Source organism: Lissotriton helveticus, chromosome 12 (assembly GCF_964261635.1).
Source record: "Lissotriton helveticus chromosome 12, aLisHel1.1, whole genome shotgun sequence".
Classification (NCBI taxonomy): domain Eukaryota; kingdom Metazoa; phylum Chordata; class Amphibia; order Caudata; family Salamandridae; genus Lissotriton; species Lissotriton helveticus.
This window is the reverse complement of record NC_136073.1, coordinates 35,862,234-36,006,412: the sequence shown is the minus strand read 5'-3', so window position 1 is coordinate 36,006,412 and position 144,179 is coordinate 35,862,234. Positions and strand designations below refer to the sequence as shown.

General features: G+C 45.8%; 1 protein-coding gene and 1 pseudogene across 6 annotated transcripts; one reads left to right on the top strand and one right to left on the bottom strand.

The window, feature by feature from the left end:
- Window positions 1–54,055: 54,055 nt before the first annotated feature.
- Window positions 54,056–142,815, bottom strand: LOC144798456 (beta-1,3-galactosyltransferase 5-like). Of its 6 annotated transcripts, XM_078669349.1 has the most exons (5): window positions 127,822–127,869; window positions 97,294–97,423; window positions 66,310–66,475; window positions 59,573–60,177; window positions 54,056–54,958 (listed from the first exon to the last, which is right to left on the bottom strand). In XM_078669349.1, the coding sequence occupies exons 4-5, from the start codon at window positions 60,162–60,164 to the stop codon at window positions 54,498–54,500; spliced, it is 1,053 nt and encodes a 350-aa protein (XP_078525475.1). In that variant the 5' UTR covers window positions 60,165–60,177; window positions 66,310–66,475; window positions 97,294–97,423; window positions 127,822–127,869; the 3' UTR covers window positions 54,056–54,497. The 6 variants fall into 6 exon arrangements, with proteins under 6 accessions (XP_078525475.1, XP_078525473.1, XP_078525476.1 ...); XM_078669347.1 differs by lacking the exon at window positions 97,294–97,423 and having other exon boundaries at window positions 127,822–127,878; XM_078669350.1 differs by lacking the exon at window positions 97,294–97,423 and having other exon boundaries at window positions 66,217–66,475; window positions 127,822–127,866.
- LOC144799222 (NADH dehydrogenase [ubiquinone] 1 alpha subcomplex subunit 5 pseudogene) lies at window positions 70,506–74,354 on the top strand (annotated as a pseudogene).
- Window positions 142,816–144,179: the final 1,364 nt, after the last annotated feature.

Sequence of the window (144,179 nt, the reverse complement as noted above, 5' to 3'; positions counted from 1 at the left end):
AGCCATTGGCGTAGTCCAGGTGCGAGGTAATCAATGCCTGGACTACAATCTTCCTGGTGTTATTGGGTAAGAAATTGATAAACTTTTTCACCATTTTGATCTTAGCGAAACATGCTGCAGAGACTGTGTGAACTTGATGATGCAGTGTGAGGGTAGGGTCCCATCTAACCCCTAAGTTTTTCACCGAATCTTTGGGTAGGGGTGGAGCACTCAAATCAAGAGGCCACCGGATGTCGGGATCTAGAGGGGACGGCTAGTGAAAGAAAAGTACCTCCGTTTTTTCTGCGTTTAGCCTTAGGAAATTGTTGTCCATCCACTGGGCGATTGTGCGAAGGCAGTTTTTTAGAGGATCAAAGGTTGTTTGGGTAGTGCTGTTAAATGAGAACAGAAGTTGAATATCATCAGCGTAGGAGGTGGCCTTTATTCCAGTTTGGGCGATGATATCAAAGAGGGGTGAAAAATAAACATTAAATAGGAGAGGACTCAGTGAGGAGCCTTGGGGGACTCCCCAACGAAGTGGGCGGCTGTCTGAGGTGTATGGGGGGTGAATACTGCCTGCGTACGGTTAGACAAAAAGGAAGCAATCCAGTTTAAGGCCGTACCCTGGATACCTTTTGATTGTAGGCGGTCCAGGAGGAGGGCATGGGAGACGGTGTCGAATGCTGCTGACAAGTCAAGCAGCACCAACACCGCTCTCGATCCCTCGTCCATCCTCCAGCGCACTGCATCTGCCATCTCAATCAGTGCAGACTCAGTGCCATGCCCTGGTCTAAAACCGTGCTGGGAGTCATGATAGGCACCTGATGTTTCTAAAAAACCTGCTAGTTGTTGCTAAACGAGTTTTTCGAGCACTTTGGCAGGGGCTGGTAGGAGAGAGATTGGCCTGTAGTTGGAAGGTTCACAAGGGTCGGCATTAGCTTTCTTAATTATGGGGACTAACCGTGCATGCTTCCAGGAGTCAGGACAGACTCCCGTAAGTAGCGAGTCGTTCCAAATTCCATTCAGTGTTTGGTTGAGAATGGGTGCTAGGGACTTGTATTGCTTGGCGGGCCAAGGGTCAAGAGACGATCCGGATTTGCTTTTGTAGAGTTCTTTGAGAGATTGATCTAAAGTAATCTCTTTAAAGTTGGAAAACGTATAATCGGATCCTGTGATGGTAATATAAGGGGTACATACGTCTGAATTGGTATTACTGGGAAAGGAATCGTATATGGAAGCTATTTTGTTCTCGAAAAAATCAGAGAGGCTATTGCATAGTGTCTGAGACACCAAAGGAGGTCGTTTTAAGGCCAGGGGATCGGTAAAGGATCTAACTGTGTCAAATATTTCCCTGAATGAGCCTTGTGAGCGGTTGATTTTTTCTTCTAGAAAAGTTCTTTTATGTTCAATGATCTTTTTCCTGTATTCTTTTAAGTCGTTTATGGCCAGACTATCCAAGTTGGTGCAGATTAAGTCAAGGGTGGGGCCCGCTTTATGTGTAGGACAAAAAATACGTTGATTTAGCCCTCCATCTGATAAGGTAGACAGAAAGTTGAGGGAGGTGAGGTCCGAAGGATTGTCTACGTGGAGATTGAAATCCCCAAGAAGAGTGAAATTAGCATATCGCGATGTGGCTTGCAGAACATAATCTAGGAATACGGGGAGATAAGATGTTTTAGAGGTAGGGGGACGATAAACCAGGAGGCCGGTAAAGGTAAAATTGGCCGCTATTTTAATGCAGAAGGGAAGTGCTTCAATGCGTTCCAATTGTTTGTAAGGAAAAGAGGATATAGTCCAATGGGATCTGTATATTATGGCAACTCCGCCTCCAGGGTGAGAGCCCTGTCTGTTTGCGCAAAGTATACTATAGCCGGAAGGAATGGCTAAGTGTATCGCAGGATTAGTATCATCTCCTAACCAAGTCTCAGTGAGAAATAAGAGATCCCACTCATCCTCTTCCAAAGTCTGGGCAATGTCAAAAGTGTGTTTTACTAGGGAGCGTTGATCATACCAGATTTTATTTGTGTCGAGTTGGAAGTTGTCTGCAGGAAGAGGCATTTATGCTTTAGGTCATCAGGTTGTCCTGAGGTACATTGTATGAGCGGTAGATGCGGGCTACCAACCTTAGATGTAATAGGAGGTAGAATAACATTTTAGGGCCTCAAGGACTTGAGCGGGCACAATCGTAAGAGATGGCATAAGGGGTATTACTGGCTGTACCAGTACCTGCGTCTGCGGTCGCGTCCTGGTCGCGGACGGGTGCAGACGGGCAGGACTCTGGCACGACTCCGGCGCGCTTCCGGCGCGCCCGCTGATCGCGTCCACTGCGCGGAGGCATGTCCTTCCCTTTTTATGCTGGCCACTAGGAAGCGTCTGACGCTTCCCCCACCTCACCCGGGGATGTGGAAATGCCCACAGCGTCTAAGTCGGCTGGGACTGGCCCGGTGAGTGAGGGAATACGGGGGTGAGGGGGCGCTGAGATCGTGCTTAGTGGTTCAAGCGCGATGGGGGAGAACAAAGTGCAATGTGCAGTTCCTGGCAGGAGGCTTAGTGACTCAAGCCGTGCAAGTACAGACAATTTTGAAAGACGATTACAAATAAATTTAAAAGATGAGCTTAGTTATTCAAGCAGATCAGAGCGTACAATTTTTAAAAGTCGCTTTCAGGACAGAGTAAAACAATCAAAGATACAAAGCGCAGTGACACAGCAACCTCCCGGCTTCCGCCTCAGGAGGGATACATCATACATCGCCTCAGGAGGGATACATCGTACATCGAAATACAACGTATTTCTCCTAAGAAGCAATTTTACACTTAAAGTAATTCTCACTTGAAGTGCATCGTGCTTTAAAGGTACCTAATGTATAATTGCAAATGAATTAATGTAGTGCAATTTTGTACCTAAGATATTCCTATCCTATCGTCAAATAAATTGCATAGTGCTTGTAAAGTGCACAATTGTAAATGATCTATTACAGTACACAATTTCTCCTAAAAAGTGCAATTATCTTCCTAGGTGGCTTACAGCCATTAAATCATCACAAATTATTTCATATAGTTACACACTACACTTTTCGTGTACTTCACAATATAAATGATATGATCTCATATTTCAATATTTCATGATGTCACATATTCCTTAAATTTATTAAAATTATTTTCAACATACATAATGCATGCCTAATAATTGTTATATCATGAAATATGAAAATGAGCATATATGTAATACTAAGATCTATTTGAAGTAGCAATATTCTTTTCCAAAAGCAACACATCAATTGTATGTAGGATTATCGAGATTTAAAGTAGCAATATTTTTTTCAAACAGCAAGACATCAATTATATGTAAGAGTGTAGAGATGTCAACAAAATCAAAGACAGATCAATTTTCCATTTCAAATTCAAACATGGAGGAGGAAAGAGGGAGGTTGAAAAGCAAAGGAAAGAAAGAAAAGAAGGAGAGAAGGTGAGAAAGGTAAGAAAAGTAGAAACGGATAAGTAAATTCTACATGCTTTGTGCAATCATTTCAATTATCTACATTAGTATAATTTCCTAATATATACATTTCACAAAAATTCCCAATGAATATGATAAGGAAATTGAAATTCTGCTTACTGTCCAATCATAGGTGAACATACAGTTCAGCATCAGTATTATGGCCCAAAGGCATTTCTGTCCAGAGTGCTAATATTAATCATGATTCTTGTTTTCGCCATTCATTTTCCCGATCTCCACCCCTCAGTGGGCTTGGATATGCTTAATTTCATAATAACTGAATGTTGCCAAAGATCGATCATGGTATTTTTCAAAATGGCAAGCCATGGGGTAGTTTTGTCACCATTCGGCATTGCTCTTATATGCTGTCAAATCCTTCATTTTAATTTATTAATGGTGCTCCCCAATGACAGCTTGTTATATCCACATCTCAGACATAGACAACATGATCTGTAGTACAAGAGATTCTGTCATTGATTGTAATCACAGGGCCCTCAAAGACTTTTTCAGTTTAGCCCATAATTGCACGCCTTACAAGAGCTGCATTTTGTAAAACCTATCTGTAGTGAAGTATCTTCCTTCAATGACTCCAACACTCTTTGTTTAAATTAAGAGTTATCTTTATTGCCCGCAGTCTTTTCAGGATCAGCCCGCAACTGACCAACCTGGAATATCCAAACTCAGCCTTCACCCCTCTTTCCACACTCTAATGTTACAGAACTTGGAAAGTAGAATGAAGAGAGAGAACAACATCACCACAAAATTCACCCCTTTCATAGTACACGAAAAACAAATACCACACAAAAATATAATATAAAAATAACAATGGCTTAAAATGGGACAGAAAGACCCATCTAACCACTTCAAAACATATTGAAATAAGCAACACAAGATTGTTGACCATTGTTCATAACATAATACAGCTTGTATGACATTAACAAACCACCCTATTGATCATTTTTCATCACTGTAGCTAGCTGGTCTAACCACCAGTCTTTTGCTCTTCAGTTCTTCAAGGTAAGGACATACAAAAATGTTGGCATGACTATGCTTCTCATCAGACAGCAATAGTTTATTTCCCAAGGTGTTACCTCCACACACCTGTAACTGTCGAAGGAATTTTTCACTTTATCTACCCTGCTTTAGTTCCACCATCAACGTTCTTCAAATCGTACTGCTTTCTTAGAAACAGCGCCTCCTAGTTCAGCAAGCCTGAATTTGGACTTCCCTTTGGTGACACGAATAGGATCTTTTAAATGGACCTAATTGCCAACATTGATCACCTATCTTTCCTTCCTAACCATTTGGCTGGTATTATATTTAACTTTCATCTTATCTTGATATGCTTCAACTTTAAAATGTATGACTTTGTCTAATTCCCCTCCTTGTTCAGATTTCGGTTCCCTCAACCATGCAGGATACAGTTTGGATGAAGATGCACGTCCCCACATAATTTCGAAAGGACACACCAATGACAGCATTAGGGGTAGAACAGTGGGACCATAACATCCAGTCCACTGCTTCAGTCAAGCCAATTTCTTTTTGGACAGTCCATTGGATGTACTCCGCCAGTGTACAGTTCATTTTTTCCACAAGATAATTGACCTGGTGTTGATACAAAGCTACACTTTGTGTTAAATCACATTTTTCTCTAGAAAATCCCTCTTCTCTCCAGACAGAAACTGCACTCCATTGTCAGAGACAATTTATTAAGGAGATCCTCCTCTCAGAAACAATTTATGTAAAAATGTTATGAGTACCTCAGTGTTTGGCTCCTCTACGAACTCGACCTACCACCACTTGCTGCAGTAATAAGCTATTACTACAGCAAGCCTTGATTTTCATGGTAACTCGTTGAATGGCCCATAAAATCCATCGCCAGTTTTACCCAAGGCCCTTCAGGTAACGCACATGGCTGAAGAAGCAACTCCTCAGTTTTCAAACCTTTATCGCTGTTGGCACATATCATGCATGCCTCGACATTTGTGACAATCTCTGTATCGATACCTGGCCATGAACAGTGTTTTCTAATTCTTCTTTTGGTGATGGTTTGTCCCAAATGACCTTTGTGCCTGTTGATAACTCTGTTATCTCTCAACCCAATGGGAGGAATAAACTTCTCACCTCTCATCAACATCCATTTCTTCACAACTGACAGCTCTTCAGCTACTTTAGCATGGGCTTACATCCCCACAGGCAACACTTGCTCCCTGGGCCACCCCTCTTTCACAAATTTCTTCACACTCCATCAAACCTGCATTCCATTCATCCTCAGTGAAAGCACTCCCTTGACCTATGTCAATGAGAGCTTTTAAATATTCCTCATCATCCTCCTCATGAGTCCCAATACTCTCTTCAATAGGAACTGGAGACCGAGACAAATAATGAGCCCTAATATTCTTCACACCGGGAATGTATTCTATTTTAAAATCATACTGCAATAGTTTAGAGCTCAATCTTGCCAGTCTGGGGGTGTGATCGCTGGTGATGGTTCCTCCTAAGATATTCACCAACTGTTTGTGTTCAGTTTTAAGAGTGAATCTCCTTCTCCAAATGAAACACTTGAATCTCTTGACAGCACAACATCAGGCTAACAACTCCTTCTCTATCACAGAGAATATATTTTCCTTTTCTTTCAATCACCTCGATATGAAGCTGACCGTAACTTCGCTCCCTCCGTTGTTTTTTGTGCTAATTGTTGCCCCAAGCCCATTGTTGCTTTCATCCACTGTTATGATACACTCCCTCGTGGGATTGAAAGGTGCAGTCCATATCTCTTTGAAGAACATCAAACTCATTCTGACAACCTACACTCCATTCAAATATTTTAGTTTTTTTAAGTAACTCCCTCAAATTCACAGGTTTTGCCTAGATGTTTTTCTACAAACTTTGCATAGAACGCACATACACCAGTAAACGATGACACACTCTTTGGTTTTAGGAATCTGTGCCTTTGTTATAGCCTCTACCAAACCAGGTCCGGCTTCTACCCCATTTTCTGAAATGATATGTCCTAAATACTCTATACTTCTCTTTGCAAACTGACATTTTGATGTATTAGCTACAATACCAGATTTCCACAATCTTTTTAGCACCACGTACATGGTCTTGTCGTGACTGACTTGATCTTCTCCTTCTACCAGAATGTCATCCTTGAACGTCAACCCCCCTTTAATACCCTGACGGACATTTTTCAGGATACGTTGGAATACAGAGGCAGCAGATGCCAATCCAAACGGCATCCATCTAAATTAGAACGTGCCAACCAGTGACACAAATGCAATTTAATGTTTGGATGACTCATCCAGTTCAATCTGATGGTAAGCAGATACAAAATCGATCTTACTAAAGACTTTGGCCCCTATAAACGTGGTGCTAATGTCATTAATGCGTGGAAGGGGATGTAAATCTACCCATATAACTTTGTTCACGCTCCTCAAATCCACACAAACTCTCAACTGACCATTTTCCTTCCTTGCTATCACTAATGGAGATAACAACAGCGAGGACTCAATGGATTCAATGACCCTATCTTCGCACAGTTTTTTGAGAATTTCCGCTAGTTCTTCCTGTATACTGAAAGGAACATTCCTTAGCTTGTGTTTGACTGGAGTGGTCCAAGTTCTATGCCTGAAACGTGAAATCTTCCCAAGTTTGTCACAAAATATATCTTTAAATGCACTGGTCCAAACACTGATAGCTGCCTCCCCAACTTCTTGTGTCATCTGTTTCTAACAAGACTTGTAGTTTTTTTCCGTGGCATGAGAGTCATCCCAAACAATCCCTGATGGTACCACCCAAGTATATACAATCCCTTCTTTGCTGCGTACAGTTTTCCAAAAATTACTTTGCCCATAAGTTTCAAATGACACTCAAAATATCCCATGAGTTTGAGTTTCCTTCCATCATATGTGACTGGGTTTCTGTCAGGAGGCAATAAGCTTCTTTCACCCTATGTTTCTTTAAACAATTCATATGTGACCATGGCCATTCTTGCCCCCGAGTCTATCAACTGAATGAGGACTTTTCCATCAACCACAATATTTTCATAAAGGTCAACGCAATCCATTTTACCACCTTGTACTACCAATACTAAATCCCTCTGTTCATTACACTTATTCCCAGAATCTTCACTGACCTCTCTGTTGGGCACCAAATTCACCTGGTATTTGTCTTTCACAGATTGGCATACCTTTGCAAACTCTCCCATTTTGCCATAGTTTCTGCATTTTCCATTCTTCGCCGGACAAGGCTGACCACTGCCAGTGTGTTTGGGATACCCACATCTGAAGGACACATTTTTTTGTTTAAAATATTCTTCTTTTACATCTCTATTCATATTGACCTGTAAACTTCGACCCTTGTGAGGAAGATTAGCACCATCTTTAACTACAGACACCGCATGCTGCTCCTTACATGTTAGCTCCTTGCAAGACTTTCGTGAAATCTCAATACTTTTGACAATGTCACTAGTTTCTGTGAGTGTCGGATTCTTAAGTGTTAATAGCTTTTCTTGTACCTTTTTGTCCCAACAAGGTACGATAATTTGATCACGAATGAGCAGTGAAGTAAATTCTTCAAACTCACACTCAGACGCTAAAGTGCATAACGCTGCTACATACGAAACAATTGACTCATCTTGTTGTTGTTCTCTGGTGAAAAACTGTTGGGTAGTTCCTAGAATATGCGTGTTTGTTGGACAACTTCAACTAAGGGATTGGTGTCAAGACTGATTCCAGACACCCCCGCAGGATATGTGGGCCTGTAGACCAGCTAGCTCACAGTGCCACCATAAGCCCCCTAACCTTACCAAGGAGTGAATAGTTTCTGGCAACATTCAAACATGATAACCCTTGATCCCTCAGGGATTGTGGAAACAGTACAGTACTTTTCGTTCAGTCAATCGTGCTCACTTAGTCCCTCGCTGGGGAGGTTTTCAATAAGCATTTATCGAACTAGCGTCATTTTAGTATAAAATATATGTGTTGCAACAATCAATAAACAGAAGCTAATGTAAGAGATCACAAGCACCAACAGAGTAAATAGAAGATGGAATTCTACCATGATGCTAAAACAGAGAGTATATATTCAGGCATATAATCCTGACAGTAATCAAGCCTACTCCTACGATGCTGACCCTACCTTAGTATACCTAGCATGTATGTGGTGTGTAAAGCCAAGAACCCCCTAGGAAAGAGCCAACCCCATTTCCTGATGGGAGAGAATGAAGGACCACGTCTTGGTCTCAAGTTGGACACCCTGCAAGGGACATCAGACCGCTGCATGTTGAAGCTTCTGCAGGCCGGGACCTCAGTATCTGTGTCAGCGTGGAAGCGTCTCCTTCATTTCAGTAGTGAAGGTGCATTTCATTTATACAGAAAAGGTAGCCTCAGAGGTACTACCACAATCAATATGTTATGAGTATGATTATGTATATAAGCCTAAATCAATAAATGTAATTTAAGCAAAGTAGCCTGATCGCCTTAGAGTGAAAGATAGCAATGACTTTTGTACAGAGTATGTTAATATTGTAATGTACTTCATGTGCAGGGGATTTTACTACGAATCCTCATGCATAATAAATTAGGCTAGTTTCAAGGACATCAATCAACAATTATTCAGCACTTAACTAGGTAAAAGGTCAGTGCTAGAACTGTTATGCATGGCAAAGTAGGAGGAATACAGGTGAAATGTTGCTTTGCTACTTAGGGCTAGATTGGGGACATAACAAAACTTGTGGCTATTAATCAAACTTGACAGTACATCAACTTGTTTCTCCAATTTCTTTACTGCCATTTGATACTCATCAATGTCTTCATCATCTTCAAACACCACATAAGCAGCCACGGCTGGTGGTAGGTGTAACTGCAGGGCGGTGACGTAGGGAGGGGGAGTGGCAGGGTGGGGGGTTGTAATGTATGGATTACGGACCTTAACAGGTAAGTAAACATATAAAGAAATAAAACGAATTTCGTTGCGCGCACTGCATCGCATTTGGTGATGCAGTGCACACAACAAAATTTGTTTGATTTATGTATGTTTACTTACCTGTTAAAGTCCATAATCCATACATTACAACCCCCCACCCTGCCCTTCCCCCTCCCTACGTCACCGCCCTGCAGTTACAGCTACCACTGGCCGTGGCTTCACATAAGGTGGTAATTGTTCATAAACAGATTGCTCCTCAAAACCTAAACTGTGTTCCAGGAAAAACCTTTTCCGTTTAGGACAATATCTGTAGCCCCCAATGGCCCCTAGGTAAAACCCTGTACAAGTTTTGCCAAGAAATAGATGGCTCGTGAACAGTCTATAGAAAAGTTGGTGGTGTGCTGATATTCTGCATGCTCATTATATAATTAGTACCATGTGATTTATTAACCAATTGACATAAATTAACACATTAAAGAGTAAAAACATTTTAAAAAGGAATGACAATTTAAATAAAGCTCCTTGAAAGTTGTGGAGGACAATTCACAAAATCACTTCATATGTGCTGAATAAGAGTATACACATTGTATTAAAAGCTAAAATGAAGATATGTATTATCTTTTTGTGTACAGCGTATGTGTCTTAAAACACACAACCCCTTTGAAAAACAAATTGTGTGCATATCACAGTGCTGTCATACACTGGACAAGCTGTGTGTGCATCACAGTACAAAATGCTGAGAAGATCATACCTTGAACATGCAAATCGGGATACACAGGCAACATATATGTGAGTATCACAGTGTTCTGCTGAAATATGCTTAATAAAGTGTGTGCGTATCACAGTAAAAACGCTGTAATGGATCACCTCTTGAACCAAGAAACTGAAATACGCAGACAAAATGTGTGCGTATCACAGTGCTCTGCTCTAGACGTTTGTTCGGTGAGTTCCTCCATTTAATCCCAACACAAAATGGCCTTGTACATGTCACTGTCAACATTACATGCTGTGGCGTGACACAGTCACCGCCAAGCAAACAAACGCCACAAAGTCTGTGACGGACAGAATCTCCTCGGGTTCATTCGCTCTCTGATCGAGAAATGTTGGCACTCAGCAAAACGTGTAGCTTTATGGAGGTTGATGTGCACGCACTGACAATGATGGTAATTCCAACCAGTGTTTGTGCTAAGGTAGGCGCGTGGGTGACCGCTGCTTGAACTGTGTGTGCTAATTTTAAATGCACACTGCCCACATACAGCACAAACTGATACACCGTGTCTGGATCAAATTTGGATAACCCCAACACAGGTAGTGTCACTTCTAGCCCAAAGCAAAAGCGCTTGACCTGCTCATCCTACAACACACAGGTTTTGTAGAGTTTCTCAAACAACGACTTTTGCTGTATTCCTCTTTCAATGCACAGTGAATAACTCAACTGAAGTTTTGCGCTACTTAGCTGCTTCACTGTGGCCAAAGTCATCGCCAAATTTGTTGTGAAGTATCTTCCATCAATACCTCCAACACTCTTTGTTTAAATCAAGAGATATCTTTAATTACCACAGTCTTCTCCAGGATCAGCCCGCAACTGGCCAACCTGGACCATCCAAACTCAACCTTCACAGCACATTCCACACTCCAAGGTTACAGAACTTGGAATGTAGAATGAAAAGAGATAACAACATCACCACACTCTCATAGCCAATCCTTTGGTTCCATTTTCGGATCAAAATGGCGAGATGTTAACATTTCTCTCAATAAGTTTGCTTTTATAGAGGTTATCCGTGGGCCCATAAGTACATCTTTGAGGTGTTCACCTTTTTTCAGAACATACCAGTTTATTGTGATATCCTTTTAATGCATGGCTGTGCCATATTAAATTCCAAAACACAATTGTTTTACCTTATGATCCATTTCATTCAAGTTGTTACCTTGTGAGTATAGCAATTGCTCTCTCGTTTTTCGCCTGACCTTCTTGTGGCATCTTGTAGCACATTCCTGGGATATCCCCTTTCAAGGAAATGCTTGACCATGCTACATATCTCTTTGTCATATAGCTCCTCTATGGAGTATATTCTTTTAGCCTTTAACATTTGACCGAACAGAATACTCCATTTTAGAGCATTTGGAGGCCACTGGGGGCATGTAATAGGCAGTAGGTAGCTGTTGGCTTTCTGTCTATCCTCGTTGTCAATAGATTACTAAATACCTCCAACTCCACAGCCAAACAATCACAGTGCAATTGGCATTGTGTATTTGTAAACTGTAAGTTGAGGTTATTGCAATTGAGTCTTTCTAAAAACATATCCATTTCAGCTTAATTTTCTTCCCACAACATTAATAAACCATCTATGAATCAAGTCCATAGTTAAATCTTCTGGGGGAATTCCTAATTTTCATCGGCCCAAGCCACCTCCTTCTTCTACCACCCTATAAATAAATTCACGTAGGTGGGGACGAAGGAGGTGCCCCTTGCCGTACCTTGCAGTGGTAAATAATAGTTGCCACTGAAGATACAAACTTTGTGGGTAAGGTAATACCTCAACATTTCAAATGGCATCTGGGTATGGTCACGACATTCTATTGGCCAATCTCTAAAGAAATATTCACATGCCTGAATCCCTTTATTATGGTCAATGGAAGTATACAGTGATATTACATTTTCGTTACCATTATATATTCTTACTTCCATGAGATGAGATTTACTTTTCATTAAAAACCATAGAGTCCTCTAGATATGAGGGCAAATTGACAACATGTTCTTGTAAAAATAAGTCCAAGTACCTGGAGCTATTTTCCAATAAGGATCCAACTGAGCGCACAATGGATCACAGTGCATTTTGAGTGCTCTAATGTATCTTATGGAGAATTTAAATGGTGGCAATCTTTGTGTTCTCCACTTTAAGATACTGATATTCCTCCCATTCTAGGAGATTCAACTTATATCATGATTTTAATTTTAGATGGTACTCTTTCTCCAGTTCCTTCATGGGATTCCCATTGAGGCAAGTATAATGTGAGGTATTGTTCAATTGTCTCTTGACTTCTGACAAGTATGTTTTTTAATCCATCAAGATGATATTGCCTCCCTTATTTGAAGGCTTTATGACCAACAATGGATTGTTTTTCAAATCATTGATGTCCTTCCAGTCTTTTAGCACAAGAGTAATTACTAAAATTAAATCACAAAATAGTAATATCCCTCAAACTGACGGTTTGCACACCAAAAGCTGTGTTACAGCTTCTCCTGCGGGTTTTAACCTTCTCTGCCTTTTTCCCGTGAAAAAGACTGAGAAAGTCGAAATGCGTAGGTGAAGCTGTAACAGAGCCAATAAAACATTAAACTCTACTCCCTGGTGTGCGGCAATTGATTGTTCACATTTGGATTCATTGGGAAAGAATGCTTTTGTCTTCTTTTCCTGCACCAGCTGATAGTGCAAAACCTCAGGGTCTCTAATTAGACTGATTTGCTAGTATGTATGTATATATAAAGAAGCAAAATGATAATGGTTCAAACAAAGCAGGTCCCAGTGAAACTACTTCCACTTTGAACACGAAGTTAACCTCCCTAGAACGCTTATATGAACGTGAAATTCGTAAGTGGTGGGAGGCCACCTCCCTGCAAAACTACATGGAGGTAAAACGTGTACCCAGAGGGTTGAGAATTTACACTATACCTGCCTATGAGAACCCAGACCCTCTATTGCTAGACGCTTGGGCAGAACACATAGCGGACTCCTGCCAAGGAATGTTGATAATTCTAATACGCTTTGCCTGGAGTGACCGTGACAAAGCGCTAGCTTCTATAAAAGATTTAGAAGAAGAACTGGAAAAAGAAGAAGAACTGGAAAAAGAACGGGACCAAGAGAGCATTAGAGAAAAATGAGATCAAATGAAAAAACGACTAAAAGCATATGAACAAAAAATCAAACAACGTAAAGAAGAAAAATTTGACAGAGATAAAAAAGATTACAGACTGGGCAGAGTTTTAACTTTTTCCAAAAAATACGACAATCCTAGAAAAGAAATTCAGAAAAAACAAACAGGTCCACCGCCTACAGTACCAGAAACTTCAGAATCTGAAGTAACACCTGACGATGATTCCATTGAGGAAGGGATGGGGGTTTCTACTTCCTCCCATTTTTACGAGGAATTCAAAGTCATGAGGAAACAACAACTAGAAGGCGGCAGAGGGAAACCCCCAGAACAAAGAGTGGCACGAGGAAAACGAGGAGGGGGGGCTGGGGCCAGAAAAGTAGTAAGCTCACCCCCAGTGACCAGGAGCAAAAAGACCTTCAACAAAAGGAATTAAATGGGATAGAAGATTTATCTATCATTAATCTGACTACTAAAACCTTGACAACAGAGGAAGAAACCATACTAAAACTAGGTCTTTCTTTTTGCCCGCAGAGAAAATTTGAATTTGCTCAGACTCGTATTGATTTATTTAAATTTGTGAGAAGGTTAAAACTACATAAATTTTTCAAGCTGAAACCTACACCGGCCAAACCTAATACTAAAAATGTTTGACAAGAGTCCACAGAAGGCCTTCTGTGCAAAGATCTTAGTGGTATAATTACCATGGAAGAACTAAGAACAGAAAGTATGGGAGAGGAATGTTTGAATGTGACTAATACACAGATGGTCTCTGCGATGGATGTCCAACTTAAATGAGGTATTTCCTCTTTTAAACCAGCATCCGTTTTCATGCCTCCAACGATGACGGATGCCATAGATATTTTTTCTGATGCAGTGATCAAAGACTTAATGAAATTGAGACATGATGTTCAGTATCAGAAAAATGGAATTACCAATTTCAATAGACAACAACAGATGGCTTTCAAAAAACTTTGTGATGACTCCTCCTTGATATGTAAACCTTCTGATAAAGGAGGAAATATTGTACTTATGACACTATCACAATATGAAAAGGAAGCATATAGACAATTAAATGACACTACTTGCTATCTTAAAATCACTAATGTGGATTACCAACATAGCATCAGAGATTATCATGACATCATCACTAAGTGGTATAACAAAGACATGTTGAACAGTGATGAATTTTTGTTTCTTCGTTGCATGAACCCCATTACACCCACGTTTTATCACCTTCCTAAGGTACATAAAGACAGTACAAACCCTCCAGGACGCCCCATTGTTGCTTCTCTGGGGGGGCTTACAGAACACCTCTCAATGTATATAGACTCATTTTTGTTTCCTCTTGTTACTGCATTGAAATCTTATCTTAAAGATACTACTCATCTTTTGAATTTGTTAAATGAGTTTGTTTGGAAACCAGGATATTGCATGATGGTGATGGATATCACCAGTTTGTACACAAGCATTTTACACACTGACGGTTTGCGAGCCATACATAGCTTTCTACAAACGAGAGATATTGAATACTTTGAGCACAATAAGATGCTCATGGAATTTATAACCTTTGGCCTTAACAACAACATTTTTGTCTTTAACGGACAACTGTACAAACAACAGTCAGGTGCAGCTATGGGTTCCTGCTCCTCCCCCAGCTACGTGAATCTATGCGTTGGCTGGTGGGAGGAACAGATAGCCTGGAATAATAGCAATGCCATGTGGAATTGTAAGATTAAATCCTGGTATCGTTATATTGACGATTTGTTGATTATCTTTGAGGGGACTGTAGAGGAAGCTGCGACATATGTGGATGTATTGAATGACAATAGTGTGAATCTAAAATTTAGTGGTGAAATAAGTGACTCTATGGTCAATTATCTAGACCTCACCATATTTGTGGAAGAGGGGAAATTGCACACCAAACTTTATCGAAAAGCCACAGCAGGTAATTGCACCTTACATGCGACCAGCAATCACCCCAAAAAACTCATTAAGAGTATCCCGTATGGGGAACTCTTAAGACTTAAAAGAAATAGCTCCACCGAAGAAGAATTTCATAAATCAGCCAAACTTTGTTTGCATAGATTCAAGGTGAGGGGCTATAAAGAGGGGGTGCTTAAACAAGCTCTTAATAAAGTCAGTAAGAGACCCAGACTTGAGTTACTGAAATCTAAAGAAACTGAGGTGCAGAATCAAGGAACTTTCAGACTAATTACGACCTATTCTGAAAACTCAGAACAAGTCAGAAAAATTCTAAAAAAGAACTGGAATATACTATTAACGGACAATATCATCAGAGAAGATTTATCTTCTAGTCCGTTGGTCACTTATCGGAAAGCTAGAGCCCTTAAAGATGATCTAGTCCAGAGTCATCTTATGGTGAAACCCAATGTATCTAACAAAATACCTCTTAGTGGTTTCTTTCCATGTGGCCGTTGTAAGGCCTGTAAAATCAGCAAAAGGACCCTTACTTATGTCATTCCAGGTTTGAAATTCCCTAAGAGCATTAAAAAGTTTCTGACATGTACAACACCTTATGCTATTTATTGTCTAGTATGTCCCTGTGGACTAAAATACGTCGGGAGTACTATCAATCCCGTTAAATTACGTATATTAGAGCACATGCGTGCCATCAATAATATTGATGAATCTTATCCTGTGGCTAGACATTTCGATAAACTGCATGGACACAACAGGGATCTGTTGGCCTATTTTTGTCTGGATAGTGTGCCACCTCTACCACGTGGTGGAGACCGCTTACAAAAACTGCGGCGGCTTGAGTCACGCTACATCATAGACTTGCAGAGTAAGAGTCCTTTTGGGCTCAATACACATGAAGAATTAGCAGTCCATTTAGGATATTAACACTCTGTATGTAGATAATTCGCTTTCTTGTATCTTTGTTCATTATATGCTGTATGAATTTGCTATTGTTCTATATCTTTTTCTCCCTTTCACTTCACCCTTTTATAATCATCAATTTTTGCTTCTTGAACTGTTTTTAATTATACTATGTAATTATTTCACAGTAGATATTGTCATGGCTGAGCCCATCTGTGGGCAATATGATTTGCTTAGTATGTGCCCATCCAGGGCTATATTGAACTTGTGGGTATATTTCCATATGGTTGACAGAGTGAATATTTAACTGTACTCTTCGTACCCCGGTGTCAGATCAAACATGAGAATGAAATCATATATATGTTTCCGTTTTCAATGTAGAAAAAGTACTTTCAAGATGGCGTGATTCTAGCTATCAATTAGTCCTTTTTTCATGTTTATGCCATGTTCACTGTAACGATTGCACTGTGTTTTAAATGCAATGGCGGCGCGTTCTCATTTGCAATTGACGAAGGCTCATCGCCGAAACGCGTCTTGTCTGTGCTGGTAGCCAAATAAAGAATTGTTGGCTTCATACCCCCCTGCGAGTGCTGTTTCTATTTTCACAGGATTTGTGAGAGGATTGTGCAGCGAGAATTGGTTTGGTGGGCACACCCCCACCTGGGAGAGCACCCGCTCGCGAGTGCAGCAGGCTGGTGTATTTTTGGAGCTACTATATACATATATATATATATATATATATACATACATATATACCAGACTACGGGCGGTTCCCCCTGAAATGAGCCGCGGAGAGTGTAAGTATATATATATATATATATATATATATATATATATATATATATATATATGTGCGCAAACTCCTGACAACGCCACTGCAGCTCAAGAACCGGAACAGCGAGGCAAGCAGGAGACGGACCACAAATGAAGATTCACAGGTCTTTTATTGCAGGAAAGGTATGGGGCAAGAGGGCAAGACGCGTTTCGGGCTTACAAAGCCCTTGTTCACATGCAGTGACCCAATGATTTCTTTTTGTTTTTATAATGCAGTGAAACCACCTCCCCGCCAGTTTGCTAATCAGGTCACATGATCATAGGGATAGAGAAAAGACTCTATCGTCTCAAGACACAATAGGAGAACAAATAGTAAACTCCTTAAAACAAGTCATATTCACAATGCGATAATAGCTTAACAATGGACGCAGTTATTTATAATACAATATCGTCTCTTTTTGTATAATTTATAAATAATTACTGGATAAATCCATGTGCAAGAAATGCTTTGTGCAAATATAGCAACCTGTAAACAGCGGGGGAGCGGGAAAAAATGAGAAGTGCAAATAACAAAGTTACATTGAATCACTATCTGCAATTCATGGAGTAGTTAGTTTTGTGCATAAATGCAATTAGGGGAAAGGGAAAAATTGAAAAAAGTGCTAATAGTGCATGATGATATTGACCTGTGTATATAATGCATAAATGCTAATCATGAGATTGAAGGTAAATCTTGACCTTTCAAAACATCATATTAAAAAGCATATACAAAAACATTTAATACTGGTATAAAAACATCATCATATCAAACTGTGGAATAAAAACACCCTATGTGAAATAAGTAGTAAAAAAGATCTCACATCTAAAATTATTAAATATGAAAGTACAAAAAGTGCACTATATACAAAAGGAAGCAGAATTCATTCATATTTACAAATAATGACTGACAAGGAACTTGACCAGCCATAGCTGTTTTCATAGAGAAACATAAACCACCAAAGGTGAACCAGCATGGACTAGAACCTCTTCCCAGATCACAGGGAACCTGACCTATCTGGGAAGGCAATGGGGTGCTGAACCAACAGAGGAGATATAGATGTGTATGTGGGCATTATGTGCTGAATCAAGTCTTTAAAGAAAGTGGCGTAGATCCTCAGTATTATTAAGCCCATTGGGCCATTTACTGTCGTATTCCAGGATCAGACTTGATTCCAGTCGCCTTAATGTAAGCTCACGATTGCCTCCTCTTCTAAGTTTAGGGACAGAAGCCACCACATAGTACGAGAGACAATTAATATCTTTGTTATGTGTGCTCTCAAAGTGGCGAGCCACCGGATATGCCTGATCACAATGTAGGATGGCTCGAATGTGCTGCAATATCCTAACGTGCACTTGTTGTTTCGTGCTGCCTATATAATTGAGGCCACAAGTGCACGTCAGGACGTACACCGCAAACTCAGTTTTACAGGTATGGCTGCCTCTAATTGGAATCTCAGTCGCAGAGAAAGGAGTTCTGTAATGAGTTTTATTTATGCCAAACTTGCAAGCTCTGCAAGTTGTACATTTACGGAACCCAGAAGGTGATAACCAATTAGGTTTTTGTTGCAGTTCGGGACTACCTTGGTCCAGAATTGCACCCATACTCTGTGCCCGCCTGAAAGTGACCAAAGGTTTGTTGGGTAACATGCATCCCAAAACTGTGTCAGTTAGAACAGTAGACCAATGCTGATTGATGATCTGTCTAATTTTTGTCTCTTGACTGCTGTAGTCTGTGATAAACCTAGGACAGTCAACACTGTTCGATTCGGCGTCTTTAGTGATCGCCTTGTTCTTATTAGCAGTATTTAAAAGTAGACTAGTTCTAGAGCAACTTTCTGTTTTGGTTAACGCTTGGTTGAACACTCTGTCAGAGTATCCCCGGGCCTTCATTCGGACTTTTAGCTCAGAGACACATTTCTGGAAATCCTCAGCCTTACTGCATATTCTTTTCAGCCTTAAGATTTCTCCGTAAGGTATACTATGAATAGTGTGCTTAGGATGGAGACTGGAGGCATGGAGAGTAGTGTTACCAGCCGTGGCTTTTCTGTGTAGGGTAGTTTGTATACACTTGTTGTCATCTACGTATATCCTGACATCTAAGAATTCTGCTTGTTTGGCACTGATATTTGATGTGAACTTTAAATTAAGGGGGTTGTTATTTATCTCAGAAATAAACAAGTTAGCCTCATTCTCATCCCCTTGCCAAACAATAAAGATGTCATCGATATAACGGAGGTATTTTATTATTTTCTCCCTTACCCAAGTTTGGTGTGTGACGTTGAGGACCCGCTCCTCCCACCAGCCAACGTGTAAACACGCATAGCTGGGGGAGAAGCAGGCCCCCATCGCCACCCCTCTTAGCTGTCTCCAAATCTCCTTGCCGAATGAAAAATAGTTGTTACATAGACACCATTGGATCAAACCCAGTATCACCTTATTGTGTTCATAGAACTCAGCAGCACGTTGACCCAGAAAATGATTAACAGCATTTAGGCCACAAGAATGGGCAATACTGGTGTACAATTGTTCGACATCAAGGGTGATTAACAATATGTCGTCTTGCCATTCCAAGTCCTCTATTTTAGCTAGAAAATCACTAGTATCCCGGACAAAACTTGGAAGAGTAGTAACCCAGCTTTGTAAAAAATAGTCAATGTACTGACCCACATTTTCTCCACAGCTATGTATGGCGGAGATAATGGGTCTACCAGGGACAGGCAAAATCCCTTTGTGGACTTTTGGGATTAAATAGAGACATGGCAAGACCGGATATGCAGTGTACTTAAATTTGAATTCATCTGATGAAATGAGGCCTTCTCTGCGAAATTGTAGCAATAGTTTATGTAAACTATCGTTTGCTTTAAGGTACTCCTTATTAGTTGATTTTATATAACAAGCAGGATCTTGTAATTGTCTTAGTGCCTCTGCAGAGTAATCCGACTTAGGCCAAATAACAATGTTCCCCCCTTTATCCGCAGTTTTTACTATGATATTGGGGTTATCTTTTAGCTTTTTCATCAGTTCAAAATATTTGGCTTTCTGCACATTGTACTTCTTTTTCTTTATGTTATTCGTTCTTTTGTACAACTCCTTGATGTCTGCAATGATGCAATCTTGAAAAACGTCTACCGCATCTTTGGTCATGATGGGCACAAAATCGGATTTTCCTTTGAATGGTGTGATACCTGCACCTTTTTGAGTTATATTGATTTTTTCTAACCTTTTCTGTGTGCTAGTATCAACCACATCAGCTGTAGGCTGAGAATTAGTTGCAAAGTTAAGATCATGCATATCGAGGAAAACTGGTACATCTGATACTGATAGTTGGACTGTATTCTCAGTATTGCTGGTATTACAGTTATCCTCACTGCCCATGGTAGATTTCAGTTTTTGTAGTACGAAAAATTTCTTTAATTTCAGTTTACGAATATAGCGATACACATCAACTCTAGTGGAAGCATATTTGAAATTTTGTTCCGGGCAGAAATTTAAACCAAGCATCAGAAGTTGTTGTTCCGCTGTTGTAAGGGTTATGTCTGAAAGATTTATGATTGATTTTTCCATTTTTACTTTTTCTTCTTCCATGATTGGTTGGTTTTTTTGTTGTTCCATCCCCCTTTGTTTGTGCTTCCTTCTCCTTTCTCGTCTTTTTTTGTTTCTGCGGTTGTTGTTGCATTTTTTTGACGCGGTCTCAGTGTGCGCAGTCTTTCGTTTACTAAAAAAGCAAGCTCTTCATCGATTGCAAAGATAGGCATTGGGAGGCCACTTGTAGTTAAATCTTCATTTGAGCTGACTGATTCACTAGATGTCGAGGCTATATCAGAATTAGAGCTCACAGAAACTTGATCTTGTGCCTCGCTTGGTTGAGTTGTCAAAGTTACATTTTGAACTGCCTGTCCTTTACCCCTGAATTGCTGATGCTTGGTTACATTGTACTTACGGGCAAAAGTAAAAATCTGTCCATTTGCATAATCCATTGCAACTCGTTGAAATTTGCTGACTTTTCTTGCTTTGATTTTGTTGCCATGTTTCTTGAGTCTATCGCTGTTGTGGAGTGCCTCTTTCAATGCAGAGCAAATTGAACTATATATATATATATATTCACTGAAAAAACCATAGGTTATAGACCATATATAGTTAGGAATTAGCATTTACAAAACCTTGAAAATTCACTGAAAAAACCATAGGTTATAGACCATATATCGTTAGGAATTAGCATTTAAAAAACCTTATTTTACTCACACAAAACCATTGAAATTCCATATATAGTTAGTTGCACTAACTATATATCGCGCACCCGCAATCCACTGCTGATGATGTCACATATTACATCATTCATGACATGGTCAGTGACATCACTGATGACATCACTGATGACATCTCAAATGACATCACTGATGCATCTTGGGAACTAGGCTTTCAACTAGACAAGAACGAGATACAAAGAAAAGGTGGTTGTGATCTCCTTATTAACTCATATGTTGCCAAGAAAGCCCAAGCCTACGTATTATGGAATATACCTCATGGCATTAGAAGGTTGTGTAAAAACTTTGATGTACAAAGAGTCATCCCTGGAATCTTCCGCTTCAGGCTCGGTCCCCTCCCCAATCACAATACAGGATGGTTTTCAGATAGTATGAACACGTGTGGTGTGACGGATCTCATCGGGTGTGGGCCTTGATCTACTATAACTCCTTTGAAGAGGGGTGATTCTTTACAGCTGGGGCCATAAACTACATCTGCAGGGCTAGCTGATAGCCTAGGACCAGCCTGGACAATCGGACACAGAGGAAGAGGAGTGTCAGAGGGTGCGGTAGTGAATAGGGCGAAAGGGAGGTGTCGGGCGGGCACAGAGTGTGATTCTCAGGGAAGAGCAGCGCAGATGGGGGGAGGTTTATTGCCCATGCATAAGACAGAGAGCGGGGGTGAACAGTGCCTGGGGAAGATGCTTGCGAGGGTGGGGAGCCATGCTACGAATCGACAGCGTGCAGAGAGTGGGTCTGGTCAAGGCATCTAAAATGGCTGCCGTGCACAACAAAAGTGTGGCATTTCAAAAAAGGCAAGATGGCGCAGACAATGTTTTTCAACACTTCCTCATTTCCTTCGAATCGAACGTTAACAGACGTTGGTGCATATTGCCAAAGTTAAGCGATATTTATCGCTAACGATGCTTAGCAACAAATTTTTTACCGCTAAGCATCGTCAGAAATTATCGAAGATAAACCTTGCTATTATCAAGGTTTATCGCAAATGCGATAAAAAACGCCCGCAATACATGAATATCGCTAAAAAGTCAGCGATATTCATGCATTACCGAGCTAATGCTCTTAGCCATGTTATCCACCTCCCATTGGATAACATGGCTAAGAACTGCTCAGGGCAGGTGTTAGTTTTTGGAGATATTCGCGCTTAGCGCGAATATCTCCAAAAGTTGGTAATAGGAGATAGATATCTTGCATGTTGTAATGCAAGTTATTGTGGTATATGGAACTCATACCATAATCTCTCAGGAAAGCAGAAACTGATCCTTTTGGGACCGCCTGAGAAGGCCTAGGGGGTGAGGGGTACTCTACTTTGCCCCCTTTTCACGTTCCGAACTATTTTATTTTACTCTCTTCTGTAATTACACAAAATGGCAGCGATAAGATGCATCAGAGACAGACAGTGAGAGAAAGGAGGCCGGAGATGAAGAAGAGATGTCAAATACACATTGGAGATAATATAGTGGGAGAAGGGAAGTAAATATGAGTAAACTTACCATGTAACATAAAAATTTTCCACTCTATACTATAAGTCTCATTTTATACTACAATCACTTCGCTACAACCTCATAAATTAAAAATAAAAATGAATAATGTCTCAAACAATTTTTGTATTTCTAAATATAAATTTATTCTTCTGAATTTTCAAAATTTGAAAGAACTAGTAACATGTCCTCATCAGGAATTTCCTCTTCAATCATCTCATCTGGAATCTCCTCATGAAAAGTCTGCAATGATGATTCTTGTAACTCTATGGTCTCCAAACATTCGATAAATTCGCCATCAAGAGATTGATCAAAAAAATCATTCAAGTCATCTCCTCCTTGTGAGAATATTTCATTATTGGTGCTGTCAATTTCAATAAATGTAGTGGATAATTCAAAAGAAATTGCCACGGTCTCTTCATTGTGAGCCATTTTATTTTGAAATTGCTTGCTGTAAATTGCAGAAAAAAATAATCACTTTCATTTATCGTTTTTAGTAATACATAATATAAAACTAACTTTATCAAGTATTTAGTATAACAGCAGGACTGTAAATAAATAACAGAAAACATTTTTCAAATTATCTTAAAGTGTACAACATAGTTCCCCTTACAAATTAACAACTCACCTTTTTAAAAGTAGGAGAAGTGTTAGTACTGTGTAAACCAAACACCAGAAATTGAGCACCAAAAATTCCTCACACATGTACCTCAGACAGTAGTATCACAAAATGGCTGTGGTTTCCTCTCATTTTAGATATATACATAACCAATTAACTTTCATCACACACAAATACAAAACCAAAGTAACATTTTAATTGGTTCTAAATTTCAACACTTTCAAATGTGTTTTCCCCATGCAATTTTCCATAGGACATTTAGATACGTCTACAGCCTGAATGGCTGAACGGAATTACACCAAACTTGGCAAAATGGTACATCAAACCTAAGAGGTCAGGGAGGATCTACTATGCCCCCTTATGGTCATTTGCCCCTTCGCTTTGGCCTCCTCTTGTCTCTCGATCCTACCGAGAGACAAGATGGCGGCCGCTACGGACTGTTTGGAATGTTTACAGACGCCGGAGAACCAATCACCTTCGCAAAGCTCCGTAACGCGAAAAGTACGCGAAGCGGAGCGCTGTTACAGATATATATCTTTTTTTGAACGTTAATTTCTCAAAATCCACTGGAGCACATATATTGAAACCTAGCAAAGGCACATTGGGCTACCAGTCCCTAATATTTTGCCAAGTTTCGTACAAATCCATTCAGCCGTTCGATTATTATTATTATTTTTTTTTTTTGCCCCGCGGGGCCCTTTTAAAACCTCCACATCAAACCTAGGGGGTCAGCGAGGATCTACTATGCCCCCTTATGGTCATTTGCCTCTTCGCTTTGGCCTCCTCTTGTCTCTCGATCCTACCGAGAGACAAGATGGCGGCCGCTACGGACTGTTTGGAATGTTTACAGACGCCGGAGAACCAATCACCTTCGCAAAGCTCCGTAACGCGAAAAGTATGCGAAGCGGAGCGCTGTTACAGATATATATCTTTTTTTGAACGTTAATTTCTCAAAATCCACTGGAGCACATATATTGAAACCTAGCAAAGGCACATCGGGCTACCAGTCCCTAATATTTTGCCAAGTTTTGTACAAATCCATTCAGCCGTTCGATTATTATTATTATTTTTTTTTTTTGCCCCGCGGGGCCCTTTTAAAACCTCCACATCAAACCTAGGGGGTCAGCGAGGATCTACTATGCCCCCTTATGGTCATTTGCCCCTTCGCTTTGGCCTCCTCTTGTCTCTCGATCCTACCGAGAGACAAGATGGCGGCCGCTACGGACTGTTTGGAATGTTTACAGACGCCGGAGAACCAATCACCTTCGCAAAGCTCCGTAACGCGAAAAGTACGCGAAGCGGAGCGCTGTTACAGATATATATCTTTTTTTGAACGTTAATTTCTCAAAATCCACTGGAGCCGAGAAAAAAGGGGGGTCCCAAAACGTGTTTTTAACATTGAGTTTTCTATAGGGCGGTTGGCCTCACTTTTAGCCCGAACGGCTGAATGGATTTGCACGAAACTTGGCAAAATTGTAGGGACTGGTAGCCCGATGTGCCTTTGCTAGGTCTCAATATATGTGCTCCAGTGGATTTTGAGAAATTAACATTCAAAAAAAGATATATATCTGTAACAGCGGACCGGGCAGCGCTCCAGTTCGCGTACTTTTCGCGTTATGGAGCTTTGTGAAGCGAAGCTGATTGGTTCTCCGGCGTCTGTAAACATTCCAAACAGTCCGTAGCGGCCGCCATCTTGTCTCTCGGTAGGATCGAGAGACAAGAGGAGGCCAAAGCGAAGGGGCAAATGACCATAAGGGGGCATAGTAGATCCTCGCTGACCCCCTAGGTTTGATGTGGAGGTTTTAAAAGGGCCCCGCGGGGCAAAAAATAAATAAATAATCGAACGGCTGAATGGATTTGCACGAAACTTGGCAAAATTGTAGGGACTGGTAGCCCGATGTGCCTTTGCTAGGTCTCAATATATGTGCTCCAGTGGATTTTGAGAAATTAACGTTCAAAAAAAGATATATATCTGTAACAGCGCTCCGGGCAGCGCTCCACTTCGCGTACTTTTCGCGTTACGGAGCTTTGTGAAGCGAAGCTGATTGGTTCTCCGGCGTCTGTAAACATTCCAAACAGTCCGTAGCGGCCGCCATCTTGTCTCTCGGTAGGATCGAGAGACAAGAGGAGGCCAAAGCGAAGGGGCAAAGGACCATAAGGGGGCATAGTAGATCCTCCCTGACCCCATAGGTTTGATGTGGAGGCTTTAAAAGGGCTCCGCGGGGCAAAAAAAAAACAAAACATTTTTTTGGTGGGGTGCGCCCGGTTAGCGTAACGGGAAGCGGACTGGGGAGTGTACTACAAGGAATGAAGAATGATTGACTTTTAACTTATTGTATGTTTATAGACTTTTTTTTTACTTTTTTTTCTGCTGAGTGACGTCTCGGCCTATCTTCACGGGATGCAGTCCCTACCATCTCGGCGTTTAAGCCCAGGGGGACCGGTAGTGTGGGAGAGATAACGGGGCATATTATCAAGGGGGTTTATCTCCGCTTTTTTGGCTTTAAAAGCCAATAAAGCGGAGATAAAATTATCTCCGTATTACCTAGCTGTCGCTAACACCAGTTAGCGACCGCTAGTAGGAGATAGCGACCATCTTGGGCCCCACTTTGCATGTCAGTGATATTTATCACTAATGACATGCAAAGTGGGCATGCCAAGATGTTAGCGACTGGAAACAGTCGCTAACATCGCTATCTCCTATTACCAACTTTTGGAGATATTCGCGCTAAGCGCGAATATCTCCAAAAAGTAACACCTGCCCTGAGCAGTTCTTAGCCATGTTATCCAATGGGAGGTGGATAACATGGCTAAGAGCATTAGCTCGGTAATGCATGAATATCGCTGACTTTTCAGCGATATTAATGCATTGCGGCCGTTTTTTATCGCATTTGCGATAAACCTTGATAATAGCAAGGTTTATCTGCGATAATTTCTGACGATGCTTAGCGGTAAAAAATTCGTTGCTAAGCATCGTTAGGGATAAATATCGCTTAACTTTGGTAATATGCCCCAACGTCTGTTAACGTTCGATTCGAAGGAAATCAGGAAGTGTTGAAAAACATTGTCTGCGCCATCTTGCCTTTTTTCAAATGCCACACTTTTGTCGTGCACGGCAGCCATTTTAGATGACTTGACCAGACCCACTCTCTGCATGCTGTCGATCCTTAGCATGGCTCCCCACCCTCGCAAGCATCTCCCCCAGGCACTGGTCACCCCCGCTCTCTGTCTTATGCATGGGCAATAAACCTCCCCCATCTGCGCTGCTCTTCCCTGAGAATCACACCCTGTGCCCGCCCGACACCTCCCTTTCGCCCTATTCACTACCGCACCCTCTGACACTCCTCTTCCTCTGTGTCCGATTGTCCAGGCCGGTCCCAGGCTATCAGCTAGCCTTGCAGATGTAGTTTATGGCCCCAGCTGTAAAGAATCACCCCTCTTCAAAGGAGTTATAGTAGATCAAGGCCCACACCCGATGAGATCCGTCACACCACACGCGTTCCTACTATCTGAAAACCATCCTGTATTGTGATTGGGGAGGGGACCGAGCCTGAAGCGGAAGATTCCAGGGATGACTCTTTGTACATCAAAGTTTTTACAATTATGTGTCACATTAAAAATATATAGCACTCCAACAAAGTAGTAGGATTATAAAACTTGAATAACTTATAAATATATACAACAAAACAAAAACAGTAAAAACATTTAAACATTTTTAGGGAAAAAGAAGGAACAATGGTCAGTAGCGGTCGGTTGTGCGAATAGTCCCAAGGCAGCACAACGTCCAGATTTCTGGACGGCACCCAGGTGATGTTGCCTGGGTGCCGCACTGATTTGGGTATCCGGCGTGGGGCGTCCCGGGGGGTGGGTCGTCAGTAGCGGTCTGTTGTGCGAATAGTTCCAAGGCAGCAGAACGCGCTGAAATGTGGATGGCACCAAGGTGATGTCCAGTTAGTTGCCGCCCTCCGAATAACGGCGTGGGGCGCCCCGGGGGGGGGGGGAGGCGGCGTGAACGGGCCTCCCCAGGTGGAGCCTCGTCTGCTGTAGTGGGGCGCCCCTTTACCGTTTCAGTTGCCATTCCGTCCGCTTTTGGTCCACTGTGTCAAAATCCGCAATTCAGCTGAGTTGCGCCCACTCTTGCGGTGCAGCGATAGGCGGCTGTCACAGGACTCTCAAAATGTCGGCAGGCTCTTTCCTTTTTGGGCCTGGTCCACTGAAATGGCCCTGGGACACCTTGGAAATCGGACGCTTGTCTGCTAGGTCTTGGACCCCATTCTCGAAAGCGTCCCCTCCGCCTTGAGGATTCTACAAAAGTCTTGGGGGCCCCCGACTCCTGCAGGCTTCCGGTGGGGAGCGGCTGCCATGATTGCTCGCGGAATGACCACGACGGAGCCACGAGATGGTGGTGCTTTCATGCTGACGCCAGCTTCAGTCTGAAACATCCAGAAACAAGGTGGGGCTTTCATCGTTTGGGAAAAAAAATAGTTTTCATCCAATGAAAAGTGTTATTTTTAGGTCATATGATCAAGCCTTCCATCATTAGGAAACCAAAAGTAAAATGAACCAATGAAAAGTTTTATAAACAAGTCACATGACCTGTTATGCGGCATAGGGTATAAAAAGCGTAGAAAATCCGTTGGCACGTGAGGCGGCGTCAGTAGCGGACCGATGTGCGAATAGGCCGAAGGCAGCACAACGCGCCAAGATCCGGATGGCACCGAGGTGGTGTCCAGCAAGTTGTCGCACTGGTGTGGCCATCCTACAATGCTGAAAGTCGGCGTGGGGCGCCCCGTTGGCCTGTGAGATGGCGGCAGTAGCGGACCGATGTGCGAATGGGGCCAAAGGCAGCGCAACAATATTTTCTGAATAGAAGACACCACAAGGCGCTGAGATGCCAAGATCCGGATGGCACCGAGGTGGTGTCTAGCAAATTGTCGCACTGGTGTGGCCATCCTACAATGCTGAAAGTCGGCGTGGGGCGCCCCGTTGGCCTGTGAGATGGCGGCAGTAGCGGACCGATGTGCGAATGGGGCCAAAGGCAGCGCAACAATATTTTCTGAATAGAAGACACCACAAGGCGCTGAGATGCCAAGATCCGGATGGCACCGAGGTGGTGTCTAGCAAGTTGTCTCACTGGTGTGGCCATCCTACAATGCTGAAAGTCGGCATGGGGCGCCCCGTTGGCCTGTGAGATGGCGGCAGTAGCGGACCGATGTGCGAATGGGGCCAAAGGCAGCGCAACAATATTTTCTGAATAGAAGACACCACAAGGCGCTGAGATGCCAAGATCCGGATGGCACCGAGGTGGTGTCTAGCAAGTTGCCGCACTGGTGTGGCCATCCTACAATGCTGAAAGTCGGCGTGGGGCGCCCCGTTGGCCTGTGAAATGGCGTCAGTAGCGGACCGATGTGCGAATGGGGCCAAAGGCAGCGCAACAATATTTTCGGAATAGAAGACACCACAAGGCGCTGAGATTCGGTTAGCACCGAGGTGGTGTCTAGCAAGCTATGCAGCTGAGTTGCGTGCGCACTTGCGGCGAATAGGTCGAAGGCAGCACAACAATGTTTTCTCAATAGAAGACACCACAAGGCGCTGAGATTCGGTAGGCACCGAGGTGGTGTCTAGCAAGTTGCCGTACTGGTGTGGCCATCCTACAATCCTGCTCCGAATAACGGCGTGGGGTGCCCGAAGGGGGGGGGGGAGGCGGCGTGAACGGGCCTTCCTAGGTGGAGGCTCGTCTGCTGTAGTGGGGCGCCCCTTTACCGTTTCAGTTGCCATTCAGCTGAGTTTCGGCCGCTCTTGATGCTACAGCGACAGGCGGCTGCAACAGGACTCTCAAAATGGCGGCCTGTTCTTTGGATTTGGGCCTGGTCCACTAAAATGGCCCTGGGACACCTTAGAACTCGGACGCTCGAATTTTTTTTCCTTTCCTCTACATGCAAAAAAAGGTAAATGCCCGGTACGTTACACGCTTCATCTGCCACGATGTACTCTCCAGAGGAACCGAAAAAAAATATAGTTATGGTAACTATACCATGCATCGTCATATGGAGAGGTGGCACCGATTAATTATAGTGCTGCATAAAAGAGAGATTTGGAGGAGAACCCCCGACCTGCCAGTACATTCATCAAAGAAGTGGCACTGACAGCATCAGAGGCAAGGGAAACGGTCCCAAATATTTAGAAGAACTTTGGAAAGATTAAAATGACATGTTTAGATAGTGGCAAATTAATTTCATGTGGACAGATGAGTGTTACTCTAATAAATACAGCATATGAACATCATCATAGTCGATGGTTGGTAGAGACATTTTGACTATATCCTGGACCTGCCCGTCCTCGCCCAAAATGGCGCCGGAATAAATGGGACTCGTAACTCCTTGTTGTGTACTGGTTGCACAACCTTGATATCACGAGATACGTATGCAGTTTTGAAGCACATGGCGGGCAGGGACGAGAATAGATTGAATATTTCGATATCCCTATTGATATTAAGTTCTGATGTGTTATTGATTACTGTACTATTGAAAGTTCGAATTAACGTCACCCATGGTACTTGCCCGCAAATGTATATCTAGATAATTTTATTGTAACTGGCCCTGTCGTATTTTAATTATAAAATGTACGTCCACCGATTCCGCAACTGTTAGACACTTTAGTTCTTGCAACCTAATGGCCCGCCCGTTACGTTCCTCTACAGTGTAAATGTCTACTCATCATATACGATTACAGTTTGCTCCGTGGCCGGCCCACGTGGTTATAGGCCCGTATTTGTATAATGACATTTTCACAATAAAGGTTTTTAAAAGAAAACATGGTAGTAGTATATACATTGGTAAAGTTTTTAATAATAGTCACTGTTTTAGAATCAGTAAAAGGCAAGTGAAATAAAGCAGACCAATTACATGAAGGGTAAAAGGTATAATACGCAGGAACGCAGTAAAGATAAATGGTCAAGGGCTGTTGTGTTTTCTACTCCTGCAACATAAAGTGATCGATAAGAATCTCATATTCAGGCGTATCGGCGACTAAGACAGCAGGCCGACCCTCTTTTGTTCAACGGCTCCGTCATGGGACGAAGAAACGCCCTTTTTCTCGAAAAAGGAATATATTTTACTTGCAGGACAGTTGTAAATTTTCCGGGAAAGTACATTAGCCTGGAACATTATAACATATATTTAAGAAAAAATAATGTTCGAAAGTAATAAAAAGCGTAATTTTTAGGTCATATGACCAAGCCTTTCATCATTAGAATAAGAAAAGTAAAATGAACCAATGAAAAGTTTTATTAACAAGTCACATGACCTGTTATGCTTACGTTACGCGCTGCGCGTCGCGCCCCGGATCACTTCCGGATGCGCTAACGCGGCGCGTCATATGACGCATTACGCGACAACGCAGGTCCAGAATATAGTCAAAATGTCTCCACCAACCAGCGGTCGGAACACAACCCCTTTCAGCAGGCTAAATAGTTCTGTTAAATGACAACAGAAGGGACAGGCAACAAGAACCATCAGTCAAAGAGGGGAGGGCTAGTTCTTCTCTACCGGGTCACGTTGGGGCGCTACCGGAACTGATCGAATTGGTAGTCTACAGTGTTTCTGGATGTTTCAGACTGAAGCTGGCGTTAGCATGAGAGCACCACCATTTCGTAGCTCCGTCGTGGCCATTCGACGAGCAATAATGCTAGCCGCTCCCCACCAGAAGCCTGCGGGAGTCGGGGGCCCCCAAGACTTTTGTAGAATCTTCAAGGCTGAGGGGACGCTTTCGAGAATGGAGCCCAATCTCTAGCAGACAAGCGTCCGAGTTCCAAGGTGTCGCAGGGCAATTTTAGTGGACCACGCCCAAATCTGAAGAGCCGGCCGCCATTTTGAGAGTACTGTGGCAGCCGGCTATCGCTGCACCGCAAGAGCGGGAGCAACTCAACTACATGGTGAGCGAGACGCTGTAGTCGAAAGAGCGGGCGGTAAACAGCTGAATAGCGGAAGAGGCACAGTGTAGCAAAAGCGGGCGGAATGGCAACTGAAATGGTAAAGGGGCGCCCCACTACAGCGTGTCTTTAGGTGAAACGGATTGTGGGACAAGGTCAAGAATGGAAGAGTTACCAAAAGGCAAAAAGTTCCGCTTGATCCCGGGAGCCGGCCACCTATGTCGGGGGCGATCTCAGGCTACACCAGGAGAACACGACTTGGGGAGGGAGCCGGAGCCAAGCGCCCCCTCCGAGTCCGCGCCATCACACCGTCCCTCGGGGGCCTCCGTCAAGCGGTTCAGGGTGGCACCGCATTACATTGTTCACAAATGCAGTCACGTCCTCAAACAGCCCCCACTTTACTTTGAGAATAGTGAAGCTGAAGCAAGTGCAAATAGGCTTCAGACAGTGTTACAAGCACTCCTCAAAACTTTGAACCATCAGAGTGCATGAGTTTCATGCTCGATCGATTGAGCTAGCCGGATCGGGCAACAAAAAGTATAAAATAGTTTATAGTTGTTTAATAAAATGTTTTACCCTGTTACTTTGCTGGTGTGTTGTATATATTTGTAATATTTGCATAGAGTTTATCGTTATTTTGGGCGGGGTGGGTGGCGGAGCCGAGCTGTATTGCAGCCATCATGGTGTGGAGTTCAGTTCATCTCAATAGTTTCGTGTTTGTCATGAGGGGTTGTTCCTAATGTTTCTATTTTAGCGAGGTCAAAAAGAGATCCCATTAGTGGCCTACTGATTTTGCTCGATTCCTTTTGTTTTTTTACACGATTTTTCGCTATCTGCAAAGACTAAACAGAGTATTGCGACTCTGTGCTTGTTTGTAAATAGAGAATGAACCAAAGAGAACCAATTCTAAAACAGTAAATGCTTGGATAACAATCAATCAAATGGAGAGAGAAGCAGGCACGACGGATTACAACGGGGGCAAAGGCCTGCGTTAACTACCCTTCACTATCTGCAAAGAGAGAGTACTCCTAATAGAAATGAGGGGGAGGGGGGGGGCAGCATTCAAAGCAGATCAGTGTGCATAAACACGAAAATGTTTTTACTTACCACGTACTTGACATTCGACAGCTTATGATATTTGCTATTAAAAAAACATTGAAATTCACTGAAAAAACCATAGGTTAGAGACCATATATAATTAGGAATTAGCATTTAAAAAACCTTGAAAATTCACTGAAAAAACCATAGGTTATAGACCATATATAGTTAGGGATTAGCATTTAAAAAACCTTATTTTACTCACACAAAACCATTGAAATTCCATATATAGTTAGTTGCACTAACTATATATCGCGCACCCGCAATCCACTGCTGATGATGTCACATATTACATCATTCATGACATGGTCAGTGACATCACTGATGACATCACTGATTACATCTCAAATGACATCACTGATGACATCTCAAATTACATCACTGATATCTTCTCAAATGACATCACTGATGACATCTCAAATGACATCACTGATGACATCACTGATGACATCTCATTTGACATCAATGACCACATCACTGATGATATCATTCATGTGACAATACAATGCATCTCCTCACACTTTAATATAACCTCTGTTACACCCAGTGTTAAATACAGAGTATAATTTTTGAAACCATTGACACACCAATACTAGTTACTACATACGCACTCAGTGATTCCTATGTTTACACACACATTCACTCATTTACCCATACAATCATTCATACATACAATCACTCATCTTTACAACACTATCATATGCACTCATACACCTATACAGACTCTCACACTCTGTCACTCATCCATGGAGTTACTCACACACCTAGTCAGTCCTGTAATAATCAATCACACTTCCATTTTCTAATCTATACAGTTAAACATAGAGCACCTTACATTTTGAAACATATACTAACACATACTTACTCTCTTATACAATCATTGATACAAGTACACATTGATCTGCACAGAGTCACACACCTCCCAGCCAGCCACACACACACTCAGTCTCCCATACAAATACTTGGGCAATCAATCAATAACCCATATAGTTACTCATATAGCTACTGACCAACACATGCAGCAGTTTACAGAACAACAGACATAATGATGCACAAATTAAGACAGTTTAGTCACTAACCCATGCACTCAGTGAGACACATTTAATCACTCACTCATACAGTCAGTCACGCACCTACTAAATCCTTCATCCAGACACTTCTACATCTACTCATTCTTCAATATGTAAAACATATTTAAACTTTACAGAAACACACAGTCACTGGATGATGTCATCAGTGATGTCATCTGAGATGTCATCAGTGATGTCACTGACCATGTCATGAATGATGTAATATGTGACATCATCAGCAGTGGATTGCGGGTGCGCGATATATAGTTAGTGCAACTAACTATATATGGAATTTCAATGGTTTTGTGTGAGTAAAATAAGGTTTTTTAAATGCTAATCCCTAACTATATATGGTCTATAACCTATGGTTTTTTCAGTGAATATATATATATATATATATATATATATATATATTCACTGAAAAAACCATAGGTTATAGACCATATATAGTTAGGAATTAGCATTTAAAAAACCTTATTTTACTCACACAAAACCATTGAAATTCCATATATAGTTAGTTGCACTAACTATATATCGCGCACCCGCAATCCACTGCTGATGATGTCACATATTACATCATTCATGACATGGTCAGTGACATCACTGATGACATCACTGATGACATCTCAAATGACATCACTGATGACTACATCCAGTGACTGTATAATTCTGTAAAGTTAAAATATGTCTTACATATTGAAGAATGAGTGGATGTATAAGTGTCTGGACGAAGGATTTAGTAGGTGCATGACTGAATGTATGAGTGAGTGATTAAATGTGTCTCACTGAGTGCATGGGTTAGTGACTAAACTGTCTTAATTTGTGCATCATTATGTCTGTTGTTCTGTAAACTGCTGCATGTGTTGATCAGTAGCTATATGAGTAACTATATGGGTTATTGATTGATTGCCCAAGTATTTGTATGGGAGACTGAGTGTGTGTGTGGCTAGCTGGGAGGTGTGTGACTCTGTGCAGATCAATCTGTACTTGTATCAATGATTGTATAAGAAAGTAAGTATGTGTTAGTACATGTTTGAAAATGTAAGGTGCTCTATGTTTAACTGTATAGACAAGAAAATGGAAGTCTCATTGATTCTTTACAGGACTGACTAGGTGTGTAAGTAACTCCATGGATGAGTGGCAGACTGTGAGTGTCTGTATAGGTGTATGAGTGCATATGATAGTGTTGGAAAGATGAGTGATTGTATGTATGAATGATTATATGGGTGAATGAGTGAAGGTGTGTGTAGACGTAGCAATCAGTGAGTGCGTATGTAGTAACTAGTATTGGTGTGTCAATGGTTTCAAAAATTATACTCTTTTTAACACTGGGTGAAACAGAGGTTATATTAAAATGTGAGGAGATGCATTGTATTGTCACATGAATGATATCATCAGTGATGTGGTCATTGATGTCAAATGAGATGTCATCAGTGATGTCATCAGTGATGTCATTTGAGATGTCATCAGTGATGTCATCAGTGATGTCACTGACCATGTCATGAATGATGTAATATGTGACATCATCAGCAGTGGATTGCGGGTGCGCGATATATAGTTAGTGCAACTAACTATATATGGAATTTCAATGGTTTTGTGTGAGTAAAATAAGGTTTTTTAAATGCTAATTCCTAACTATATATGGTCTATAACCTATGGTTTTTTCAGTGAATTTTCAAGGTTTTGTAAATGCTAATTCCTAACTATATATGGTCTATAACCTATGGTTTTTTCAGTGAATTTCAATGGTTTTTTAATAGCAAATATCATAAGCTGTCGAATGTCAAGTACGTGGTAAGTAAAAACATTTTCGTGTTTATGCACACTGATCTGCTTTGAATGCTGCCCCCCACCCCTCATTTCTATTAGGAGTACTCTCTCTTTGCAGATAGTGAAGGGTAGTTAACGCAGCCCTTTGCCCCCTTTGTAATCCGTCGTGCCTGCTTCTCTCTCCATTTGATTGATTGTTCTCTTTGGTTCATTCTCTATTTACAAACAAGCACAGAGTCAAAATACTCTGTTTAGTCTTTGCAGATAGCGAAAAACCGTGTAAAAAAACAAAAGGAATCGAGCAAAATCAGTAGGCCACTAATGGGATCTCTTTTTGACCTCGCTAAAATAGAAACATTAGGAACAACCTGTTGAAAATAACAATGCGTATGTACATAAGCGGCGTTCATTTGTGTTCACAGTACCCCTTGTTGATTGTTTGAATCGAGCATTGAATTGTTCGAAGTTGGTTCTCTTAAGGATCTTCTCTGCCTGCAAACGAGGAAGAATAGGAATATTCTCTCTCCCTTTGCAGATAGTGAAGGGTAGGTAACGCAAGCCTTTAACACGTCGTACCTATTTCATTCCTCATTGATTGATTGATTGTCCGAACATTGACTGTTTGGGAATTAGTTCTTTTTGGAGGTATTCCCTGTTTGCAAATAAACGTAGGAAAATCTTTGCAAGTAGTGAAAGGGTACGTAATGCGGACCTTTCTCCCCCGTTGTAATCTGTCATGCCTATCTACTCCCCACTGATTGATGCACCTGTTTCACCCGGACCATTTACTAGACATACGTCATCTGGCCCGACCAGAGAGCACCCCTAGTGAAAAGGACATATGCAATAATAACGAAGTGATCACTGTATCCTGTTAACAGAAACTTTAGCATGAAACAACCTGGAAAGAAAAGAATAGGAAAACGAAAATCAGTAGGCCACTGATGAACATGAACTTTTATTAAACAACGAACAAAGAAACGATAACATAACGTAATGATAAAACCTATTAATGTCCTAGAAACAAGAAAACGTTAAAATATGCCAGTGGTGAGAGACCAGAAAAACAGTAAGAGAAACCAAATCACCCCTCGCTGTCCCACCGCCTGCCACGCCAAAAAAATCGATAGACTAGGGAAAATGCAAGTCAGTAGAACATCCGCCCCCACTCTGGAAACTTCCAAGGTGGGGCAGGGTTCCGGCTACGCCCAGCCGGGAGCAGCCCATATAAGGCAGGTCCTGCTGCCACGCCTCGGCCAGGAGATCCTAACGTAGGGTGTAGCCGGAGGAGAGGCCGAGACCAACGGGACCCGGCCAGGGGATTGCCTTTACAACGCTGAACAGTTGCAGGGGGGGGGAATGTCTCCTCGACCCTCCCCTCTCTCTCCCAGTCCGGCCGCGGTGGCCCTTGAGAGTTGCAGGTAGTCCCGCCACATGCTCTTCCGGTCCGGCCACCAACGGTCGGGGGGCCGAGGCCGACGGAATCCGGCTGCAGCCGATAAACCAAGAAACCCGTTCATGGGGCCAGAGCCAGGGGCGTCCGGCCGACATCTACCGGAAGCCCGGCCCGAAGACGGACGGGACACTTCTTCTTTCTTGTATAATTGCTGCAACAACCCTGGGGGGGGATGTCTTGCACATGCCTCCGACCCCCCCCCCTCGTCCTCATCGCCTGGTCCGGCCATAACAAATCTCAAGCGAGACGCCGTGGGGTGCACTGGGAGGGAGAGACGGTGCGAACAGGCCTCTCCCGCCTCCCCAGTGGAGGCTTCCCAGCTGCACCCTCAGCGCTCCAGGCGCCCGGAAAAGAGTTCTTCCACTGTGGCCATGCTGCAACGTCTCGCCCGGCAGGGTGGAGCCCGTCCGCTCATTTGACCCCGCGATCGCCAGTAGCTACCGAACTCTCAAAATGGCGGTCGACCTGGCAAGAGCGGGCCCAGCATAAAGAAATGGCCCGGTCACTGGTTGACTCCACCACCGTAGTCCTCCACGACCTTGAAGATTCTAGAGGAGCCGCGGGAGTCTCCGACCCCCGATGGGGAATGACTGCCATGATCACCCGTGGAGTGACGAAACTGTATCCGTGGGACGTCGGCGCCAGCCTCACTTTGAATTACTAGAATCCTGCAGACCTCACTTCCGGTGAAAGCACAGGGTGACCCGGTAGGAAAAATTGTTGCACCCCCTCCCCTTTTTGACTGATAGTTCAAACCACCGATCCTTTCCTTTGCCCTTTTAACGGAACTTTGGACTGCCTCCCCCTCTTTTACATTTTCTAGAGAAAACAAAACATTAACCACTACATTAGCATAGCAGTTGACACCAGAACTGTTTTCAAATTGAAAACCAACAACATCTTCAACAGAATCCTTTTTGTTTCTGCTGTGACCCTGCTCCAGCACAGGCATTGTCCCCAGCAGTAATTCTGCAATGCCGGTAAGAATAGCTGTGGTGCCTACTGGACTCACTCACCCCCGCGGCGCCCCACGCCGTTATTTGCTGGGCGGCAACTTGCTAGACATCACTTTCGTGCCATCTAGATTTCAGCGCGTTCTGCTGCCTTGGAACTATTCGCACAACAGACCGCTACTGACAAGAATATTTCATTATTGGTGCTGTCAATTTCAATAAATCTATTGGATAATTCAAAAGAAATTGCCACGGTCTCTTCGTTGTTTAAATGTTTTTACTGTTTTTGTTTTGTTGTATATATTTATATGTTATTAAAGTTTTATATTCCTACTACTTTGTTGGAGTGCTATATATTTTTTATGTGACACATAATTGTAAAAACTTTGATGTACAAAGAGTCATTCCTGGAATCTTCCGCTTCAGGCTCGGTCCCCTCCCCAATCACAATACAGGATAGTTTTCAGATAGTAGGAACACGTGTGGTGTGACGGATCTCATCGGGTGTGGGCCTTGATCTACTATAACTCCTTTGAAGAGGGGTGATTCTTTACAGCTGGGGCCATAAACTACATCTGCAGGGCTAGCTGATAGCCTGGACAATCGGACACAGAGGAAGAGGAGTGTCAGAGGGTGCGGTAGTGAATAGGGCGAAAGGGAGGTGTCGGGCGGGCACAGTGTGATTCTCAGGGAAGAGCAGCGCAGATGGGGGGAGGTTTATTGCCCATGCATAAGACAGAGAGCGGGGGTGACCAGTGCCTGGGGAAGATGCTTGCGAGGGTGAGGAGCCATGCTACGAATCGACAGCGTGCAGAGAGTGGGTCTGGTCAAGACATCTAAAATGGCTGCCGTGCACGACAAAAGTGTGGCATTTCAAAAAAGGCAAGATGGCGCAGACAATGTTTTTCAACACTTCCTCATTTCCTTCGAATCGAACGTTAACAGACGTTGGGGCATATTACCAAAGTTAAGCGATATTTATCGCTAACGATGCTTACCAACGAATTTTTTACCGCTAAGCATCGTCAGAAATTATCGAAGATAAACCTTGCTATTATCAAGGTTTATCACAAATGCGATAATAAACGGCCGCAATGCATGAATATCGCTAAAAACTCAGCGATATTCATGCATTACCGAGCTAATGCTCTTAGCCATGTTATCCACCTCGCATTGGATAACATGGCTAAGAACTGCTCAGGGCAGGTGTTACTTTTTGGAGATATTCGCGCTTAGCGCGAATATCTCCAAAAGTTGGTAATAGGAGATAGATATCTTGCATGTTGTAATGCAAGTTATTGTGGTATATGGAACTCATACCATAATCTCTCAGGAAAGCAGAAACTGATCCTTTTGGGACCGCCTAAAAAGGCCTAGGGGGTGAGGAGTACTCTACTTTGCCCCCTTTTCACGTTCCGAACTATTTTATTTTACTCTCTTCTGTAATTACACAAAATACCAGCGATAAGATGCATCGGAGACACACAGTGAGAGAAAGGAGGCCGGAGATGAAGAAGACATGTCAAATACACATTGGAGATAATATAGTGGCAGAAGGGAAGTAAATATGAGTAAACTTACCATGTAACATAAAAATGTTGCACTCTATACTATAAGTCTCATTTTATACTACAATCACTTCGCTACAACCTCATAAATTAAAAATAAAAATGAATAATGTCTCAAACAATTTTTGATTTCTAAATATAAATTTATTCTTCAGAATTTTCTAAATTTGAAAGAACTAGTAACATGTCCTCATCAGCAATGTCCTCATTAAAAGTCTCCAATGATGATTCTTGTAACTCTATGGTCTCCAAACACTCGATAAATTCGCCATCAAGAGATTGATCAAAAAAATCATTCAAGTCATCTCCTCCTTGTGACAATATTTCATTATTGGTGCTGTCAATTTCAATCAATGTAGTGGAATCATTCAAGTCATCTCCTCGTGACAATATTTCATTATTGGTGCTCTCAATTTCAATCAATGTAGTGGAATCATTCAAGTCATCTCCTCCTTGTGACAATATTTCATTATTGGTGCTGTCCATTTCAATCAATCTAATGGAATCATACAAGCCATCTCCTCCTTGTGACAATATTTCATTATTGGTGCTCTCAATTTCAATCAATGTAGTGGAATCATTCAAGTCATCTCCTTGTGACAATATTTCATTCTTGGTGCTGTCCATTTCAATCAATCTAATGGAATCATACAAGTCATGTCCTCCTTGTGACAATATTTCATTATTGGTGCTCTCAATTTCAATCAATGTGTTGGACAATTCAAAAGAAATTGCCACGGTCTCTTCATTGTGAGCCATTTTATTTTGAAATTGCTTGCTGTAAATTGCAGAAAAAAATAATCACTTTCATTTATCGTTTTTAGTAATACATAATATAAAACTAACTTTATCAAGTATTTAGTATAACAGAAGGACTGCAAATAAATAACAGAAAACATTTTTCAAATTATCTTCAAGTGTACAACATAGTTCCCCTTACAAATTAACAACTCACCTTTTTAAAAGTAGCAGAAGTGTTAGTACTGTGTAAATCAAACACCAGAAATTCACCACCAAAAATTCCTCACAAATGTACCTCAGACAGTAGTATCACAAAATGGCTGTGGTTTCCTCTCATTTGACATATATACATAACCAATTAACTTTCATCACACACAAATACAAAACCAAAGTAACATTTTAATTGGTTCTAAATTTCAACACTTTCAAATGTGTTTTCCCCATGCAATTTTCCATAGGACATTTACATACGTCTACAGCCTGAATGGCTGAACGGAATTACACCAAACTTGGCAAAATGGTACATCAAACCTAAGAGGTCAGGAAGGATCTACTATGCCCCCTTATGGTCATTTCCCCCTTCGCTTTGGCCTCCTCTTGTCTCTCAATCCTACCGAGAGACAAGATGGCGGCCGCTACGGACTGTTTGGAATGTTGACAGACGCCGGAGAACCAATCAGCTTCGCAAAGCTCCGTAACGCGAAAAGTACGCGAAGCGGAGCGCTGTTACAGATATATATCTTTTTTTGAACGTTAATTTCTCAAAATCCACTGGAGCACATATATTGAGACCTAGCAAAGGCACATCGGGCTACCAGTCCCTAATATTTTACCAAGTTTCGTGCAAATCCATTCAGCCGTTCGATTATTATTATTATTATTTTTTTTTGCCCCGCGGGGCCCTTTTAAAACCTCCACATCAAACCTAGGGGGTCAGCGAGGATCTACTATTCCCCCTTATGGTCATTTGCCCCTTCGCTTTCGCCTCCTCTTGTCTCTCGATCCTACCGAGAGACAAGATGGCGGCCGCTACGGACTGTTTGGAATGTTGACAGACGCCGGAGAACCAATCAGCTTCGCTTCACAAAGCTCCGTTGCGCGAAAAGTACGCGTCCTGGGACGCTGCCCGGTCCGCTGTTACAGATATATATCTTTTTTTAAACGTTAATTTCTCAAAATCCACTGGAGCACATATATTGAGACCTACAAAAGGCACATCGGGCTACCAGTCCCTACAATTTTGCCAAGTTTCGTGCAAATCCATTCAGCCGTTCGGGCTAAAAGTGAGGCCAACCGCCCTATGGAAAACTCAATGTTAAAAACACGTTTTGGGACCCCCCTTTTTTCTCGACCCCCCCTGGACGAAACCCCCCCCAATTTTCAGGGGCTGCTCAGAAACAAAATGTGCCATTTTCCTGAAAATTTCAGCCAATTCCGTCCACAAACGCCAAAGTTATTAGACATAGAATTTTCAAAAATCCCATAGAGAAAAAATCCTAACTATATATACCTACTGGCGACCGCCAGTAGGTAATATATATATATATATATATATATATATATATATATTTATTTTTTTTTTATATATGTGTATAAAACACGTAGACTATATTTCAACCCACAATGCAACTGTACGACGATCTCAGTGTACAGAATGGTGTTCGTAATGTATATATTGTAAATATCTGTGAATAGTGCGTTGAAATGCCATGATATGCTGATACACAGCAAGATTGTTTTCATTTTTTCATTTAATAACATGAAAAGAAAGGCATTAGTATATCTCAGGGTTACAACACACTGTAATTATGTCTATGTGTTTAGTTTTTACCCACTTAATAATGGCCGCCCTGTTGTAAATATTTGCACATTGTCCTTTTTCCTTTTCTTCCGCACTAAACAGGAAGTGAAATGTATATAGTGTGCCGGGTAATAAGGCACAAACTAACACTGACGAAGCACTAGAGGTCTGAAACGCGTCTGTTTGTTTTTGTCAGAAGCCGAAATAAACTTTATGCAACATACCCCCGTGAGTGCGTTTTCGTCTCGAAAGAAGGGTCGAATGGAGCTACTATCTATATATATGTATATATATATATATATATATATATATATATATATATATATATATATATATATATACATATATATATATATATATATATATACACACACATATATATGTACTGATTTATTTATATATCCTCCAGGAATGGTCCACTCTCGCACAACATTTTGCGGCACTCAATTCAGGTGTGGGACCTCCGTGGTTGAACCACTCTGCTATTATATCACTCCAACTCCTTCACCACCAAAAGAATGGGTCGCACTCTCGCAGATCTTTTGCAGTTTTTTTTCTGTTTTCTTCATTATTTGATCAGGATACAAGTGAACAACCGTTATTAAAACCCTCCACCAACGCGTTTCAGAGCTCTCTGCTCTTTCCTCAGGGTGAGATGGCTTAATGCGATTATTTTCGGCTTTCCTCACAGTCTCCTGCTCACGTGTCCTTAGTAGTCATGAGCCGTTTAGTAGCACTTTGCATTATGGGACTTGTGGTATTGTGGACTGTGAGGAAAGCCGAAAATAATCGCATTAAGCCATCTCACCCTGAGGAAAGAGCAGAGAGCTCTGAAACGCGTTGGTGGAGGGTTTTAATAACGGAGGAAATGCTACCTTCTAAGCAATAAAGGTTGCGTGCAGACCAGCTGTTGTGGAGTGCCTCTTTCAATGCAGAGCAAATTGAACTATATATACCACCAAAAGAATGGGTCGCACTCTCGCAGATCTTTTGCAGTTTATTTTCTGTTTTCTTCATTATTTGATCAGGATACAAGTGAACAACCAATGCGTTTCGATATTACAACATACTCTGATCACGTCATTTTCAGGCGCAAACATACCCTGTCTTTTAATTTCAAACACTATTGCGTAATTTCCTGCCAATCAATAATAGCGCCCCTAAGCATTATGGGTGATGTAGTCCTCATTCATTTTTACAAGTTACTGTAATTTAAACATTGTGAATTTCAATATATACACCCAAATGTTTTCATTTTTACAAACCAGTGAAAATGCAAAAAAGAAACTTGTTACCATACTATTTAAAAATGTCAATCAATGATAAAAAAAACTGCTCACACTTGTCCAATTAATACATGTTCTTCCCAAAACGGCAATGTCCTTATATACAGTTGCTCAGTGGGAAAATATCTCTCATTCTATTTCTCTCTTTTTTTTTTTGTAAATCTTTTTATTAACAAATTTGACAAAAGAAAAAATGGAACATACATCAGGTGGGTCAACAGTTTCACCATTGCACAAAATAAGAGTCATAAGTGAATTACAGAAACAATATATAAAACATGGATCACCTCCGGGCCTCCGGTCGTATCTCCTCCCCCAAGACGTCTCGTATCACATCATGTACCTTCATCCAATATTCCTGTACTTCCACGCAGTGCCACAGAATATGCATAAAAGTGGCGAGCTCTCCACATCCCCTCCTGCACTCTCCACTCTCCATGTGCCCCATCCGTACCAGTCTAGGCCCTGTGACATACGACCTATGCAAAATCTTTAGTTGCACCAATCGTAGTCTCATCTGGATCACCACCACCCTCGGAGAGGAAATCGCCTCTATCCAATCCTCATCATCTAGTTCTATCCCGTCTGCACTCCACTGCGCTCTGATGGTACCCAGTGGGTCCTCCATATGATTGATAAGCTTTTTGTAAATCAATGATATAGTCTTCTCGGGGAGATACCCGTCTAACACTCAGTCCTCGAGAGGAGAGGCCTCTGGGAGCATGGTGCCTCTAGGTATGTGTGTGAGGAGTGCATGTCTAACCTGGAGGTATCGTTAATACTCACTGTCATGTAAGCTGTATTGCTTCTTGAGAGAGTCAAATGTGTGAATTGTGTCCCCTCCCCACACGTCTTTGATCTGAGTAATCCCGATAAGGTCCCACTTATCAAATCCCTTCGACTTCCACAAGCTCCCAAGTCTATCGAAATTCAACAGGGGGGTGGCCAAAGTTAGTTTACCTTCCCAAGCAAGATATCTATTGGCCGCGTGCCATGCGTGAACTGCATGCGCTGCCGGATCTAACAGTGAGTACCGCCTGGGCGTGGCGTAAAGCGCCCTGGTGAAATCCCCACCCGGCACCTGTCCATGATCCATGGCATACCCTGGGTCCCCTGGGAGTCCGTACACCACATGATTCACCGCCGCAAGCTGTGAAGCCCAATAGTATTTACGCAGATCCGGCAGCCCAATCCCCCCCCCCTCCATACCAAGGGAGCGTGAGTTTAGAGAATGCAATTCAGGGTCTCCCATCCCAGAGAAGCTTCCTCTGAAGGGCCTCTATTTCCTTAAAGTAGACTGCCGGTACCGGGTCCATTGTATTCTGAAGTACATACAAAAATCGGGGAAGTGCCATCATCTTGAACAGCACTGCTCTACCCAACAGGGAGAGCGGAAGAGCCTTCCAATGTTCCACGTCTCTTTTAAACCGGTTCAAGGGGGGACCCAGATTATTGATATAGCACAACTTTGAATCAATTGTAAGGTAAATGCACAGGTATTTAAATCCTACTTGCTCAATCTGTATCGGGCATGACTGTGGGACTACCTGCGGCTCACCCGCAAGGACGAAGAGCACCGGTTTTGACAAGTTTATAGCAAATCCGGAATATCTTCCAAATATGGCCATCACATCAAGAAAAAAGAGATGCCCTTGGGTTCGTGAGATAGAGAAGAATATCATTGGCATATAGTGAAATTTTATCCTCCCACTCAGGCGTCCACCGCAGGCCGCGTATTGACCTGGTCCCATCTGACCCACGCTGCGAGAGGCTCCAATGCAAGAGCAAAGAGAAGCGGTGACAGAGGGCACCCCTGCCTCGTGCCCCTCCCAATCAGCCGACTTACAGTTGTTTACAACTACTCTCGCCAAGGGGTTAGCATATAACAATCGCACCCAACCAAAAAACTCTGGTCCGAAGCCCATCTTAGCCAGTACCGCGAACAGGTAGGACCACTCGACCCTATCGAATGCCATAGTGGCATCCATGGAGACCAGCACCGCCGACTCATGAATCCTCGGGGAACCTCCCATTATCCCACGCAACCTCCGCAAATTTAGAGCTGTGTTTCGGCGCGGCATGAAGCCCGACTCATCTGGATGCACCAAGGTGGTGACAACTTTAACCAATCTAGTTGCGAGGAGTTTCGCCAGGATTTTAGGCTCAGCATTAAGCAGTGAAATGGGTCTTTATGAGGAAGAAAGCGTCCTAGGCCTACCTACCTTATAGATGACTGCAATATTAGCCCCTCGCTGGTCGTATGGAAGTTGAACTGGCTCTCTATTTTCTGTGAACATAGATCGAATATACGGGGCTAGTTTATGAGCGTTCAGTTTATATAGTTCTATTGGGATTCCGTTAGGGCCTGTCGCCTTCCCGGATCTTACCCCTTTAATCGCCTGCACCACTTCCTCATCGGTAAGAGGGGAGTCTAAGTATCTCCTATCTTCTTCCGACAGCGCATGCATACTAATATCCTTGATCCCTTCACTGTTCTCAGCCTCTGTGTATCCCCCGACTGAGGTGTACACCCCTTTGTAATAGCCCAAGAACTCATCAGCAACTGCGTGTGGGTCTGTGACCCTGACAGAGTCTGTTCCCTGTAGTTCCGGCACAAGCCTTGACGCCCACTCCTCTCGTTCAAGCCACGCAATCAACTTGCCTGCCTTGTCTCCATGCTCATATATTCTACTTTGGGTAGCTCTATTTCTCTTTTAAAATCCCTCCGGTGGGGTTATTCTGCCATATGGACTAGTTGGGGTCCATTATATTTATATGTTCACTGATTTATTTCTATTATTGACAACTCTTTTGTCCATGGTATGGGAGACAGTTTATGAATTACAGCCAGGTGTATATAGAATTCCTCAGATTGATTCAGGCCACATGGGGTCAAACTTCTTCAATGCAGGATGTGGCGTGATTCTTTTTGGCGAAGGATTTTCTCCCTGTTGCCTCCTCGTTTATTTACTGCCACAGTCTCTTTTCCAAAGAACTTTAGGGCCTTCCTGTCTCCATAGTGATGAGCATCCATATGTTTGGCCACTGTGTGATTTCTGTCCTTATTGATCGTGGCCCGCACATGTTCCAATACTGTGTTCTTCAGCTCACATATGGTGCTGCCCACATATTTGAGTGGGCAGGGGCACTCAATCACATACACTGTGTATTGACTTTTGCAAGTTATCAGTTCCCGGAGCTTCCATGCTTTTTTGTTTGCCATTAGGACTTCTGTTGTAGGTTTCACAATTTGACAAACCTTGCAGTTATGCCATTTAACAAAGCCCTTAGTTTCCAGCCTAGAGTCATTCTTCTTTCTCCCTTTAAAATGACTTTGTACTAATCGATCTTTTAGATTTTTGGCTCTGCGATAGGTAATGGTTGGTTGTTTTCCCATTACTTTCCCTAGCGTGTTGTCCAGCTGCAAGATTTTCCATTTCTTTTTCAAGATATTAGCTATTTCTTTTGATCCTTGTGAAATGTCCATACTCAATCTTTTTGGCTCGGGTTCTGGTTTTTAGGTCTCGCGACCTATCAATGCGCGCAAGCGCATTGAGTGGAGCGAGAATTCAAGTGCTCGAAATCCTCGTCAAACCAAGGGCTTCTTGCGCTGCGGTTTTCATTAAGTTCACGTGAATCACGTGATCAAACAAGCACGCGCATTCACGGCCGCACAGCACATCAAAGGGCTTCGCCCAGCGTGCGCTCTGCGGCATCTCCTCCCCTAATTACCAGCTTCCCCCATGTCTCCCTTGTGTGCTTCTCTCTTAGGCTCTCCCGCCCCCATCCGGCTTCCCTCCGGCAATTTGCCACACTCCTTGCCTCTGTCTTGCCTCCCCCTCCATTCTCCTCCCCTCGCTCGCATTCCCACCCCCCACCAGGCTCTCACGCCCCCATCCGCCTTTGCTTCCACCTTCCGCCCGTGACTGTTTATCATTTAGCCGGGTGCAGTTTACTTTCATTTACACGTCCCGCTTGCTGCTTTTTATTAGATTATTACTCAGTCCCATGAATGTTTGCTGCCCGTGTCATAAATGCGAACACATACAACGGGAGACGCTTTACTTTCCAGGACAAAAACTGCGTTATTTTAGCTTTCTTAAAAATTCCAGTCTATTTTTCAATATCTGGCCCGCCCCCCACCAGGCTCTCACGCCCCCATCCGGCTTTGCTTTCACCTTCCGCCCGTGACTGTTTATCATTTAGCCGGGTGCAGTTTACTTTAATTTACACGTCCCGCTTGCTGCTTTTGATTACATTTTTACTCAGTCCCATGAATGTTTGCTGCCCGTGTCATGAATGCGAACACATACAACAGGAGACGCTTTACTTTCCAGGACAAAAACTGCGTTATTTTAGCTTTCTTAAAAATTCCAGTCTATTTTTCAATATCTGGCCCGCCCCCCACCAGGCTCTCACGCCCCCATCCGGCTTTGCTTTCACCTTCCGCCCGTGACTGTTTATCATTTAGCCGGGTGCAGTTTACTTTAATTTACACATCCCGCTTGCTGCTTTTTATTAGATTTTTACTCAGTCCCATGAATGTTTGCTGCCCGTGTCATAAATGCGAACACATACAACTGGAGACGCTTTACTTTCAGGGACAAAAACGGCGTTATTTTACCTTTCTTAAAAATTCCAGTCTATTTTTCAATATCTGGCATGTGTAACGCCAGTCCCACGACCATTAGAAACACCAATGTGTTCCTCGGTTTTGAGAGTTTGCAGCAGGCGGTGTTGTTGGTACCATTTAAAACTGTTCGATCGTATCCCAAGTGTTTCATTCTTTCCACTCCGCCGCATTCCTTGTGTAGTGTTTTCGTGGTTCGTGTGCCTCCGCATTCGTGCTCCCTTCTTCCAACCCCACACCACAATGACTATATGCTGCAGCTGGATTGAGGCTAACCCAAAATCAAAACAACTGTCCGGTTTTACATTTGCAACTCGTTGCCTATCATTTTTGCATCGAACAAGTATGTCTATTTTCTTAAGCTGTAACCATCGCCCGAGGTTTCTGTTAAACCAAGGTAGACTTATCGCCCGAGGCAGCTTGGGAGGGGCTAGTACTTGCAGTAAACAACTTGCCCATCCTTCTTACGAGGCTGGTCTCGAAGGCTCTCTTGTAGGCGTGGGCAGGATGGCGAGCGATCTAGTTGTATTGAAATACAAAACAAGCATTGGCATAGCCAATAGGTCTCGCTTGTGGGACCTTATAAGTATTTAGTTTTGCAGCACAATATCCTTGGTGCAACAACATCAGCTGTTGCACGGCTAAACCTTGTACCTTATAAGTGTTTAGGCATGCAACAGTTGATGTTGTTGCACTAAGGATATTGTGCTGCATAACTAAATACTTATAAGGTCCCACAAGCGAGACCTATTGGCAATGCCAATGCTTGTTTCTTCTTGCTTTTAGGTATGAGACACTCATCCCTGTTTTTTTCATTTGCTCTAATCCAATATCTCTTTATTATGTTTTGATTATATTTTCCACTTTAAAATTTTTCAGTTGTGGTGACACTGTGGTTCTGCCATTCATCTTCCTCACCGCAGATTCTATGAATTCGGAGGAATTCGCCATATGGAATGCTTGATATTAATGATGGTTGGTGGAAACTCTTTGCTTGCAAGGGGGCATTTGTAGCTGTTGTTTTCCGATGGAGTGTGGTTTGAATCTGATTATCTTTAATATTTCTTTATCAGGGAATACCACCTTTTCATCATCTCATAGGTGAATTTTAAATTCGTCACACTGCTATTCAGACTTTCAAAGTATTCCTGGAATTCCACTTGCGTTCTATCCTAGATGATTAATAAATCATCTATAAAACGTGTCCAGCTGATAATTTTTTCTACAAATTTATCATGCTGTGGGTTCCATGCCACCTCTTTTTCCCTCCATCCCATTACTAAACAGGCATAACTGGGACTAAAAGAAAATCCGATTGCTGTCCCATTATTTTCGCAGTATATTTCTTTGCCAAATAAGAAGATGTTTTTTGATAGACAATACGATATCCTTTCAGCTAGCATTCCATTATGGTCGCTGTAGTGGATATTCCTCTCTTGCAGGAAGAAGTGTCATGCTTTTAATCCCAAGACATTGTCTATATTAGTGTGGAGCTCTATGACATCCATTGTGATTAGATTATATGTCTCTGGCCATTGGTGTATTTTGTAGAATTCTGAGCAAATCACTTGTATCTTTTATATATGACCTGAGTTTTGCTACATATGGCATCAGAAAATAGTCAATATAATTTGCTATTTGCTCTAACAAAGAGCCCTTTGCCGATATAATAGGTCACCCCGGTGGTTTTTCAGAGTCCTTGTGCAGTTTTGGGAGAAAATAGATTGTGACCATTACTGGATGATCTACAGTTACGTATTTACGCTCCTCTTTGTCAAGTACATTTTTTTATGTCCATTCCATAATTTTGTCATCCATTTCTCTCTTTATTACCATTGTCGGATTTACTTTCAATCTTTCGTAGTATTTTGTGCCTCTCAATTGGCGGTGTGCCTCCGTAGTGTATGCCACTTGATCCCAAATCACTACGTTTCTGTCCTTATCCGCGATTTTAATTTCAATTTGATCATCCTTTGAGAGATTTCCCAGGACTTCTATTTCTGATTTTGTTAAATTGTCCTTGTACTTGGATGATTGCCTCCTGGAACAAATCCATTTTATTCCCTGGTGCCAACTGTGGATAGAATTTAGATTTAGGTCGTTTTTCACTTAGGCCCGCTCCCAATTGAAAGCTTGCTGTTTGTAGGGAAATATCCTCACCCTCTTGTGCATTCAAATTCTGCAAGGTTAGGAAATCTTCTGAATCTTTTCCTAACAAAGTTGACACAAGTTGTTCCATTGTTTCAACTATTTTCTTTTTATTTTGATTTTCCAAAAAGAATTGAGTACGTTTTATTTTCCTGATGTATAGGTAGAAGTCAATCCTTGTTTGAGCCAAATCCATTTTTTGTGTGGGACAGAAATCTATGACTTTTTTAGTAGCGATGTTTCTGCTTCTAATATTTGCCCTTTAGACAGATTTACCACTTGTAGCTCATCTGTTACCGGTCCTTCCTCTGCCTCATGCTCCTCGTGGTTGTTCCTATTTTTTCGGATGACCCGCTTGCACCTTTTTCCTCTTTGTTGCAGTTTTTTGGGGGCCATTGGCATCCTCTTCCCCTTGCCTGTTGTCGTTGTTGTGTCATCCGATTTTGTTCCCATTGCCATTGTTATAAAACAAGGCACATGTCTCCTAAAAAAGTTAATTTTGCTCTTTCCGCCAGAGTTTCCGTTTCCGCATCACTTAAATCAGTGGATCTCAATGAGGAGAAGCTGCTGGATGCACTTGCCATGCTGCTTATTGTTGTATGTTGTTTAAAGGAGTTAAATGTTTGTGCAAAGGTAAATATATGTCGTTCGGCGTAATTAACAGTATCACACACAAATTTAGTATGTTTGCGCTGTCTCTCTACTTCTTCATGCTTTTCAATCTGGCTTTCAAGTTCATCTCTGAACTTCATCATTTCCACATTCAATTTTAATGATGTTAAATCTTTTTCCACTTCTTGTAGTTGTTCTTTTGTCTTTTGCAATGCAAGCTCAATATGTTTTACTAGAATGTTTATAAGACCAAGTGACGAAACAATACACAAAATGACCCATTCCTTTGTCACCCATTGTTTTAAATCCACTATACTGTTTAAATACTTGTAGTAAACACTCATAATACGCATGTACACTTTCATTTATATCTTGACTTGTTCTATCTATTTTTATCCAATCAGTCTCCTTTGGGGAAATTTTCCCTTTCATGAAAGTGATCACTTGGTGATATTTCTTCATTACGCCTTCTGAAGGAGCTCCTGTTTTCTCATCCCTTGGGTACTCCTTGCTGGGCCAATCTGTCCATAAATCTGCAGTTACCACTATATCAAACAGACCATCCAGATCTTTCAACAAAACTTTTGAAACCTTCACAATCCTATCAGCCAGCCTATACCACTCAAATGATGTTTCTCTTAATTTTGGAAAGTCATTAGTAATTGACAAAATATCTTGCCTGGTCCATGGAACATGTACATACCCTCCTCCTGGTACTTTTCTGCCTTTTTGGGTTCCTTCAATAAATATTCTGATGTTGTCCTGTTTGTCTGCGCTTCCTCCTTTTTCTTTGTCCACCTTGTTTTCCACCTGTATAAATCTCCCCATTTCTGTAAAATTGTCATTAATTCTTTAACTTGTAATTTTCTCCCTTACACAATCGTGTTCTCCAAATCTGTATCAGTAAATTCTGCTCTGTAAGGTTTCTGTAATATGTGGATCTCCCTATTTCGATTCCCATTTCTGAAGCAAGCTCTGTTAATTTTTCATGGAATATTTTTACTTTCCTAGTTGTACTCCTGCATAAAAGCAACAGTTCTTCTTCATTGTATTATATTTAGCCTGTCAATTCCCACATTTCCAGCTATTATTTCATCTGATTCCATTTTTAATTTATAAATATCTAGAACTTTTGGCTGCTGAGTTGGTTTTTCCATTCCCTGTGCCCACCTCTCTAATTTTTCTGGGGACATTATTGTAGCACTTTTAGTTCCTGTGGAGGTTTCTAATCGTATTTCTCTTGAACAACTAGGAGTAGCTCTTCTTGGGGTTTCATGTATCTGTTCTCTTATAGGGAAATCCATTAAATATATCACTGATTCACATTCACTAGCTTCATCTTCAATTATAATGTTTTCATTTCTTGGTTCTGTTATTGGAGTAGCCATAACAGGTGGTTTTGGACAATTTCCCTTACCCCATATAATGGGATAACAGGCCCTAAAGTCACTTGTATAGTTAATGCTTCAGGGTGTACACTCAATTGAGTTGTTTTCTGTATTAAGTATTCTCTATTTTTATTTATTGCTTCTCTCCCCCTTTCTTGTAGAATTCTTTCATTCAACGAGTCATGTAACACATGCAGTGAATAATAATGAATGAATAAATAATTTTATTTTATTTCATAAAAAAATCATAAAAGGGTGGAAAACAACCATACATGAAATGTACATTTTGAAATAAAAACATATAAGTATAAAACATACAGATGATACCATTAGTGAGTTTCTAGACGGGTAATGCTAAAACTTGTTTGGTTAGTTTTTCTTTTTTTTTCCAGTTCAGTTGCTGCGGTTTTCAGGACTGTTGTGGCTCTACAGGACAGTTGGATTGATAGTCCTCCAAGGCTTTGGATGACGGCTGCTCTACATGACCTTAGTGTTCCTTCCTAATGGCTTCCCGCAGGACCGTTCTTCGGGCCTCTGCCAGGGAGGGGCAGATGCATAGTAAGTGTAGAAAAGACTCGTCCGCTCCTCCACATAAGCGGCATTCCTTGGATTGCCATGGGTATTTCCATTTTGGTGTCAGATCTTTTGATGGAAATGACCCCAGCCTCCGTAATGTTAGGTAGTGCTTTTTCTGCTGGGAAAAGTGGTCTAGCAAGTAAGGGTGGGGTTTCAGCTGCTGATAGCCTTGATCACGGCCCAGGGGTGACCTTCGTGGCTTCAAAGAAGAGAAGCAGGCGCTCTACCCACTCTTTCCACCTGGGTGCCTGTGTTGATGGAAGCCCACCACCACAAATGGCTCAATTGGCGGAATGGACTCCATGATATGTGCTGGAGAGCTACCTCAGTTGCCTCGGCAGGTGGGTGACTCTGTGGCGGAACCTGACACGATATCTCTTGCAACTCCATCAGTCTATGTGGTTGGGCACACCGTGATGCCGGCTGTCGTGCAATCCGGGGGCTGTGTTAGTGCCTGATGCCTCAGGGCATGAGTGGTGGCCTTGGTGGGCCCTCCCAGCATGTGTGTGCACCAGCACTCTCTCTCAGCGCTGTGGGGTGCCCAGTGAGACTCTGGTGGGCTCTCACCTGGGGGCCACAAGTTGTTTGCAGGAGCAGCCTGGTTCCACTCCTGGCCGGGGCACTGCGGGGTAGGGCTGCACTGCGGACGTGTCTCCATGCATCGCTGGAATGTCCGTCGGTCGCGCCGTGACATAAGCACCGCGCGGAGTGGAGCCTGCGATTGCGGCCGCCACAAAGCTGGGGGCAGGGCTCGACCGCCCTCGTCGCCAAATGTTGTGTTGTGGGGTGCGTCCGCAGGCACTTCCGCAATTGGGCGCTGTGGCATATGTGGGCCGAACAGTAAATAAGACGCAGAGCCAAATGGTGTATTCTACTAGCCCCTGTGTCCGCGTGCCTAATGCGTCACATCTGCGGAAGCCTCTTTATTGCCTCTGGATCACGTGACTAGGACCAAACGAACGCATTACACATACATGGGGGTAACGCACCAACATCCCTAGGCAATTGTCCACTTTGCTGTTCTCTCGAGTCGCACCCATTACCTCATGGATGCAACATTACAATCACCACTAGCCATAGTTATCAAAGGATCAGGGATGCATGCTCTGACTCATTCAGTCCTGGGAATTCTTTGGGTAGCTACGTGCTATATAAAATCTCAATACAATACAATACAATTCAGGCCCTGCTGTACACTTTATTCCATCCTGCCCAGCAGGTGCTAGCTGCAGGACATGGCTAAGCCAAACCTTGTGCTCTGTACCACACTCCAGTAACCACACTGAGCAGAATGGTATGGACTTCTGTTCCGTGGAGCTGGAAGAATTTTCAGACTCGGGGTGCTACCAAAGTCACATCATTGAGATCATAGGGATTCTAAAAATTCTAAGCATCATATAAAGAACAAGAGTTTCAAATGAGCCATGCCCATTCAGCACAAGAGTGCTGAAGGTGTAGTATGTACTGGTGATGCAATTATAATAATAAGCATTTTGTGGTAGCACAATGCCATTCACAGACAGCACATTTTACATTGAAATGGCCACAAAATTGCAACAGGCTTGCAGTTTTACTGATAAATCTGTATAGCGCAGCAACCATGTGTGGAAATTTGGTTTAAGCGAATATTTATCATTTGTTCATCACAAAGTAATGTGTCTTGATTTGTGTTGGCCGTATTAGGAATTTTTGTTTCCATCCCACATCAAAATTAGGAAAAAAGTGCCTAATTTGTACTTTCCTGTTTGTTTATTTGGAAATATTTGCACAGTTCATTTACAGGCATTTACATTTTATTGTGGTAGAAGAAAACGACATTATTGTACAAAATCTTTTGCTATAAGAGACAGAAAACACAGACCTCAGCCTTCGTGTTAAAGGAATGAGCAGCAATTTGTCAGAAGACTAGACTGACATTTGACCTCTCTTTTTGAATGCACAACAAAAGTGAAAAGATGAAAGCAAGGTAAGGTCAGATTTAATGCTCATTCACCTTTGGCACTCCAGCATGGTTATTCTGGGGGTGCTGCAGCATCCCCCTGCACCTCTACTTCCACTGCATATACTTCTGTTATTTCCAGTCGGAATGGGCCAGAGCTTTTGCTGCACCCGGACTAGAGCTTGTGAGGAGCTGGATTCAATCACATCGACCAGATATGCTCATTACATATCTCAGGAAGACTGTGCTACATCCGGGTCGCACTTTCCACCTTGCACTTCCTGCCAGATTTTCACCAGCTGGTCTGATGAAAACTGGTGGATCACCAGAGCCTTCTTGTACTGGCAAATGTTATACTTTAAACCAAACGTGTAGAAGCGGGGGCTGTGCACCATTGTGACATTGGCTGCCAATCCCAGAAGCCCCAAGTAAACATCGTCCAGCGGGAACACAGGCATCTCGATGGAGGCTCGATACAGGCCAGGGATGGCGTCTCCGGTCATGATAAAGCCGCCACCCGACAGGAACTTGGGGTACTCTGGATATGGGAAAAGCGAGTGTGTGACTCCATATTTGCCCGTCCGCATTGGCCTGGTACCGCGATGCAAGTGTCCATGAAGGGTCTGGGATAGATTAGCAAAGGTTGCCAGATAATTGACCAGGGCCTTAGGATTCACCAATACATCATCATCCCCTGCAATAGAAAATGAATTAAATATTTAAAGTGACAACACTTGATCTGAGTACACTCTTTTTATGACTATGAAACATTCCCCAGCATTAGGCCAAATATTTGCTCCTATGTCCATGCCCCAGTTTGCTCTCCCCAGAATGCCCTGCCTCAGTCACAAGAGTGCATGTATATGTACCATCCAAACCTCTTAGCCTTACTTCATCTATTTAGGTTTTCTAAGTTCTTTATATCTGCATTAGAAGGATTCATTTTTACTTTTTTGAATATGTTGAGTTGGAATACTGTACTACAGGTAAAGATGAACATTAAAGGCCTGATTTATAGTTTGGTGGGCGAAGATCACCTCTGACACCATGACGAACGATCATCTGACAAATTTAGGGATAATCACCGGTCCATCAGTCATCTCTGTACATTGAAAGTAACAGCTGTCACAAACGTTTTTTCCAATGTACAAAATGTTTGGTAGCGGGCCTATTTTGACAGCTGTCCACCAAATTTGTACAGAGTTTTTGTTTTTCTGAAACAGACTCCCAAAACAGGATTTTGTTTCAGAAAAACAAAAGATTAATTAGCCGTGATCCTAGAAGTTTTTTCCTGTGGTGTCGGGTCAGTGCGAGGACTGAAAAAAAACACTGGACTTTATTATAAACCCACCAACCCCATCTGTTTCTTTCTATAGTTTACATTTTTTCAAATCCTATTTTAGATCTGTATTAATTGTCTAATTAACCATATTCCTGAGGACCTCTTGATGCTGTAGTTCTTCTTTGTAATACTAAGAAATCTCACAACATCATCCAAAGCAAAGTACTATAACAACACCATGAATGAAGGCACCAACTGAAGCAGAACACTGTGCAAGACAATCAACCCCCCTGCCGGTCCCACCTATTCCTCACACCACAGAAAAGTGTTATGTCATCAACCTCTTCTTCAGTGAAAAAATACAGAGGACCTAACAGCATACCGACCATATCAATCCTGCTTCGTCTCTTACAACCATCCATCCAAGTAGAACCTTACAATGGTCTTCAAAGCCCTATTTTTCCCAGATCTCAATGACATACTCAACTCCCTCAAAGCCACTTGTCATAGAGATGATTTATTGCCACTGTCCTTCACTAAAGCTCTCTCTGGAGATGCTCTCTCACACCAATTTGCCATTGTTATTGCCTCCCTTAATCAAGGCATCTTCTCAGAAGCTCTCAAGACAGGCCAGATCTTCCTACTCCGAAAGAAACCTATACTAGACCCGATGAACTAACCAATTTCTGGCTCATCACTTATATACCATATCAGCTTGGTCATTGAAAAAGTAATCTATATTTACCTCCAAGATCACAGCAATGCTAGCCATCTCCTGCATGACTACCTTTCTGGCTTCAGATCAGACTACAGCAAAGAGACCATAACATTACACGTCGTAGACAATGCCCTCTTGACCACAGATGAAGATGAACCCTGCCTCTTGATATTGCTGGACTTCTCAGCTGCCTTCTACACAGTTTACCATCTCACCCTCATACTCACCGTCAAGTCTTGAAAGGGGTTTTTCATATCAGCACTTCCAGGTCATAAAAGATCCCTATCACCTGTTGAGTCTCCCTGGGGTCCATACTGTCTTCTGTCATCTTCAGCCTCTTCATGGATCCACTTCATGCACTAGTCACAGATAATAGCATCACATTTCACCAATATGCTGATGTGAAAGACTCCTCTGCTTTAGACATTCAATGCTTTACACACTGCTTGCACATCAGCCATGCCTGGACATCCAGCCATCCAGACCTGGATGTCCAATGCCCATCTGAAGCTCAACTCAACCATTTATTTGTCAAGAATGACAAACAAGATAGAGTACAAACCTGGCTCAATTATATGAATCTTAACTTTCACCGAATGTCTAGTCATTTGGATCCACTTTGAACACCAACCTCACCATCAAGGAACACTTTGTCAAAAAGCAAAGACAGTCTGGTACCATCTTTGTCTTCTAAAGAAAGTCAAATCGTGTCTTCCAGAAAGCAAATTTAGAACTGCTGTTCAAGCTCTCATATACTCTTATCTATATGTTGGTAATGCCCTACTCCATAGCCTCCCACTCACCTCACTAGCACCTCACTAGCACCTCACTAGCACCTGTTGCAGCATCCTATGCACTGAAGCACCTCTCATCCAGAGCTTGAATATATATGATCACATATCCCCCATTGTGGTGGAACTCCATTGGCTCCCCTTGCTGGCCAGCACCATCTTCAAAACCAGCTGCATCAATTACAAAGCCTTCACGACCATCACTCCTGCTAATCTTGCAGACAAGCTCATCATTTCTGGTAGTTCTTGGCAAACTAAAAGCCAGGACACCATCAGACCACACGCAGGCTAATGAGTGTGAAAAGTAAAAGAAAGGGCAAGAAACCTTTCATATCTATGGACCTAAGATCTGGAACAGCATCTCTGTATTCATACAGACTGCCTTAACCCTGCTACAATTTGAGAATGAGTTGAAGACTCAACTATTTACAGAACAATACATCATAATGCATTAACCATCCACAACCCAACTTCATCTCCAATTACTCTATTACTTTATGTTGTTGTTTGACCATGTACAGTAGCCAATTGCCTTTAGACTATATTTATGCTATAGAAACATTGTGCCATGTTTTCCTGTTGTTCTGCATGGGCCCTCCTTAACAGGAAGGGGAATAAGAGTTAAGTGCAGTCTGATGAATAGCCTTATTATGTCATGTATCTAGAGGCAAAATACTTCAGGCCAAAAGAACCTCAACATTGATCATGCTAACCACCTTGATAGAGTGAGAGGGATATTAATGGACTTCTCATTCTTCTCCCAGATGTACCTATTGAAGGCATGTGAAATGCTCATCCACCTGAGTGGGATGCTTCATCATCTAGTTGTTCCTCATCCTGACTAATTTAATGGTAGTCTGGATGGACTCCCTCTATTGGAGCTCTTGCTGAAAAAGTTTTATTTAATGCTTAGAACAGATGAGGGGATCCACACAAATAAATAAATGCAACTACTTATAAATCATCTTGGAAAACATTTTATTCTGGTTGCCTAGGGTAAAGTTAAAACCCAATGGAGAGAGTTGGGATCTATGAGGATGAACAATGACCCTCCCATCTTGGTCGACATGTTTCAGCCACCACTTTAAAGCCCCATGCGGGGTTTGTGGCTTTCTCCAGGACCTAGACCTCTATTTATGTTACCCTTGCCCTGAGACTAATCTGTCTAGATCATACTAGGGAGTTGTGAGATGTAAGTGCTAATGTCACACAAAGAAAACAGTACCTGTGGGTTCCTGTGACCCTATTTGGGCAATCACTTATTGAAAGACAGCACCAAATTAGAAGAATACATATGGGAGCTCAACATTATCATTGTAAGAGGTTCAATAAACTCATTGGTGATAAATCAAAGACACCCCACTGCAAATCATGCAGGTGCCATTGCCTAAGTATAATTTAAAACAAGCACAGCACACATTTAAAAGTTGAAATGGATATCCTATTTTGATAACCTCAGTTTTATTGAGGTTACCTTATAGGGGTCATATAATCAAACGTTGGGCCCTGTGGTAGCTTGCTATAATCAAACATTGGAGAGAGAATTGGCTCTACTTGAATGACAACACAAAAGTGTAGATCAACTACAAGCCATTCTACATATTCTATATATGAGGCTTCTGATAAAGATAAGGTTGAATATAGCATAAATAGTTTCACATACTCACACCAATAGATCATCATACTACAATGAGTTTCCCTCATCGACAATCGCCTATCAACAGGCATGGAGATGATGCTAAAAGGCACACACTACAAAAGGATAGTTCATTGAGCTAAAAGTGTTTCCCCTTTTGACAACCACCTATCAGTAGGCTTAAAATGGATGCTGTGTGATTGTGTCAGGTGCCACAATGTGTCATCCAACAATGCACGCACAGTGGAAGTGTGGCAAATGGCCACGAGCTGCCACCTCAACTCTTTCATGAAACCTCAGGGGTCACAAACTGAGTACAGTACCGTGCGCTACCTACTTGGAAGTACCTTCCTGGAGTCCCCCTCACAGAGGCTCCTCCCAGGTAAGATGCATCATTCCACCTCATCTATATCAGCTGGTTACCAGATTCAGAGTCACTGATCCCCCTGACACCCACCCACCCTTTGACACTTCTGCTTTGTTTTGCAGAGATGTAGACAACTATGACCCTGGTTTCTTTAGAGTTGAATACAAATAAAGCTAAATGAAGAGGCTGCTGTTAAAGTGAGTTGCAAACCACACTCAAAGACAATTGTTTTAGAATGGAATGGTCCCAAACCATCTGCTTCATTGCAGTAGAGCTATGGCCCCTTAATTCAGCTTTGTCCTAATTGGAAGTTACTCTTAGCTTGAGATTGCGCTGCCTGTAATCTTGTCCCTAGGCATGTAATGTATTGTGCTGTTGCATTCTATCAGATTGCTGCAGAGCCTTCTGTATACTCTCTTCAGGAATTTTACAGTTCCCAGCTCTGCCTTTATAGCAAAGCACATTGTTACTTTGAGAAAAGTACACCATTGTAAGATGGAATGTAGTGCTGTACCTTTAAAAATAAACTCCGCCTCCTTGCAGTTGTGATGCAGCCACTCAAGGAAGCAGCGTTCCTTCAGCGACAAGTTGTGGTGGCTTTCAGTAAAGTCCCACGACAGAATGTCCTGAAACTCCTTGATCTCTTCTTTAACCAGCCTCATGTGCCCCAGACTGGGGGATGCAGCCATTAAAAATAGGCGTTTCACCCAGTAGCCCGACACCTCCCCTTCCACCGCCCAGGTCTGGCGCAGGGCCGCTCTCCTGTCGTGCGATGCCGGGTGGGACTTTACTGCCAGAAGTAGGAGCTTTTTACCACCAGGAGTGTTGCAGTGACCTTTCCTGTCCTGCAGGAGGGTGCAGTTGTAGCTCTGTAGGTGCGGGAACTCTGCCACATGCTGGGAGAGGTTGAGGTGGTAGGTGACTGGTCCATACGTCAGCCTGGTGGAGTGCCTTGTTAGAAGTGGCTGGCTCTGCATGACTAGTGACTGCCTACGAACGCCCACACAACCAAAGGACCAACAACTCTTGCCATTCTTTGAGAACAGCCAGCCACTTATAAATGTGAACAAGCACAGTCCCAGAAGGCTTTTCATTTTTCTGTTCATGTTGACTTCTCTTCTGCAAGAAATACAACACAACAGAGTTATAAAAACTCAAAGAATACCAAAGACAAAAGAATACAAGATTTGGGAATTATCAGAATCACAAGAAATTGTTGGGGTGATATACCTAAAGCAAACATACAAAGAAACTGTGAAACTCTATCCAGTCTCATTTAAAAAATGCCATGGTAAGGATGTAACATAAGAAAGAATTTTGGGGTTGTGATTTTCAAACTTTTAGCCTTTGGAACTGCAAACCCAAAGTCACAATGTACCAAATATGTGGCTCAGTACGACTCCTAAATAAAAAGGGCCACAAAAGAGGTGTGCTTCACTCCTTGCAATTCCTTATAGAAGGTTTGTGACAAAAATTGATGTTGCAAACCATTAATAATATACTAACACTTGAAAGAGTGTGGTATCTATGCCCAAAGCGGAAGCAGTCCATGAACGACATCTTGCACATTGGAAATGTGTGCTCTAAGGCCTATCATAAGTGCCATGGGCTTTAATGCAAAAAACCCAAAATGGTTCCTACTGCCCTCATTATGTAGCAAACAATAGCTGTAACTGGACTTGTTTCATCTATATGCCCTCTGTGTTTGGACAAACCAGAGACTGTAGAACATCTTCTATTTTTCTGTACTGCATATAATGATTATCGGAAAAAATTGATCATCCCTGTCTGTCGTATTTTATCTTGTACTCGCCCTTCTGATGCCATCAGGATATTTATGTCTGATAATACCAGGTGCAAAAACCACAGGTGATGGACAGAATGCAGAACAATGTCATACATTCACCCCAGTACAGAGATCTGGGCCTAAATCCATCGTTTTTTTGCACTCCACACCACCCCAGTTCAGACATGGCCATATGCAAATCAGTCTGACCCTGTGCCTCATGGGAACAGTCCAGCCCGAACTGCCAAGCCATGCCTTCCCTGGACCGGAAACAAGCTTCCGAGGACCGGTTTCTGGCATTCCAGCCGTCTTCAGCCCGGCTTGCTTGAATCCAGTGGTGTGGAGTGCATGGGACTCACGTCTGAGCATACCCATCCCACTCGGGGTGACAAATGCAAAAACCACAGGTGATGGACAGAATGCAGAACAATGTCATACATTCACCCCAGTACAGAGATCTGGGCCTAAATCCATCGTTTTTTTGCACTCCACACCACCCCAGTTCAGACATGGCCATATGCAAATCAGTCTGACCCTGTGCCTCATGGGAACAGTCCAGCCCGAACTGCCAAGCCATGCCTTCCCTGGACCGGAAACAAGCTTCCGAGGACCGGTTTCTGGCATTCCAGCCGTCTTCAGCCCGGCTTGCTTGAATCCAGTGGTGTGGAGTGCATGGGACTCACGTCTGAGCATACCCATCCCACTCGGGGTGACAAATGCAAAAACCACAGGTGATGGACAGAATGCAGAACAATGTCATACATTCACCCCAGTACAGAGATCTGGGCCTAAATCCATCGTTTTTTTGCACTCCACACCACCCCAGTTCAGACATGGCCATATGCAAATCAGTCTGACCCTGTGCCTCATGGGAACAGTCCAGCCCGAACTGCCAAGCCATGCCTTCCCTGGACCGGAAACAAGCTTCCGAGGACCGGTTTCTGGCATTCCAGCCGTCTTCAGCCCGGCTTGCTTGAATCCAGTGGTGTGGAGTGCATGGGACTCACGTCTGAGCATACCCATCCCACTCGGGGTGACAAATGCAAAAACCACAGGTGATGGACAGAATGCAGAACAATGTCATACATTCGCCCCAGTACAGAGATCTGGGCCTAAATCCATAACCGGTTTCTGGCATTCCAGCCGTCTTCAGCCCGGCTTGCTTGAATCCAGTGGTGTGGAGTGCATGGGACTCACGTCTGAGCATACCCATCCATAATACCAGGTGGCTTGTATTTGCACTAGCAAGGTATCTTCCGTATGCGTGGCGGAAACGATTGAAGTGTCCCTGCACTATCGCATTACAAAAGAGGATGTACAAGCTAATGTGTCCCCTTCTGTAATACAATATTGCCCTGGGGTGGACTAAGTAGGTTCACATGCATGTAGCGACCCCGGTTACACTATCTGTGATAGGGCCTCTGTAGTTTTGCTTCAAAAGGTTGAAATGCTTCCTTTGCCTATCTTGCTTCATGCTCACTTCTGAAGAGGCTAATTTCCCCTGCCACTGAATGCTGATTAATCTCTCTTAACTTGCTGGGCCCAGTTTTGATTGGCTATAATGGAGTATATAATAATATATGCACAACTAACCGTGGCACTCACTGGGTCATTCTCAACCAATATGTAGGGTAGAATTAGTTAAGTTGAGAACAGTATCTCGCAAACATATTGAACATAATAGAGAGGTCTTTTGTTTTGGTAATGAAATCACAGTTCCCAATTTCAATAGCTTTTTCCACAGTTCACTTCTCCTCAGGCAGTGATATACCTGTATACATCTAAGCAACAAGCCAAAATTCCAACTCTCTCTTTTGTTTGGCAAATTTTTTACCTCAAGCCGATTTTTAAATGTTGTAGAATATCATTCTGGTCAACTAATCTTCTAACCGTCCCTAATATGGCTGTAGGCGTGCCATGGGTGTTGTGGTGGGTGTTCCAATTCAATGCTCATGGTTTTAGACACATCCCCACATTTACAACAAAGCAAAAATCTGGGATTGCGTCAAACCCCTGTGCCTCCCCAGGGGTAGCGTAAGGGTTGTTTTTGTGAAGGAAGCTGTCTCTTCCTCCACAAAAAATACCTGATTTCAATGCAGACACCCCTGCACCATGGGGCAAGAGTGCCTGCATTGGCACTAGGCAGCCATCTGTGCGCCAGAGCAAGAGGAAAGAACTGGAATGCATCGTGTCTCATAAATATGATGCACTCCTGCCTTTTTCTTTTGATGCTATGCAGCAAATTGACATGCCGCACTGCCCTGAGTCAAATTGTAGTAAATTAGGCCCCAGGTTCCCAGCTTCCTGTCTGCTTAACCTGTGCTCATATCCCACTGTGAATGACCTAGGACAACACAGCAGATCAGGGTCATCACTGGATCCTTTTGATAGATCTGCACCACAACAGTTGATTCAGTTGTACGTCAGAATATCATCATATACAAATATCTTCTGCTAAAAGCATCATGTTCTAAATATTGTTGACAAAACTATTGTCACATTGGGTGTAGACTTTCTATTTTCAATACCAATGGAGCCTTTTGTAGATGCTATTTAGGACAAGATTTTTATGTTGAGAAGGTGCGTGGGAGTGCCTGCCAATTTGCTGGCAAAGTGTAGCTCTGGCCGCCCTGCGTGCCTTTTGGAGAATTTCTCTGGATCACTCCACTCCTGATGCGATTTGGCAAGTGGTCCAAGTATCGGAACAGTGGGGGAGCGGCTAAGCGAGTCTTTTTCACCAGTCTCTACAGCCACTTTTCCTCATACTTTCAGCATGTACCATGACTGTATGATGGCACACTTTCCAAATGGTTTCCCTTTTGTTAATTCCGATGTGCTATTTTTAAGAAACCTTCTGAATGGAGCCATTCCAGGATTACTAAAGTGCTTTATTGTCAATATTTGAGGGTGTGCGAGCATCTCATAAGTCTGGCCTGTTGCTGTGTTCTCTCATGCATGACTGTTTACATTTGTCACACCAGTTTCCTGTTCAACTCTCTTGTTTAGGTTCAGTCTAAAGACTTTATTGACAAGTTGAAGGTCACTCATGCCGACTTTACTACTTTTTTGTTTTTTGAGCAACAATTCCTATTGATGGTTATGTTTATAAAATAATAAAGAAAGATCCAGCTTCTCCTACAACATTTTTGCTCCTTCTAATGCTGAAGGATATTATGGACAACATTTAGATTTCAAAGCCTTTTGTGGTGGAAATTAATTCAACGAATTGAGAAATATGATCAAACTTGGAGCCAAGAATTTCAGAGGTTGAACAAAGAATCAATGATGCTCAGGATGGTGTGGTCAAAGTCGATTTGTTTTCCAAAGAAGTTCTTCTTAAAAAACAAACTGAATCTGTGGAAAACTGCAACAGACAGACCAACCTGGGAATTTATGGGATTTCTGAAGGCACAGAAGGATCTGACATGATGTTGTTTCTAAAGCTTAATGTCTTCAGAATTGTCACATTACATGATGTCTCTGATTCAACATAGAATGAGCCCACCAAGTTGTCCAGTTCCAAAACTAGGTTCACTTGTCTAAGCGGTATCGCTGCCTTCAGTTCTCGGATCTCATGAAGGCTCTTTCGGCTTCAAAGCAACTAAAACAAATCCTCTGGTCTGGGCAGAAGGTATTCTTTACTCAGGATGTTTCTGGATCACCAGCTAATAGACTAAAGGAGTTTTTGGATCTTTGCCTGGCTTTACAATCCAGGAATGCCAGAAATGGCCTCATCCACTCTTACTTGCAAGAACAAAACTTCCACTTTTCATGACCCAGGGGATTTGAAGAAAAATCGTTAATTTCCATAAAGGGGAGGAGATGGATCTTGTCAAGACTTGATTATCCTTGTTGCAAATGATTTAACTAATGCCATTTTTTTTTCTCGTTGATTCATTTTTTGAACACATTTTTATCATTCATTTTATTAACTGCTGTTTAACAGTTTCTTGTTTTCTTTATTGGTGCATTGTTTGTCCCTGACACATTGATTGATATGTTCTATGTTTCCATGTCTGTGTGTTTTTTCCCCCACATCTCAACATGTGTATATTGTCACACTCATTGTTGGTTAGTATTTATCCACTTTCATTATGTGTCTTTGTTGATATAATCCACAGTTTTGTAATCTTCATGTTTATTTTCTGCTTATTATTTTCTCTCTACTTATTCCTTTACTATTTTATTGGTATATCTGGGGTGCCGCTTGAGGTTGGCCTATTCTTCCTTTTGCGGTCCACCTGCAATTGTTCTCACATTTTATGGTTAAAGTCTTTTGGCTCTCTAACATCTTTTCTTTCTTCACCAGGGGGAGTTAATTTTTCCCCTTCTCTTCTTCATTTCTTTATTTTCTTCTCTTTTTTCTTGTCTTCCACTTTCTGATACATTTTCTTCCTCCTCTTTTGTTATACTTTGACCTGCACTTCACAACCCCCTTTTATTGTTGCCTTGTTTTATACAAATATTTTATATTTCTACGTTGTCTCCATCATGTCTAAAATTTGTTTACTCAAGTGTAGTATATCCCCCTCTTGCTTGACTATTTACTATTAGTAATATATGCATTCTTTCATGGAATGTCAAAGGTCTTCGAAACCCAATCAAATGCCAAACAGTATTCACTCATTTATCCAAGCTAAAATGTCAGATTGCCCTATTACAAGAAACCAATCTTAAAGAAAAATATATTGTTTCTCGCAAAACAAGTTGGGTTGGTTGTGTATTCTGCCCCCCCCCCCATAACATAACTGACATTGTGTAATTATTCTTTTTCATGAATCCTTATCTCTTGACATTAAAACTACAGTTAACTGATGATGATGGTAAATAGTTCTTATTAACTCTTAAAATCTTCGCTGGTTCCCAAATGAGATTAAAGTCTCCCAGGGCAACAATCTTGGATAAGGAAGGAAAGGAGAAACACCTTCTGATTTGAGTTCGAGGCATACATTGTGGCAAAAGTGTATTTGCGCCCATGGAGAATCCCTTTGATCTTTAACATCTTGCCCTCTTTGCCAGCTTTAACTTCCACTGTTTGGAATTTAAGAGAAGAGTGAAATAATGAGGCCACCCCATTGTGTATAGAGGTTGCAAATGATTTGTTAATCAATGGATAGGATCTATGTTGTGGTCTATGCTCTTCAGTGCATTTTAAATATTTTTCCTGTAAGGCCACTCTCCTGAACCAGTGGTCCATGACATATTTCCAAAATGTACCTCTTTTGTGTGGGGAATTGAGGCCCTTAAGATTCCACATACCTAGAGCAAACACCATGAGATCATCTGACCGACAACCACACCACGTATTCTGAATCTTTACTCTCAAGTCAGCTTAGCATCGTTGAAGCGGACAAACTGAAGCACCGTTTCACACTCAGAGTCTCCTACTCCATCCTTCACCCGCTGGTCGTAGGGCAAGAGCAAAGAAATCCTGCGACAATGAGTCGCTTGAATCCAGTTCTTACAGCCAGCGACTTTTACTGCGGTATGAGTTGCTAGCAGGTCCTGTTCCGGCCCCTTCCAATGTGGCTCCAAACTTTTCTTCTGCAGAAAATTCCTAATCAAAATGAAGACACCAGGCTGAATCTCATGGCCAGGTCCCGCTGGCGTAGGAGGCAGGGAATCCCGGACCTGTTGGCGAATGAAACATAAACCTTTGGTTAACTGGCCAAGATAGTCAATCAACAACGGGTACTCAATTTCAGAAAACCGCTAAGGTCGCGGGAAGCTCCAGATGTTTGCCGATCGCCCAAACACGACCTCATACAGTGACAATCCTAGAATGTGCTGGCATTCTGATTGACAAAAGAGCTGACGGTAAAGAATCTGGCCACTTTAACCCTGTGATTTCCTGAATTTTTGCCAGTTTGAGCTTGAGAGTATTTCTCAACCAAACATGATGACTGTGGATGATTAGCAGCATGTAACCTCTGATTTATGTGTAAACCTCACAAATCAATTGGATCACTTTCGCATTAAAATGACTTCCGTTATCACTCCAAATTAATCGGGGCAAGCCGAAACGAGGAAAGGACTCCTTCAGGAGTACCTTTGCAGTAATAATGGCTGTATTGTCAACCCATTTACTAAATGCACAGACAACCACCAAAACATACTTTAAATTCTTGCATCTTTCTAACTCAATGTAGACCATTTGAAGGACTTCAAAAGGAAAAGTGAGTGGTGCAAAATTACCAAGCGGTGTAGGGGTACCCTTTCCAGGATTGTGCATCATGCACACCATACAGTACTTCACTAAATGTGCAGCTGTCTTAGGGATGTTGTCAGTCTGCCATACAAGGTCTAATAACTTGCAAATACCCTTAGCACTAATATGGGCTGGACCATGGACCATCTTGACTACAGGAAGAACATATGCATCAGGCAACATTCATCTCTGCTTCCATGACTTATCAGTCCAACATTCCTCATCATTCCATTGTGCTGTAATTTCCAGCCACACTGCTAACCCTTCTACTGTGGCTTTGCTTTATATCTCTTTTACATTCTCAAGGGTGTCCTCGAACATGCCAACCTCAGGCACCCACCTAGCCGGAACTGCTACAAACATTCTTTTCATCTTTGTCCGAGCCGTTTCCTTAGCTGTCTGATCTTCAAAAGCATTTCCCCTACCTACATCGTCAGTGACCTTCCAGTGAGTGGGCGCAACATTTCACAATGTCTTGAGGAGTGTTAAAGCGGACAAAAGCCTTAATATAAGGTGCCCATGCTGGATTTTGGTGCCATGGGAAGTAAGGAACACTCTCTCAGCCCAGAGTCGCCGGAACTTATGGGTGACCCCAAAGGCATACTGGCTGTCAGTATAAATATTGACAACCAGCCCGTCACTTAATTCGCAAGCTTGAATAAGGGCAGCAAGCTCCTCAGCTTGAACCGACTGATAAGGGACTTGTGATGTTTCTACAACTGTAGACAGTGTGGTAATAGCATAAGCAGAAGTTGTAGTGCCATTTGGTAATTTGAAACAAGAGCCATACATATAGTTCCTCTTGTGGGTCAGATAAGGGAACATCAGGCAAGTCTACCTGTCCTTTCGTCTCCTCTTCCACCCGGAAGATACTGTCATGTTTGTTGACTTCATCACCCTTAGAAGGGAGGGGCAGTAATGGGGCTGGATTTAGAGTAGCACATCTTTTGATAGTGATATGTTTAGCAATATATGTCAATTCATAGCCAGTAAGACGTGCACTGGTGAGGTGCGGTGTCTTTATCTTATTCAAAAGTGTATCCACAGAATGGGGTACCATGACTGTGAGGGCTGTATCAAGTACAAGTCCAGCTGATTGTCTGATCGAAGTGGCCATGGCAGAGACCGTTCTTAGACAACTCAGAAGGGCTCTAGCGAATGGATCAAAGACAGCAGAAAAATAAGCGCACAGCCGTTGCTTACCTCCAAATGTTTGTGTTAGGCCAGAAAGCGCGCAACCAGCCATCTCATGGACGTACAACACAAACAGTTTGTTATAATTAGGCGTGCCAAGTTCTGGAGCCGAACAAAGTGCAGTTTTTATTTTGCTCAGATGACCGCTGATATTCAGGCATCCAAGGCAAAGGCTCATGCACATCTTTCGTTGTTAGTGCAAGCAAGGGTTTGATTAGTAGGAAATAATTTGGAATCCACTGCAGACAGTAGGAAGTGATATCTATAAAAGCGCGTGCATCTTTTTGAGTTTGTGGAATAGGCATTTTAACAATGGTACTGATGCGATCCGGGGTCTCCCTCCTGCCCTCCTTCGACAGTAGGGGACCTAAATTGGTGACCTCCTGTTGACAATACTGAAATTTAGAAAGATAAACTTTATGTCCATGTTGAGCCACATGCAACAATAATTTAACTGTACTATCTTTACAACCCTGCTCTGTATCAGAAGCAATAAGGAGGTCAGCAACATACTGCATCAATACATTACCTGTAGGAAGCAAAAGGGAATCTAACTGACTCTTTAAAGCCTGACTGTACATAATTGGACTCTCAGTATAGCCCTGAGTGCTCGGCAGAACCTAAAGCTCCTACTAGCAAGGGTAAACCCAAACAAATATCTGCTATCTGGATGAATATGAATACTGAAGAACGCATTTTTCAAATCAATGACAGAAAAGAATTTAGCAGTAGAAGGAATCATTGTCAAAAGCGTGGTAATATCTGGAACCACTGGAAACTGGGGAAGCACTATTTTATTAACTTTGCACGAGTCAATTACAAAATGATAAACATCTTCGTGATCATCAGGAGAACCCAAAGGTGCCCGTTTGAGAATCGGAAGAATAGGACTGTTACAAATATTGGCAGACGTCTCTTCAACCACTCCTTTCTTGATCAAGTCCTGAATAATTTGCAATAAGGCTCACTCTCCTGCCTGTGGGATTTTATACTGAGGAATACGAGGCAAAACAGCATTGTCTTTGACCTGTATCGAAACCGTGGTATATGCAACAGCCCTACATCTATACCAGGGTGACACATCACCAAGTTCAACAGGAAGAGGCGCCTCCTTGGACAAACACTGTTTAATACCTACAATATCTGGGCCAATTGTCATAAAGACACCTGCCACAGAACAATAAATTGTAGCATGCAATTTCTTCAACAGATGCAAATCCATCAAGTTTCCACCACAATTAGATGTCAGCAAAAATGGAGTATCCACAGTGAAAGGACCAATAGTCAATTCAAGGGTTCTTACAACTGGTACACCAGGAAAACCTTCCGAAACATTATTATGGCCAGACAGAGCCGCCCCAGGGACCATATTTCAAGAAACAGAACTTTTTGTCGCACCAGTGTCCACCAAAAAGTACTTAGTCGAACCTTGCAGTTCCGCTGTTACATAAGGTATCAGAACTGGTCTCCCACTCTGTCCCTGGCTTTTCTAGCTGTAAGATGTTCCTGTTGCTTCAACCATATCATAGTCATCCTGGTAGTACTGCCCATCGTGGGGATCATCAAAATATTTTTTATCAGAAGGACCCTGGAGGCTGCAGCACTCTGAGCCCTATCAGCCCCACCAGCTTCACGACCCCGTCCACGAGAATCTCGTCCTCTAGGAACCGCCACCTTCTGCAAAAAGCATGGGACACTCACTATGCCAGTGCCCCTTCTCCTTACAATATGCAAACTGTTCGGTCCCAAAGGCATTCCATTCGGCTGCCTAGTAGTGCATGGAAGGTGTCAGGCAGGACCACCACATCCTCTACCATTTCCTCTAAATGCTTGCTGCTTCAGCACCTTCGTCATTAAATCCTTATTCTTCTTATTTATTTTTTCTGTCTCTTCTTGATCACGATGCTCATAGTATTGAGCCATATTCAAAATAACAGAGGGGGAAGAAGTGGTCCAGGTACTCTCAGACGCCTTCAAACTATTTGCAATTTCAGCAAATAGGTTAGAGACAAACTTTTCGACAACCTATCGAACACCTCCTTCAATAGACATATCCTGCCCACTGTAATCCAAAAATCCTCAAACAAGGTAAAAAAATCAAGCACACTCTCATCTTTTTTTTGTCGGCAAAATAAGAGAATGCATATATGTAATAATACAATCTGGCAAAGCAAGTATCTCTGCTCAGGCCTTATCACCTGGCTTTCTTTCCTGATACTATCCTTTAATCACATCCCATTTACCATGCAGCCCTGCAACATGGTCCCAAGTATGAACCTGTCTCCAAATATCAACCGGAACGAGAAGACCAAAGAACAATATCAGCAAGAGTCATTACAGAAGAAGAAGCAGCTTCAGTCAGTTCTTTGTAATAAGCAGTAGGATTTTTCCTAGGATCGGGCAAATGAGCCTTAAGGGACAGAACCTCACTCCTTTTCCATGGAGTATAAACCCACTGTTCTTGAAAATGGGCCGCTACACCTGCTCGAATAACATTATCAAGTTGATCCGTTAACTCTGGTATCTCTGGGTGATATATAGGATGAACCTCTTGCTTCGGAAACTGAGATACCGTGGTAGGACTCATCTCATGCAACCTGCCCCTATCGGCAACCAACGTGGTAATGTTCCCAAAACTTGGCCTGGGTCCAAACCACTTTCATACACGCGATCTCTAATATTAAAGGCCAATCAAAATAGGGGACATATGTTTAAGAGCATGCTGCAGTATAAAGGGCTCATAACCTTTAATCACATCCCAAACATCCTCCATACTGTAAATGGAATTACGACCCCACTGCTCAGCCTGATTAGCTACTACCATCTTCTCCTCATCCCCCACAGCTGACCAACCAAAGGGCCCGGCCGCTCTTTACATTTTGTCGAATCTCTATCTTCAAATCCACGTGTTGGTATCTCAGCACCCAATAATGCTGGAAATTGAACCATCAAAGATGGAGTAGCAACAGAAGCACCATGTAAAATCATCGCAGGCAAGTGTGTAGCAGGAGAAAGAGCTGGAGACAGGGATGCTGAGACAATAGGTGTGGTAGGGGTGCTAACAGTCACAGTTGCCACAGATGGCAAAGGCTTAGAAGGAGGGGGAGGAGCCAAAGCCACAGCCATCGAAAAGACAGCAGTAGATGCAGGGACAGTGAGAACAGATGTAACAGGCGGCTGTGATGGCATAGGGACAGTGGGATATATCCTTTGCGGGGCATATGGGGGCGGGGGTCGGGTGTCTAACAATTCTTCCACAAAAGTATCAGTTTCCTCCTGAGCCAAATACTATTTAATAACTGCAATCAGAACCTCCTATCTTCACATTCAACTCCCTTCTCCTGTATTTCTCTGTCATATGCACTCGACGCCAACCTCAACATGCAGCAGCACGTTAGCAAAGCCACAAAAGGAGCTAACTTCCAAATCAACACACTGAGGAAAATTAAACCCTTCCTCCCTGCCGAAGACTTCCGAACGGCTGTGCAAGCTTTAGTCATCCCTCGAATAGACTACGGAATTGTGGCCCTCAGCGGACTCCCGCTATCCACAACAGCACCCTTAAGAGCCTCCCTGAACGCTGCCGCGAGACTCATTACTGGCTCAAGAAAACATTCGCATATATCCCCAGACTTAAAGTCCCTAAAATGGTTGCCTTTTGAAGCCAGAATACAGCTAAAAATTACAGTCATGACAAACGCGGCCGTGCACCACAATGCACCCAACTACCTCGCTCAAAAGTTGTCTATATCAGGAGGTTCGAGATCCAATAGAAGTGCTAAAAATCTACTCCTGAAGCCCCGTAGATTCCGGAAAGAGAAAACATACAAGCGCTCCTTCTCAGGAATGGCACCCAGGATCTGGAATGCGCTCCCTCCTGAAACCAGGCTTATCTCCTCCACCGCACTCTTCAAGAAAGAAGTGAAAACCATCCTTCTGGCCAAGATCTCCTGAACCTTACAGGTGCTGGATCAGAGACTCTGCATTGCTCTGTACCTCTGTTCACTTTGGCCTTTGGCACTATACTTCTACTTGGTGGGGATACCACTACATTACGCTCTCACTACCGACCAATATATGTTACACTTAGTTTACTGATTCACTCTCCCGATGCCCCCACTCAGTGTTCTCTCTTTACTAGGGTATTGGTATAAGCCTTCCACGCACCCAAGGTGTACCTGAACACCTAGGTAGTGGGGTCAATGACTTGTGCCGTCCTATATTATCCTAGATTATTCTGTTTACCTGATTGTATTTTGATATGTTCTATGTATGTTATTATTATCCTACCATGTTTGTACTATTATACTGCCCCCACTATCTCTGTTCACCCCTTCTGCCCTCTCTCCGTTGTGAAGCGCTCTGATATCTGTAAGGATCTTGTTCGTGCTATATAAAACTTTGAATAAATAAATAAATAAATAAATATGCTACAGCTGTCTGAGTCAGTGTCTGCATCTTTCCCTTTCCGTGCCTCTTTCTCCGTCTTCAATCGTCTCTGCCTAGCTGATTTCTGCCATGTTCTGAGAGAATCAAACATAGACTATCTAATTCATCTCTTGAACAACTGTTCCTGTAAATACTCAATGTTTTGTTCATCAAAAGTACTCAGTATTGTCCCTCGTATATTTGTGTCATAATGTACTAAACATAATAGGGTCAAGGCCATGCTTCACATACATATCAAAATTAGGGGTGCCTTCTGGAGGTGCCGGCTGTGCTTCTCCCAATTGAGCATCTGCAGAACAACAGTGACAGCACAAAGAAAACAGTTTACTGATCCCAGGCATTCTCAAAAGACAACAAGTTCACTATTTATCACTGGCAAAGCAATTGCAAATGTTTTTTATCCCAAAGAAGGTCCTCAAACCATACTAAATTCAAACCAAAATGGTACCAAAGCCACAAAGAACCAAAGTAAACACACCTGATATATGCAGATCAAACAAACTAACTGTCCACTGCTGACTCTTCCGACCTAACGGTCATATCCAAGGGTTTTGCAGTTTAGGACTCCAGTCAGGATTACCGCTGGGCGAGGCACCGTCCGGCAGGATGGAAGGGGCAGCTGTGAGCAATCAATGCTCCTCAAACAGGGATCCTTGAACCTCACCCTCGTCCGCACAAAGAGATGGGTCACAAGGGGATGGGTCACTTACCGGAAGGAGTCCCTGTCCGGGCGCCAACTGAAGGAAGTGGCACCATTAGGGTCACCCGGGTCACTCACAGCCACTTCCCCGCCTTTCATACCAAACGAAGAGTGGGTCAGACAGTAGAGAATACAAACCAATATTTGTTTATTCAGGTACGTTCAGAGTGGAACCCAGTCTGCTCAGTCGCTTAGGAGTGCTCCAGAGAGACTGACATCAGCAAGCATAAAGATACATTATGTACATTTAATAACCAATTAATGCACACCCACAATGGAACTTTCCAAGCAGATACAGCAAAACAGTGAAGTACAAAAAATAAGTTTTGATTCTGAGGCATGGCATACACTATCCACTATTCAGGGTCATTCTGCTTGCGCCTGCCACTAGACAAGTGGGAGAAGGCCTCTATCTAGAGGGAAGTCTATGCTCGAATAAAAACTGTGTATTCATTAGTGAAGCAAAACCTAGCCTTCGAGAAACATAACTCAACTGAGGCATTTTCTCGGAAATAGCGGAGTATTAACTTTTGATTATAAATGGTGCTGGTGCAGTCATCTTTTTACCGCCGTGACGGAAACACCAGTTTTCCCATAGTTCACCGCCGTGCAGTGAGGTCCTGAAGAAGACAACTGGATTAGTTGGTTTCGCAGTCGCCCATAAACCTCACGAGCGCCTGAGGATCCTGTACACAAAAATTCTCGCCACACTTCAGACTGTCCCCCATGATGCAGCCTACAGGAAATACACAGAGCAAATTATAAATGAAAGATTCAATGCGGTGAAGACGGAACCAGATGTGCAGAAGTCGGAAGAAAGGTTTAACTGTGGTCAAATAGAGGAGGCCATTGTACAGCCTGAGCATGAACTCTCATTGGCACGAAAAATGAAAGAATGGAAACCCTGGGAGCCCCTAATTGAAGAACCTCCAACCAACCAGTGGAAGTGGCCGATCTAAATGCAGTTTGCAAGATTCATGCATATATGTATTGGTTAAAGTGTACTGGAGCAACTATAGAAACACATTAATGTGGTTCATTCTTCGAAATAAAAACATAACCAGAAATAAATAAATAAATAAATAAATACATAAATAAATAAATAAATAAATAAATAAATAAAATAAATAGCGCTGGCATAGACAATTGCACCGCAAATGCTAACATACATAGAGCAAAACACAAATATGAATTTTTCTATTCTAACACTATCTCATTTTCTTTACTTGCAAATGCTACATCAGTGGCTACTACTAAAACCACCACCATGGCACCTGGGGAAACCAAACCACCACCATGCAGCCATCACTTCGCCTAAGTATAAATAAACATCAATCACAGTTAAGAGAAGAAGTTTGGGGAGGCATAATTTATAATATGGCAATTAATTAATTAATTCACACACCCTCACCCTTCTGAGACCATAGGGGTTTTAGTTGAAGACTGCATAGACTAGGAGGCGAGACTGACAGTACTAGTAGGACAAGTCATAAGTGAGGGCACCGCATCTATCTGTTGGTGTGTTACACTAGCGGCAGAGTATTTTAATCAAAACCTGGCTGTGGCGCTGTTGCAGCAAAGGAAACCGTGTGAGGTAAACAAGTAACCCCCTCCAAAAATATTCACATCATATGTAAACTAAATATAATTTATTCTCCTAACAAATAAACTAATAAAAAACACAACACCTGACCCACCCCTCTCCCTAACCCCAACCAATGTCCATCATAAGAACAGTCCAATGTCCATAAACCCCAACTTTTCTCCAACACCCAATTCCCACCCACCAAAAAGATTATAAAAGGGGCAAGGCGACGGAGGTCTAGTGGCAGGCTCACCGGATCTTGTAACTCTCCAGGGCGTTTATCCGCTGCTCTAGGTGTGGCATCCAGAAGAGCGTGCGGAACTTCACTGCCTTGTAGTTGCATGCACAGGGGTGGGCAGCAGTGTTTAAAGAATATAGGCATCTGCCAGACCATGGTTGAATTGAATGGAATTGAATATGCACTTGTATAGGGCATGGCTACCCAAGGGCATCCCAGCGCTTATCGTATAATCCATATTTGTAAAGCGCACAATCACCCGTAAGGGTCTCTAGGCGCTGGGGGCCATTGGGAAGATTAAGCGAGCTATTGCCCAGAGTCACATGGTGCTGGGCTAATCTGCCGCCGGTGCCGGGGATCGAACCGTGATCCCCAGATTCCGGAGTCAGTCGCCCTAGCCGCGGCACCACACCTCTTCCTGACACCTTGCACACCCAATCTGATCATGGAAAGAGGAATATTGTAAGCAGAAGGAGGAAAAAGAAAGGTTTTAAGCTGCTTCCTAAACCTAAGATAACTAGATTTCAGTCGTAGGTTCTCTGGAAGCTAGTTCCAGAACTTGGCTGCACTATAGGAAAACCGCCGACCCCCAGTTCGTGACCGCTTGATCATAGGAACTACGAGTAGTCGTTTGTTATTAGATCTAAGAGTTCTATTGGGGCAGTATAATTACAGCATTGACTGAAACAGTGAAGAACCCTTTCCAGAAATCGATTTATAGACAATACACAAAGCCTTAAACCTAGTTCTTTCCTGGATAGGGCGCCAATGCAGCTGAGCAAGAGCAGGTCTGGTTGAGACACGTTTGGGCGTGTTCACTAGAAGGCGAGCTGCACAATTCTGAACAATTTGCAGTATCTTAGTGGTTCCTAGTAGGGCACCCAAATAGACTGCATTCGCATAGTCAAGTCAAGATAATATGAGTGCCTGGACCAAAATATGTCTGGCGTCAAAAGGAAGAAAGGGGAGAATCTTCCTTAGCATCCTTATTAGTCCATAGCAATTTGCTGTGAATTTGCGAGCCTGTATTTTGAAATCCAAATTGCAGTTGAACCGAATTCCCATGGTGCCATATCACTGGAGGCACTGGGGGGCCTGGTTTGGACCCAGGGCATTGGAGGAGGCTGCTACTGCTGCTGCCTCCTCCTCCTCTGCCAGAACCACCAGCCCCGAACGGATGGCCTCCAGCTTCCATTGCTGGGCCATGGCTGCTAACTCCTTACAATTGTAACCAAAATTCTTAGCAAAACAGTAATGATAAACATAAAATTATAGCAGCACAGTACCACTAGCAAGCACAGTACATAACATTTGTGCTATCCTCCAACTTCCTCAGTCTCTAACAATTTTGGGAGTTTCAGGCATTACTAGGCACTATGGAGTAGACAAGTCTTCTTCTTCTTCTCTCTCTCTTGTTTAGCTAAATTAATCTTGTAGGCATGCCATGTCAGTCAGCTTGCCCCCAAGACAGACAGACTCATGTCGCAGATTCACGTTAATTTTATTTACTACTGTCTGCAGGTGGGTCAGCTGTAGTCTACAACTATACACATATCTTATTTTTCTATTATGGCCATGCTGTTACATCAATGGCAACTGCTCAATTGCACTTTCACCCTGCCTACTACAACAAGGCAGATGATATCTGATCTGAGTGATTATATATGGGACAAGGTGAGGTACTATTGATTGATTGTCTAACCATGCATTCGATGGGCCACCCTTGGCTGACACGGTCGAAATGACATAGATAGGGAGTGGGCCGCGGAGTCGGAGGGAAGTGATTGATAATGGGTGGGTATGGGTACATACATATACAATATATATGTTGTGCTTGCAAACTACTGTGAGTCAAGGGAGTATTCTGAAATACAAACTTAAATAAAAAACCTTGAAAAAATAAAAATGCCTGTTTCTCTTCCCAGTGATTTTTACATTTATCATTGCATTGCTATACTAGCATTATAAATTTGTTATTCTAATCGTATTCTTATCTTCACCCTTGGCTTTGCTACTCTGGCATGGTTTATTTTCCCTTTACATTCTCTTCATCCAGTGACAGTCTCCACCTAATACCGTCTAGGTATCCATCCATTCAAAGTAAACATGGCTACCATTCTTCTTAATCTCTCAACAAAACTTTCGCCAACAACATGCATTTGTCATTTTTTTTAAACCAACACCCATGCGTCCTTGCTTACCTTTGAGTTTGACCCATCAAACCCCAGAGGATTCCTCTCACCCACACAGTGTCACCCAGGCCGGCAGGCAGGTATCCTTTCTTTCACCCATCCTTCAACCTCCCATGCTTCCAATTCCTATCAGTCACCTATGCATCCCGGGCCACCTTCCTTCACCCATGCATCCTTCTCTGCCAATCATATATTAAATGTCATCCGTCCTTCCTCCTTCCATCCTTCTTTCACTTTTCGTTCAACCCATCCATCAAGGTAGTCTGACTCTTAGTCTCCTTCATAAAACTTTCCCAGCGGAGTTGGAGTCAGATAGAAGAGGCCATTAGTTACTAAACTTCAGCCGCTAATGCTATTGCTAATGAAAAGTAAAGGGTGTCTTCTTCAACCATTGTTCACAAGTACTAAGGGGCTCATTAGGATGGCGGGCGGACATTGTAAGCAGCAGTACAGCAGTCGCATTCTTGCTATTTTGGAAAGAAATAATATTCACAATAATAACGCAAAACAGAACACACAATAGTAATGTATAGTTAGCTACCCAACAAGCCCCACAACCTCAACACCTAGCAGGTCCAGCAGACCCTGCTCCCGGTCCAGGATGTTGGACTACTGGTGAGTCAGCTGGTTGTGGGTGCGCCGGACCTATGAGCAGCGAAACACTGCCCGGCGCACCCGTGCCCACTGGTAGTGACACTCCTGTGTTCCCTTAGTCAGAACCAGGCCTGCTGCCTGCTGCCAAGGTTAAGGGGAGGTGGCGCTGCATAGAAAAAACTAGGTCGACCACCTTCACCTCTGAGAACAAGGCCCGGGGCTACACCCTTTCCAGGCGCCGTCTTCCGCAAAGAAGGCGGTTCTTGGTCACACTACCCTTAGGTTTAGCCATGGTTCTGAGGGGGAGGGGGCCGGAAAAGAAAATGTAGAAGTAAAAAATAAAGTCAGGAAAAGTAGGAAAGTAAAAAAAAATAGTAAGCAATAGAAAAACAGAACAAAAAACACAGTAAAAGTGGAAATAAACACAAAATACACACTTAGGAAGAGAGAGGGATAGATAATACATAACAAGGATCAGAAAAAATATTTAGAAACAAAGGATTGAAAAGTTTTGATAGGATTCAAAAACAGGCCCCAGAACCATACAAAGAGTATAAAAACAAGATGGCCGCACCCATTGGCGATTGCGTGGTAAAGTTTGTGTGATATTTCCCAGCGAACAGGAAATCCGCGTTGCCAAATGTCAGAAATGTCTCACGAGCAATCGCGAGCATGCAGAACAAGCAACTCTGCATGCTCGCAGAACTCCGTGTACTGTTGTGGAGTGTTTTTACTTTTACTAGTTCGCGGAATTTCGCGTAGTGCTGCTATGCGAACTCCGCCCGTGCTTAAGCATGATACGAAGACAGATGTTATAATCTTGTGTGCTCTCTGCCTTTTTCTGATACGTTGTCTCAAAAAATAATTTTGATTGTGTCTGAATTGGGATCATTTTTATGGTTTTAAGTGACCTGGTATCACTTCTGTACAGTTCTTGTACATTGTTTATGTTGTTTAAACGCTATGGGTAAAGATTTGATATTAAAGATGTGATCTAGTCGGTAATACAGGGGTACTTGACTTGATTTGTGTTGGGGTTGTGACAGAATGATGTATGAGACCTTTGCAGTCTATGTTTGAGTGTATGCCTGCTGAAACATAATTGTGTTAGATTTTAGACACAAAGAGAGAATTTCTCGACTTTGGAGTCTGACATGTAAGCATGAGCGCTAAATCCGCTCCGATCGCGGATTTTGCGAATTTTCGGTAAATTCGCGATCCGCGAACTCTCGCGAATTTGCCGAAAATTCGCAATCCGCGAGCGGCGGATTCCGGGGGCAAAAGTTCAACCATTCCTGGTCTGTTGTAACTAATTTACGATGGCGCGGGCAAGCTGCCAGCGCCATCCTAAGATAGCTACTAAATTAGCTTCAACAGGAAGCTCTAATAGATAAGATAAAGCAGGTCATCGAGCGCCTGCTTTATTTAATCTATTAGAGCTTCCTGTTGAAGCTAATTTTGTAACTATCTTAGGATGGCGCTGGCAGCTTGCCGGCGCCATCGTAAATTAATTACTACAGACCAGGAATGGAATTATACCGTTGTGGAGGCTGGGCAGGTGTGCCTTCTTCCCAAATATACCGTCGAAAATCAGCTGTGACGCTGGACAAAGGCCTTTGCATCTTTGACCTTCACGAGCGCAATCCCCGTGCTGTTATGTGGCCAGGGGCTTCTGTCTCTACATCTGCTGCTCTGATCAGTCTCTGACCTTGTATACACACAAGAGCCATGTGCACTCGCATGGAAGCGCCGTCCGTTTGGCCCCGCCCACACACTCGCGGTGTGCACCGTCTTCCCGCCATTTACCCACTATGATGGGCAGATCACTCAAGGGACCCCTGCGCCCTTCGGCGCGATTGCATAGTACCACACACCTGGCCGCTGTAGACAACTCTCTGCCACTTTAAGCAGCTGTAGTGTAGTAAAAGCACTATACATTTACCCAACGAGGTAGCACTTACTGATCATCCAGTAGAAAGTACTCCAGTTGAGTAGAGGTATGGCACAAAACGGTGGCGTCTTCTTGAATAAATACGAAGGGCAGGGTTCAATCTGGCACGATGGTCCACTCCTGGCATGGAAGCCACGCCCCCAAATCCGCCGATCCGCTAAATCCGCGGATTTTGCGGATCCACGATCCGTGAATCCGCAAATTCGTGAATCGTGGATCCGCAAAATCCGCCCATGCTTACTGACATGTAGCCCTGTCCCTATGGGCTGGGGGGCCCTCTCTATTTACCTTTCTTTCCTTTACCAGAAGGAACAAGAAGGCAAGGCAATGAAAGTTGCTTGCCCTTTAGGAGGGTTCCAAATCTTGTGTTGTGTGAGGCCTGGCAGCCAGTTCCTGGTTGCAATCCATGAAGGTGGCCACACTCCAGGAAGCTCCTCCAGGTAAGGCTTCTGGGTGATGGTAGGTTGGGGGAGGTCTTCAAAGGCAGCGCGCTCCTCTCATGCTGCTGCCTGCCATACACGCCTCACACGGGCAGCACAATCTTCTCAGGTTGTTGCCTGCTTCCAACAGGGAATGCCAGAAAGGTCTTCAGAGGCAGTGTGCCCTTCACCACGCTGCTGCCCAGCTTCAACCAACGTCTCTCGGGCAGCACACTCCTCGCTAAGCCGCTGCCCGCCCAATAACTGGCACGCTGGGGGTTCTTCATGGGCAGCGCGCTCCAATGCCTGACTTTTACCCCCTCAAACCTATGATCGGCACGGGCAGCACGCTCCCTCACACGCCGTTGCCGGCTTAGTTAAGATGGTTCCCCGGTCAGTACGGGCAGTGCGCGCCTCCTCACGCCACTGCCCATTTCCAAAAAGGCACAGCCAATAATCCTTCCTGTGAGAGCGAGAACAGGTAGCGTGCTACACACCACGCCGCTGTCCCACCGTCCCAGCTGCATGGCGACTCCTCTGAATATGGCGGCAAGTACCTCTTTGGCATGACCGCTGGTCCCAATGGTGAAGGCTCATGACCTTCTCAGGGACCCCTTCGTCCTTAGACCCGGTGGCATTCCCCGGGTAACCCCTGCCGATTTGAGTCGAGTTTGCGGTATATAAAACTTGAAAGAAAGAGGTTCATAGCCATTTAGCATTGAATAGAGCTCCCCTAAAACATCCAGGATATGACTTTTTATTAATAAGATAATGTTAAGCTTTTTGTGAGATCTCAATATATATTATTTGTGATGTTTTGCACTTCCTGGTTAACAAAATGTATGCAATCATTCAGATTTAGGGCCTGATGTAGATCTTGGTGGATGGGTTACTCAGTCACAGAGGTGATGGATATCCCGTCCGACTAAATATAAATTCCACTATATCCTTTGTGATTTATATTTCGGCGGATGGGCTATACATCACCGTTTCTATGTTAAAACATATGAACTATCTTCGCATTAAGAAATAATTTTTTGTTTCCTTTGTAATTTTGCACTTTTCATCGGCTCGTAGCTCAAGATGAGGCTCATTGCAGCTATAAATCTTGTACACTTTTACACTTTTTATCTGTCTGCTGCTCAAGATAAGGTTTACTTCACGTGTATTTTTCAAGGTTTATCACCGCTTGGTAATTTCCAAGAAGGAATTTATAGACTCATGGATACAGGACCATGCACTGACACTTTTTCAGGTTTTAAGGTTTGGATTTTCATTCATCTCGATGCTAATGAATTTGATGATGACACAAGTTTCATTTTATTCTGTATTTTTGTTATCAATGAAATAGAGCTGCTGTTAATCTACAACTGGGGATTAATTGAATCATGCATATGCCATGGAATTCGATCACTGCATTTGTTTCACTCGTAATTGTGTTGCTGCTATTAAAGATGTGATGAGCTGCTATCAATTTCCAAGCAGTTAGTAGCAACTTTTTTAAGAAGCACCTCTGCACTTTTTCTGACTTTAACAAATCAAGGCGGGTATTAGAAGGACCTTGCCCCCTCAATGCTCTTTTCGGACCAGACTTCTTTTTGTTCTGTTTGGATATGAGTACTCATACTGCTTACGCAGGTTATCAGAATTATGCACTTTGTCACCTTAACCCCTCCGCTGCGCCGAACGTTCTGTGCTGGTGCGGAACATTCTATTGCGCGGGCGGGGCCGGAAGTGCGCAGCACTACCGAGGTAGTGCACGCGACGTCCACTGAACGTGGTCAGCACTGAAGGGGTTAAGATAGCTATTTTCAACTAATTTATTGTCATGTGAGGCTGTTTTTTACAACTGGTATGGTTCATTTCTGCTCATAAAAAAAAGAATAGAAAAAAAACCGGCACATACACATGGTGGCACTGTTTGTGTAATTTGGAGATGAGAACAACAACAGTGGTTTATTAGTTAAATATACGTTAAAAACGACTAATATATGCCATCCAAGCCTAGTTTTGGGGGCCTAGAATAGTCTGAATTGTCACACCTGAACTGGCGGGGCAATGGTTGGCGCAAGATGTGTTGTAGCCACAACATGAGACAGAGTGGTGTGTTGATAACGAGTTATATTAACATAAGCAACAAGACATCAGCGCGCCCGCCGCCTGCAGTCAGCCTGTGAGAACTGACAGCTGGCATCCGGCGCTCGGCATAGAACCTTCGGCATTCCAGCATTCCACGGCGGTGCGTGGAGCGGAATGACGTCACAACAAGATGCAGTAGCCTTTTGATGAGGGTCCTACCACCAATTTCTTTTTACAAATTAAGCTGTGGGTCAAATATACTCTGGGGATGCCACAAATTGCCCCAGGTGTGCCAAGACCGAGGTGGGCTTCCAACACATACTATGGCACTACCCGGTAGTGTCACTCTTGTAGGATGTTGTGATACATGGGGTGATGGAAGTGACAGGCCAATCTATACCTAAAGATCCCACAGCATGGGGTCAGCTCCTCCGCAATGGTAGAGGAGTGTCGCCCCACTGAGTCCGTCAACAGAAATAAAAATGATAATATAACTATCTAATTTGTTTTCCCCCTGAATGGCTGAGCCAGGGAATGATGGGTGGGACGGGGCCTGGCATGGCAGGGAGGAGGGGGTAGTGCACACTATAACATGCGCATGCAGGTTTGGCTGGCGGCCTTAGACCGGCCACACAGTCATGCGCACTTAGGTTTCTCCAACCCGGCTGCGTTGGAGAAACGCCACAGGCACTAAGCCACTGTCTGAGCGGAAAAAGAGGCCACTCAGAGCAATCCTGGTTCTGCTCTCATGCTATGAGAGAAGCGTCTGGATTGGGTGGGGAATCTGTGCTGGTGTCCCAGGGACTGCTGGGACCCCATTAGGAGTGAAGAGGAGCACAAACGCATGGGCGGCAGGACAGGTACTTTAAAACAAATTATATCTCCCGGACCCTTACCACCCTCCCTCGCCCCCCCCCCCCACTAGAGTTTTGTGGCGGCCGCCACTGCATAGCATGCCTCCGCGGTGTGGTCACTGGTGCCAGAAATCAAAGCATCTATGCGCCGTCATAGATTTGCTTTTATTCTCATAAAAAGACGCATCGCCATGGCCTGGAAGGCAGCAACGGCGTCTTCAATTCATGACCGCTGGCAAGATATTTTGAAATGGGCTTATACAGAGGTGGCGATGTTATCAGGCCTTATTCACGGGGGCGGAATGGGTTTAAGTTTTCCATCATGGAAAATGTATCTTGAGAAATTTGAGGTTAAATCCGATATACGTCCCCCTTGATGCTGTATTCCCCGGTCCATTATGATAGTAGGGTCATGGCTCCGACCCCTGAGATGAAACAGGCATGACCTCCTCCTCCCCTCTCAGGCCTGCTCCACTCTGAGCCTGGATACCCTCACGGGTGATTATGGTCTGCAAATTCACATAACATAACGTAAGATAACAAAGCATACTATAGCATAGCAGAGCATAACATAACAAACATAACATTATATAGTATAGTATAGCATAACAAATATACCATACATAACATAACAATCCATAGCATAACATAACATAACATAATATTGTATAATAGCATAGTATAGCATAGCATAACAAACATGACCTAAGATAGCATAGAATAGCATAACATAACAAGCATAACATAACATAGCACACATAAGATAACATAGCACAACATAATATGGCATAACAAACATAACATAACAAAGTATAGCATAGCATAACATCACATACCAAGCATAACATGACATAACAAACATAACATAACATAGCATAGTATAGCATAACATAACATAACAAACATAAGATAATATAGAATAACACAGCACAACAAACATAAAATAATATAGCATAACACAACACAACAAACATAATATAATATACATACCAGGCATAACATAACATAAACAAGACATACCAATGTGTAGTATAGCAAAGCATAACATAACATAGCATAGAATAGCATAGTATAATATAACATAACATAACATTACATAACATAACAAGCATAACATACCATAACAAACATAATATAACATGACATCACATAGCATAGTGTAGCTTAGAATAACAAACATAACATAACAACAAACAAAACGTAACTTAACATAACATACATAACAAGCATTAAATAACAAACATAACATACACAATGCGTAGCATAGCATAGCATAACATACCATAACATAACAGGAATGATCCCCACCCACTCACCCCCACCCAGGCCTGCCCTATTCTGCACCTGGATACCCTCACGGGTGATTATGGTTAGGGCTACCGGTTTTATGGTATTATTTTTTTGTCATTTTCGTCTGTATTTATCCATATTTATTTTTTGTCAACTTTCTTTGTATGTATCCTTATTTTGTATGGGTTTTGTGAAAAAAGTAAAGCTGAAACTGGTATATTTCCACATGTATTCAACCAATAAATATGCAGTCATGCTTGAATACCTGTCAGGTTTCAGTGATATGAACACCCGCAGAAGAAAAATCAATGGCTTATATGTCAATATGCAGATTTCACTATCAGCCATGTGCATAGCTACTGCTATTTAAGTCTCTTTACTAAAATTCCTTTCTTTTTTAACTCACTTACATATCAATCTATTCGGTCATGGCCTGGCAGTAATGGCAAAGTGTATTTAGAATCACTCAAAAAGCACCTAATTTCCGTTTTAAATCAAATTTAAAAATAAATACAGACAAGAAAATAAATAGTTTTCTGTCTGTATTTACCTGTGAAAATGAGTAAAAACGGAATCCAGGGAGCCTTAATTATGGTCTACAAATTCACATAACATACCATATAGCAACCATAGAATAACATAACATAGCATAACATAACATAACATAACATAACATAACATAACATAACATAACATAACATAACATAACCCAGCTACAATAGAAGGGTTTCCCTGTTGGGTGCTCCCGGGTCGCTACAAAGAAGCCCTGTTCAAAGAGCTGATAGAGACTGGCCAAGTGAAAACATTATCACCCCACCCCCAGTGGCAGAGAAATGGGAAAGAATTCATTCTACAAGGCAGGTAGTGGCAACCGGAAAGTGTGTGTTTGTTGTTGTTTATATGACGTGTGTTTTCATCAAGTTCTTTTTTCCAGCATCTATTGCCTGCACCACCCTGGAGCTACCTTTGTAAAATATTTGAAACATGCATCTAGTAACATTATCACTATGTTGCCATTTGGGCTAAATCTGCTAGTTAAGCTGCTATATACCTTGCGACGAAAGGACACAAATTATGGGACAAAAATGCACTAACTTACTGTTCCGTATGCGACGGCCACAGAGTTTTATTGAGTGCAAGTGATGTGTACACAAAGACCAAAAATCACAATGCCAATAAAAACATTTGAACAAAAAGGTAAACCACTGCCTAAAGCACTAAGTTAATGAGTAACATTTACTTCTTTACTGTGTTCAGAGTGTATAACCACTGAGGAAGCTTTAACCTGCTATCCACAGAGTCAAGTGCCCAATCGAGAGTACTGGGTCATGCAGTGTAAATGACTCCAGCTATTGCGGTTGGAGCACATCAATCCCTGACTGCCGTAGGGCCGTCCCAGATCAGGTCCCACAGGGACAAAACTCTCTACTTTACTCTTTGGAACATGAACAATAAAGATTTCCTAAAAATTTGCCACGGGAGTGTCTTCCCACTTCATGGCCTGCTGCATGTATGTGGACCCCATTGCTTTGGGGCATGCGTACCCCCAAGGGAGAATAAAATCTTTGATAATGCCCCTGGTGTTCAGAAATCATAGGCACCTAGCACAGTGTCACAGACTGCTGTCACTCCTGCTGCCACTGGTCCACCTGGCACCATGTCCCAAGGTGTCCCTTCTGCGGCCATTAGTGCACCTGGCACCGTGCCACAGGCTGTCACTCCTGCGGCCATTGGTGCACCAGCCACAATGTCATAGGCTGTCACTACTGCGGCCATTGGTCCACCTTGCACCGTGTCGCAAGCTGTCCCTTCTGCGGCCATTAGTGCACCCGGCACCGTGCCGCAGGCTGTCACTCCTGCGGTCATTGGTGCAACAGGCATTGTGTCTCAAGCTGTCACTCATGCGGCCATTGGTGCACCTGGTACCGTGTCCCAGCTGCCATTCCTTCTGCAATTGGAGCACCTGGCACCATGTCACAGGCTGCCTCTCCTGCGACATTGGTGCACCTGGCACTGTCTAATAGGCTGGCACTCCAGCACACATTGGTGCACCTGGCACCATGTCACAGACTGTCACTCCTGCGGCCAAGGGTCCACCTGGCACAGTTTCGCAGGCTGTCACCCTTGCCGCCATTGGTGCACCTGGCACCATTTCAAAGACTGTCACTTCTGCAACTATTGGTGCACCAGGCACCGGGTCTCAGGCTGCCACTCTTGCGGACATTAGTCCACCTGGCACAGTTTCGGAGGCTGCCACTCCTGCGGCCATTGGTCCAGTTGCCACTGTGTTCCAGGCTGCCGCTACTGTGGCCATTTGTGCACCCGGCACCATGTCACAGGCTGGCACTCCTGTGGCTATTGGCGCACATGGCACCGGGTCACAGGCTGCCACTATTGTGACTATTGGTCCACCTGGCACTGTGTCACAGGCTGCCCCTCTTGCGGCCATTGGTGCACCTGGCATGGTGTTGAAGGCTGTCCCTCCTGTGGCCAATGGTGCACCTGGCACCGTGTCACAGGCTGTCACTCCTACGGCCATTGGTACACCTGGCACCGTGTCGCAGGCTTCCACTTCTGCTGCCATGGGTGCACCTGGCACTGTGTCACAGGCAGCCACTCCTGCGGCCATTAGTGCACCACGCACCTTGCCACAGGCTGCCATTTCTGCCGCAATGGTTGCCCCTGGGGCCATGTCACAGGCAGACACTCCTGCGGACATTGGTGCTCCTGGCACGGTGTCACAGGCTGCCACTCCTGTGGCCATGGGTGCACCTGGCATTGTGTCACAGGCTGCCACTCCTGCAGCCATTGGTGCACCTGGCACGGTGTCACAGGCTGTCACTCCTGCAGCCATTGGTGCACCTGTCACCGTATCACAAGCTTTCCCTCCTGCGGCCATTGGTGCACTTGGCTCCGTGCCTCAGGCTTCCACTTCTGCTGCCATTGGTGCCCCTTGCACTGTGCCACAGGCTGCCACTCCTGCGGCCATTGGTGCCCCTTGCACTGTGCCACAGGCTGCCACTCCTGCGGCCATTGGTGCCCCTTGCACTGTGCCACAGGCTGCCACTCCTGCTGCCATTGGTGCCCCTCGCACCGTGTCACAGGCAGTCACTTCTGCGGCCATTGGAGCACCTGGCACCATATCACAGGCTGCCACCTCTAAGTTCCACCCAACCTGCAAGGCCATCTGGCAATACCAGAACTCTATAAAATCGTAGATGTACCATTAAAATGTATGGATCAATTTTCTTTAGTGTCTTTTGCAAAAAATAAACAAATACAAAGCAATAATGCCTACAACCCCCAGGTCCGCGAGAAATGTAAACAGACATTGACATGTGTGAATCCTCCCTTCCCTCCAATCAAACAACTCATCGCTGATGTGTATTTACAAACGACTGCTAGTCTCTGACGTAAGCTTGAACCAGCAGTTGTTTGAGGACCACTTTGTACATTCCCTAATAACCCAACAGAATAATATGATCTCTCACCAATCTCTGCAGCTCCTGGAGGAAGGCAGAGAAAAGACAAGCGGAATAAACAAAGGTGTCATTGGAACTTGACGTCATTTGGTGCCTGCAATACATGGAGCGCCTGCCGGCATCAGGCACAGGACAGCTCTCTATAATCAGAGGAGGTGAATGGGACGCATACTGCCAGGAGCTCGTTATCTGTGGGTTCCAATGTCATAATCAGCTTTTCCACACCCCACATCCGAGGCAGCCAGGACTTCTGTCTGTCCACAAGAGCGAGAGACTCGCTTGCTCTGCTGCACACACAGACAGCGCCATTGGTTTATCTTAAATGGCGTCTAACAGGAAGTCACCTTGTTGGGAATGCTAGAAAGCGAGGTATCTCTGTTTCTTACCATTAAAATGCTGAGATGGTCACAGGCCAAGCGGCCACCTGTGCGCTTTGGAAGGAACTGACGTGGTTGCGGGTCCTTTAAATGTAAAAAGGTTTGGGGAACAACCCGTGATAGTGGTGACCGGGCCCCACACGCCTCTGTGTGCAGCCGCCTTCAAGGCGTCATTGTTGCTTCTCATGGATGTGTGTACGTGCGCTCTGTGCATCCACTCCCAAATGTACAAGCTTGGCGTGGATGCACGTCTGGCCCAAAAACATCTGTTCGCAGTCACCTATACACTGCAAGTGTGTGAGCATACTCCAACATGCACCTGTGTGGAGGATCAGTCTCTGAAGAAAGCGTGTGACCATACTCCAACATGCATCTGTGTGGAGGATGAGTCTCTGGAGCATGCGTGTGAGCATACTCCGACATGCACCTGTGTGGAGGATCAGTCTCTGAAGCAAGCGTGTGACCATACTCCAACATGCATCTGTGTGGAGGATAAGTCTCTGGAGCATGCGTGTGACCATACTCCCGACATGAATCTGTGTGCTGACTCAGCCTCTGGTGCATGTGTCTGAGCATACTCCTAACATGCATCTGTGTGCTGACTCAGCCTCTGGTGCATGCGTGTGAGCATACTCCTAACATGCATCTGTGTGCAGACTCAGACTCTGGTGCATGTGTCTGAGCATACTCCTAACATGCATCTGTGTAGAGATCTGTCTCGGAAGCATGCATGTGACCATACTCCAACATGCATCTGTGTGGAGGATCAGTCTCTGGAGCATGCATGTGACCATACTCCAACATGCATCTGTGTGGAGGATCAGTCTCTGAAGCAAGCGTGTGACCATACTCCAACATGCATCTGTGTGGAGGATCAGTCTCTGGAGCATGCGTGTGACCATACTCCAACATGCATCTGTGTGGAGGATAAGTCTCTGGAGCATGCGTGTGAGCATACTCCGACATGCACCTGTGTGGAGGATCAGTCTCTGGAGCATGCATTTGACCATACACCAACATGCTTCTGTGTGGAGGATCAGTCTCTGGAGCATGCATGTGACCATACTCCCGACATGCATCTGTGTGGAGGATCACTCTCTGGAGCATGTGTGTGACAATACTCCAACATGCATCTGTGTGGAGGATCGATCTCTGGAGCATGCGTGTGACCATACTCCCGACATGAATCTGTGTGCTGACTCAGCCTCTGGTGCATGTGTCTGAGCATACTCCTAACATGCATCTGTGTGCTGACTCAGCCTCTGGTGCATGCGTGTGAGCATACTCCTAACATGCATCTGTGTGGAGGATCAGTCTCTGGAGCATGCATGTGACCATACTCCAACATGCATCTGTGTGGAGGATCAGTCTCTGGAGCATGCATGTGACCATACTCCAACATGCATCTGTGTGGAGGATCAGTCTCTGAAGCAAGCGTGTGACCATACTCCAACATGCATCTGTGTGGAGGATCAGTCTCTGAAGCAAGCGTGTGACCATACTCCAACATGCATCTGTGTGGAGGATCAGTCTCTGGAGCATGCATGTGACCATACTCCAACATGCATCTGTGTGGAGGATCAGTCTCTGGAGCATGCATGTGACCATACTCCAACATGCATCTGTGTGGAGGATCAGTCTCTGAAGCAAGCGTGTGACCATACTCCAACATGCATCTGTGTGGAGGATCAGTCTCTGGAGCATGCATGTGACCATACTCCAACATGCATCTGTGTGGAGGATCAGTCTCTGAAGCAAGCGTGTGACCATACTCCAACATGCATCTGTGTGGAGGATCAGTCTCTGGAGCATGCGTGTGACCATACTCCAACATGCATCTGTGTGGAGGATCTGTCTCTGGAGCATGCATGTGACCATACTCCAACATGCATCTGTGTGGAGGATCAGTCTCTGGAGCATGCATGTGACCATACTCCCGACATGCATCTGTGTGGAGGATCACTCTCTGGAGCATGTGTGTGACCATACTCCAACATGCATCTGTGTGGATGATCGATCTCTGGAGCATGCGTGTGACCATACTCCCGACATGAATCTGTGTGCTGACTCAGCCTCTGGTGCATGTGTCTGAGCATACTCCTAACATGCATCTGTGTGCTGACTCAGCCTATGGTGCATGCGTGTGAGCATACTCCTAACATGCATCTGTGTGCAGACTCAGACTCTGGTGCATGTGTCTGAGCATACTCCTAACATGCATCTGTGTAGAGATCTGTCTCGGAAGCATGCATGTAACCAAACTCCCAAAATGCATCTGTGTGGAGGATCAATTTCTGGTGCATGCATGAGAGCATACTCCCAACATGCATCTGTGTGGAGGATCAGTCTCTGAAGCATGCGTGTGACCATACTCCCAACATGCATCTGTGTGCTGGCTCAGCCTCTGGTGCATGTGTCTGAGCATACTCCTAACATGCATCTGTGTGGAGGATCAATCTCTGGAGCATGCGTGTGAGCATACTCCCAACATGCATCTGTGTGCTGACTCAGCCTCTAGTGCATGTGTCTGAGCATACTCCTAACATGCATCTGTGTGCAGACTCAGCCTCTGGTGCATGTGTCTGAGCATACTCCAACATGCAACCGTGTGGAGGATCAATCTCTGGAGCATGCGTGTGAGCATACTCCCAACATGCATCTGTGTGCTGGCTCAGCCTCTGGTGCATGTGTCTGAGCATACTCCTAACATGCATCTGTGTGCAGACTCAGACTCTGGTGCATGTGTCTGAGCATACTCCTAAAATGCATCTGTGTAGAGATCTGTCTCGGAAGCATGCATGTGACCAAACTCCCAACATGCATCTGTGTGGAGGATCAATTTCTGGTGCATGCATGAGAGCATACTCCCAACATGCATCTGTGTGCAAGCTCAGCTTCTGGTGCATGGATGTGAGCATACTCCCAACATGCATCTGAGTGCGAGTTCAGCCTCTGGTGCATGTGTGTGAGCATACTCCCAATATGCATCTGTGTGGAGGATCAATATCTGGTGCATGCGTGTGAGCATACTCCCAACATGCATTTGTGTGGAAGATCAATATCTGGTGCATGCGTGTGACCATACTCCCAACATTCATATGCATGCAGCCACGTCCAGGGTACGAGTTTAACCTCTGGTGCATGCATGTAATTGTACTCAAGTATGCATGTGGGCAGCCACCTAAAGGGTGCTAACTCAATCCTTGGTGCATGCGTGCGATCATACTCCAGCATTCATCTATGTACAGGCTCAGCCTCTGGTGCATGTGTGTGATCATACTTCAACATGCATCTGTGTGCAGACTCTCCGACGCCTGCATGTAACCACACACCAACATGCCTATGTGTGCAGGATCAGTCTCTGACGCATGCATGTGACCACATTCCAACATGCATCTGTGTGCAGGAACAGTCTCTGACGCAAGCATGTAACCACACTCCAACATGCATCTGTGTGCAGGACCAGTCTCTGACGCATGGATGTAACCACACTCCAACATGCATCTGTGTGCAGGACCAGTCTCTGACGCATGGATGTAACCACACTCCAACATGCATCTGTGTGCAGTACCAGTCTCTGACGCATGGATGTAACCACACTCCAACATGAATCTGTGTGCAGGATCAGTCTCCGACACATGCAACTAACCACACTCCAACATGCATCTGCTTGCAGGACCAGTCTCTGACGCATGGATGTAACCACACTCCAACATGCATCTGTGTGCAGGACCAGTCTCTGACGCATTCATGTGACCACATTCCAACATGCATCTGTGTGCAGGAACAGTCTCTGACGCAAGCATGTAACCACACTCCAACATGCATCTGTGTGCAGGACCAGTCTCTGACGCATGGATGTAACCACACTCCAACATGCATCTGTGTGCAGGACCAGTCTCTGACGCATGGATGTAACCACACTCCAACATGCATCTGTGTGCAGTACCAGTCTCTGACGCATGGATGTAACCACACTTGTAGGAAGGTAGATCCCTGACTATGGTTGCCCCCAACTTTTTGCCTGGTGTTTTTCTGGTTTTCTGACTTAGTTGACCTGAGGCCCTGCTATTCAGGACCTCAGGCCCACTGCTCTCTCTGTTAAAATGGATTCCATGTACCCTAGGTACATATCCAATTGGATACTGAGTCACCTTATCAGTCCCTGTACAGTGTACCTTAGGTACCCAGGGCATAGGTGTACCCAGGGCCTACCAGGGGCTGCAGCATGTATTATGCCACCCCTGGCTGGCCATCCAAATCTGACACAACTGGCTGCTTGACAGCTGGGGCAAGGTGGTGTAATCACCCCTTGCTTTAGATATAGTATACCTATATCTAACCCTAAAAATGGACACACAGATCTCCTATCAGTCACTCCTATGGCAGGCCTTGACCATCCTGAAGGCAGAGTGCTTGGAATCGTGTGAGATAGTGCTCTGGCATGAGCTGAGCCTGTCTGCGGCTTTCGGGATCTATCCCTTAGCCGTTTCCATGATATCGCATACCATATACTCTTAAGTGCATTATAATCCTCGCGGTTAAATGCCAACTCTGGTATCGCTTTATCAAAACATGTCGAGTAAGGTGTCATACGAATTGGAATACTAACCCCTCGCCAATTCTGGCGACGGGGTTAGCATTCCACCCTTCTAGAGGGACACGACATGCATGTAGCCTGTAACCCCGGTTAAAGTCAAACATAGCCTCAGCTCCACAAAATGGATGCTGCCACCGAGACACAAGTCTGCCCTCCTGCTGCTGGGAGTCCTCCCAGAGCAGGAGATAAGGACAAAGGGTTTCCTGCCAGGGGCGGTGCCAGCACCGTCCCAGACAGGATTTTGTGTATTGTAGGTAGGCAGGGCTACAGAGGAAGGTGACTGCACGTGGCACCCCGGTGCTCACTGTGCATAGGCTGGCTTGAACCAGTTCCAGGGACACTCCAGACCCTGTGCTGGGGAAAAGCCCGCCAAGGAAGTGGGTGTAACCATCCCCCTCCTGGTCCCACCCATAGGGCAGGACTTAGTCGCGTGCCAGCCCCCTTTTCCCAGATAAAGGTAGGGACTGGCCCCCTTCCAAATCAGATCATCTTTGAATCCTGAAACTACTTTCTACGAAAGGAACTCAAGACTTCTTCCTAAGATTTCTCCCTTGTGGCTAAGGAGTAGTCACCCTGCATCCGCAGGCACCATCTAAGAACACTGCGGTCTGCTGCACGTCCTTCCTCCGGAATCCGACTGCCCAGCTCGACGAAAACCGGCTTCCCTGGCACCTCTGACCTCTACCCACCTCTACAGCCAAGCTGAGAACCGTGGGTGCGACGAGACCTCGAGGGACCGGCCATCTTCAAGACTGCACGACTTCTGCACAGCAAGCCCGCCGAGTAATTTCCTGGTGAGTGCTTTGGGGTCCGAGAAGCCCCGACCCTGAGCAGCTCCAGCACCGAAGAGTAGCCCCCCAGCATCTCCACGATCGGCGTGGGGCCCTTCTGCTTTTTGCTGCTCACCGCGTTGTTTGGCTACTAGCCCGCTGGCTTGTGGCCTTCCGAACGACGCCCGACGACAACACTGCTGCTGGTCTTGTTGCTCCAGACTGGCCCTTGCTTCCCTCCATCGGAGAAGTACCCTGGACCCTCCTGGTCCGCCCAAGACGCCATTTTAGGTCCACCGCGTGGGCCTTGCATTTGCCAAGACTTGTTGCCCAATCCTGGGTCCAGCGACGTCGACAGCAAGAACCTTCGTGGGACAGCTCGCACCTCCATCCTGGTCGCCGACAACGCCTCCTGGTCCGAGAGACTGCAGAGCCCAGCAGCACCCACTCACCTGACTGCGGTGACTTCGCCCGGTGCCATCCTGGTGCCCACTTAATCACTGGCTAGTGATTCAAGAACTTGGTCCCCTCTGCTTTCAGGTTTCCTTCTTCCTTGATCCAGGCTTGGATCCATCGAACTTTCTTCACTGGTCGCCTGCCAGCAACTTCCTTCTTCCAGGCTCCTGGTCCGGCAACGAGGATTCCCGACGTCTTTTGAGACCTATGCAGCTGCAGCCCCTGGGCTAGGTAACTTCGGCACTTCGGTGTCCCAGCATAGCCTCACTATCCAAGGGTCAGGATCCACTGTCGTTTTCTCCCTACCAGGTCGGGTTCGCCCGTGAACACTAACTTTGCCTTTACTAGCTCCCATAGACTTTGTCCCGCATCCCGCGTGAGAGTGCACACTCTGCACCCGAGTCCCCTAGGTCTCCTAGAAGTAATCTAGCGATTCTATAGTCAAGTCCTAGCGATTCCAAAGCCTATTAGTACTGTACTTACCTGCTAGTAATTCCGCATTCCACTTTTAAAGTATATGGTTTTTCGTGCCTCTCGGGCATTTGTGTATACCGTGCTAACTTAAGTATTTTCGTAAGAGTTTTGTTGTGTGCCTAGCACCCTGTCCTCATAAAGAGTACAGGGTTGTTGTGATCCTAATAAATACACTGTTTATTTTCATAACACTTGTGTGGTGTCCTTTCACTGGGTGTTCAAGGGGTAATGTGATGGTAAAACAGCTGGCTTAACACGCCCTCTAGAGTCTTAGCCTTAGACTGCTCGTATCCATGCTACTAGGATAGCTGGTCTATAAGGTTGACTTACAACCAATCATCAATAAGGGTTGTTTGGACTGATATATAGTGATCACTAGAATAGTGAGCACTGCACATCAGGCCAACTTCTCACAACACTCCAACATGCATCTGTGTGCAGTACCAGTCTCTGATGCAAGCATGTAACCACACTCCAACATGCATCTGTTTGCAGGACCAGTCTCTGACGCATGGATGTAACCACACTCCAACATGCATCTGTGTGCAGGACCAGTCTCTGACGCATGGATGTAACCACACTCCAACATGAATCTGTGTGCAGAATCAGTCTCCGACGCAAGCATGTAACCACACTCCAACATGCATCTGTGTGCAGGATCAGTCTCTGACGCAAGCATGTAACCACACTCCAACATGCCTCTGTGTGCAGAATCAGTCTCCGATGCATGCATCTAACCACACTCCAACATGCATCTGTGTGCAGGACCAGTCTCTGACGCAAGGATGTAACCACACTCCAACATGAATCTGTGTGCAGGATCAGTCTCCGACGCATGCATCTAACCACACTCCAACATGCATCTGTGTGCAGGACCAGTCTCTGATGCATGGATGTAACTACACTCCAACATGCATCTGTGTGCAGGATCAGTCTCTGACGCATGGATGTAACCACACTCCAACCAGGGCCGTTTCTAGGCTCATGGTGGCCCTGTGCAGGGAGCGTAGGTGTGGGCCCCGGAAGAGGGGGTCCGGACGGGGCGGAGCTCAGGAAGGTGTTTTAATAATACGTCCAGAAAAGTCGTTAGATGACCAGTACCTGCGGCTGCTCCTACCCTTCCGAATTCGTCTCAGAACGATACAATTTAACGAGGAGGAGGACATTGTGACACACGACATGAGGGACTGGGCGCACAGAAAGCTGCAGTGCCAGGGCCATGACAGGGGCACCGGACCCCCACAACCCCCCACAGAGAAATAATCGGTGGCTCTTTGCCCGGAAACAGTAATATCGATGCCATATCGAATATGGTGTCTTACGCTTGGCGGATGGCCACGTCCGTTGCAGACACTGCATAGCCACCTCGTGACACAACAAGCGTTTAACTTTTGTCAAAATTTGCTCACATGTGTCTACCGGACGCCCCAGCTGAGGAGTGAGGTGCTCTGGCAGAGCTGGGTGAGTGCCAGTAACAGACAGCAGGACTGCTAGAGAGAGAGATAGCAGCCAGTTCCTTCCCCTGGAGTAACCATAGGTGCCCTCCGCGCTCCACCGGGGCCCGCGCCTGGCTGTGTGAAACTGAAAGTGCTCGGGTTGGCCCGGTCGCTCCCCTGCCCCCGAGCTCTAGGGGCCCCCAGGAGTCGCTGGGACTTGGAGCCATATTTCAACTGTCTGCCTCTTAATAGTGCAGAAATACCCTTTCTCTCCACCTTTATTGGCACAGGCGGAGCAGGGGGCCTAAAGAAATCAATCACCACCAGTTTACATGGGAGGCCGCGCCCGCTGCCACTGACTGGAAGACAGACAGCGGCCTACGAGTCGATGGATGCGGCACCGGCAAATTGAATGCGGCGGGCCCCCCTCGGGGAAAGTGTCAGTGATTCCGAAATGTAATACTCGGCAATGATTAGGCCTTCCGCTCACTGGCTGGGAGCCATATACTTCCGCTTAATTTAATGCAAAATAGTACAGCCCCCGACTCCACCTTTATTATAGGCCCTGCAGGCACAGGCGGAGAGGGACCTAAAGGAAATCAGTGGCCGGCGGCGCTGCCACTGGAAGACAGACAGCGGGCGGCCTACCTCGATGCGGCAAAACTCCCGGCTGCAGTAAATTCGCCCCTCCGACCTCAAGCATTAACAGCTACACTCACGCCCGGCTACCTATCTTCATATGACTCGCTTGCTTGCCATGACGCGTCGCGATAGTCAGTGAGTGCCACAAACAGTGTGCAGAAATATCATTATCAATCATCTGAGAGAATGGATCTATTCTGCCCTTACCCGGCAGGTGCGTTCACACTTCTTCACTTTATTCTCAGTCTGAGCTCAGGGGCCGCTCAGCTTTTGTCCGACTCCGACGTCGACGACCACCAAATGGCTGGGCTGTGCAGAGAGAGTCATGCGCCACCAGTCCCACAAGTTAGTTACGCACGCGGGGAAGTCAAGCAGCAGGTTAGGTTGAGTCTGCGCGCTGCCGCAGATCACTCTATCCTGACTTTTAGGTGCTACTTTTAGTCCTGGTTATGTACTCACATGAATCCATATGTTTTCCAGCAGTCTCCCTCCTTACTCCTCACACCGCTCTGCCATGGTCTTGTTGCTCTTTGTCCACCCTTGTGGATCAGCCCATCCTGTGATACACTCGCCTTTCTAGACACTATAACTAAAATAATTAAGAGGGACGATACATAGAATCAGGACTATCCCAGTTTTAAAGGCTGAGTGAAAGTCAAGGTAACTAAGATTACTCAAGACAGAGATTCAAGTTAAACTTTATAGGTTTATCCAACATTAAGATCATTTCAGAAGGCAAAAAGTGGCTAATCAAAAGCAGTCAGTGCCTCAATAGTAAATCAAAATCAAGTAATTTGAGAAGATCACTTAAGGATATCCTCCAATGAAAGCAAGCCGCCAGAACTAAGCATAGTTCATCAAGAGGACTGACATAGTCTTCCTCCAAAGAAAAGCCGAGAAAGACTGGCCAGATCCCAAAAACAATCTTTTTTAGGGTTTCTGACAGAAAAGCCTGGCATATTTAGTGGTGAGATCTGATGTAATAGGATTGAAATAGAAATGTATCATTCTAGTAAACCGATGAACATTCTGATACATAAGTTACATTGAATAAAATACATCTAGAAATATCTACTACTACCACATAGTAATGAATGAGGAGTACATATGAAATGAAGGAAATTACATGACGCTTATGTAATAGAGAAATACAACGGACAGTTGCATGGTGCTTTGGAAAGGCTCTATCAAAGGACCTTGAAAGTTACAAGGACAGGAACATCAGGAACAACCGTAACATGGCTTCCTGGGGAGAGCTGTACAAATTGATACATTTTATTTATACAGAGGCAATGGATTAGGCTTGTATAGCTTGCTCATTTTCTTAAATGGAAAAGCACTTGTGCACAAGCTTGTTTGCATAAAATAAATGCACATTTATTTCTGCAAGTATGAATAGATGTCCGTGCAAGCTGGCTACAGCCTAGATATGCTAACTTAAGTTTATCTGACTTAGGAAATATTGTCCTAATTAACAATAACACCCTAATGTGCTTCCCCCCTGCATTGCGTTCTCATCCCTGGGCTTCTCCTACGCGCTTCACGTTACAGTCTCTCTCTCTCTCATCCGTTTGCTTTCCTCGCTGCTCTCTCCCCCAGTTGGTTCTTTTCTTGCGCCCTCTGTGTCGCTTCCCTTCACTCGCTCTACCCATGTTGCTTCCCATGTCCTCCTCTGCATTGGGGATGCTGGGCCCCTTTTCTAAAACCAGCTGTATTTTGTTTATAGCCGGAGATAGGCAAGGAAGAAATAACAGACCTCCGATGTATGTAGTAGAAATACAGAGATTTACTATAAAGTTAATGATCCGATCCTCGTCGTGGCGGCCCCTGGGGTTTGGCGGCCCTGTGCAGGTGCACACTTTGCACATGCCTAAGGCCGGCCCTGCTCCAACATGCATCTGTGTGCAGGATCAGTCTCTGATGCATGGATGTAACCACACTCCAACATGCCTCTGTGTGCAGGACCAGTCTCTGACGCATGGATGTAACCACACTCCAACATGCATCTGTGTGCAGGATCAGTCTCCGACGCAAGCATGCAACCACACTCCAACATGCATCTGTGTGCAGGATCAGTCTCCGACGCAAGCATGCAACCACACTCCAACATGCATCTGTGTGCAGGACCAGTCTCTGACGCATGGATGTAACCACACTCCAACATGCATCTGTGTGCAGGACCAGTCTCTGACGCATGGATGTAACCACACTCCAACATGCATCTGTGTGCAGGATCAGTCTCCGACGCAAGCATGCAACCACACTCCAACATGCATCTGTGTGCAGGATCAGTCTCCGACGCAAGCATGCAACCACACTCCAACATGCATCTGTGTGCAGGACCAGTCTCCGACGCAAGCATGCAACCACACTCCAACATGCATCTGTGTGCAGGATCAGTCTCCGACGCAAGCATGCAACCACACTCCAACATGCCTCTGTGTGCAGGACCAGTCTCTGACGCATGGATGTAACCACACTCCAACATGCATTGGGTGCAGGATCAGTCTCTGACACAAGCATGTAACCACACTCCAACATGCATCTGTGTGCAGGACCAGTCTCTGATTCATGGATGTAACCACACTCCAACATGAATCTGTGTGAAGGATCAGATTCTGACGCATGCATGTAACCACATTCCAACATGCATCTGTGTGCAGGATCAGTCTCTGACGCAAGCATGTAACCACACTCCAACATGCATCTAAACAAATCATCATCTTTATTTCGGCAACATGTGCCATAAAAGGTACCAATGACATTAGATCTAATACAGTAAATGTTAAAATATGTACAACCATTAAAACATATAAAATCAGTACACAAATATAAGGACTAGCCATTCGATATGCTAAAAATGTCTACATCACAGTTTATCATTTTAACAATTTATCATAATTCCCCATCTAAAAAATATCTCCTCTTATGCCAAACTATCCCCAAATATTTGGCTACGGCGAAGACTATATGCCCTGATAAGTCCGTCTTAAGAACCCTATATGCTTGCAGGCAGTGGGAGAAACCCAGGTTTTTACATAGCGGGACGATCCATTTCTTCCGCGCCTGCACATAAGCACTACAAAAGAACAATATGTGCAAATCAGTTTCCTGTTCAGATTTGCACCCTGGGCAATGAGACGGGAAAGATCTGCCCATTTACTGGTATAGGCCCGTAATGGTAAACTGCCATACCTCCATTGGAGATACAGTTTCCTGATTAGTATTGGGGATATGGTATCTAAAACAGTTTCAAACCTATTGCTGTCCTTTATTATTAAAAATGATGACGTTAGGGTGTCAAGGCCGCTTCCTTGCAGGTGAATAGCCATTTTACTTTCCTGGTACTGGGTAATGAGCTGCCTTCGTGTAACCCCGGAACATGATGAAAGCGGGTCAGACCATAAGGTGGGTAGCCCTAACTTCCCTAATTCTTTCTTAATATAATTTAGCCAGGGAATTTTCCCGAAGTTTGGGAGAGTAAGAATTTCCTGCAATTCAAGCCTGTAATTCGCTAGCTCTGGTACAGACCAAATCCTACGCCAGAATAATAGGGGCCGCAGGCCCATGTCTATATCAAGGGGTCTCAAGGCCAGGTCGAGTCTAATGGGCAGCAGCGGAGTGGTTGGAGGAAGTGATAGGAGCTGATAAATTTATTCTCAGTTACTACCAGATCGCGATTACACGTGTGGCCCCAAAGTTCGCTTCCATACATAATAGCTCCCCTGGCTTGCGCTCTATAGATCTCTAGAGAGGGACCCACCGGCTTAAAAGAAGACTTGTTCTTAGAGACTAATTTGATGATCCCGCCTGCTATTTGGGCCAGCTTTATTTGTGATTTCTCCCCTTGGTGCGCCCATGACATTTTTTCGTTTAGGGTGATTCCTAGGTACTCAAAGGTTCGAACCCTCTCTAGTACGTTAGGTCCAATGTACGTATTAGGGCGGGTTCTGATTGGGGGGTTGAAGACCATGTATTTGGTCTTCAAAGCGTTGATCTCAAGGCCATGGTCTTTACAAAATGCCTCGAAACCATTGAGAACTCGCTGAATCCCCATTGGGGACTTGGAGAGCAGCAGGGTGTCATCCGCAAACATAATTGCGGACACCCTGCTGCCTCCAAGTTTCGGGGCATCAGTATTCTCGACCCCATTCAGATGCGCAATTACCCCGTTGACATAAAGGCAGAACAGGGTCGGTGCAAGCACACAGCCCTGCCTAACCCCCCTGTCAACGGGGAACTTGTTAAACAATATTCCCTCCCTACCACATCTGACCTGGGCGTAGTTACCAGTGTGTAGTCTGATAATCATAGATAAAAGATGTTGTGGGACCCCTAAGCCAGAGAGGACGGACCAAAGTTTCCTACGAGGTACCAAGTCAAAGGCTGCTCGTAGGTCAACAAATACAGTATAGAGGCTGCCACTCTCCAACTGTACCGTTTTCCAAAACATAATGGCAAGTCAGAAGACTTGGTCTATGGTGGACACTTTGTTCCTGAAACCCGCTTGGTATGGGCTCAGGACTGAATGGTCTTGCATCCATTCCAATAAACGGTCCAAAATCAACCTGGCAAAAATCTTTTGGGGGACGTCTATTAGACTAATAGGCCTGTAGTTGGCTGGGAGCAGACAAGAACCCTTCTTGAAGATAGGGACAATCTCTGCCCCCAGGCAAGTAGCAGGCACCGGCATCCCCCCCAGAATTTCGTTAAATAGAACCTGTAGATATGGAGCCCAAATCATGGGTTCGTTTTTAAATAGGTCACCATGCATCTGTGGGCAGGATCAGTCTCTGACGCAGGCATGTAACCACACTCCAACATGTATCTGTGGGCAGGATCAGTCTCTGACGCAGGCATGTAACCACACTCCAACATGTATCTGGGTGCAGGATCAGTCTCTCATGCATGCATGTAACCACACTCCCACATGCCTCTGTGTGCAGGATCAGTCCCTGACACATGCATGTAACCACACTCCAACATGCATCTGTGTGCAGGATTAGTCTCTGACGCATGCATGTAACCACACCCCAAATGCATCTGTGTGCAGACTCTGTTTCTTGCGCATGTGTGACCACACTCCAACATGCACCTATGTGCAGCTACCTCTAGGGTAAAAGCTCAGTCTCTGGCGCATGCATGTGATCATACTCCAACATGCACCCGTGTGCAGGCTCAGCCTCTGGTGCATGTGTGTGCGCACACTCCAACATACATCTGTTTGCAGCCACCAGGGGGCAGTCTCAACCATGGAGGCCTGTGTAAGGAGACCCCATCAATTCATGTGCCCTTTGCCTACTGTCTGGGCAGAACTCTGCAACACTAACACAGATAGGCATGGGCGTAGGAAGTGTGGGGGACGTGGGGGACATATCCCCCCCAGATTTTGGAGTGGGGGGACACCGGGGACAAGGGTGACAAGGGTGGAGGTGACGAGGGGACAAAAGCGCTACCTAATGGTCCTGTACTTGACCTGTGACCTCACCTGCCTGCAGTCAAAGAGGCCACCCGCCCTCTGCCCTTTGTTATTCTGCAGTAAGGTTTGGCCAGTCTGGGAAGGGCAGAGAAGGAAAAAAAAATCGTCTCTTTTCCGTCATGCCCAGAGAAGGCAAAGACAGTGTCCGCTTCTCCTGCTCTGGTAGCTTCCCTCCTCCCCCCTCTCTCTCTCTCTTTTTTCCTCCATCACTTTCTGTCTCTGTCTCGCTTATCTTTAAGTGCGGATTTCAAAAGACAGCGGTTACATACTCTCTCTTGCCTCTCATTTTCTTTATTAGTTCCCCCGTGAAATGGATCCAAAAAAACGAGCATAACACTTTGGCTCGAAATGTCCTCATTTTCTGACAGGGTTCTATTCCAAAGTACAACCTTGGGATGGAGAGAAAAAGTATAAAAATAAGAAAAATAATTAAATAACCAAATAAAGCAATACAGAGTGGTCAGCAGACAGGCCAGATTGTTATTTACATCCATGCACTTTAGTGCTGCTTTACAGAGTTTTCTAGTGAAGCGCTACTTTCTTTTTATCTTCTTTCTTTGAACTACATTGTTTTCGCAGGTTGGGGAAGTGCACCATTTATGAAGGGACTGCAATACCTGGTTGAGGGGTGGAGTGGAAAACGTTTAATATGAGCGTTTTCAACTGTTTTAATTATTTTAACCTATAAAATGTGTACCGCAGCTCTGTGTTGATGGATTTGGTCTTTTTTAAACCAAACTGCTTACATTTTGTAAGGATATAAGCAATGGACATTGAAACGGGTCCCTTCCTGGTCCTGTAGTCATGTCCTGAACTTTTCAAGCAAAATCACTTACTGATTTCTGAATAATGAGTTTAAGACTGTTAAGGTAACCATGTTGTTCCTGCTTACATTTCACATGCTTTGCTCATCCTTGCATTCAGTGTTTGCTTTTTACAGGGTGTTGTTACTTTTTTTCAGCAAACACAACAATGATGGACAGAATGTGGATCAATGTCACACATTCACCCCAGTCCAAAGATCTGGGCCCAAATCCATCGTTTTTCCACTCCACACCACCCTGGGTTAGACAATGGCGATATGCAAATCAGCGCTGACCCTGTGCCCCATGGGAACAGTCCAGTCCGAACTACAAAAGCCATGTCCTTCCCAGAACGGAAACAAGCATCCGAGGACCGGCCCGGTTTCGAGGTAACACCTCTCTTCAGCCCGGCTAGCTTGATTCCAGTGGTGCGGAGTGCCTGGGACTCACGTCTGAGCATCCCCAGTACACTTAGAGCGGTAACTGCAAACACAACAATGATGGACAGAATGTGGATCAATGTCACACATTCACCCCAGTCCAAAGATCTGGGCCCAAATCCATCGTTTTTCCACTCCACACCACCCTGGGTTAGACAATGGCGATATGCAAATCAGCGCTGACCCTGTGCCCCATGGGAACAGTCCAGTCCGAACTACAAAAGCCATGTCCTTCCCAGAACGGAAACAAGCATCCGAGGACCGGCCCGGTTTCGAGGTAACACCTCTCTTCAGCCCGGCTAGCTTGATTCCAGTGGTGTGGAGTGCCTGGGACTCACGTCTGAGCATCCCCAATACACTTAGAGCGGTAACTGCAAACACAACAATGATGGACAGAATGTGGATCAATGTCACACATTCACCCCAGTCCAAAGATCTGGGCCCAAATCCATCGTTTTTCCACTCCACACCACCCTGGGTTAGACAATGGCGATATGCAAATCAGCGCTGACCCTGTGCCCCATGGGAACAGTCCAGTCCGAACTACAAAAGCCATGTCCTTCCCAGAACGGAAACAAGCATCCGAGGACCGGCCCGGTTTCGAGGTAACACCTCTCTTCAGCCCGGCTAGCTTGATTCCAGTGGTGTGGAGTGCCTGGGACTCACGTCTGAGCATCCCCAGTACACTTAGAGCGGTAACTGCAAACACAACAATGATGGACAGAATGTGGATCAATGTCACACATTCACCCCAGTCCAAAGATCTGGGCCCAAATCCATTGTTTTTCCACTCCACACCACCCTGGATTAGACAATGGCGATATGCAAATCAGCGCTGACCCTGTGCCCCATGGGAACAGTCCAGTCCGAACTACAAAAGCCATGTCCTTCCCAGAACGGAAACAAGCATCCGAGGACCGGCCCGGTTTTGAGGTAACACCTCTCTTCAGCCCGGCTAGCTTGATTCCAGTGGTGTGGAGTGCCTGGGACTCACGTCTGAGCATCCCCAGTACACTTAGAGCGGTAACTGCAAACACAACAATGATGGACAGAATGTGGATCAATGTCACACATTCACCCCAGTCCAAAGATCTGGGCCCAAATCCATCGTTTTTCCACTCCACACCACCCTGGGTTAGACAATGGCGATATGCAAATCAGCGCTGACCCTGTGCCCCATGGGAACAGTCCAGTCCGAACTACAAAAGCCATGTCCTTCCCAGAACGGAAACAAGCATCCGAGGACCGGCCCGGTTTCGAGGTAACACCTCTCTTCAGCCCGGCTAGCTTGATTCCAGTGGTGTGGAGTGCCTGGGACTCACGTCTGAGCATCCCCAGTACACTTAGAGCGGTAACTGCAAACACAACAATGATGGACAGAATGTGGATCAATGTCACACATTCACCCCAGTCCAAAGATCTGGGCCCAAATCCATCGTTTTTCCACTCCACACCACCCTGGGTTAGACAATGGCGATATGCAAATCAGCGCTGACCCTGTGCCCCATGGGAACAGTCCAGTCCGAACTACAAAAGCCATGTCCTTCCCAGAACGGAAACAAGCATCCGAGGACCGGCCCGGTTTCGAGGTAACACCTCTCTTCAGCCCGGCTAGCTTGATTCCAGTGGTGTGGAGTGCCTGGGACTCACGTCTGAGCATCCCCAGTACACTTAGAGCGGTAACTGCAAACACAACAATGATGGACAGAATGTGGATCAATGTCACACATTCACCCCAGTCCAAAGATCTGGGCCCAAATCCATCGTTTTTCCACTCCACACCACCCTGGGTTAGACAATGGCGATATGCAAATCAGCGCTGACCCTCTGCCCCATGGGAACAGTCCAGTCCGAACTACAAAAGCCATGTCCTTCCCAGAACGGAAACAAGCATCCGAGGACCGGCCCGGTTTCGAGGTAACACCTCTCTTCAGCCCGGCTAGCTTGATTCCAGTGGTGTGGAGTGCCTGGGACTCACGTCTGAGCATCCCCAGTACACTTAGAGCGGTAACTGCAAACACAACAATGATGGACAGAATGTGGATCAATGTCACACATTCACCCCAGTCCAAAGATCTGGGCCCAAATCCATCGTTTTTCCACTCCACACCACCCTGGGTTAGACAATGGCGATATGCAAATCAGCGCTGACCCTGTGCCCCATGGGAACAGTCCAGTCCGAACTACAAAAGCCATGTCCTTCCCAGAACGGAAACAAGCATCCGAGGACCGGCCCGGTTTCGAGGTAACACCTCTCTTCAGCCCGGCTAGCTTGATTCCAGTGGTGTGGAGTGCCTGGGACTCACGTCTGAGCATCCCCAGTACACTTAGAGCGGTAACTGCAAACACAACAATGATGGACAGAATGTGGATCAATGTCACACATTCACCCCAGTCCAAAGATCTGGGCCCAAATCCATCGTTTTTTCACTCCACACCACCCTGGGTTAGACAATGGCGATATGCAAATCAGCGCTGACCCTGTGCCCCATGGGAACAGTCCAGTCCGAACTACAAAAGCCATGTCCTTCCCAGAACGGAAACAAGCATCCGAGGACCGGACCGGTTTCGAGGTAACACCTCTCTTCAGCCCGGCTAGCTTGATTTCAGTGGTGTGGAGTGCCTGGGACTCACGTCTGAGCATCCCCAGTACACTTAGAGCGGTAACTGCAAACACAACAATGATGGACAGAATGTGGATCAATGTCACACATTCACCCCAGTCCAAAGATCTGGGCCCAAATCCATCGTTTTTCCACTCCACACCACCCTGGGTTAGACAATGGCGATATGCAAATCAGCGCTGACCCTGTGCCCCATGGGAACAGTCCAGTCCGAACTACAAAAGCCATGTCCTTCCCAGAACGGAAACAAGCATCCGAGGACCGGCCCGGTTTCGAGGTAACACCTCTCTTCAGCCCGGCTAGCTTGATTCCAGTGGTGTGGAGTGCCTGGGACTCACGTCTGAGCATCCCCAGTACACTTAGAGCGGGAACTGCAAACACAACAATGATGGACAGAATGTGGATCAATGTCACACATTCACCCCAGTCCAAAGATCTGGGCCCAAATCCATCGTTTTTCCACTCCACACCACCCTGGGTTAGACAATGGCGATATGCAAATCAGCGCTGACCCTGTGCCCCATGGGAACAGTCCAGTCCGAACTACAAAAGCCATGTCCTTCCCAGAACGGAAACAAGCATCCGAGGACCGGCCCGGTTTCGAGGTAACACCTCTCTTCAGCCCGGCTAGCTTGATTCCAGTGGTGTGGAGTGCCTGGGACTCACGTCTGAGCATCCCCAGTACACTTAGAGCGGTAACTGCAAACACAACAATGATGGACAGAATGTGGATCAATGTCACACATTCACCCCAGTCCAAAGATCTGGGCCCAAATCCATCGTTTTTCCACTCCACACCACCCTGGGTTAGACAGTGGCGATATGCAAATCAGCGCTGACCCTGTGCCCCATGGGAACAGTCCAGTCTGAACTACAAAAGCCATGTCCTTCCCAGAACGGAAACAAGCATCCGAGGACCGGCCCGGTTTCGAGGTAACACCTCTCTTCAGCCCGGCTAGCTTGATTCCAGTGGTGTGGAGTGCCTGGGACTCACGTCTGAGCATCCCCAGTACACTTAGAGCGGTAACTGCAAACACAACAATGATGGACAGAATGTGGATCAATGTCACACATTCACCCCAGTCCAAAGATCTGGGCCCAAATCCATCGTTTTTCCACTCCACACCACCCTGGGTTAGACTGTCCATCATTGTTGTGTTTGCAGTTACCGCTCTAAGTGTACTGGGGATGCTCAGACGTGAGTCCCAGGCACTCCACACCACTGGAATCAAGCTAGCCGGGCTGATGAGAGGTGTTACCTCGAAACCGGGCCGGTCCTCGGATGCTTGTTTCCGTTCTGGGAAGGACATGGCTTTTGTAGTTCGGACTGGACTGTTCCCATGGGGCACAGGGTCAGCGCTGATTTGCATATCGCCATTGTCTAACCCAGGGTGGTGTGGAGTGGAAAAACGATGGATTTGGGCCCAGATCTTTGGACTGGGGTGAATGTGTGACATTGATCCACATTCTGTCCATCATTGTTGTGTTTGCAGTTACCGCTCTAAGTGTACTGGGGATGCTCAGACGTGAGTCCCAGGCACTCCACACCACTGGAATCAAGCTAGCCGGGCTGATGAGAGGTGTTATCTCGAAACCGGGCCGGTCCTCGGATGCTTGTTTCCGTTCTGGGAAGGACATGGCTTTTGTAGTTTGGACTGGACTGTTCCCATGGGGCACAGGGTCAGCGCTGATTTGCATATCGCCATTGTCTAACCCAGGGTGGTGTGGAGTGGAAAAACGATGGATTTGGGCCCAGATCTTTGGACTGGGGTGAATGTGTGACATTGATCCACATTCTGTCCATCATTGTTGTGTTTGCAGTTACCGCTCTAAGTGTACTGGGGATGCTCAGACGTGAGTCCCAGGCACTCCACACCACTGGAATCAAGCTAGCCGGGCTGATGAGAGGTGTTACCTCGAAACCGGGCCGGTCCTCGGATGCTTGTTTCCGTTCTGGGAAGGACATGGCTTTTGTAGTTCGGACTGGACTGTTCCCATGGGGCACAGGGTCAGCGCTGATTTGCATATCGCCATTGTCTAACCCAGGGTGGTGTGGAGTGGAAAAACGATGGATTTGGGCCCAGATCTTTGGACTGGGGTGAATGTGTGACATTGATCCACATTCTGTCCATCATTGTTGTGTTTGCAGTTACCGCTCTAAGTGTACTGGGGATGCTCAGACGTGAGTCCCAGGCACTCCACACCACTGGAATCAAGCTAGCCGGGCTGATGAGAGGTGTTACCTCGAAACCGGGCCGGTCCTCGGATGCTTGTTTCCGTTCTGGGAAGGACATGGCTTTTGTAGTTCGGACTGGACTGTTCCCATGGGGCACAGGGTCAGCGCTGATTTGCATATCGCCATTGTCTAACCCAGGGTGGTGTGGAGTGGAAAAACGATGGATTTGGGCCCAGATCTTTGGACTGGGGTGAATGTGTGACATTGATCCACATTCTGTCCATCATTGTTGTGTTTGCAGTTACCGCTCTGTTAGACGGGGACCTGGAGGGTCGGCCGAGCACAGTGATCGCACAGACAGGTAACTTCCCCCCCACAGATGGACACCACACAAAGATCAGGGTAACACCTTTTATAGGCACTTCTGGTAGTAGAGTGGTACGATACAAGGCGATCAGGACACGATGATTCTCTCAATTCTAGTCTCTAGTAAGGGAAGGGGGTAGCGGGACAGTCTTGGTACCCACGGGTACGGAGGTGTAACGGTGATAGCTCACAATCCTCGAGCTCGGTGTTCGGATGGGTCAGACCGCGGCAGCGCCGGCAGGTCCCGAAGAGGTCGTAGGTGGCAACGGGCCGCGGCAGCGCCAGCAGGTCCCAACGAGGATGAAGGTTACAACGGGCCGCGGCAGCGCCAGCAGGTCCCACGAGAATGCAGGTTGCAACGGGCCGCGGCAGCGCCAGCAGGTCCCACGAGGATGAAGGTTACAACGGGCCGCGGCAGCGCCAGCAGGTCCCACGAGGATGAAGGTTGCAGAGGGCCGCGGCAGCGCCAGCAGGTCCCACGAGGATGAAGGTTGCAGAGGGCCGCGGCAGCGCCAGCAGGTCCCACGAGGATGAAGGTTGCAGAGGGCCACGGCAGCGCCAGCAGGCAGGACAATAGTTCACAAGGCAGGGCTGTGGCAGCGCCAGCAGTCCGTCAAGGATGAGTTCGTCGCGGTGTCTCTCGACTCCAGGATACAACTGCCTTCCTGTCCTGGGGCGGCCTCAGTTATAGGTCTGGCGCCCTTTGATGTCCGGACCCTCGCTCTTGGAGGTCGGGAGGTCTGGGATGAGGGAGTCCAGACACCCAGCAGGGGGGTGGAGCCAGCGCCCGAGGAGGCTGGGGGTGCTCGGCACCTGGCGGGGGAGAGCCATCGACACTTCTTACTCCCATTGACCTGCCAAGTGGTCCGTTCACCTCCTGGGTGGAGGGTGGTGCCGGGATGTCGGGGCCTGGCCAGGCCCAGGGTTGGGGTCGGGCTGAGGCCGCGCGGCCGCGTGGTGCCGTGTCCAAGATGGCGGCTGGGCCGGGCAATGGTGCTGACGGTGGCCCGGGCCCTGTCCTGCGGGGAGGGAGCGAGCCCTTCATGTGGCCTGTCCAACATGCGTCCCCCCCAGCTGAAGGCGGGGAGAGTCACCCATCTTCTTGGGGACTTTCCTCGTCGAGGCGGAAAAAGCGGGACAGGCCATCCGCGTTGGCGTGGTCTTGGCCAGGGCGATGCTCCACAGTGAAGTCCATCCCCTACAGGGAGATGGACCATCGCAATAGTTTGGGGTTCTCCCCCCGCATCTGCATGAGCCATTGCAGGGGCCGATGATCTGTCTGTACCCGGAAATGGGTTCCGAAGAGGTACGGCCGGAGCTTCTTGAGGGCCCATACCACTGCGAAGGCCTCTCGCTCAATGGTGCTCCAGCGCTGTTCTCGGGGCAGTAGGCGTCTGCTGATGAAGGCCACGGGTTGGTCCACTCCTTCGGGGTTCAGTTGGGAGAGGACGGCCCCAATACCATGGTCGGAGGCATCGGTCTACACAATGAACTCGCGGCTGTAGTCGGGGGCCTGGAGCACAGGAGCGGTGCACATGGCGGCCTTCAGCGTCTCGAAGGCCGCGTGACAGTCGGGAGTCCAGTTGACTCATTTTGGGTTGTTCTTAGACGTGAGTTCCGTGAGGGGCCCCACAATGCTGCCATAGTCCCTCACAAACCGCCGGTAGTATCCGGTGAGCCCCAGGAAGGCTCGGACCTCTGTTTGTGTTTCGGGGGGGTTGCCAGGACTGGATGGCAGCTACCTTGAGTTGGAGGGGGGCCACCAGACCGCTCCCCACTTGGTGTCCGAGGTAGGTCACGGACCCCTGGCCGATTTGGCACTTGCTGGCCTTTATGGTGAGGCCGGCCTGTTGGAGGGCCTGCAGGACCGCTCTGAGGTGGTGGAGGTGGTCGGCCCAGTGGCGGCTGTATACCGCGATGTCGTCCAGGTAGGCGGCGCTGAATTCTTCGAGGCCCGCCAATACCTGGTTCACCAGTCTTTGAAAGGTGGCTGGAGCGTTCTTCATGCCGAAGGGCATCACTCTGAAATGGTAGTGCCCGTCCGGGGTGGAGAAAGCGGAACGTTCTTGGGCCCTGGGGGTGAGGCCAATCTGCCAGTAGCCCGCTGTCAGGTCAAAGATGCTTAGGTAGCGGGCTGCCCCCATGCGGTCGACTAGTTCATCTGCTCGGGGGATAGGGTGAGCGTCGGTTCGGGTGACCGCGTTCAGCCCCCGATAGTCGATGCAGAATCGGAGCTCCGGCGTGGTGCCCGGTGCCGCGGCCTTGGGGACCAGGACGACCGGGCTGGCCCAGGGACTGTCCGAAGGCTTGATGACCCCGAGGGCGAGCATCTTGGAGACTTCTTCTTGGATGCATGTACGTACCCGATCCGGTACTCGGTACGCCCGGTGTCGGACAGGAGGACTGTCCCCCGTGTCCACGTCGTGCAGGCACCAGGAGGTGACTCCGGGTGCGAGGGAGAACAGGTTTGCGAACGGCAGCAGGAGGGCCCGGCAATCTTGACGCTGCTCTGGGGTCAGGGCCTCGGAGAGTCGGACCCCGTCCACCGAGCCATCTCTTTCCCGAGTCCTCAGTAGGTCAGGGAGGGGCTCGGAGTCTCCTTCTGTGCCACTGTCGGTCGCCATCAGCAGGCTGAGCTCTGAGCGCATGAAGTGGGGTTTGAGCCTGTTGGTGTGGAGGACCCGGAGGGGGTTCCGGGGGGACTCCAGGTCGATGAGATAGGTGACGGGACTCCTGCGCTCGATCACCTTGAAGGGCCCCGTCCATTTGTCTTGCAAGGCACACGGTTCGATGGGGGACATCACCCATACCTGCTGACCCGGTTCAAACTCGATGGAGGAGGCATGTTGGTCGTACCACTTCTTCATGTCCTCCTGACTGGCCTCCAGATTGGCTTTAGCGATCTCCCTGAATTTCCGGGTCTGATTTCGGAGGGTGAGGAGGTATTTGTAGACGTCCGGAGGGGTCTTTAGGGGGGCCATTTCCCATTCCTCCTTCACTAGGCTGAGAGGCCCGCGAACGGGGTGTCCGTACAGGAGTTCGAAGGGGCTGAAGCCGAGGGACTTCTGGGGGACTTCTCGGTAGGCGAAGAGGAGGCACGGTAGTAGCACGTCCCACTGGCGGCGTAGGGGTTCTTCCAGCCCCATGATCATCCCCTTGAGGGTGCGGTTGAACCGCTCGACCAGTCCGTTCCCCTGGGGGTGATAGGGGGTGGTGAAGCGGTAAGTGACTCCGCACTGCTGCCAGAGGGATTTCATATACTTTGAAATAAAGTTCGTACCCCTGTCGCTGACGACTTCCCGGGGGAAGCCCACTCGAGAGAAGATCCCCATCAAGGCTCGACCCACTACTGGGGCTGTTATAGTACGGAGGGGGACCGCCTCAGGATAGCGGGTGGCGTGGTCCACCAGGACCAGGATGAAGCGATGCCCCTGTGCTGTTCGGGGGTCCAGGGGCCCCACAATGTCTATTCCCACCCTTTCGAACGGGGTGGTCACCACGGGGAATGGTTGTAGGGGTGCCTTGAGTTTGCGGCCGCTCTTCCCGCTGGCCTGGCAGGTCGGGCAGGACCGGCAATGGTTGGAGACGTCATTTCTCATTTTGGGCCAAAAAAAGTGAGTCACCAGGCGGTGGTAGGTCTTGTCTTGGCCCAGGTGCCCGGCCAGGGGGACATCATAGGCTAGGTTCAACAGGAAGTCTCTGAAGTGGAGGGGCACCACCAGCACTCGCCCGGCCCCCAGTTCTGCGATTTTCTGCTCGCTGTACAAGAGATCATTGTCCCAATAAACCCAGTGGGCCCCGGTGGTGTCTCCTTGGCTCTGGGCGAGCGCTTGCTGTCGCAATCCCTCGAGGGAGGGGCAGGTCTTTTGCTCCTGCCGGAATTGTTCCTGGGTGGGCCCCCCTTCTTGACGCCACTGAGCCAGGTCGGGAAGCTCGGGGGGCTGTGTGGACCCCTCTGTGGTGGGGTCCGGGTGGTCGGTCTGGAGGAAGTCTTCTTCTGGAGTGATCGAGGGCGGAGGTGCTGCCCATTCTGGTTCTTCTGGTCTAGGGATGGTGCTGGTGGCCATGGACCGGGTGGTTACGCACGCCCAGTCCGGGAGACCCAACATCCCCAGATGCTCTCTTCTTTCTACAGCGGCCCACGGGGAGCTCTCGAGATTGTTCCCCAGGAGGCAGTCCACGGGGGCATCGTCGCGGACAGTTACTTTCAGCATGCCGGACACTCCTCCCCATTCGAAGGGGACGCAGGCCATCCGACACAGGCTCTCCGAGTTATCTGCCGATCGGACGGGGCAAAGTACGTTTGGTAGGATTTGTTCTGGGGTCACCAGGTGACAACGGACGGCCGTCACACTGGCCCCGGTGTCACGCAGGGCCTCGGCCTTGCGCCCATTGATGCTCACCCATTGGCTGTACTTCCGAGTGTTGGCGGGCAGGGGAGTCCGCGGGACCATGTCTCTTCCTCCCAGGCATGCCAGGGTCATGGCGGCGGGTTCCCACTCGAACTGCTCCGACTCATAGGTCTCCGTGTCTTCGGAGACTTGTTCTTCTCCCAGGGCGGCGGCCGCCATCTGGCGGGGCCCGGGGACCTGGTTCTTCGGGCAGGTCGGGTCACTGGCATAGTGGCCGACTCGCTGGCATCGATGACACGTCACGTTAGCTCGGAACCCCGGGCGCATCGGGGGGTTTCCCCGGCCTGCTGGGGCCGGGGTGGCGTTAGTGGGCGCGGCCGGGACGGCGTCTCTGCCCCGGCCCGGGCCTCCTCCTCCTCCTCGGGGACGATGATGACCTTGGTTGGTTCTGTTCTGCTCATTCGGCCCACTCCGGGCCACTCGGGTGCTCTCCCACCGGTCAGCCTCGGCGGCGAGCTGCCGGGGTTCAGTCAATTTACTGTCGAGGAGGTGCTGCCTGAGCTCGACGAAGCAGTTGTTGGAGAGGTGCTCCCACACAATGAGATTGAAGAGTTGTTCGTAAGTGGTTACGTTGTTACCCTTGATCCACCCCTCGAAGGCTCGGCTGAAATAGTTCACGTATTCCAACCACGTTGTACCTGGGACCCGGGTGCAGTTGCGGAACCTCTGGCGGTACATTTCGGGTGTAAGCCCATATCGACTGAGGAGGGCGGCCTTCATGTGGTCATAGGACGTCATTTGATGGTCCGGAAGCTGCAGCAGGGCATCATGACCCTCGTTGACGAATTTCCCCCATAGACCGGCTCCCCAGTCACTTCGAGCGACCCGGTGGGCGGTCATGGCAATCTCATAGGCCTTGAACCACTGCTGTATGTCGTCGTTCCGGTGATATTCTCGGACCACATCCTTGGGGATGTGGACCTTCTGCTCGGTAGGACCCGGGGAGTGCGGTTGCTCGGGCACCCCTAGGTTTTTGTTCAGTTTGCGTATTTCTATCTCCGCTAGTTTGCACTCGTGCTCGTATGCCAGTCTTTTTTCTTCGAGGTCTCTCTGTCTCTGTTTTTCCTCTCGCTCTTCTCTGAGCCTTAAGTGTTCTAAGTTTATTTTTTGTTCCGCCAGTTTCAATTCTCCGTCTAATCTGAGTCGTGCCAAGTCTAACTCGTGTAATCTATTTTTTTCCCACTCTTGGATCTCTTCACGGGAAGGGCCTGTTCTCCGTTCCTCCGTCCGGGTGGTGTTGACTTCCGGGGCTGCGGGGTCCCGGGGGGTTGCGGTATTTGTCTCTGTCCAGGCCTCTAGGGCGTTTTTGAAGTCTTCTTTTGTGCTTAGCCCGGTGGTAGCAATGCCTAAGTCCATGCAAAATTGTTTGAGCTCTCGGTGGTTGTATTCTTCCAGCTTTTCCATCTGGAACTTCTCCGCCGATCCGCTCTCTTTGGTCGTCATTGTGGTTTTAGTCGTAGGGTGAGTTACTGTCTGTACGGTACGCGTTGGTTCGGATCGCGCCGCTAGCCACCAATGTTAGACGGGGACCTGGAGGGTCGGCCGAGCACAGTGATCGCACAGACAGGTAACTTCCCCCCCACAGATGGACACCACACAAAGATCAGGGTAACACCTTTTATAGGCACTTCTGGTAGTAGAGTGGTACGATACAAGGCGATCAGGACACGATGATTCTCTCAATTCTAGTCTCTAGTAAGGGAAGGGGGTAGCGGGACAGTCTTGGTACCCACGGGTACGGAGGTGTAACGGTGATAGCTCACAATCCTCGAGCTCGGTGTTCGGATGGGTCAGACCGCGGCAGCGCCGGCAGGTCCCGAAGAGGTCGTAGGTGGCAACGGGCCGCGGCAGCGCCAGCAGGTCCCAACGAGGATGAAGGTTACAACGGGCCGCGGCAGCGCCAGCAGGTCCCACGAGAATGCAGGTTGCAACGGGCCGCGGCAGCGCCAGCAGGTCCCACGAGGATGAAGGTTACAACGGGCCGCGGCAGCGCCAGCAGGTCCCATGAGGATGAAGGTTGCAGAGGGCCGCGGCAGCGCCAGCAGGTCCCACGAGGATGAAGGTTGCAGAGGGCCGCGGCAGCGCCAGCAGGTCCCACGAGGATGAAGGTTGGAGAGGGCCGCGGCAGCGCCAGCAGGCAGGACAATAGTTCACAAGGCAGGGCTGTGGCAGCGCCAGCAGTCCGTCAAGGATGAGTTTGTCGCGGTGTCTCTCGACTCCAGGATACAACTGCCTTCCTGTCCTGGGGCGGCCTCAGTTATAGGTCTGGCGCCCTTTGATGTCCGGACCCTCGCTCTTGGAGGTCGGGAGGTCTGGGATGAGGGAGTCCAGACACCCAGCAGGGGGGTGGAGCCAGCGCCCGAGGAGGCTGGGGGTGCTCGGCACCTGGCGGGGGAGAGCCATCGACACTTCTTACTCCCATTGACCTGCCAAGTGGTCCGTTCACCTCCTGGGTGGAGGGTGGTGCCGGGATGTCGGGGCCTGGCCAGGCCCAGGGTTGGGGTCGGGCTGAGGCCGCACGGCCGCGTGGTGCCGTGTCCAAGATGGCGGCTGGGCCGGGCAATGGTGCTGACGGTGGCCCGGGCCCTGTCCTGCGGGGAGGGAGCGAGCCCTTCATGTGGCCTGTCCAACACGCTCTAAGTGTACTGGGGATGCTCAGACGTGAGTCCCAGGCACTCCACACCACTGGAATCAAGCTAGCCGGGCTGATGAGAGGTGTTACCTCGAAACCGGGCCGGTCCTCGGATGCTTGTTTCCGTTCTGGGAAGGACATGGCTTTTGTAGTTCGGACTGGACTGTTCCCATGGGGCACAGGGTCAGCGCTGATTTGCATATCGCCATTGTCTAACCCAGGGTGGTGTGGAGTGGAAAAACGATGGATTTGGGCCCAGATCTTTGGACTGGGGTGAATGTGTGACATTGATCCACATTCTGTCCATCATTGTTGTGTTTGCAGTTACCGCTCTAAGTGTACTGGGGATGCTCAGACGTGAGTCCCAGGCACTCCACACCACTGGAATCAAGCTAGCCGGGCTGATGAGAGGTGTTACCTCGAAACCGGGCCGGTCCTCGGATGCTTGTTTCCGTTCTGGGACGGACATGGCTTTTGTAGTTCGGACTGGACTGTTCCCATGGGGCACAGGGTCAGCGCTGATTTGCATATCGCCATTGTCTAACCCAGGGTGGTGTGGAGTGGAAAAACGATGGATTTGGGCCCAGATCTTTGGACTGGGGTGAATGTGTGACATTGATCCACATTCTGTCCATCATTGTTGTGTTTGCAGTTACCGCTCTAAGTGTACTGGGGATGCTCAGACGTGAGTCCCAGGCACTCCACACCACTGGAATCAAGCTAGCCGGGCTGATGAGAGGTGTTACCTCGAAACCGGGCCGGTCCTCGGATGCTTGTTTCCGTTCTGGGAAGGACATGGCTTTTGTAGTTCGGACTGGACTGTTCCCATGGGGCACAGGGTCAGCGCTGATTTGCATATCGCCATTGTCTAACCCAGGGTGGTGTGGAGTGGAAAAACGATGGATTTGGGCCCAGATCTTTGGACTGGGGTGAATGTGTGACATTGATCCACATTCTGTCCATCATTGTTGTGTTTGCAGTTACCGCTCTAAGTGTACTGGGGATGCTCAGACGTGAGTCCCAGGCACTCCACACCACTGGAATCAAGCTAGCCGGGCTGATGAGAGGTGTTAACTCGAAACCGGGCCGGTCCTCGGATGCTTGTTTCCGTTCTGGGACGGACATGGCTTTTGTAGTTCGGACTGGACTGTTCCCATGGGGCACAGGGTCAGCGCTGATTTGCATATCGCCATTGTCTAACCCAGGGTGGTGTGGAGTGGAAAAACGATGGATTTGGGCCCAGATCTTTGGACTGGGGTGAATGTGTGACATTGATCCACATTCTGTCCATCATTGTTGTGTTTGCAGTTACCGCTCTAAGTGTACTGGGGATGCTCAGACGTGAGTCCCAGGCACTTCACACCACTGGAATCAAGCTAGCCGGGCTGATGAGAGGTGTTACCTCGAAACCGGGCCGGTCCTCGGATGTTTGTTTCCGTTCTGGGAAGGACATGGCTTTTGTAGTTCGGACTGGACTGTTCCCATGGGGCACAGGGTCAGCGCTGATTTGCATATCGCCATTGTCTAACCCAGGGTGGTGTGGAGTGGAAAAACGATGGATTTGGGCCCAGATCTTTGGACTGGGGTGAATGTGTGACATTGATCCACATTCTGTCCATCATTGTTGTGTTTGCAGTTACCGCTCTAAGTGTACTGGGGATGCTCAGACGTGAGTCCCAGGCACTCCACACCACTGGAATCAAGCTAGCCGGGCTGATGAGAGGTGTTACCTCGAAACCGGGCCGGTGCTCGGATACTTGTTTCCGTTCTGGGAAGGACATGGCTTTTGTAGTTCGGACTGGACTGTTCCCATGGGGCACAGGGTCAGCGCTGATTTGCATATCGCCATTGTCTAACCCAGGGTGGTGTGGAGTGGAAAAACGATGGATTTGGGCCCAGATCTTTGGACTGGGGTGAATGTGTGACATTGATCCACATTCTGTCCATCATTGTTGTGTTTGCAGTTACCGCTCTAAGTGTACTGGGGATGCTCAGACGTGAGTCCCAGGCACTCCACACCACTGGAATCAAGCTAGCCGGGCTGATGAGAGGTGTTACCTCGAAACCGGGCCGGTCCTCGGATGCTTGTTTCCGTTCTGGGACGGACATGGCTTTTGTAGTTCGGACTGGACTGTTCCCATGGGGCACAGGGTCAGCGCTGATTTGCATATCGCCATTGTCTAACCCAGGGTGGTGTGGAGTGGAAAAACGATGGATTTGGGCCCAGATCTTTGGACTGGGGTGAATGTGTGACATTGATCCACATTCTGTCCATCATTGTTGTGTTTGCAGTTACCGCTCTAAGTGTACTGGGGATGCTCAGACGTGAGTCCCAGGCACTCCACACCACTGGAATCAAGCTAGCCGGGCTGATGAGAGGTGTTACCTCGAAACCGGGCCGGTCCTCGGATGCTTGTTTCCGTTCTGGGAAGGACATGGCTTTTGTAGTTCGGACTGGACTGTTCCCATGGGGCACAGGGTCAGCGCTGATTTGCATATCGCCATTGTCTAACCCAGGGTGGTGTGGAGTGGAAAAACGATGGATTTGGGCCCAGATCTTTGGACTGGGGTGAATGTGTGACATTGATCCACATTCTGTCCATCATTGTTGTGTTTGCAGTTACCGCTCTAAGTGTACTGGGGATGCTCAGACGTGAGTCCCAGGCACTCCACACCACTGGAATCAAGCTAGCCGGGCTGATGAGAGGTGTTACCTCGAAACCGGGCCGGTCCTCGGATGCTTGTTTCCGTTCTGGGAAGGACATGGCTTTTGTAGTTCGGACTGGACTGTTCCCATGGGGCACAGGGTCAGCGCTGATTTGCATATCGCCATTGTCTAACCCAGGGTGGTGTGGAGTGGAAAAACGATGGATTTGGGCCCAGATCTTTGGACTGGGGTGAATGTGTGACATTGATCCACATTCTGTCCATCATTGTTGTGTTTGCAGTTACCGCTCTAAGTGTACTGGGGATGCTCAGACGTGAGTCCCAGGCACTCCACACCACTGGAATCAAGCTAGCCGGGCTGATGAGAAGTGTTACCTCGAAACCGGTCCGGTCCTCGGATGCTTGTTTCCGTTCTGGGAAGGACATGGCTTTTGTAGTTCGGACTGGACTGTTCCCATGGGGCACAGGGTCAGCGCTGATTTGCATATCGCCATTGTCTAACCCAGGGTGGTGTGGAGTGGAAAAACGATGGATTTGGGCCCAGATCTTTGGACTGGGGTGAATGTGTGACATTGATCCACATTCTGTCCATCATTGTTGTGTTTGCAGTTACCGCTCTAAGTGTACTGGGGATGCTCAGACGTGAGTCCCAGGCACTCCACACCACTGGAATCAAGCTAGCCGGGCTGATGAGAGGTGTTACCTCGAAACCGGGCCGGTCCTCGGATGCTTGTTTCCGTTCTGGGAAGGACATGGCTTTTGTAGTTCGGACTGGACTGTTCCCATGGGGCACAGGGTCAGCGCTGATTTGCATATCGCCATTGTCTAACCCAGGGTGGTGTGGAGTGGAAAAACCATGGATTTGGGCCCAGATCTTTGGACTGGGGTGAATGTGTGACATTGATCCACATTCTGTCCATCATTGTTGTGTTTGCAGTTACCGCTCTAAGTGTACTGGGGATGCTCAGACGTGAGTCCCAGGCACTCCACACCACTGGAATCAAGCTAGCCGGGCTGATGAGAGGTGTTACCTCGAAACCGGGCCGGTCCTCGGATGCTTGTTTCCGTTCTGGGAAGGACATGGCTTTTGTAGTTCGGACTGGACTGTTCCCATGGGGCACAGGGTCAGCGCTGATTTGCATATCGCCATTGTCTAACCCAGGGTGGTGTGGAGTGGAAAAACGATGGATTTGGGCCCAGATCTTTGGACTGGGGTGAATGTGTGACATTGATCCACATTCTGTCCATCATTGTTGTGTTTGCAGTTACCGCTCTAAGTGTACTGGGGATGCTCAGACGTGAGTCCCAGGCACTCCACACCACTGGAATCAAGCTAGCCGGGCTGATGAGAGGTGTTACCTCGAAACCGGGCCGGTCCTCGGATGCTTGTTTCCGTTCTGGGAAGGACATGGCTTTTGTAGTTCGGACTGGACTGTTCCCATGGGGCACAGGGTCAGCGCTGATTTGCATATCGCCATTGTCTAACCCAGGGTGGTGTGGAGTGGAAAAACGATGGATTTGGGCCCAGATCTTTGGACTGGGGTGAATGTGTGACATTGATCCACATTCTGTCCATCATTGTTGTGTTTGCAGTTACCGCTCTAAGTGTACTGGGGATGCTCAGACGTGAGTCCCAGGCACTCCACACCACTGGAATCAAGCTAGCCGGGCTGATGAGAGGTGTTACCTCGAAACCGGGCCGGTCCTCGGATGCTTGTTTCCGTTCTGGGAAGGACATGGCTTTTGTAGTTCGGACTGGACTGTTCCCATGGGGCACAGGGTCAGCGCTGATTTGCATATCGCCATTGTCTAACCCAGGGTGGTGTGGAGTGGAAAAACGATGGATTTGGGCCCAGATCTTTGGACTGGGGTGAATGTGTGACATTGATCCACATTCTGTCCATCATTGTTGTGTTTGCAGTTACCGCTCTAAGTGTACTGGGGATGCTCAGACGTGAGTCCCAGGCACTCCACACCACTGGAATCAAGCTAGCCGGGCTGATGAGAGGTGTTACCTCGAAACCGGGCCGGTCCTCGGATGCTTGTTTCCGTTCTGGGAAGGACATGGCTTTTGTAGTTCGGACTGGACTGTTCCCATGGGGCACAGGGTCAGCGCTGATTTGCATATCGCCATTGTCTAACCCAGGGTGGTGTGGAGTGGAAAAACGATGGATTTGGGCCCAGATCTTTGGACTGGGGTGAATGTGTGACATTGATCCACATTCTGTCCATCATTGTTGTGTTTGCAGTTACCGCTCTAAGTGTACTGGGGATGCTCAGACGTGAGTCCCAGGCACTCCACACCACTGGAATCAAGCTAGCCGGGCTGATGAGAGGTGTTACCTCGAAACCGGTCCGGTCCTCGGATGCTTGTTTCCGTTCTGGGAAGGACATGGCTTTTGTAGTTCGGACTGGACTGTTCCCATGGGGCACAGGGTCAGCGCTGATTTGCATATCGCCATTGTCTAACCCAGGGTGGTGTGGAGTGGAAAAACGATGGATTTGGGCCCAGATCTTTGGACTGGGGTGAATGTGTGACATTGATCCACATTCTGTCCATCATTGTTGTGTTTGCAGTTACCGCTCTAAGTGTACTGGGGATGCTCAGACGTGAGTCCCAGGCACTCCACACCACTGGAATCAAGCTAGCCGGGCTGATGAGAGGTGTTACCTCGAAACCGGGCCGGTCCTCGGATGCTTGTTTCCGTTCTGGGAAGGACATGGCTTTTGTAGTTCGGACTGGACTGTTCCCATGGGGCACAGGGTCAGCGCTGATTTGCATATCGCCATTGTCTAACCCAGGGTGGTGTGGAGTGGAAAAACCATGGATTTGGGCCCAGATCTTTGGACTGGGGTGAATGTGTGACATTGATCCACATTCTGTCCATCATTGTTGTGTTTGCAGTTACCGCTCTAAGTGTACTGGGGATGCTCAGACGTGAGTCCCAGGCACTCCACACCACTGGAATCAAGCTAGCCGGGCTGATGAGAGGTGTTACCTCGAAACCGGGCCGGTCCTCGGATGCTTGTTTCCGTTCTGGGAAGGACATGGCTTTTGTAGTTCGGACTGGACTGTTCCCATGGGGCACAGGGTCAGCGCTGATTTGCATATCGCCATTGTCTAACCCAGGGTGGTGTGGAGTGGAAAAACGATGGATTTGGGCCCAGATCTTTGGACTGGGGTGAATGTGTGACATTGATCCACATTCTGTCCATCATTGTTGTGTTTGCAGTTACCGCTCTAAGTGTACTGGGGATGCTCAGACGTGAGTCCCAGGCACTCCACACCACTGGAATCAAGCTAGCCGGGCTGATGAGAGGTGTTACCTCGAAACCGGGCCGGTCCTCGGATGCTTGTTTCCGTTCTGGGAAGGACATGGCTTTTGTAGTTCGGACTGGACTGTTCCCATGGGGCACAGGGTCAGCGCTGATTTGCATATCGCCATTGTCTAACCCAGGGTGGTGTGGAGTGGAAAAACGATGGATTTGGGCCCAGATCTTTGGACTGGGGTGAATGTGTGACATTGATCCACATTCTGTCCATCATTGTTGTGTTTGCAGTTACCGCTCTAAGTGTACTGGGGATGCTCAGACGTGAGTCCCAGGCACTCCACACCACTGGAATCAAGCTAGCCGGGCTGATGAGAGGTGTTACCTCGAAACCGGGCCGGTCCTCGGATGCTTGTTTCCGTTCTGGGAAGGACATGGCTTTTGTAGTTCGGACTGGACTGTTCCCATGGGGCACAGGGTCAGCGCTGATTTGCATATCGCCATTGTCTAACCCAGGGTGGTGTGGAGTGGAAAAACGATGGATTTGGGCCCAGATCTTTGGACTGGGGTGAATGTGTGACATTGATCCACATTCTGTCCATCATTGTTGTGTTTGCAGTTACCGCTCTAAGTGTACTGGGGATGCTCAGACGTGAGTCCCAGGCACTCCACACCACTGGAATCAAGCTAGCCGGGCTGATGAGAGGTGTTACCTCGAAACCGGGCCGGTCCTCGGATGCTTGTTTCCGTTCTGGGAAGGACATGGCTTTTGTAGTTCGGACTGGACTGTTCCCATGGGGCACAGGGTCAGCGCTGATTTGCATATCGCCATTGTCTAACCCAGGGTGGTGTGGAGTGGAAAAACGATGGATTTGGGCCCAGATCTTTGGACTGGGGTGAATGTGTGACATTGATCCACATTCTGTCCATCATTGTTGTGTTTGCAGTTACTTTTTTTCAGGCAGCATTTTACTCTTGTCCAATGCATAATTTGAATTAAGTCTCAGCACAATTGGGTTGTATCTGAAGGCAGTGCCAGTTTCTCCCAGTGGGGCAGTATGGTATTCAGTAGGGGAGAGGATGTGGCACTCTGGACAGAGCTGCCAAATTTGGAACTGGAGCACCATTTTCAGCCTTCATGACCAGTCTACCAGACCACACTCCTGACAGAGCTCATTCCGATGCTACACCTTAGAAGGCCCGATAAACCTTAGAAGCCCTGGTGTCTTAACACCAGCAGGTGAACCCTAACGGTGGCCAGTGTGAGTTAACCTTGAAGGCCTGTCCACCACAATCCATGCAGTTCACCTCCAGTCTTGCGAGCAGGCATACGAAGAAGCACACACTAGAGCAACAGTGACAGTCACTGAGGTCACAAGACCCTTGGGCCAGTCCACCTCGTCCATTGGTACCTCCATTGGACTTTTTCAGCACTTGTAGTGCAACTTACCAGGGGTTGGTAATGTTGGATTTGCATGCACATTAAACTTAGGGGTTGATTATATTGGTAGTGGGACTGCCACATAACCGCGTCATTGACAGTCCCACCGCCATCGATGACTGCATTACTGCCCGCCATATTACAATGGTGGGTCGTTCCCTGGCACTCGGAGAGACCGATCGCCACACACACTTCTCCCTTCCATAGAGAAGGGAGATGGCTGGGATCATTGTGTCTTGCAGAAAGGAGAGAAAAAGGTGTATCTGCTCTTCAGAAAGGATATACAATGCAGAAAGGGCCAGAATAGCCACTCTGGCATTTCCTTTGTGGGCTGCAAGCTAATGATGCTTAATTTAAGTTGGTGTCTGCAGGTGAGGCATAACTGTATTTTTTGTTAGAGACCAGTACATTATTTAAACCATCAGACTGTAAAACCGAACAAAAGAAAGGCATCAAGAGTTGTTGGCAGAAGGAGGAAGGGAAATATGGAAAACAGAGAAAAAGGAGAAAGCAAAGATGAGAAAGAACCTGGAAGAGTGAGATAATGTGGAGGGAGAGTATGTTGGTGGATAAAGGAGGCAGGAGATGAAATCGAATAGACAGCCTTGGTATTCAACAACCCAGCTCCGTCAAAGATTCCCTCACTACCACCCTTTAATAGTGCTGCTCAAGTCTCCATAACCACTCTCTCAGATGCATTTAATTAGTTATATAGCGCCACTCATACCAGTGCAGGGTGTCAGCACTTTACATCATTCACACTACACAGAGGCAGTCAATCATAGGTGTGTAAATATGTGTATAGGAAATGTTTATTAAAACTACAGGGAATAGGAGTCACATGTCAGCCATACTTGTAGAAAGAATTGTTTAAGAATGCTTGGTCTGGATGTTGGAAAGTGGGTTAATAGTAGGGGCAAATGTATATCTGTCCTCGTCAATAAGGACACTACCTCAATATATAGCTCCGTACCGGTCTTTGAAAACTATTCTCATGCTCAACCCTTGGTAGCTTGGCTGTGAGCAGGTATGTAAAGCATTTAAAAACACCAAACCAGTAAATAATTAAGACAACACACAATAAAAATCCAACACCAATTTTTAAAAATACAACATATTTGTCTTTTTAAAATGAAAAAAATCCAATGTAGGGAACCAGGAATATGACTTTTTTAAAATGTAGCACGATATAGCACATAGAAACATATATCCCCTTTTGGTACATCTGGTCACGCTGGACCTGCTCAAAGTCAAAGTTTCAGGCCGACCACGATGAAGCCCTGCGGGGCTACTCCTTGAGGTAGGTCTCGGTCAAAGTTTTTACCTTCTGACTTAGAAACTTTTCTGGAGCTTTTCTTCACGGGGTCAGTCGAAGCTCTCAGCCAGCCCTGATTCGGTGAGGGTTCGCCGGCTTGCCTTGCAACGAACTCCCGGTCAAACTTATGGAAGTCCTACCTCCGGAGCTTTCCAGCGGTACGAGCTAGGGATGCAGGCTGGCACACAGTTGATGGTGGGTGGCTTGGCTCTCATGGTTGGCCCCGGTCACCTTTTCTAAGTTCGGAATTAGAAATGTTTGCAGAGCTTTTTCTTGCAGGGTCCCTCAATGCTTTTCCCTAGGCCGGATTCGGTGAGGGTTCGCCAGGTTGGGTGTCTGCCTACGCCCGATCAAACTCTGGAAGTCGGACCCCTGGAGCTTTTCAGCAGTAGGAACCTGGACGGCAGGCCGACTCAGGGTTGATGGTTGTCGGCTTGGCTGGCCAGAGTGAGTCGGTCCACTTATGGAGCTTTTTACCAAAGTTGCTCCAAACTTCTCTAAACCTCTGGAACTTCTTCCTGAAGTTTCCCAATGGGTCAAAGTGTCCAAAACTTACTCCAAGCGTCTGGAATCTCCAAGATGGTCCTTGAAATGGACTTCAGTTACCACAATCCACTTGGACAAAACCCTTTCAAATTCACTGGTAGTTCTCCAGGCTGGGGATTCTTGGTGGTCCAGGAGTGCTCTGTTAACCTTCAGCTTGCAGGGAGTCCACTCTTTAGTCCTTTTGAAGCAAGGTAGTCCACAGGGCTGTAGCTCCAGATTGTGCAACAGGCACAATCTTCAGCCCAGGCCCTCGTTGGTTCAAATCAAACTCCTCAGCAGGGACCTTTCTTCTCCCAAGTTTGAAGCAGCAGCATCCGAGAGTCTCTGTCCCTTTCAGATACTTATTCCAAGTTCTCTGGGTGAAGAAGGACACTTCTGTCCAATGAGGTGCAGGACAATGCTCCAGGGTATGACCACATCCTCTAACATGTGGCATTATTTCCCCAAAGAGAGCACAATTTCTCCAAAATTCATCATGGCTGATTTTCCAGCAGAGGGAGCAGAACTAACTAAACTTCATCTACCTAGGTCCACTCCCCTTACATCTGGGAATTCCTCCTTAATCCCCCCATCTGGCTGTGGGAGAGGTGTAAATAAAGTGATGTTTCCAGCTTGTCTCCTTCTCTTGAAGAGCATTGTTTGCTACCCCTCCCCCTGGCTCTGGTATTCCCATGCCCAGCAACCTCTACTCCCAGACAGGCCTCCTAACTCTAGGGGTCATTTATCACCTCTTCAAACAGCCAGTCCAATCCACTTACCTCTGACAAAGCAAGGCAGGGCACTAGAGGGCTGAATTGTGGCTTGCAGACAAGAAAGTCTTATATCTTCTTGTCTGTACATTTTAGAATAAATTCAACAATACCACATTGTTGCATTTATCATTACCACTCTTCTGAATCCTTTTATCCTAGTTGCATGGCTTTCCTTTCTCCAGTTCTTCATTAATAACCTCTTGCAATGTTAACCTATAGGCTGGGGATCTGCAATGGCAAAATTAACTGGACAATTTCTCCAATACCAGAGCCTATATAAGGATCCTCCTTAAATACCTACAGGACCCCCATCCCTAGAATACATAGGAAACACTATAGGGGTTCTGATTATATCAAAATATTGCAGATCCTCACTTCACAGTGCTTCTAGCACAAAAGCCGATTTTGGGAAGCACTATACTGCAATGTAGGCAGTGAAATGTGCAATTTCACTAAACCCAGGGCACATAACACTCATTTTATAAGGGTCCTCCTTGTAGATATCTGACCTCTAACCCCTGGGACACCTAGGGGAACCCCTGGGGATACCTAATATGCCCCAACATGGTAGTTTATCAATTTGTAAGTGCCCCAAACCCAAAAGTCAAGATTGGGTACAATTTGCATTTTAAAATCAGTCCTCCAACACGGGCCTACTTTTAAACTGACCTCAGGCTACAGCAGTGCACACATGCAAGTGCAGGAAGGACTGCTGGCCTCTAAACCACTATGCCCTAATATATACTAGGGACTTAAAGGTAGTTTCAATCCCCATGCCCTATTATGTACTAGGGCCTTTGTAGGAGAGGTCATGTCAATCATAGGGGTACTCTAACCCATAGTGCACCCTATTGTATGTAGGTGTTTTTTCTGCATTTGTAAGTGTCTTTCAACATAGCACTGGCCCTGGGCCTGGTTAGTCAGAGGCAAGGGTCAGTCAGAGTCAGGTACACAAGTCGGCAAAAAGTTGGGGAGTGCCCAGGGCACAGATGGCTTTGCAACGCTAGAGAAGCACAAATCCAGAATTTAAAAATTAACACCATGGTTGGGGGTTTTCTTTAATAATCAGAATTGATTTCCATCCTAATGAACCCATTTTCCAACCTTAGGATAATGAAAGACTGTGTAAAAATCATAATGTTCTAATCTATACCTCGCAGCTCTTTGATGACGATTAATAGCTCACTGTTCAATGTTAGGATTTTAACTTATAAACTGCAAATAGCAAAAGAATCTCTCAGACAAAAGCAGTAACTCACTGACCTATTTACATTATATGCATTTTGTGATCTGCCTGTTACACGTTCTTTGCAGCAGGCATATTAACACATTGTGGCTACCTTACCATGAGTCAAAACTTCCAGTAGTCAGACCTCTGATCTCTCTCAATAAAGATCATTAATCACCAAAGTTATCTTCACATTTTTACTGTTGCCTGAAAATTGCTGGAGACCAGGAATGCAGCAACAGGTACTTTTCAAACCGCAATGCACTTACAAACATGACGCCCTCACCTGAAGTCAGCGACCTTTTTTGCTTGTGCATGAAGATGCAAGATTCATATACATGTTTTTTTTAACATTTAGTCTGATTACTATGTGAATGTAAATAAAGCATACATACAAACTGTGACTACATGCCTGCTTTTCTGAATTTTCACTTCAAAACTATGCGACTGTATGGAAAGTCCACAAGGTTGTCCCTCCCCCCCCCCAGAATTTTTGTGTCTCCTACGCCCCTGCAGATAGGTTCTTTCTCACATTTGTCCTTTCTGTTGTCGGCTCAAGAAAAGTGCGCTGTCGAGAAAGAAGCAAGGATGTTCAGTGCATTCTTCCAGCTGCAGCGCTCCCTGGAAACAAATAAACCGCCAGCGTCTGCCTCCCCCTGACCTCATCTAGTCTTCGAGGCGCCCTCCCGGTGCCATGAAGTCCCTTTAAAGAGGAGAAACCCGTCCATATTTCTTTTTTCTCAGCCCCCGTTGTCTTGCAGAGTTCGGGTGATGTGGTGGGGGTGGTTGAACTGGCAGTGGGTCCCCCCTCCCCCGTGGGGGCGCCTCGCACTCACCTCTCTCCCGGAGCTGCGCCTCGCCCGCTCTCGGCTCTGCCAGACACTAAAGGCAGCACAATCTAGAGGTCAAACTCCTCGTTCACACCTGTGACGAGTCCGTGCCCGAGAGCCTGGGAGGGCCACCCTCCGCCCCTGGGAGACACCAGGCGTCAGCAGTGCCCCACTCGTGCCTATTTGAGCCGGTGTTTGCCGGCATGGCTTGCTGGAGACCAGCACCTACCTTTACCAAGAGCAGAGGTTCGAGCACCATGCTACCCATAGTTTTACAAATTAAGCACTGCCCCGTGTTTAATACCTGGAGCAGTGGGTGGAGGAGCAGGGAAGGGTTTTCCGGAGGGGGCATGGGGAATGAGAGTTAGGTGCCCCTGGACAGTGTTTCTTAAACGAAACGTTTAAAATGTTTTTTTATGGCTCCTTTGATCTCCAAACATGAATGCCATTGAAAGAAAACATTAAGATTCACCTGTGGGATCGGATAGGTGATGGATGGAAGGATGGATGGATGAATGGTTGGATGGATGGAAGGAATGTTGGATGGATGGAAGGATGGAAGTTTGGATGGATGGATGGAAGGTTGGTTGGATGGATAATAGATGGAAGGTTGAATGGATTGATGAAGGGTTGGATGGATGGCATTTTGGATGGATGGATGGATGGAAGGTTGGATGGATGTATGGAAGTTTGGATGGATGGATGGATGGATGGATGGATGGAAGTTTGGATGAATGGATGGAAGGTTGGTTGGATGGATAATAGATGGAAGGTTGAATGGATTGATGAAGGGTTGGATGGATGGCATTTTGGATGGATGGATGGATGGAAGGTTGGATGGATGTATGGAAGTTTGGATGGATGGATGGAAGGTTGGTTGGATGGATGATAGATGGAAGGTTGAATGGATGGATGAAAGGTCGGATGGATTGATGGATGGCATTTTGGATGGATGGATGGATGGAAGGTTGGATGGATGGATGAAAGGAAGGTTGGATGGATGGAAGGTTGGCTGAATGGATGGATAGATGGATGGTTGGATGGATGGATGGACGGATAGATGGAAGGTTGGATGGATGGATGGATGAATGGAGGATGGAAGATTGGATGGATTGATGGATGGAAGGTTGGATGGATTGATGGATGGAAGGTTGGTTGGATGGATGGATAGATGGAAGTTTGGATGGATGGATGGAAGGTAGGATGGATGGATGGATGAATGGAAGGTTGAATGGATGGATGGAAGGAAGGTTGGATGGATGGAAGGTTGGCTCAATGGATGGATAGATGGATGGTTGGATGGATGGATGGATGGATGGATAGATGGAAGGTTGGATGGATGGATGGATGAATGGAGGATGGAAGATTGGATGGATTGATGGATGGAAGGTTGAATGGATTGATGGATGGAAGGTTGGTTGGATGGATGGATAGATGGAAGGTTGGATGGATGGATGGAAGGTTGGATGGATGGATGGATGGATGGACAGAAGGTTGCATGGATTGATGAATAGGATTTTGGATGGATGAATGGATGGAAGGTTGGATGGAATGATGGAAGGTTGGATGGATGGAGAGAAGGTTGGATGGACAGATGCCCAAGGTTATTGACAACTAAGGTGCGAAAGGCACTCATCAGTCTCATTGTCTTCAGAGTTCCCTCATCGAAGCAACCAAACAATAGCTCGCCTCACTCACATATTTGGGAAATGACTCCAAGAGTGTGGGGGGACGTCATTTTCTGGCCATTCCCTTCTGCTTACACATAGTATTATGCCAGTCTGGTTTAATAAATCCATTTGAAGGTGAAATGTTCCCTTTGTCATTACCAAACATGAATTTACAGTAAATCAATAAAGGTGCACAAGTACGTTAATCGCAAGTGCACAATCACTTTGAGAATCAGACTTCTGCATGTTTTATTGATGCTTTATTTACTCTTTGCAGACTCGCTCATAACTACCCAGGGCACACACAGGGTTTGTGATAGGGGCAAACCCAATCCCTATATAAACCAAATCACTACCAGTTCTGACTTGTCACAACTCGCAGTATTATTAGTGTGTTTCCTTAAAGCCCTGTAAGATATCTGATGCATAAAAGGGAAGCTAATAAAAAGACAGGATGCACTATTTTCCTAAGGGGGGCATTAGGCCCCCCTCGCAAAGCCAATTTTTTTGGGGAGGTAATACCAACCGGACTGCTCCAGTAAACACCGGTACTGCAGGGTGTGGTATTTACCAGGGTACAATATCCAGGGCCAGGTTTAGCACTAGTGGCGTCCTGTGTGACAAAGTTTGTTGGCACCCCCAATGACCACCACTGCCACAAATTCCCTCACTACCACCAATTAACAGTGCCCCCTCAAGTCTCCATAACCTGTCTCTCAGATTCATTTAGTTTTAGAGCCAGCCGTGGTCGGTAGAAGGAGTTCCAGCAGGGCGGTGACGTGGGGAGGGGAAGGGGCAGGGTGGGGGGTAGTAATGTATGGATTACGGAGATTAACAGGTAAGTAAACATATAAATAAATAAAACGAATTTCGTTGTGTGCACTGCATCCCCAAATGCGAAGCAGTGCGCGCAACGAAATTGTTTTTTTTAATTTATATTTTTACTTACCTGTTAAACTCCGTAAACCATATATTACTACCCCCCACCCTACCCCTCCCCCTTCCCACGTCACCGCCCTGCAGGAACTCCTACTACCGACCGCGGCTGTTTAGAGCACCACTCATACCAGTGTGAGGTGTCAGAGCACTTTACATCAGACACACATTTAACAGAGACAATCACACATGTAAATCAGCGTATAAGAAATGTTACATAAGACAGAGGATTACAAGATGTAGGAGTCACTTGTCATCCATACTGGTAGGCAATATAGTTTAAGAGTACTTGGTCTGGAAAAGCACAAATTCAGAATTTAATTGTTAGGGGTTCTCTTTAAGAATAATCATTCATTTCTACCCAAATGAACCCTTTTGCAAGATTAGGTTAAGAAAAGACCGGGCAAAAAAACATGTAGGTCTCATATACACCTTGCAGTTTGCATGCAGCTCTTTGATAACAGTTAATAGCTCATTGTTCCATATTAGGATTTTAACTTAGAAACTGCAAGTAACAAAAAGATCTCTCTGACAAAATCAGCAACCCATTGACCTATTAACATTATATGCATTTTGTGATCAGCATGGCACATGTTCTTAGCAGGAGGCATATTAACCCTCTGAGCTACCTTAACTGAGGAGTCAAACTTCCAGTAGACCAAGCTCTGATTCTCTACAGGAAGAACATTAATCACCGGAGTTATCTTGACATTTTTATTGATGTCTGAAAATTGCTGGAGGCAAGGCAAGTGGCAGCAGGTGGTTTTAAAGCCACAATATATTTGCAAACAGAGCGCCCCACCCCAAGTCAACGCCCGGTGCGGTGGCACCGATCCCAAGAGCCGGCCTTGACAATATCTCTCTCTGTTGAGATTTACCGCTTGGAATGAAGACTAGCACGTGCACTCCATTGTTTCTAACACTTATTACCTCGTTTTGACTCCTCTTTATAAGTAGTTGTCCCTGTTCCCATTTTTGCAGCATTTCCCTGGTGACAGGTACCCCGAAAGGAAGACCTGGCTTGGCAGTTCGGGCTGGGCTGTTGCCATGAGGCACACGGTCAAGACTGATTTACATATGGCTGGGTCTGAACTGGGGTGGTGAAGTGACCTAAAAAACTATGATGAATTCTACCCAGATCTGTGACTGGGGGTGAGTGTCTGCAAAGTTTCAGTGCTCCGTCCATCATCTCCCTGTGTTTGCTTTGTTCACCCTTCCTCACTTTGCCACTGGATTCAAGCTAGCCTGGCTGATATGGTGTGTTACCCCAAAACTGGTCCCAGGATGCTTGTTTCCAGTCCAAGGAAGACCTGGCTTGGCAGCGCGGTCTGGACTGTTCCCATGAGGCACAGGGTCAAGACTGATTTGCACATGGATCTGTGACTGGGGGTAAGGGTCTGAAAGGTTTTAGCGCTCTGTCTATCATCTCCTTGTGTTTGCTTTGTTAGCAATTTGTTGGCAATCAGGGGCGTCCTGGGACTCCCTCTTCTGTTTCGCGCCGACTTCTTCTATCCAAATGCGCATGCGCGGGCGCCCGCACATGCGCATTACTCGCAAGAAGAGGGAGCTCCAGGACACCGCATATCAGGTAAGTGCATTTAATTTACTTTTACACAATTTTTTAAATCAAATTAGGCATGTAGAAGAGGGCAGGAGGGAGGCGGGCGGCGGGCGGCATGTAGTGGGGTTATGCGAAGTGTGTGGGTGGGCGTAGCTTCCTCCCCACTTCACAAAGCTTCGCGTAGCCCCACTACGCACACTACGCACCCCCCTAGTGATTACACAGACTGCAAAACCTGCGCTCACCCTTGGCTAGCTTGGCACTGAGCAGTCAGGCTTACCACTGACGGTACAAAAGGGGGTGGTGATGGACGAGCATCAGAACCAATCAAACACTCACACCCAGTCAAAAGATCTGGGTTTGATCCATCACCGTTCTTTAGCCCACTCTGCCACCCCAGTTCAGACATGGCTATATGCAAATCATCTGGGTTTGATCCATCACCGTTCTTTAGCCCACTCTGCCACCCCAGTTCAGACATGGCTATATGCAAATCAGTCTGACCCTGTGCCTCATGGGAACAGTCCAGCCCGAACTGCCAAGCCATGCTTTCCCTGGACCGGAAACAAGCTTCCGAGGACTGGTTTATGGCATTCCAGCCGTCTTCAGCCCGGCTTGCTTGAATCCAGTGGCAAAGTGAGCAAGGGACTCACGTCTGAGCATACCCTGCCACACTTATGGCGGCCAAAAGCGGTACAAAAGGGGGTGGTGATGGACGGAGCATCAGAACCAATCAAACACTCACACCCAGTCAAAAGATCTGGGTTTGATACATCACCGTTATTTAGCCCACTCTGCCACCCCTGTTCAGACATGGCTATATGCAAATCAGTCTGACCCTGTGCCTCATGGGAACAGTCCAGCCCGAACTGCCAAGCCATGCCTTCCCTGGACCGGAAACAAGCTTCCGAGGACCGGTTTCTGGCATTCCAGCCGTCTTCAGCCCGGCTTGCTTGAATCAAGTGGCAAAGTGAGCAAGGGACTCACGTCTGAGCATACCCTGCCACACTTGTTGCGGCTAAAAGCGGTACAAAAGGGGGTGGAGATGGACGGAGCATCAGAACCAATCAAACACTCACACCCAGTCAAAAGATCTGGGTTTGATCCATCACCGTTCGTTAGCCCACTCTGCCACCCCAGTTCAGACATGGCTATATGCAAATCAGTCTGACCCTGTGCCTCATGGGAACAGTCCAGCCCGAACTGCCAAGCCATGCCTTCCCTGGACCGGAAACAAGCTTCCGAGGACCGGTTTCTGGCATTCCAGCCGTCTTCAGCCCAGCTTGCTTGAATCCAGAGGCAAAGTGAGCAAGGGACTCACGTCTGAGCATACCCTGCCACACTTATGGCGGCCAAAAGCGGAACAAAAGGGGGTGGTGATGGACGGAGCATCAGAACCAATCAAACACTCACACCCAGTCAAAAGATCTGGGTTTGATCCATCACCGTTCTTTAGCCCACTCTGCCACCCCAGTTCAGACATGGCTATATGCAAATCAGTCTGACCCTGTGCCTCATGGGAACAGTCCAGCCCGAACTGCCAAGCCATGCCTTCCCTGGACCGGAAACAAGCTTCCGAGGACCGGTTTCTGGCATTCCAGCCGTCTTCAGCCCAGCTTGCTTGAATCCAGTGGCAAAGTGAGCAAGGGACTCACGTCTGAGCATACCCTGCCACACTTATGGCGGCCAAAAGCGGTACAAAAGGGGCTGGTGATGGACGGAGTATCAGAACCAATCAAACACTCACACCCAGTCAAAAGATCTGGGTTTGATCCATCACCGTTCTTTAGCCCACTCTGCCACCCCAGTTCAGACATGGCTATATGCAAATCAGTCTGACCCTGTGCCTCATGGGAACAGTCCAGCCCGAACTGCCAAGCCATGCCTTCCCTGGACCGGAAACAAGCTTCCGAGGACCGGTTTCTGGCATTCCAGCCGTCTTCAGCCCGGCTCGCTTGAATCCAGTGGCAAAGTGAGCAAGGGACCCACGTCTGAGCATACCCTGCCACACTTGTTGCGGCTAAAAGCGGTACAAAAGGGGGTGGTGATGGACGGAGCATCAGAACCAATCAAACACTCACACCCAGTCAAAAGATCTGGGTTTGATCCATCACCGTTCTTTAGCCCACTCTGCCACCCCAGTTCAGACATGGCTATATGCAAATCAGTCTGACCCTATGCCTCATGGGAACAGTCCAGCCCGAACTGCCAAGCCATGCCTTCCCTAGACCGGAAACAAGCTTCTGAGGACCGGTTTCTGGCATTCCAGCCGTCTTCAGCCCGGCTTGCTTGAATCCAGTGGCAAAGTGAGCAAGGGACTCACGTCTGAGCATACCCTGCCACACTTATGGCGGCCAAAAGCGGAGCAAAAGGGGGTGTTGATGGACGGAGCATCAGAACCAATCAAACACTCACACCCAGTCAAAAGATCTGGGTTTGATCCATCACCGTTCTTTAGCCCACTCTGCCACCCCAGTTGAAACCGGTGCTCGGAAGCTTGTTTCCGGTCCAGGGAAGGCATGGCTTGGCAGTTTGGGCTGGACTGTTCCCATGAGGCACAGGGTCAGACTGATTTGCATATGGCCTTGTCTGAACTGGGGTGGCAGAGTGGGCTAAAGAACGGTGATGTATTAAACCCAAATCTTTTGACTGGGTGTGAGTGTTTGATTGGTTCAGATGCTCCGTCCATCACCACCCCCTTTTGTACAGGCTTACCACTGAGGCAATGTGCAAAGCCTTTTTACATCACTCACTCACAATAAATACCTTGAGCATCAAAAAAGAAACTTCACACTTGATGTATGTAAATAACGCTTGTATTCAACACATGCTTAACAATCAATATAACATGAACTTTATGTACTTCTTGGCAATTATTTCTGCAGTTCTAGGCCCAACCGTATTTGATTGACATTAGCAATATGCGCACAAGGGAAAGAATCGATCTTACATCCCCCATCACCCTTTTGCCTTCCAATCCATTCGCCATCCCAGGCCCACCCCAACAATTATTATAAATCAACACCACACAGTTAGACATTGCATCCCGGGTCAAAACAATATAAAAATTAGGCACATACACTGAATTATACCACTTATTAGAAGCACTGGGGCTGAGGCAACACAGGTAAAACCAATGTCAAAACGCAAAACTTTTCTAACTTAAAACTTGCCTAATGCGAAATCAATGCACATGGTAAACCGTTGGCCTGTGTCATGAATCACAGGCAGTTCACCCACTGTCACTCCCACACACATATTCACTCCACATCACTACGCGGTACTACTGGTACCAGATAGGTCTGTACGAAACATGCTCGCAGACATAAGCACCCAGCAGCTTAATGTGGTGTCACAGATACACAGCAGGTCAATTGGTATCATGCTGCAGATCTCGTGGCCCCAACCCTCCCTACACCCTCCAACTCACCCAGACTATGCGACACCCCCATGAAAGGCGGACCCCATCGTCCACTCAGTCACTAGGTGGTCACTCTTAGTCAGGAAACTAAGGAAGCAGGTGGGGGTAGGTAGCAAGGTCAATTAGGAGGCAGTTGGCACACAACTAGAAGTTAACAAGTTAAAAAGAGGGGAGCCAGGCACCTCCCAGCATTGTAAGTACTACTAAGAAAGGAAAAGAGCTGAGAGTTAAAAACACAGGAGCCAGTCACCTCCCACACCTGGAGGTGTTACAAGGAACAGAAAGTGGATAAAATAGCTCACGCACAGGTGGGTAAGCACAACACTCCAGAACAAGTGGCAAAATCCACTCAGATGGGAGTGGGATCACAATAGCACAGGTGATATCTCCACAGAGATCCGGTAGTACCGAGGCACAAGAAAAGAGAAAAACTAAGGCACAAAACAAGAAAAGGGGACAGGGTAGAAACACCCAGACCCCCTAGGCCTGCTTAGGGGATCCCACAAGGACACCAGGGTGAAAAAAAGCATTTTTTTTTTTAACGCAAAATGTATGACGGATCCGGCCCTGAAAATAAAAATAAATGAAGCGCGGGCTCCAGCGCTTCGTTATTAATTAGCCCCTGGGTGGGCCAAGTCCCGGGGGCATCTCCAAAAATATTTGCGGGTCCTAGCGGGACCCCCGCAGCTCTGGGGACCGCCACCCCTGGGGCTTTAAAGAAATATTTATGGGGGTGTACACAGCCCCCCACAGCCCCGGGGACCGCCACCCCCCTGGGGCTTCTTTTTAAAATGTACGGGGGGCCTCAATGTTCCCCGCTGCCCAGGGGACCGCAACCGCTGGCGTTCTTTTAAAAAAAGATACCTGTGCGGGGGGCTAGAGCCCTCCCACATTCCACAGGGACAGCCACCTCCCCGGGGCACTAATATGTAAATATGGGGGTCTGTTAAGGATCCTGGGGACCACCACCTTCCCGGGGCTCTTCATGTAATGGGAGGGGGGCTGCGCGCCCCCCCTCCTGGAGCCCTTGATGGCCCTGGGGACCGCCACCTCCCCAGAGCCGGCTCCCGCAGTGTCCTGGGGTGCTAGGTACCGCCAGGCTTACTGGAGGCACCTGGTGGGCTAGTTGGACCCCAGGAACCCTCAGGAGTCATGGGGACTTAATCCCCCCACTTAAAATGTGCCACGGGGCGTTTGCACAGTGGTGAAGGGAGGGGGCGGGTCCTGAGGTGACATGTGTGCAAACATGCCCTGTGGCGCGTTTTGAGTTGGGGAATGAATTTCCCTTCAATCCTGAGGGTCCCTGGGGGCCAACTAGCCCACCAGGTACCTCCAGTAAGTACCACAGAGGTGTGGCCTCTGAACACCTCTCTGCAAGGCAGCTCCCTGGCGCATACTGGAGGTACCTAGTGGGCTAGTTGGCCCCCAGGGACCCTGAGGATTGAAGATAAATTAATTCCCCAACTTAAAACATACCACTGGGCATGTTTGCGGAGAGGTGTAAAATGGGGCATGGCCTCGGACCACCTCTCTGCAACTCAGGTCTGTGGTGCTTACTGGAGGTACATGGTGGGCTAGTTGGACCCAAGGACTCTGAGGATTCAAGGGGACTTAATCCACCAATTTAAAACGTGCCGCGGGGTGCCTCTACACAGTGGTAAAGGGGGTGGGGCAGAGGTGACGTGTGCAAACACACCCTGTGGCGAGTTTGAAGTTGGGGAATTAAGTCCCCTTCAATCCTGAGGGGCCAATTAGCCCACCAGGTACCTCCAGTAGGCATCACAGGCCTGCGTTGCTGAGAGGTGGTCCAGCAATGCCCCTTTTTACACCTCTGTGCAACTCAGCTCTGTGGCGCATACTGGAGGTACCTAGTGGGCTGGTTGGACCCCAGGGACCCTCAGGATTTAAGGCAAATTAATTCCCCAACTTAAAAAAATCCACAGGGCGAACTTGTGGCGCATACACGACATGTACGGATTACGGTACGCAGCGGTCGTGCGGTTGTGCGTGACGTCATATGCGTATTGGACGCGGAGGGTGCGCGACTCCCACAAAACTTTTTAATGTCTAAAAACATATATATATTTATATTTAATATATATATTAAGGCAAGACATTATCCGAGCTAATCATGAAAATAATATTCATTTACTTTGAATAAAGTTACATTACTTTTAAATGCAATTTCGCAAAGTCGCGCTGGGTGCGAGCTGGGTGCGCACACCCTACGCGGACCCCATGCAGGGCCGGACTGGGAGCCAAAACCGGCCCTGGCAAAGTGCTCGGCCAGCCCCCCCACCCCCCGGGGGGAGGGGGCCGAGCGCTTTGCCAGGGCCGCTTTTCAGCCGATTTTGTTACAGGGCCGTTCTATGCTGCAAAAACGGCTCTGCAACAAAAACGGCCCCCAAGGCCCAAAACCGGCCCCCACCCTTGCGGCCGACCGGGGGATTGCCCGGTGCCCACAACGGCCAGTCCGGGCCTGACCCCATGTGACCAGAAAAAAAGAGATTTGATTGGTTCATAACACTTCCTATTCGAACTATTGAAGAATCCCACCCATTTCAATCACTCTTCTTAGACCTTCCTTGAGAGAAGTCCTGTCTTCAGAAGAACATTTGATTTGTTTGCTTTGGAGATCTCAAATTGTTTTTTGGACAAAAAAAATGGCTACTCCTGTATTAGAATCTTCAGACTCTGAACATTTTGGGGCAGAAGAATTTGTTGCAGAACCTCCCCCTCCAGAAAAATATACCTCCATTGTTTGGAAATGTATTACTTTCCCGCAGGGGGCAAAAAAAAGTAAATGGCACGAAGGTTACGTGCAAGATCTGCAAGGCGGTGCTCTCCAGAGGAAACCCAAATAAGAAGTACTCATGTGGGACTGCTAGAGAAAACACCTACAGTCACTGCATCCAGTAAACTTTTCACGTGAGGAATTGAGAAGACTGCGTGCAAATGCTCCTGCACCACCAGCTGTACCTAGCACCTCTGGGGCATCAACATCTGCTTCAGCACCAGATATACGTCCCCAATTTAGGAAAGTGAAGATGAATTGTGTGCAATGCAATCGGTTAATTTGTTATGGGGAGCAGTCAGTGGACCTTGTTTGTCGTGCCATCAATAACCATCGATGCTAGTTTCTTTTTTTTTTCTCCTCAAAGTCTTGTTCGTCCTATTGACTTTTTCTCCCTCTTAAAAAAAACAAAAAATACAAAAATATGTAAAACCACAAAAAGAAAAAAAAGTTCTTATCAGAACTAACTACTCTGGTTAAAAAAAGAGCTAAATTTGTATGCTACTGTGTGAAAGTTTACATGAATATATATCTGGTGGATAATTGACTGAAAGGATGCATTTGTGGTGTCTGGTGAATGTATAAGTGCAGAACTATAAGGAAGTGCTGCAGCATGACACTGTAAAGTGTTTAGCTACAGTGTGCTGTGGTACTTCCAAAGCACAGGGATGTAACATATGTACATAAATATGTTGCAAGTCTGTGCTTCCCTCTGCACTGCTGCTTAAACTGCAGCCATGTGGTGACACAGCAACCATTGCACCATGGTGCAAGGATGTCTGTGTCGTATGGAGTTTGTTTTTGTGCAAAAAGACACACCTTTCTGCACAAAAACTATTTGTGAAGGCATTTTCCTCCTTCAATGTATACTGTACATTTTAGCATACATTCAAAGAGAAAAAATGAGGAGAAATGAAAACAATTCTCCTTGTTGTGCCGTGCTACACCAATTGGAGGATGGTGCAGCACTCAGAAACATGTCCAGATTTATCATTTCTGATAAATCTGGTGCCGTGTCTTGTTCTATGACTGTTCTGTGCAAACACGTACAGCAACACGCATAGACGGCCCTTTCAATGCAAAGTGGTGTGTATGATGAGGTTGTATTTACATGGAGAAGAAAAGGTATACAGAGTGCCTTTTCCTCTCCTTGTAAATATGAAAGAGAGTTAATGGCTAGGCCAATTCCTATTATATGCGTAATAAGTAGAAACTTTTCAGTACTGCAAACAGAGAACAACATAAATTTATAAGTACTTATGTTTTGGCAAACTTATAGGACATGTTTATAGATTACAGAAGGGAAGGGATGGGGTCTAATGTGACATGTGCAAAGACACTCAGTGATGTCTTTTAAGTTAAGGAGTTTTGCCTCTTTTAATTCAGAAATTCCCTGGGCCCTACTAGACCACCATATCTCTCTATTGTATACCATACCATGTGTGTTGCAGACAGGCGCTGTGAAGCTGTGTCCTATTTGATTCCTGTTTGCAATGGAATTCTCTGGCACAAATCTACTCCATCCATCTTCCCTTTTTTCAACTGTGTGCAAATACATGCCATTGTGCATTTTAAGACCTACTTAAACGTATCTCAGCAGTAATACATCTAAAAAACGCTACACATTTTATTCAGTTGTTTTTTATAATCTACATTGTGGTACATTGCTTATTTTAGAATTAGAATCTGTGAAAGAAAAGAAAAAATAGTTATAACATATAATAATATATTTTTAAAAGCACAGCATAATTTTAACATTTTACATACTATTTTCTTTGCCTTTTTTGCTGTTCTCAGAATATATTGATTTTCACCAGAAACATTGGATTCAATCATACTCATCACATAACAGCGGGCAAAAAAAAAAACAATCAATAAGATTGTTTAAAAAAACCAAGAATCCATCCTCAATAAAATACCATATAATACAAATCACACATATATAAAATGCTTACTGCTAAGAAAATGTAATAACTTACATTTATAAACACTGTAAATGTTTCTTAAAACTATACCCTGAGACAATGTGCAAGAAAAAGTCCATAATTCAAAAAAAATATTAACTTGAGTCCAAATGGTATTATTGCAATTCTTTTTATTTAAATTGTCCATTAGCAATCCTATTAAATCATTATAATAAATTCTGCAGAGGCTGAATTATTTTCCTAAAACCTTGGCTTTAAAAATATTATGTAGGAATTAAGTAATTTGCTAGGCAAACGTTGTTTGAAAACCAACTGAGCATCATTACAAAGTGTCCAGACTTTTTCACATTTTAGATAGGCAATGTCCAGATGTTGTGGAAAGACCATCATGGAAAATTATTGCTACTGCTACAAAAGTCCTTCCTGATATTGATAGTTAAGTTGCTACAAAATGTTTTATTAAAGTGTCCAATAATCTCCCATCAGCTGTACAACGTTGCATCATTAAAATTATATATTTTCCATATCTTTGTATAAATAATGTTGATAACATTTCTGATTTGCATTGGCTACACTCCATGTTTTGATTTGCTGCTTTAACTAATTTATTGAAAGAGACTGATTTACAGTCTGGTAATATCAAATATATAAATCTTTCAGTGTCTTTGTTAGTGCTACATGTATACATACAATTTTCACAGTAATGTTCTCATTTATAACAAAGGCCAAAAATATTTTCAATTTCTACGCCTTCATTTTCCAATACAGTAAGCATATACATTAGAAATTCCTGAGCATCTTGTTGGATATTCTGCGTAAATTGTGTAGAACCAGAACATATATCCAAAAGATTACGAACATCACAAACACTTTGTAATTTACTTGTATCAGTTCTCAATTTTTCATAATTTGAATGCAACAAGGAACAAAATGTTTTTCCCGGTTCTCCATAATTTGCTGTTGCAAACCTTCAAGAAAAACAACAACATTGACCACTACATTAGCATAACAGTCAACACCTGAACTATTTTCAAACTGATAACCAACAATCTCTTCAACAGTGTCCTTTTTCTTTTTGCTTGCAATCACAACATTATCTTGGTTTTTTCTTTCTCCATACCTTCACTACAGATATTCTCAAACCTTCTTTTTCAACCTCCTACACGCTTTTCAAATACAGGTTATTGACCTATATTGGGAGCAAACGTTCTTCTTAACCTACAATACTCTTTTACACAGTTTGCATCTGCAGTAACCTTTGTGTCATCAAAATCAATCAAAAACAAACCAGATAAAGTTCTGACTCATGACAAAGCAACATATGCCATACCCTCTTTAAACAAAGTATTTCCAATGTTCACCAAAGCACTGTCTACACTTAAAACTTGAGATTTATGAATAGTGACTGCATATGCCAGAGAAACTGGAAACTGTTTTCTACGGACATATAAATCTTTAACAAGCCAAAAACAAACTAAACAACAACCAATTTGTTTCACTTCTTCAATCTGATCAAATGTAATTTAAAAAAATTCAATACCATCTTTATTCGGATAATTAACAAAATCCACAACTTTGCCCATTGCTCCATTAACTAAACTTTTTTCTACGTCCAAATTATGCCTTAAAATTACCCGACAGTTTCTACTTGCATATAGATTCTTTTCTAAACCAGCAGTTTTAGATATCGATTTTCCTAAAGAATCCAATTTTGTCTTCAATTTTTCTGTCAAAATAATAGTGATTCCTTCATGCTCTATTTTATCGATGGCTTCCATTTTTATTATTCCTTCATTTTCCAGCTTCAAAAGTTGTTCATTGAATATAGAACACTCACGCAGTGCTGGCATTAAGCAGATTACAAATTTGTTTTCTGCAATTTTCATGTATGTTTTCTCAGGAACTATATTTTCATTTGGAAACAAATTGGAAAGTAACCGACTCTGCAAAGCTCTTTTGCCATGTTCTGTCAGCAGTTCAATTCTTATATCTTGAAGAATAGTTCCATAATCAACATCATTTGCCTGTCACATATTTGTAATGAGTTCTTTGTATTCAAAATATGACCAAATGTTAACATCTCCAACACTACCCAGAGACTTTTTGGTGTCTTCATGCGCAAGTGGTTGCAATAGATCTCCGAAAACTATGACATGTTTTCCTCCAAATAACACGTCATACTCTGTTTTAAGAATTTGCTGCATTCTTAAATGCACAAAAGCAAACATTTAGGGGCCTAGTAGGATGCGTCCGTCCTTCATCCCCGAGGTGGAGGGACCATCCGCAGGGGCAGCGGCGGTCCCTCCGGTGCAATTAGGATGTGACCGCCACCCTGGCGGTCACATCCTGTATCTTTAACCTTGTGGCGGGTGCTGCTTGAAGCAGCACCCGCCGCAAGGTTAAAAATGCATGTTTTACATTTACATGCACAAAGCGGCAGGCACCACGCGGTGCCTGCCGCTTTGTGCATGTAAATTCTGGGGGGTCCCATAGGTACCCCCCCATGTGCACCCTTACCCCCCGACACCCCGGGGGGCCTGCAAAGACCACATGCTTTTCCACGGATGGCGGATTCACCGCCATCCTAATCGGCCCCTAAGCTTGAGACCATGCTTACCTCATCAATAATCAGAAGTTTCATTTTCTTTAGTACTCTGGAAACTTCACAACAAGCTTCTCCAGACAGCTTGTGATATTCCAATTTGTTTTCATGCTCCACAGGTAGCATTAGGAAACAATGTAATGTAATTCCTTTACTGTTGTGTGCTGCCAACCCAGTTAGGGCAGTTACAACACAAGACAAATGTGACTCAGTTGTTTTCTGTAGATAACTGGTGATTACTTTGATTAAGAAACTTTTTCCTGTTCCAGCTTGTCCACTCACATACATTCGGATAGGTTGAAATGAGGTGCATTCTTTCTTTACATGAAGAAATCCATGGTCAATCTGTTTTCTCACTTGCTGATATATTTCTTTCTGTTCAACATTTAGTTGTTCTTCCAAGTTTGCTAAGTCCTTTACATCTACTTGAGCTTGATGCATTGCTGTTTCCTCCTCATTCATGGCGATTGCTGCTTCATTTTCAACAATTGTTGTCCTAGTGGATCTTGACTCAGCGCAGCAGAACTTTGACTGTCTTGAGAACTGTCTCTAGCAATCTCAGCTGCAATTGTAGCTTCTTGATCAATTTCATTGTTCAACATTTTCACATAATTTGCAAAAGCAGTGCATTGTATGGTATCTTTACAAGCATTGAAAGAATCTTCATAGCTCTGGAAATCTCCAAGTAAATCCAAGTAAATCCAATTCTGAACGCCACGGTTTGAACAGTTGCAAAAGGGCTAAATAGTAAAATTCCCCTTTATCAGCAGTGTCACAACTCAGTTTCCTGTGATTAATCAAATTTTCTTTAGTTTGTTTCACCAAACATCCTTCGGAACCAATCACTCCATATTTTCCATCATTGATGTTCTCTGTAGTATTCCGTTTAAAAGTGTAGTTTTGCAGCACTTCATAGAGACACATGTTCTCAAGATGATGACTTCTGTTTGGGTAATATGTGTCCAACATATTCGTTTTCAAAATATCTGTACTTTCTGGATCTTTTTCTGCTAAATATTCAATTTCTTGAACAGATTTCAGTACCCGATTTCACATTGCTGCAAGACCTAGACTCACCCAAATTATTCTTCCAGATTTGGAGTATAGACTTGCAGATGATAACCAATCTGAGCATTCATGTGCTCCAATTTCTCGATGCGATAACATCTTCAAACTGAAACGGTATAATATCTTACCTAGAGTCTTTTCTTTCAATTCTGTCTTTTCTGATTTTGTAGTGTAGGACATTACATATCGAGCAACAGCAATGGAATTATCCGCAACATATTGAATATCCATGTTAGCATTCAACATGGAGAGAATAACTGGATTGTAGTAATTTATGTATTTTGACTCTTCACTTCTTCCCAAGTTGTAGGTATTTTTGGAGACTTTCTTGTGATGGTATGTCACATAGCTGACATAAAACTGTTCACTCTTCCTTTGAATATTACA

What these genes read in the sequence shown, in the direction of transcription:
- LOC144798456 (XM_078669345.1), bottom strand. An exon ending in GGCGGAGTTTATTTTTAAAG is followed by an intron (nt 54,959 to 59,572) that starts GTACAGCACTAC and finishes TTTCTATTGCAG; the next exon opens with GGGATGATGATGTATTGGTG.